Source organism: Nycticebus coucang, chromosome 9 (assembly GCF_027406575.1).
Source record: "Nycticebus coucang isolate mNycCou1 chromosome 9, mNycCou1.pri, whole genome shotgun sequence".
NCBI classification, from domain to species: Eukaryota; Metazoa; Chordata; class Mammalia; order Primates; family Lorisidae; genus Nycticebus; species Nycticebus coucang.
Window position 1 is genome coordinate 103,602,256 of NC_069788.1, and position 131,096 is coordinate 103,733,351.

The window sequence follows — 131,096 nt, forward strand, 5'->3', positions numbered from 1 at the left end:
TTGGTACAACAGGCTCGTGTCTGGCACCCCTACATCATCTAGTCATTGAATAGGGGATACAAGGTTGAACCAGCTCCCTTTCCAGGGAAGGACTCGGCTATGAGCCCTCAGCCCACAATACTCCTGGTAGCTGGAGGAACACATGCTTATTCTGAAGAGGGCACTGGGCAGTACATGCACCATAGCATCCCAATCCTCCCTGGGAATGAACAACATTCCTGGGATCATGTGATTGATAAAGACGGCCAGTGCTTCCCTGTCCTCATCTGTTGACCTCTCCAGCCTTATCTGCTACAGCCTCTGCTCAGACTTCCACAGCCAAACCAGCTTCCCAAAAGCTCCCTAAATAATCTACAAACCTGGAGGGGGAGACAAGATGGCGGACTGAAGCCAGCTTTCAACAAAGGCTCCTGTCCAGAAGGAGAGTTAAGGGACAGGAATTTAGTAAGTATCCTGGTGGACTTGAGCCTCACCAAGAGAGAAGGCTGAAGAACGCACATCAACACCGCTGAGGCAAGCTGTGATCACAAGGACGCAAACAAAAGGTACAAAATCCACCACCAAGCAGACGGGAGTCCCCCTCCCCCATAAGACCGGCTCTAGAGCCCCACAATTGAACAAGCGGGCAGAAATTAAAGGCCCTCCCACTACACTCCACGGGAGAGACCTTCTAAAAACTGGACCTACCTCCCCTACTGGGGTGCCGTGGCGTTCTCCTGCCGGACATAGGGCTGAATAAAACTTTGGGAATCCTTTGCCGGCAACCCTGAATCCCCGGTGCTCCCCTCCCGCCCTCTGAGGTCTGGAGGCCTGTCCCCCAGGACTTCGGATCCTTGGGTGATTTCTCAAGGGGAGTGGACAGTCCCCGAGTTGCGACTGGTCAGCATTGACTCTGAGGCGCGCCGAGTGAGGAGAGGGCACCAGGCTGAGGGGGAGTCACGCCTCACGGCACTTCCCTGCGGTGCAGTGCACCAACCCTCCCCGGGCATACGGGGCCCAAGACTGAATCAGACTCTGGCCTCCCCACTGAGAGCTGAGAACCCCTACTCTCACTCGGGGTCTGAGGGCCTATCCCCCAGGAGTTCGGATCCTTGGGTGATTTCTCGAGGGGAGTGCACAGTGCCTGAGCTGAGTCAGGTCAGCGCTGACTCTGGGACACGTGAGCGAGGAGAGGGCACTCTGCTGAGGGGAAATCAAGCCTTGGCGGCACTTCCCTGCGGTGCAGTGCAGGAGCCCTCCCCGGACCATAGTATTGCGTGAAACTGAATGAAACTCTAGCTTCCCCCCGCCCCACTCCCAATCGGGGTCTGGGGGCCCATCCCCCAAGAGTTCTGATTCTTGGGGGATCTCTTAAGGGGTGTGGACCCAGCACAAACTGCGGCCGCTCAGTGCTGACTCTGGGGCGCGGGACAGAGGAGAAAAGGGTCACCTGAGTGCCCACACCAGAGCAGCAGTTCCCTGGAGGTAGATCAACAGCCGTTTTTTCTTTAACGGCAGAACGCTCACTTCTGGATATCCTGAGGCCACACCCCCTGTCTCCCTGGGCAACCAGAGGAGGCCACCGGTGACACGGTGACACGGCTCACAAACCCGGAAGCTTCCAGGGCGGGGCCGACCCAGAGAGGTGTTCAGACGCAATTCTCCAGCAGGAAAAGACGTTTGAACTCAAAAAAGCCCGTCTTCTGTAGGCGACGACAGGAACAGAGACAGAACCTCACAAAGTTGTCTGTTCTGTTCTGTTCTGTTAGCAGCATCCATCAGGGACGGGGCTAAGCCTGAGTGAACACCTCCTTCCCATCACCTGCATCAAACACTCAAAGATGTCAGGCCCCATCTCCTCCTGCTAGATAGCGGCAGTCTGCGGGGGCCTGGCAGACTTCCTTGCGATTCAGGCAGGTGCAAAACCCTGGAGTGTCTGTTCACTGCAGGCAACTGGGTTAGCCATCTGCAGAGATACCAGTGACTGGGTCCGACGGAGGGGCAAAGTGGGGAAGGAGACGTCAACCTTCCCAGACTGCTCTGTTTGCTGGGTGGCTCCTCCTGACTCCATGCTGCACTGGGGTGAGCTGTGTCAGAGGAGTCACCAGGCCCCTGTGATCCAGTTCCCAGAGACCTCTTGAACCCTTCCACCCGAGACAAGTGCCGATTGAGACAGTTGATTCGGACCTTTTGAACTGGGCTAATAGACTGAGGACTTTTCAGGCGGTGCCCTGGGTGTGCGATTGTAGGAAGGTTTGATTCTCCTTTTCCAACTGGGGCCAGAGGTGGGCAGGCGGGGTGACTTAATTGCTGATTTTTCCACACAGCTGAGACTTCAAGCCAGAGTAGAAGTTGCAATAGGATCGAACAGAAACCAGCTGAAAACAAGACAGAACCACTTTGCTCCACCACACCAGACAGGGCCCCAGTTTCTCAGGCCACAACACTGTACAGGCCCTCGATAAAACCCCAGGGGAAAAACCAAAGGGAGTAAACCATGGGGCGGAATCAGCGGAAAAACTCTGGTAACATGAATAACCAGAATAGATCAACCCCCCCAAGAAAAGATACAGCAGATGTGATTGAAGATCCCATTCATAAACAACTGGCTGAGATGTCAGATGTCGAATTCAGAATTTGGTTTGCAGACAAGATTAATAAAATGGAATTAGGAATTCGAGGAGAAATTCAAAAATTGTCTCAAGAATTTAACGAATTTAAAGACAAAACCACCAAAGACTTAGACACACTGAAACAAGAACTTACAGCCCTCAAAGATATGAAAAATACAGTAGAATCCCTCAGTAACAGAATGGAGCAAGCAGAAGAAAGGATTTCTGACATTGAAGATAAAGTCTTCGAACGCTCCCAATCTCTCAAAGAGGAAGAGAAATGGAGAGCAAAAACGGATCACTCACTCAGAGAACTCTCAGATAATTCGAAAAAAAACAACATAAGGGTTATAGGAATTTCGGAGAATGATGAAGTAGCTGCCAAGGGCACAGAGGCCCTTCTACATGAAATTATGAAAGAAAATTTTCCAGACATGCCTAGAGAATCTGAAATTCAGATAGCAGACAGCTTCAGAACCCCAGCACGATTCAACCCCAATAAGCCATCTCCCAGACATATCATAATTAGCTTCACTAAAGTTAACATGAAAGAGAAGATTCTCAAAGCAGCCCGGCGAAAGAAAACTATAACGTACAAAGGTAAGAATATTAGAATAACTGCAGATCTCTCTGCTGAAACTTTTCAAGCAAGAAGAGGCTGGTCATCAACTTTTAATCTCCTAAAGCAAAAAAACTTTCAACCCAGGATCTTGTATCCAGCTAAACTGAGTTTCATCTATGATGGAGAAATTAAATACTTCAATGACATTCATATGTTGAAAAAATTTGCCATAAGTAAACCAGCTCTTCAGGACGTTCTCAGACCTATCCTCCACAATGACCAACCCAATCCTATACCACAAAAGTAAACTCACTCAGAAACTTCGGATCAAACTCCAACTTCCACACTGGCGAAAGGATTAAAAATGTCCACTGGACCTTTGAAAAACTCGATACCCAAAATTCCACCAGACTTATCAATACTCTCCATCAATGTGAATGGCTTAAACTGTCCTCTAAAGAGGCATAGGTTAGCTGACTGGATACAAAAACTCAAGCCAGATATTTGTTGCATACAAGAGTCACATCTCAACTTAAAAGACAAATACAGACTCAGGGTGAAAGGATGGTCATCCATATTTCAGGCAAATGGTAATCAGAAAAAAGCAGGTGTTGCAATTTTATTTGCAGATACAGTAGGCTTTAAACCATCAAAAGTAAGGAAGGACAAGAATGGTCACTTCATATTTGTTAAGGGTAATACTCAATATGACGAGATCTCAATTATTAATATCTATGCACCCAACCAGAATGCACCTCAATTTATAAGAGAAACTCTAACAGACATGAGTAACTTGATTTCCTCCAGCTCCATAATCGTTGGAGATTTCAACACTCCCTTGGCAGTGTTGGATCGATCCTCCAGAAAGAAGCTGAGCAAAGAAATCTTAGATTTAAACCTAACCATCCAATATTTAGATTTAGCAGACATCTACAGAACATTTCATCCCAACAAAACTGAATACACATACTTCTCATCAGCCCACGGAACTTACTCCAAAATTGATCACATTTTAGATCACAAGTCTAACCTCAGTAAATTTAAAGGAATAGAAATTATTCCATGCATCTTCTCGGACCATCATGGAATAAAACTTGAATTGAGTAACAACAGGAATCTGCATACCCATACAAAAACATGGAAGTTAAATAACCTTATGCTGAGTGATAGCTGGGTCAGAGATGAGATTAAGAAAGAAATCACCAATTTTTTGGAACAAAATGACAATGAAGACACAAACTATCAGAACCTCTGGGACACTGCAAAGGCAGTTCTAAGAGGGAAATTTATAGCACTGCAAGCCTTCCTCAAGAGAACGGAAAGAGAGGAAGTTAACAACTTAATGGGACATCTCACGCAACTGGAAAAGGAAGAACATTCCAACCCCAAACCCAGTAGAAGAAAAGAAATAACCAAAATTAGAGCAGAATTAAATGAAATTGAAAACAAAAGAATAATACAACAGATCAATAAATCAAAAAGCTGGTTTTTTGAAAAGGTCAATAAAATAGATAAACCTCTGGCCAACCTAATCAGGAAAAAAAGAGTAAAATCTCTAATATCATCAATCAGAAACAACAAAGACGAAATAACCACAGACTCATCAGAAATCCAAAAAATCCTTAATGAATATTACAAGAAACTGTATTCTCAGAAATATGAAAATCTGAAGGAAATAGACCAATACTTGGAAGCACGCCATCTTCCAAGACTTAACCAGAATCAAGTGGAAATGTTGAACAGACCCATATCAAGTTCAGAAATAGCATCAACTATACAAAACCTCCCTAAAAAGAAAAGCCCGGGACCAGATGGTTTCACGTCAGAATTCTACCAAACCTTTAAAGAGGAATTAGTACCTATATTACTCAACCTGTTCCAAAATGTAGAAAAAGAAGGAAGACAACCCAACACGTTCTATGAAGCAAACATCACCCTGATCCCCAAACCAGGAAAAGACCCAACAAGAAAAGAAAATTATAGACCAATATCACTAATGAATATAGATGCAAAAATATTCAACAAGATCCTAACAAACAGAATCCAGCAACACATCAAACAAATTATACATCATGACCAAGTTGGTTTTATCCCAGGGTCTCAAGGCTGGTTCAATATACGTAAATCTATAAATGTAATTCAGCACATAAACAAATTAAAAAACAAAGACCATATGATTCTCTCAATTGATGCAGAAAAAGCTTTTGATAATATCCAACATCCCTTCATGATCAGAACACTCAAGAAAATTGGTCTAGAAGGGACTTTTCTTAAACTGATAGAGGCTATCTACAGCAAACCCACAGCCAATATCATATTGAATGGAGTTAAATTGGAATCATTTCCACTCAGATCAGGAACCAGACAAGGCTGCCCATTGTCTCCATTGCTTTTCAACATTGTAATGGAAGTTTTAGCCACCGCAATTAGGGAAGAAAAGGCAATCAAGGGTATCCATATAGGGTCAGAAGAGATCAAACTCTCGCTCTTCGCAGATGATATGATTGTGTATCTGGAAAACACTAGGGACTCTACTACAAAACTCCTAGAAGTGATCAAGGAATACAGCAGCGTCTCAGGTTACAAAATCAACATTCATAAATCGGTAGCCTTTATATACACCAACAACAGTCAAATTGAAAAAGCAGTTAAGGACTCTATCCCATTCACAGTAGTGCCAAAGAAGACGAAATATTTGGGAATTTACCTAACAAAAGACGTGAAAGATCTCTATAAAGAGAACTATGAAACTCTAAGAAAAGAAATAGCTGAAAATGTTAACAAATGGAAAAACATACCATGCTCATGGCTGGGAAAAATCAACATTATCAAAATGTCCATACTACCCAAAGCAATATATAATTTTAACGCACTCCCTATTAAAGCTCCACTGTCATATTTTAAAGATCTTGAAAAAACATTACTTCGTTTTCTATGGAATCAGAAAAAACCTCGAATAGCCAAGACATTACTCAGAAATAAAAACAAAACAGGAGGAATCACACTACCAGACCTCAGACTTTACTACAAATCGATAGTGATCAAAACAGCATGGTATTGGCACAAAAACAGAGAAGTAGATATCTGGAATAGAATAGAGAACCAAGAGATGAATCCAGCTACTTACCGCTATTTGATTTTTGACAAGCCAATTAAAAACATTCAGTGGGGAAAAGATTCCCTATTTAACAAATGGTGCTGGCTGAACTGGCTGGCAACCTGCAGAAGACTGAAATTGGACCCACACCTTTCACCATTAACTAAGATAGACTCTCATTGGATTAAAGATTTAAACTTAAGACATGAAACTATAAAAATACTAGAGGAGAATGCAGGGAAAACCCTTGAAGAAATTGGTCTGGGTGAGTATTTCATGAGGAGAACCCCCCGGGCAATTGAAGCAGCTTCAAAAATACACTACTGGGACTTGATCAAACTAAAAAGCTTCTGCACAGCTAAGAACACAGTAAGCAGAGCAAGCAGACAGCCCTCAGAATGGGAGAAGATATTTGCAGGGTATATCTCTGACAAAGGTTTAATAACCAGAATCCACAGAGAACTCAAACGCATCAGCAAGAAAAAACAAGGGATCCCATCGCAGGCTGGGCAAGGGATTTGAAGAGAAACTTCTCTGAAGAAGACAGGCGCACGGCCTTCAGACATATGAAAAAATGCTCATCATCTTTAATCATCAGAGAAATGCAAATCAAAACTACTTTGAGATATCATCTAACTCCAATGAGACTAGCCTATATCACAAAATCTCAAGACCAGAGATGTTGGCGTGGATGCGGAGAAAAGGGAACACTTCTGCACTGCTGGTGGGAATGCAAATTAATACATTCCTTTTGGAAAGATATATGGAGAACACTCAGAGATCTAAAAATAGATCTGCCATTCAATCCTGTAATTCCTCTGCTGGGCATATACCCAGAAGACCAAAAATCACAACATAACAAAGATATTTGTACCAGAATGTTTATTGCAGCCCAATTCATAATAGCTAAGTCATGGAAAAAGCCCAAGTGCCCATCGATCCACGAATGGATTAATAAATTGTGGTATATGTATACCATGGAATACTATGCAGCCTTAAAGAAAGATGGAGACTTTACCTCTTTCATGTTTACATGGATGGAGCTGGAACATATTCTTCTTAGTAAAGTATCCCAAGAATGGAAGAAAAAATACCCAATGTATACAGCCCTACTATGAAACTAATTTGGGACTCTTCACATGAAAGCTATAACCCAGCTACAACTTAACAATAGGGGGAAGTGGGAAAGGGAGTGGGTGGGTAGAGGGAGGGGAATCAGTGGGATCACACCTGTGGTGCATATTACAGGGGTATTTGCGAAACTTGGTAAATGTAGAATGTAAATGTTTTGGCACAGTAACTGGGATAACGCCGGAAAGGCTATGCTAACCACTGTGATAAAAATGTGTCAAATGGTTTATGAAGTCAGTGTATGATGCCCCATAATCATATCATTGTATACAGTTATGATTTAATAAAAAAAAATAAATAAATAAAAAAATAATCTACAAACCTTACTGCTTCTCAGCCTTGGCTCACAGCTTGCCTCCTGCTAGGACACTCTGTTCATCCCCCTCCATGCTGGCTGTTTCTCACCCAGTCCAACACCCATCTTTTCCAGGAAGTTTTGTTAATAGCTCCAGCCCACAATGCCTTCCAGCAACTCCAGCAATGAATGCTGTGTACTATTCATATGACACTCACATGACCCTGAGTCCACTAGTTCACCATTTTTATATACATTTTCCTTGACTTCAACTTGACTGTAAACTCTGCTACTTGCTAGGACCTTGCACAGAGAGTGAGTAGGTCTCTGAGCTTCAGTTTCTCCATTTGCATTAAGCCTAGAATGTATTCACTTATTACTTTAACGAATATCTGAGGACTTACTATGTGTCAGGATAACAATGGTTTCTCCCTTCAAAAGCTTGGGGGCGGGGGGGGTGCCTTGTTGCCTTGTTTATGGGACCTTGTTTGTAAAAACCAAAGGGGGCCAGTGGACATGCCAGAGCATTAGTAGAATGAGAACAGATGGACAACAAAGTAAGAGAAAGGCAGATTCTAGGTGGGGGAATGGGCTCAGAAGTAAACAAAGCTAAGCTTCAAGTCCACCCCCACCCTGCAGTAACTGGCTTTCTCTCTCAGAGTTGTTACTAACACCTGATGTCTGTAGCCACTAGTTTTAACCCAGTTTTCTCAAATCCCTAGGAACATTCTCTCTCTCTCTCTTCCTCCCGCTCCCCCCGCCCCCCCAATAATAAAAACAGGCTCAGGAATAAAAAGCAAAAATAGAAAATTAAAGTCAGTGGAGAGGAAAAAGTAACTTTGAGTTACTTATTCCTTAGTTACTTTTAAAGACTAAAAGTAATTTAGTCTTTAAATCTGAGCTAGTGCCTTTAGATTTGGGGGTCTTTTTTTTTTTAATTAAATCATAGCTGTGTATGTTAATGCGATCATGGGGCACTATACACTGGTTTTATAGACCATTTGACACATTTTCATCATACTGGTTAACATAGTCCTCCTGGCATTTTCTTAGTTATTGTGTTAAGACATTTATATTCTACATTTACTAAGTTTCGCATGTATCCTTGTAAGATGCACCACAGGTGTAATCCCACCAATCCCCCTCCCTCCGCCCACTTCCCCCCCCCTCGCTCTCCCTCTTCCCCATATTCTTAGGTTATAACTGGATTATAGCTTTCATGTGAAAGCCATAAATTAGCAATGACCATTCTTTATTTCTAATTTACTTTATCCAGTGCTCTCACAGGTGTCTATCGCATGGGCTTTGAAGTTACGCTCTTAGAATGAACTTCTCCAGGGCTGGGATAAATAAACGTCCCTCTTCTATGAGATCATGTCTCCTTCTCATAAAGCGTTTTTTGTTCCATTCTCCTGGAATTTCTAAATGTATGCTTCCTGGATTTTGCAAATGTGAAGACCCTGGAGAAAAGAAAAGAAGGTGAGAAGAGAAGGGGTGAGTGGGGGCTGAAGATAAAAATATGGCAAAACACATAGTTCAGCCCAGTCCCGTCACAGCATCTGTCTGACTCATCCTGAAGGAAACACGTACTTCCAAGATACGGACTACTTTTGATCCCCACAGAAGGGATCACAATCACCTAAATCTACTGATATCAGGCTAGAGACCTATGCCTGAGAAGTTAAGAGTGGCAGTAACTGCAACTCCTACCTGCCCCCTGTGCCTCTATGGTCCGAAGATTTTATTCTTTGCACTACTGTATCACCCATCTTCTAAGAGTTTCTTTAATGAAAACTCTTCTAGGTTGGAGCCCAATATACATTCAAAGAGACCCATCTTAGTTCCCACTGTGCTGCCACCAGCTCTCCAGTTGCCAGCCAGCACCTCTCTTTGATTTTGTGTCCAACCCTGGTTTTGTTCTTTGACACGGTTTTTCTCTGGGACCCAGAAATGTTCATAGTCAGGTCTCTTCCACGCCAGCCCCATGGACACATCACAGAAAACCGTTATTGCCCAGTGGTGTTTCTGTAGCTGGACAATGTGCAGCAGGTCAACTGAGAAGAGGGGAAAGATGGTAAGGCTTTCTGGCAACAAGGAAGTTTTGCCTCAGATGGAGAGGCGGCATAAGGACATGGGCCCTACTGGCAAGATTCCATCCCATGGATAGCCCACTGGCTAGGGCAGGGGTTGGCAATGCCAACTCTCTTCCCCCAATCAGTCTCTGTGCTTCTCTGCTGCTCTATAAGCCAGTTCTTCTGTTAAAACTTGCCTGAGAGTTCAAAATAGAAATACTTACTGTAAGTCAGGATGCTGAATTTTTTTGTCATCGCATTACTACTTACTTGTAATAAGTCCAAGCAAGTCTTCAGCCCGCTGGGGCTCAGTGTCTTTTCCTATAAAATGAGCATGTTGGACCTGACCAGCTCTGTGGTCCCTCTGGCTCTCAGTACACCAATGGCATGTAGGAACATTCCCTCTCCCCCTCTGAATAAAGTTTAATTCTTGTTTGATTTTACAAGTTTCCCAGGGAACTCTCTGTATGGGTTGGTAAATGGTCAAGTTGGACACAATGAGAGCATTTAGGGAAAAAAATACACATTTCCTGGAATAGCTAGTCAGTAGTCCTCCTGGAGAAAAGGAGGTTTGCTCTGTTTCATGCTCAAATAGTAATTCCCTCTGTTGAACTGTTCATGGCTTGTTACACATATGTCATCCTAATCAAACCAACAAAGACAGGAGTAGGATCTCCATTTTCTGGAAAAGGAAACTGCAAGTGGACAAGCAAGAATTTGATTTCAAATTCATGCCACACTTGCCTGTCTCAGAGCACCAAAAGGTCAGGCCAGCACGGTTGGGACATCACTATTGTATAACCACTTTTCAGCCAGGCTAGTTTTATGTTTTGCCAATTGTTGTTTGAAAAAGAAGCATTTTCTGTTAATATAGCAAATACTAGCTCTTCCTGTTAATATAGCAAAATCTGCTCTAATTTCCAGTATAAAAATTTTATTGTTTCTTTAGTTTTCATTGACATATTTCCACCTTTATCGAATCCTTAATAAGTAGGATAAAATTCCATTGTAAGGTCAATGAAAAAACCAACACCTATGAATGTTCACAGACTTTACTAGGTGTTATGCTTCAAGGGAAAAAATGATTCATGGCATATTTAAGTATATGCAATGATGAATAGGTCTGACTGTTCTTTGAAATTTCTATGATTCTCCCAGTGCCTTGAAAGAGGCTTTACAGTACCCAGACACTGTCACTTTTCTTCTGGACCACCTGAGAGTGGCTGTGTGCCACACCAGCCTGTCATTCCGCAGCTCATTATGACAGATCCTACAATCCGTTCTGGCCAGCCAGTTGTTCCATCAACCTGTCCCTGAATTTCTTAGACAGCCCATAAATGAGATCAGCATGATTGCAATTCAGTTGGTTTAAAGCAGGTATTCTCAATTTATCCTTTTTATTTTTCTGTCTATAATTTTTTTGAAAATTAAAAGAAAATACAGAAAAGTACAAAGAAAAAAATCTTAATGATCATCCAATTACTCCCTGCCTAGAACTGACAACTATTCATACCCTATCATATTGATTTCTAGTCTTTTCTTTGGTTTTAAAATGCCCCATTTGGGGTAAAAAAAAAAAAAATGATGCATGCCTATTACAAAAATGTAAAGGATGCAGAAAATCATAAAGTCAAATGTAACTAAAGAAACCCAATTCCCACATCCAGGAATAACTATTGCTTATATTAGGTTAAAATGATCATACATATCTTTCTATACATAAATACAGAAAATAGAACAGATAGATAAATAAAGAGAGGGAAGGAGAAAAGTCTATTTACAAAAGTGAGCTTATTCTTCTGTACGCATTTGTCATTAAAAAGTATTAATCATAAATTTACTTTGATTTTTTCCAGAAGTAAAAGAAACTACAGTGAAATCAAAGGAACTGTTGAACCTCAAATAAACAACTCCTCACTTTTTTTTTTTTTTTTTGTAGAGACAGAGTTTCACTTTATTGCCCTCGGTAGAGTGCCGTGGCGTCACACAGCTCACAGCAACCTCCTCACTTTTTATAAAGATATTTCTGAGGTTAAGAAATGAGTTTGATTGAAACCCTGAGAGGAGTGGAGTCTTTTTTAAGCTACTCATTTTAGTAGGGACAGGTTTTCTTCACTTCTTGCAATTTTCCATGAGAGATAAAAACTTTCAGATTCTCCCTTTTCCTCCTATTCTCCTCCTGCTCTTCCTCACATTTATAGTTATATTATTATATCATCCATGTTTATAACATTGATACTTTGTTCTTTAACCATAATTTACATGGATTCAACAGTTGCCACCAGTGTTTACTAGAATGTCTACATTCCTGTGTTCCCTGTTTTGATTCGCACCTTCAGTGGCTTTACCTGCATGTGTTTCTTTCCAGAAGTTCTTACAAGTGCTACGAGTGCTACATTCTTCCATTCTTCGGGGTGTTTCTTATTATAATAAGAATATTTAACATGGGATCTCTTAACAGATTTTTTTTTTTTGTAGAGACAGAGTCTCACTGTACCACCCTCGGTAGAGTGCCGTGGCGTCACACGGCTCACAGCAACCTCTAACTCTTGGGCTTACACGATTCTCCTGCCTCAGCCTCCCAAGCAGCTGGGACTACAGGCGCCCGCCACAACGCCCGGCTATTTTTTTGTTGCAGTTTGGCCGGGGCTGGGTCCTAACCCGCCACCCTCGGCATATCGGGCCGGCGCCCTACTCACTGAGCCACAGGCACCGCCCCTCTTAAGGGACTTTTAAGTGCATGATACAGTATTGTCAACCATACGTACACCGTTGTACGGCAGATCTCAAGAACTTAACTGAAACTTTATAACCATTGAGTAGCAACTCTTCCTTTTTCCCTCCCTCTAGCTCCTGGCAACAACCATTCCACTCTCTTCATGTCTGATGGTTTTATATGCCTCATGTCAGTGGTATCAGGTGGTATTTGTGAATGACTGACTTCACTTAACATAATGGTCTCCGGGTTCATCCACGCTGTCACATATCTTCTTCAAGGCTGAATAATAGTCCATTGTTTGTACATCCCACATTTCCTTTATCCATTCATATGTTGATGGACATTTTGGGGTTTTTATCACAACTTGGTTATTATGAATAGTCCTGCAATGAACATGGGAACACTAATATTTCTTCAAGGTCCTGATTTCAATTCTTTTAAATAGATACCTAGAAGTGGAATTGCCAAATCACACAGTTCTATTTTTAATTCTTTGTCGCAACCTCCATGCCACTTTCCCTAGTGGCAGCACCAGTTTTCATTACCACCAACAGTACACAAGGGTTGGTTGTGCAGACTCAGTTTTGTCTTCAATTCCAATCAAAGTGTCTATTCCTTTACTACTTCTTCAGAGACACCCAATGTTTTTATGTTGACTTTTATTTTTGTCTTTTACATCTATTAGCTTTAGTTTAATTGTTGTCTTTTTAATTTTACCTTTTGTCTTTTTAATTACACTAAGATTGTCCCAAGCCTTTCTTCTATGTTAATAATTCAAATTTCAACAATGTTTAAATTGTGTTCTTTGCTGTTACCAATTATAAGTTTAATAGTGATATCATTTGGTTCTTTAATCTAATTCCATAGTGCTTCTATAACTCTTTGTTTTATTGTTTTATTATCTTTGAGTTATTTTTTTTTTTTTTTTTGAGACAGGGTCTCAAGCTGTTGCCCTGGGTACAGTGCTGTGGCATCATAGCTCAGAGTAACCTCCAACTCTTGGGCTCAAGCGATACTCTTGCCTCAGTTTTTCTATTTTTAGTTTTTTACTCAGGCTGGTCTTGAACCCATGAGCTCAAGCAATCCACCCTCCTCGGCCTCCCAGAGTGCTCAGATTACAGGCATGAGCCACCACGCCCTGCCAGTCTTTGAGTTCTTGATTTATTACTATATTTGTATTCATAACGTCAAATTGTTCTAAAACATAAAGTGATTGTAAGAATTTCTTCTGTTCTTTGAATTATATTTTCTTCTAAAACGGAGTTTGTTATATACTTCTTGCTTGCTTGCTTGGTTTGGGATTTTATTTTTTGATATAGTTGTTTTTTAACTCTTGTAGGTTTGCACTGCTGTCATCCTGTCTATTTGTACTTTACTCTGTGTTCAACAGCCCTTGTAGACTTTCTATCTGGTGTGATTTAGTGGGCTGACTTCTTGGCTCTCTTCCCACTGTATCTGAAACCAGTTTGGTTTTCTGACAGAGATGCTGCTATGAAAACTCACCAGAGATGGTAGGCAGAGCAGATTTGGCTGGAAAACTTAATGCTGCTCACTCTTCCAATATTTTGCTATCTGGGCAGCACAATGGCCCTACCTAATGCAGATGGAAAAGGGTGTATCTCATCCCCATTGCTCAGTGACCCTGAGCTTCAGTAGGTTTCTCTGATTCCACGCTTGGCCATGGAGTGGCTATCATTCACTCATGTCTTCCAGTATCATTTCCAGGATTCCTCGGTCAAAGGAAGGAAAACATAAAGTCAGTTTGCCCAGTTAGCTTCTTTTCAAATTTCAGACAGTGAGAATTCTGAGAATTTAATTGTCTGGCAGAGCATCCAAGCAAAACAGGGATTCCATACTGTTCTAGCATATTCTGAGTACTTCCATAGTGGCCAGAGCTCTGGTTGGGTTTTTTGTTTGTTTTCTTTTCTTTTCTTTTTAGTTTATTGTACTATGTTCTGTCTCTTTCTTCATTTGGTTACTACTTATGTTTGGAGGAGATACTATTTCTTTATTTTATTATGTTCTGGGAAAAGGACATAGTTTTAGTCCAAAGTCTCACATTTTTCTGGATGCCATTAAGTTATATAACACACACCCATGTGCACCCAGGATTGTGAGCAATTTCTGGCACAACCATACATTCTTCCTTCCTTTCTCTCCCACTCAAGAATGTGCATATGAAAAGAAAGTAAGAGCAACCTACTCTTTCAGTAAATACCAGTTGAATAACAACTCTATGGTGTGTTCTGTGTCAGACACTAAAATATAATAATAAAAAGAACAGGACAATCTGAGCCCTTATGAAACCTAAGAGTTTAGTGGAACGGATAGACATTAATTTTAAAAAATCACACAAAGAACATAAAGTTAAAATAATTTCAGTTTTATAAGATGAAAATATTTCTGTGGATGGATGATGGTGATGCCAACACAATAACATGAGTGCACTTAATGCCTCTGAACTGTAATGCCCACTTAAAAATGGGCAAGATGGTAAATTTTATTATGTCTATTTTATACACAACTTTTATAAAACGAGATTATTATGAGAGGGAGATAAATGGTGCTATGAAAGCATAAATGAGAAGAGGTCAGGAGACCCTTCCCTGAGGAAGAAATGATTGAGCTGAAATCCAAAGGAACAATGGAATGGAAGTTATTATAGGGATAACCTTGAAACCACTCCAACTTATAAAAAAGATAAATCATTCACAAATGCAGGTACTTTATTATTGGTATGGCAGGATAATATGTTTGAAATATTAACCAATATTTTTCCTTGTATTTGGCTTTCACCTTTCTACCCTTCTCCTCATGTCCACCCCGAGCAGCCAGGTTAGCCTGCAAGGAGAAGGGAGGCAGGAGACACAGCAAGGAAAAAAATCAAACAGCCTTTAAGATTCCTTCTGGACTTTGTTTTTTTTTTCCAAAAGACAAGGAAATTAGGTAAAACTAAGAATTGGGTGTACAGGTTTTCAGAGAGAAGTTGTACATAAAAGAATAAGGATCCCTACCATTCCTAGATTTTAAGATTTCCCAAGCTTGGGAAGCAATGAGATCATGGAAATCGGGGACAGGATATGGAAGAAGAGATATCCTCAGATGGGTGTGAGAGCAGGAAAGATGCCCCATTCTCTGGGAAGAGCCCTGGGAGGCAGCAAGATCCAGAGAGGAAATGGCTGCCAGGTGTTTCTGGGACAGCTGGGCAGGGCCACATGCAGCCTCACATAATATGCAAGACTCCAGTGTGACACAGTAATTCCTATGCCTTCAAAGGGGCCAGGAAGTAGCAGAATGAGCTAATGAATCTGAAACTTATGGGAGAGAGGATGAATGTCTCCTTAGTGACTTGGATGAATTAATAACCAAGAACCAGGTGAGCAATCAACCTCTCAATAGATGCTTCCATGGCCAGATGACCCTGAGGGCTCCAAACACACACCAATGTCTTTACACCACCTCTGTACCAGCCACACCACCTGCCCTGAACAGAGATGTGAAACTGACCAAGATGATGTTTCTGCCATCCTACAGAATGAGGGGACAAAATAAAATTAAAATGGCTCATGAAGGAGAAAGCAAGCTATGGTTTTTGCTCTTTGAGTCCTATGCTGACACTCACCGTCAAAGAAAATTGCTTCTGACATACCCTTTACAGTTCTCAATAATACACCTGTGTGTCATGGCATGAAGGTTTAGAAGCACTGATACAAACCTTCCCCTTTGGGATATCATACTGGCAATGTCCAACTCATCAGTCCTGGGTGAGGACCAGAGCTGGGCCTCTCCAACAAAGGGGTCTAGGAATATTTGCAGGCCAGCCCCTGGCACAAGGCCCCACAGGCCCTACTCTGCTGTGTCAGTCCCTTGCACTGCTCTCTTGACTTTAAACTTTTCTTTGCCAAAATTAAATACTACAACACCAACATTTCCTCTATAAGCTTCACCTATGATACCAGCTCCTACATCTATAAAATGTTTTGCAGCCAAGCCAGAACGTGAAGCTACTCTTCCATAACACCCAGAAAGAAGAGCTATCTGAATGTCTGTCTTTACAATAGCTCTCTCCATAGGTGGTATTGTATAATCATAGGCACTGTACAGGTCCTGGCCTGCAGCCCGGGCAGACTGCAGACTCCCAGGACGGAGCCCTGGTGTGCTCTGACAGCCAGGTAAAGCGGAGCTGGATGCTGCCCTTCTCCTTGGTTCAGGCCCTCTTGCTAGGGGACACAACAAGTGCCTCTTCTGAGCAGGACACGGTAGAGCAAGGTGAGTGGACGAAAAGGGGAAAGAGAGAACACAAGATCTCTCACAGATTTCTTAACGACAGTGACAAGTGACTCACTTTTGGTCCACTTTTTTGTAACCCCTTGGTGAATGCTAAGCACTTAAAAGAGGGGTACATTGTAGGTACCTAACAAATATTTGTTGAATGAAAGATCCCCAGTTTTGTATCCTCCAGCTATTATAATGGCTTGTACACAGTAAATATAATAGAATTTAAACGAACTCCAAATGGCTGCCAGGAGGCCTGAATGTAACAGCTTGGCCAACTCTGCATGAAATTCTGGATATATCCAAAGACAACCTAAGGCTTTTCGATAACTTGGCCTAATTTTTAAGACTCAAAATTTCAAATCCAGCTGAGTCCTAATTTCAAAAATATTTTCAACATCTGGAATGTAGAATACTTAATCGTTCCTATGGATACCCAGTTGAATAGAAGCCTAGAGGTTAGAACCTGCCACTTTTAAAATATTACACTAAGCTGTTTAGGCCTCTAAACATTATGTTAAAATCACAAAATGAGGCTAACGCTGTGTTCAATGCTGAGAGCCATCTGCGAGCAGAGAAAAGCACGTTCCAAATAGTGTGGTTATGCCGCCCTCTCGTGGTAAAATGCTGTGGCATTTGAAACATTTCGGCAAAAAAATTTCCTAGACTACTCCCACTAATGATAAATTAGACCACATTCCATGACTTCGTAAACTTTTCAGATGTTATTTATTTCATTTAATCCTTATAACAACCCCACTTTCAAGGATGCTGCTATTATCCACAGGTTATAGACAAGAAAACTGAGGTTCACTTTAGAGCTAGTAAGTTAGAACTGAGATTCAAACCCAGGTGATTCCAAAGTCCATAAGCTTTCTACTATATTCTAAGATAATTTGTTCATAGACGTGCCATATGCACAGTAGATACTCACTAAATATTGAAGAGACGAACAACAATAGCAATGCTACAAGTCTACAATAGCAGTTTAAAATATGGAGAGAGTGGCTCACGCCTGTGATCCTAGCACTCTGGGAGGCCTACTCAGGCAGATTGCTTGAGCTCAGGAGTTTAAGACCAACCTGAGCAAGAGTGAGACCATGTCTCTACTAAAAATAGAAAAACTAACCCAGTGTTGTGGCAAACGAACCAAGTGTTGTGGCAGGGGCCTATAGTCCCAGCTACTGGAGAGGCTGAGGCAGGAGTATCGCTTTAGCCCAAGAGTTTGCGGTTGCCATGAGCTATGATGATGCCATGGCACTCGGCCCAGGGTGACAGAGCGAGATTTGTCTCAGAAAAATAAATGAATCAGTAAAATAAAACATGGAGAGTATAAACCAGCATCTATTCCCAGCATGCACTGAGTGCCTGCCATGCACATGTATCAGTCGATTATGCTCAACCAGGGCTGCTGGCTCGGTGCCTGTAGCTCAGCGACTAGTGTGCCAACCACATACGCCAGAGCTGGCAGGTTCGAACCCAGCCCAGGCCTGCCAAACAACAATGACAACTATAACCAAAAAAAAAAAAAAGCCAGATGTTGTGGTGGGCGCCTGCCTGCAGTACCAGCCACTTGGGAGGCTGAGGCAAGAGAATAACTTAAGCCCAAGAGTTGGAGTTGGACTTGCTGTGAGCTGTGAAGCCACTGCACTCTCCTGAGGGCGACATAGTGAGACTCCGTCTCAAAAAAAGACTTGTTCTGCTATAGTCTTTAGCTCATTATTGGAGCGCATTTATACACCCTCTATTTACAGATACCTATATTCATCATTCAACCAGAATGCATTAAACACCTACTACGTGCTCAACACTGTTAGGGCTTAAACAGCTTGGATAATGTATCTAAAGCCTCATAGTCAGTTTGCTGGCTTTTCCTTTGCTTCTCTAAGAGCTGGAACTGTACCACAATCCTGTAAGAATTTGTTGAGTGGTATTTTAGGACATGAACTTTAATTATTAACATCCTAGATTATCAAATTACTTAATAGTCAGTGGGATAAAATAGCTTCTAAAAAAAAAGTCTTGTGCGTCGTGTTTTTAATTGCACTCATCAAAGCAGCTTGGGCAGAATTGTCAGTTGTTTGTAAATCTGAACCACAGGCAGTTTTTACAATTGTCAAGGGGCCCCACTTCAGAAATCCTGGACCCTGGCAAGATCTAGGATCAAAGCATAAAAACTCCAAAGTCTCCGCCTGTCTCCCAGCTTAATGAGCCACTCCACAGCCAAACATTCAGGAAAGATGAGCAAGGGATGGGAAATCTAAAAGAAGAGAGCAGTTTAGGTATCTCTCCAATAAATATTTTATCCAAAAATGAAAATATTTGAATATGTTATTGAACTAAAATTCAGAAAGTGAGAAATGCAAGTCATTAAGTCAAATTGTATATAAAACCCATAAATGCATTAACGTACACAGCTATGACTTAATAAAAAAAAAAAAAAGCAGAAAAACAAGGAAATGGAATAAACACCAAGATCTCTTTCATCTCCAAATCACTAAGATCCTTCTGTGTTTCCTTTTCTCTGAGATCAGAGAATGGATGCTAAACACACTTCTTCTGAAATCTTTTTGTGACCACAAAGTTATTCAATCAATCGACAAAGATCTGTTGAATAACACTACCTGCCCTACTGTTAGACAGCTTTGGGGCCGGATTTTAAATGGGAAGAAAGCTGACATCTTTGCTTTACATTTTCCCTCTGTCATCGGCATTTGCTGTTTGTTCTCAGCCATCTCATGAGTTCCTGATGCCTCTTTCTCTCTTATCTGAGGGGAGTAGCAGGTGGTCACAGAAGGCAAGCAGCTTTCCTGAGGCTGAGAGTCCTCCAAACAATAGTAGACAGGGAACCAGAAGGTGGCTTTGGTGGTGAGTTAAACCTTAAAGACATTCCTGTCTGAAAAGTGGCTTGAGAAAGCAACTGGCCAGATCAGTCCCCAGATCAGCTGATAAGCTACAAGATGTTTCAAATCTAACGTCCAAGTGTATGAGACTGAATCCTTGGTTTCCCCAAGTGTCACTGGACTGCATGTAAAGTCTCTTCCTGAATTGCTAAGGTCTCTTCCTAATTGCTATCCTTGTAGTCTTACAAGGATAGAAGAATACATCGGGAAGAGCCAGGCACGTCCCTCTCAATAAAACAGGGGTGGGGGAAGAGACGAGATGGTTGACTGAAGCCAGCTTTCCACAGAGGCTCCCGTCCAGTAGGAGAGTTAAAGGACAAAAATTCAGCAAGTAACCTGGTGGATTTGAGCTGCACTAAGAGAGAAGGTTGAAGAACGCACGTCACACCCACTGAGGCAAGCTGAGACCACAAGGATACAAACAAAAGGTACCAAATCCATCACCAAGCAGATGGGAGTCCTCTCCCCCATGAGAATGGCTCAGAGTGCCCCACAAACAATCGGGCAGAGTTCAGAGGTCCTCCCACTACACTCCACGGGAGAGACCCTCTAAAAACTGGACCTACCTCCCCTACTGGGGTGCCAAGGCATCCTCCTGCCAGGCATAAAACTGTATAAACTGTATATAGTCTCTACCTGGAATTCTGAGCTCCCAGGGCTCCCCTTCACTCACACTGAGGTCTGGAGGCCAGTCCCGGTCGGTCAGCGGAGAGGGGACCGCACCAGAGTGGCACTTCCCTGAGGCACAGTGCGACAGCCGTATTTTGGTGATAATACGGCCAGGCATAAAACTGTATAAAGCTGTGTGTGTTCTCTGCCCACAACCCCAGGCTCCCAGCACACCCCGCGCTCCCCTCTGCTCTCGCTCCAAGGTCTGGAGGCCCGTCCCCCAGGGGTCCAGACTCTTGGGCGATCACTCGAGGGGTGTAGACAGTGCTGGGCTGCAGCCGGTAGGTGCAGACTCTGGGGTACGGGAGCTGAGAGAGAACAGTTGGCCGGAAGGGAGCTACACCGGAGCAGCGGTTGCCTGAGCCATAAAACAGCAGCCCTCTTTTGCTAGCAATACGGCTCACTACCTACCGAATATTCTGAAGCCACACCCGTCTCCCTGGGCAACCAGAGACTCTGAGTATAGGATTTGCCTGAGGCAACTCCAACTTGCAAACTGGGGAAACTCCCAGGGCGGGGCTGACCCAGAGGTACGCTTTACTAAACCTAAGACGCACCTGGCCCTCCAGGAGATCGTCAGTCTATAGACAATACAAGAGCAAAGACAAGCTGATTTGGAACTCAATTCAGCTTCTCTTCTGCAGGGGAACAGCAAAGTTGTTCTGTTCTGTTCTGTTCTGTTCTGTTCTGTTCTGTCAGTAACATTAATAAGGGGCGAGACTGGACCTGAGTGAAAACCCCCCAACCTTCCTCAAGCACCCAAGGTTGTCAGGCCTCACCTCCTCCTGCTAGAGAGAAGCAAGGCGCAGCAGCCTAGCAGACTTCCTTGTGATTCAGGCAAGTGCAAACTCCTGGAGTACCGATTCACTACAGGCAACTGGGTCAGCCAACTGCAGGGCTATCAGTGACTGGGTGTGATAGTGGTGCAAGGTGGGGAAGAAGGCATCAACCTTCCCAGACTGATCTATTGGCTGGGTGGCTCCTCCTGACTCCATGCAACACTGGAACAAGCCACACCAGAGTAGTCACCAGACCCCTGTGATCCAGTTCCCAGAGACCTCTTAAACTCTCTCACCCGAGACAGTGGCAGACTGAGAAAATTGATTTGGACTTTTTGAACTGAACCAATCACCTGAGGACAAATCAGGTAGTGCCGTGGGTGCACGGTGGTAGGAAGGTTTGATTTTTCTTTTCCAACTCTTTGCCGGTGGGCGGTGGGGTGACTTAATTGCTGATATTTCTCCACAGCTGAGACTTCAATCCAGAGTATCTGTTTCACTAGGGTGGAACAGAAACGAGCTGAAAACAAGTCAGAACCACTTAGCCCCACCACACCAAACAGGGCCCCAGTTTCTCAGGCCACAACACTGTACAGGCCCTCAACAAAGCCCCAGGGGGGAAAATCAAAGGGAGTAAAACAACCATGGGGTGGAATCAGCGGAAAAACTCTGGTAACATGAATAACCAGAATAGATCAACCCCCCCAAGGAAAGATATGGCAGATGTAATTGAAGATCCTATTCATAAACAACTGGCTGAGATATCAGAAATCGAATTCAGAATTTGGATTGCAGACAAGATTAACAAAGTGGAATTAGGAATTCGAGGAGAAATTCAAAAGTTGTCTCAAGAATTTAACGATTTAAAGACAAAACCACCAAAGACTTAGACACACTGAAGCAAGAATTTGCAGCCCTCAAAGATATGAAAAATACAGTAGAATCCCTCAGCAACAGAATGGAGCAAGCAGAAGAAAGGATTTCTGACATTGAAGATAAAGCCTTTGAACGCTCCCAAACTCTCAAAGAGGAAGAGAAATGGAGAGCAAAAATGGATCATTCTCTCAGAGAGCTCTGGGATAATTCGAAGAAGGCAAATATCCGAATCATTGGAGTTCCAGAAACAGATGAAGTGGCCTCGCTGGGCACAGAGGCCCTTCTCATGAAATTATGAAAGAGAATTTTCCAGACATGCCTAGAGATTCTGAAATTCAGATAGCAGACACCTTAAGAACCCCAGCACAACTCAACCCCAATAAGACATCCCCCAGACATATCATAATTAACTTCACTAAAGTTAACATGAAGGAGAAAATCCTCAAAGCTGCCAGGAGAAAGAAAACCATTACCTTCAAAGGCAAGAATATTAGAATGACTGCAGATCTGTCTGCTGAAACTTTTCAAGCCAGAAGAGGGTGGTCACCGACTTTTAATCTCCTAAAGCAAAATAACTTTCAACCCAGGATCTTGTATCTGCTAAACTGAGTTTCATTTATGATGGAGAAATTAAATACTTTAATGACATTCATACGTTGAAGAAATTTGCCATAACCAAACCAGCTCTTCAGGATATTCTCAGACCTATCCTCCATAATGACCAACCCAATCCTATACCACAAAAGTAAAATCACTCAGAAACTTCGGATAAAACTCCAATTTCCACACTGGCGAAAGGATTAAAAATGCCCCAAGAATAGAGAAGCATGAATCCTATGTACTCAATTTTGATATGAGGACAATTAATGACAATTATGGTTATTGGGGCGGAAGCAGAAAGAGGGAAGGAGGGAGGGGATGGGGCCTTGGTGTGTGTCACACTTTATGGGGGCAAGACATGATTGCAAGAGGGACTTTCCCTAACAATTGCAATCAGTGTAACCTGGCTTATTGTACCCGCAATGAATCCCCAACAATAAAAAAAAAAAAAAAATGCCCACTGGACTTTTGAAAAACTCCATACCCAAAACTTCACCAGACTTATCAATAGTCTTCATTAATGTGAATGGCTTAAACTGTTCTCTAAAGAGGCATAGGTTAGTTGACTGAATACAAAAACTCAGGCCAGATATCTGTTGCATACAAGAGTCACATCTTCACTCAAAAGACAAATACAGGGGCGGTGCCTGTGGCTCAGTTGGTAGGGCGCCAGCCCCATATACCGAGGGTGGCGGGTTCAAACCCGGCCCCGGCTGAACTGCAACCAAAAAATAGCTGGGCGTTATGGCGGGCGCCTGTAGTCCCAGCTACTTGGGAGGCTGAGGCAAAAGAATCGCTTAAGCCCAGGAGTTGGAGGTTGCTGTGAGCTGTATGATGCCATGGCACTCTACCGAGGGCCATAAAGTGAGACTCTGTCTCTACAAAAAAAAAAAAGACAAATACAGACTCAGGGTAAAAGGATGATCATCCATATTTCAGGCAAATGGTAATCAGAAAAAAGCAGGTGTTGCAATTTAATTGCAGATACAATAGGCTTTAAACCAACAAAAGTAAGGAAGGACAAGAATGGTCACTTCATATATGTTAAGGGTAATACTCAATATGATGAGATCTCACTTATTAATATCTATGCACCCAACCAGAATGCACCTCAATTTATACGAGAAACTCTAACAGACATGAGCAACTTGATTTCCTCCAGCTCCATAATCGTCGGAGATTTCAACACTCCTTTGGCAGTGTTGGATCGATCCTCCAACAAGAAGCTGAGCAAAGAAATCTTAGATTTAAACCTAACCATCCAACATTTGGATTTTGCAGACATCTTCAGAACATTTCATCCCAACAAAACTGAATACACATACTTCTCATCACCCCATGGAACTTACTCCAAAATCGATCACATCTTAGGTCACAAGTCTAAACTCAGTAAATTTAAAGGAATAGAAATTATTCCATGCATCTTCTCGGACCACCATGGAATAAAACGTGAGCTGAGTAACAACAGGAATCTGCATACTCATACAAAAACATGGAAGTTAAATAACCTTATGCTGAATGATAGCTGGGTCAGAGATGAGATTAAGAAAGAAATCGCCAATTTTTTGGAACAAAACAACAATGAAGACACGAACTATCAGAACCTCTGGGACACCGCAAAGGCAGTTCTAAGAGGGAAATTTATAGCACTGCAAGAGAACTGAAAGAGAGGAAGTTAACAACTGAACGGGACATCTCAAGCAACTGGAAAAGGAAGAATATTCCAACCCCAAACCAAAGAAAAGAAATAACCAAAATTAGAGCAGAATTAAATGAAATTGAAAACAAAAGAATAATACAACAGATCAATAAATCAAAAACCTGGTTTTTCGAAAAGGTCAATAAAATAGATAGACCTTTGGCCAACCTAATGAGGAAAAAAAGAGTAAAATCTCTAATCTCATCAATCAGAAACAACAAAGACAAAATAACAACAGACTCCTCAGAAACCCAAAAAATCCTTAATGAATATTACAAGAAACTGTATTCTCAGAAATATGAAAATCTGAAGGAAATTGACCGATACTTGGAAGCACGTCACCTTCCAAGACTTAGCCAGAATCAAGTGGAAATGTTGAACAGGCCCATATCAAGTTTGGAAATAGCATCAACCATACAAAACCTCCCTAAAAAGAAAAGCCCAGGACCAGATAGTTTCACGTCTGAATTCTACCAAACTTTTAAAGAGGAATTAGTACCTATATTACTCAACCTGTTCCAAAAGGTAGAAAAAGAAGGAAGACTACCTAACACATTCTATGAAGCAAACATCACCCTGATCCCCAAACCAGGGAAAGACCCAACAAGAAAAGAAAATTATAGACCGATATCACTAATGAATATAGATGCAAAAATATTCAACAAGATCCTAACAAACAGAATCCAGCAACACATCAAACAAATTATACATCATGACCAAGTCGGCTTTATCCCAGGGTCGCAAGGCTGGTTCAATATATGTAAATCTATAAATGTAATCCAGCACATAAACAAATCAAAAAACAAAGACCATATGATTCTCTCAATCGATGCAGAAAAAGCTTTTGATAATATCCAGCATCCCTTCATGATCAGAACACTTAAGAAAATCAGTATAGAAGGGACATTTCTTAAACTGATAGAGACCATCTACAGCAAACCCACAGCCAATATCATATTGAATGGAGTTAAATTGGAATCATTTCCACACAGATCAGGAACCAGACAAGGCTGCCCATTGTCTCCATTGCTTTTTAAAATTGTAATGGAAGTTTTAGCCACCACAATTAGGGAAGAAAAGGTGATCAAGGGTATCCATATAGGGTCAGAAGAGATCAAACTTTTGCTTTTTGCAGATGATATGATAGTATATCTGGAAAACACTAGGGACTCTACTACAAAACTCTAAGAAGTGATCAAGGAATACAGCAGCGTCTCAGGTTACAAAATCAACATTCATAAATTGGTAGCCTTTATATATACCAACAATAGTCAAGTTGAAAAAAGAGTTAAGGACTCTATCCCATTCACAGTAATGCCAAAGAAGATGAAATATTTGGGAATTTATCTAACAAAGGACGTGAAAGATGTCTATAAAGAGAACTATGAAACTCTAAGAAAAGAAATAGCTGAAAATATTAACAAATGGAAAAACATACCATGCTCATGGCTGGGAAGAATCAACATTGTTAAAATGTCCATACTACCCAAAGCAATATATAATTTCAATGCAATCCCTATTAAAGCTGCACTGTCATACTTTAAAGATCTGGAAAAAACAATACTTTTTTCCAATACTTTCCTTTTATATGGAATCAGAAAAAAACCTCGAATAGCCAAGACATTACTCAGAAATAAAAACAAAGCAGGAGGAATTATGCTACCAGACCTCAGACTATACTACAAATCAATAGTGATCAAAACAGCATGGTATTGGCACAAAAACAGAGAAGTAGATGTCTGGAACAGAATAGAGAACCAAGAGATGAATCCAGCTACCTACCGTTATTTAATCTTTGACAAGCCAATTAAAAACATTCAGTGGGGAAAAGATTCCCTATTTAACAAATGGTGCTGGGTGAACTGGCTGGCAACCTGTAGAAGACTGAAACTGGACCCACAACTTTCACCATTAACTAAGATAGACTCTCACTGGATCAAAGACTTAAACTTAAGACATGAAACTATAAAAATACTAGAGGAGACTACTCTGGAGGCTGAGGCAAGAGAATAGCTTGAGCCCAGGTGTTGGAGGTTGCTGTGAGCTGTGTGAGGCCACGGCACTCTACCAAGGGCCACAAAGTGAGACCGTGTCTCTACAAAAAAAAAAAAAAAAAAATAGTAGAGGAGAATGCAGGGAAACCCCTTGAAGAAATTGGTCTGGGCGAGTATTTTATGAGGTGGACCCCCCAGGCAATTGAAGCAGCTTCAAAAATACACTACTGGGACTTGATTAAACTAAAAAGCTTATGCACAGCCAAGAACACAGTAAGTAAAGCAAGCAAACAGCCCTCAGAATGGGAGAAGATATTTGCAGGTTATTTCTCCGACAAAGGTTTAATAACCAGAATCCACAGAGAACCCAAATGCATTAGCAAGAATAGAACAAGGGATTCCATCGCAGGCTGGGCAAGGGATTTGAAGAGAAACTTCTCTGAAGAAGATAGGCGTGCGGCCTTCAGACATATGAAAAAATGCCCATCATCTTTAATCATCAGAGAAATGCAAATCAAAACTACTTTGAGATACCATCTAACTCCAGTGAGACTATCCTATATCACAAAATCCCAAGACCAGAGATGTTGGCGTGGATGTGGAGAAAAGGGAACACTTTTGCACTGCTGGTGGGAAAGCAAATTAATACATTCCTTTTGGAAAGAGATATGGAGAACACTTAGAGATCTAAAAATAGATCTGCCATTCAATCCTGTAATCCCCCTACTGGGCATATACCCAGAAGACCAAAAATCACATCATAACAAAGATATTTGTACCAGAATGTTTATTGCACCCCAATTCATAATTGCTAAGTCATGGAAAAAGCCCAAGTGCCCATCGATCTACGAATGGATTAATAAATTGTGGTATATGTACACCATGGAATATTATGCAGCCTTAAAGAAAGATGGAGACTTTACCTCTTTCATGTTTACATGGATGGAGCTGGAACATATTCTTCTTAGTAAAGTATCTCAAGAATGGAAGAAAAAGTACCCAATGTACTCAGCCCTACTATGAAACTAATTTAGGGTTTGCACATGAAAGCTATAACCCAGTTACAACCTAAGAATAGGGGGAAGGGGGAAAGGGAGGGGAGGGAGAGGGGAGGTGGGTAGAGGGAAGGGGATTGGTGGGATTACACCAGCGGTGCATCTTACAAGGGTATATGTGAAACTTGGTAAACGGTCTGTGAAGCTAGTGAATGATGCCCCATGATTATATCAATGTACACAGCTATGATTTAATAAAAAAAAAATCAAATGCTTCAAAAACTATAGACTTGCAAGCACATTTCTACCTTCCAGCCTCTTTTGCCACAAAATTGCGAACAGGACAAATAAGATTTGCTTGACTACTACCCACATATTCAAAGGTCTCTCTGTACCTATGGTTGGATCGATTAGCTCTTCTACTATATTCCTAGCAAAATGTAATCTAAGGTAAAACAAGATAAGTAAAGGAATAGCTTGAATCTGCCCAGTGTGGGTAGAATGGCTTCCTTAGTGCTGCCCAGGCTTGACGGCACCTGCCTTATTTGGCTCCTTTTCGTTTGTGTATAGATCTTTTCCCATCGCAGGCTGGGCAAAGGACTTGAAGAGAAACTTCTCTAAAGAAGACAGGCACATGGACTACAGACATATGAAAAATGCTCATCATCTTTAATCATCAGAGAAATGCAAATCAAAACTACTTTGAGATACCATCTAACTCCAGTAAAATTAGCCCATATCACAAAATCCCAAGACCAGAGATGTTGGCGTGGATGTGGAGAAAAGGGAACACTTCTGCACTGCTGGTGGGAATGCAAATTAATACATTCCTTTTGGAAAGATGTTTGGAGAACACTTAGAGATCTAAAAATAGATCTGCCATTCAATGCTATAATTCCTCTACTGGGTATATACCCAGAAACCAAAAATCACATTGTAACAAAGATATTTGTACCAGAATGTTTATTGCAGCCCAATTCATAATTGCTATGGAAAAAGCCCAAGTGCCCATCGATCCACGAATGGATTAATAAATTGTGGTATATGTACACCATGGAATATTATGCAGCCTTAAAGAAAGATGGAGACTTTACCTCTTTCATGTTTACATGGATGGAGCTGGAACGTATTCTTCTTAGTAAAGTATCTCAAGAATGGAAGAAAAAGTATCCAATGTACTCAGCCCTACTATGAATCTAATTTATGGCTTTCATATGAAAGCTATAACCCAGTTAGAACCTAAGAATATGGGGAAGGGGGGAGGGAAGGAAGGGGGAAGAGGGAGGTGGAGGAAGGGTGATTGGTGGAATTACACCTACGGTGCATCTTACAAGGGTCATGCGAAACTTAGTAAATGTAGAATATAAATGTCTTAACACAATAACTAAGAAAATGCCAGGAAGGCTATGTTAACCAGTGTGATTAAAATATGTCAAATGGTCTATAAAACCAGTGTATGGTGCCCCATGATCGCATTAATGTACACAGCTATGATTTAATAATAATAAAAAAAAAAGAAATGTCCTCTTTTAAAGTAAACTACTGAGAATTCACTCAAAACCCCACATAGTGTTGAATTTGGACCAATGTTTCTTAAGGTCCAAATGTGTGAAAAGCCCTTCTGCAAGGCAGCCCAGCCTTCAGGCCTACCTGGCGAGTTTTCATGTACATTTCTCTTAGCTGTGGATTTAGCTCCCATTTGAGCACAGGGAACTATTAGAATATTCTGTTCCAGAATCCCAAATTCCCTAATCAATTTCATTGAAAGTAACAGAATTTTTATTTATTTACAAGGTCAGACAATTAAGTTCTTGAACTCATCCTAGAAAAAGTGCTACCTACCCCACTGCTGAGTATCACTACTGTCACCTTCAAAGTCCTCTGCTTGGGAAGCTGTGCACTGATGCCAGCACCTAGTCCACCCTTCAAAGCAATTTTAGAACACTTTCTGGAACGGCCATCAGAGCTACCATTGTCAGAGGTCTGACAATTAAGTTTGCAAACTCATCCTAGAAAAAGTTCTCTGAAGGGCGGACTGGGCACTGGCATCAATGTGTATCTTCCCAAGGGGAGTACTTCACAGCTGACTATCACGATACTCAACAATGAGATATGCAGCACTTTTTCTAGGACAAGTTTGCGAACTTAATTGCCCAAACTCATGTTTACATACTTGCCTCTTATCTGTAAACCAGACAAGCCCCATCACATCTTCCTACACCTTCCCTCTCTCTCCACTAACCCTCCACTAACCCTGTAGGTAGCTCACCTCTGTCTCCTCACTGCCCAGGCTCAGCCAGGATGGATCCTTCCCTGCCCACAATCTCACTCTATGCATGAATCTGGTTTTGTTTGCTTACTTTTGATAAATATATTAGTTTCTACTCTGCCTGAACATTCTTTCTAAGCTACCCTTTTAGCTATTTATTAATAAACATCCCTATTTATTCATTCCCTTATCTCTCTCCCAATTTGAGGCCCTTGGTCACCTTATACAACTTCACTAAACTTTCTCAAGCTATCTTTTCAAGAGGAATGAAATTTGGGGTCTCTTGTTTATGCCAGAAATTCTAGGATGCCTGCAGGGTCAGGAACTCTGGAATCTTGGGTAATTTTAATTTTTTCTCCTCAAACATCTAACTCTATCACCCCCTGGCCCAACATGCTAAGAATAAATGACCCAGCATTCATGTAGAGAAGCATCTTGCTTGCCGTGTCACGTCTGACAGGTACTATGCAGACACTCACACACTCCACGGATCAAATCCCAGCACAGTCGGTTTTGGTGTAGAGTACCTACATTCTCTCTCTTGAAATTCTACTTCCAGCAGGATGTATGGCAATTTTTCAGTAAAAAAGATGACAATTAATATTTTTAATCTCTGGAAAAGTTTACAATATCTCCTGAAAGAATTCAGGAATGGGGGATTGTAAGGGTTGCATATATCTTCCAAAGAAATAGCTGCACTTTCAAAACCTCCATCTCCCTTTAAAAAAGTCATAAATACCAGCAACAAGTGGAATTGTCAGAGCAGCACAATCAGTGATAAGGCTGATATTTGTATCTGTCTAATCCTTGTGTCTTGTTTCTGAACTGAGAGGAGGAAGAAAAAGGTGGGATTTATTATCCTCCTCAAACCCCCACAAAGAAAACAAACATTAAATAGATAATACATAAATTAAAATTTAACTACAAATTGGCATAAGCACCATGGAATATATGTAACAGGGAAACCACAACTGTTATACACAAGCTCTTGTTCATGTAGGGATAACTTCTCTGAGCTACATGTGGGCTTTGAACTATTAAAATTGATCTGGCAAAAGAATATGATTATTCCTCAGTTAACAAAAATTTATATAATGTCTTGGGTGTCAGGGTTTTCTGATAGGGCATGGTGTTTTTGTTGTTTTGTTTGATTTCCTAGAATTTGGTTTGTTGGGTTTTGGCCATTAACTAATAAGAGTGTCAGCCCATGTTTGTATTTAATTAATCAGTTTAAAAGATAAAAAAACATTTTTAACTTTGAATCTATTGTTTGATCCACACTGCTCTGATGCCAGTACTACCCTAACCTGAGCATCAGGAAACCCATCCCAGACCCTATATTTTAGGGACACACACACATAGGTGAGCAAGTCTCAAATGCTACAAATGCACTCTGCTTCATCATTCCTGTGTATCTCTTTCCAAAGACTCTGAAACAGAAGGCAATTGTATCCAGATGTTGTAAAAGGTTTTATATCGCTCTGATGCTGATGCTAGAGGTAGACACTGCTCCAGTAAGAGACAACATAAATTGATTTATGCCTCTCAGAGAGCACAAATATTACAGATTCTCTCAGAATGTACTATCATTTCCCAATGGTGCCAAGCATCCATTTTTGCCTCACTTGATTCTCCAATTCACAGTTCTGGAGATTCTCAAAACTTTCCCAATGTTCACAGCAATAGCATAGTGTTGGAGGAACATTTTGCAATCTTAAATAATTCATATTACTCTTAGATTTATAGCAATAAGTCTATGTGTTATAACAAGTATGAGGCTTGATATTGATCCTTTATATTGGTAACTAGATGGGTATTGAATACTGACATTACAAAGTATTTTATTTTTATAAAATAATTAAATATTTATAAAATATAAATTTTTTAAAAAGTAAATAGAAATATTTTGATTTCATTTTAAACACTTTTATTAAAAATTGTATACTCATTCATTATAATGTATACTTACCTTTAATTTTAGCATATGATTTTGGATATTTCCAAAGATAAATAATTTTGAAAAAATATATAAATTTAATCTTAATTTTCTATTTTTAAATGTATTTCCAATTATATTTTAGATGCTAATGTGTCTAAGTTATATAAACTTTGAGTTTCTTTAATGATTTAATTATTGAGGTCTTGAGAGAAAGAGAATGTACAAGAGTAGAACTCAAAAAGAAAATAAGTAACAGGGCGGCGCCTGTGGCTCAAAGTGGTAGGGCGCCGGTCCCATATGCCGAAGGTGGCAGGTTCAAACCCAGCCCCAGCCAAAACCCACACAAAAAAACAAAAAAAGAAAATAAGTAACATGTGAAACTTAATAAATGTAGAATATAAATGTCTTAAAACAATAACTAAGAAAATGCCAGGAAGGCTATGTTAACCAGTGTGATGAAAATGTGTCAAACGGTCTACAAAACCAGTGTATGGTGCCCCATGATCGCATTAATGTACACAGCTATGATTTAATAAGAAAAAAGAAAAAGAAAATAAGTAGAAGTGTACATACTTCTTCAAAGAGGCAGATTATATATACATTTTAAAACTGGAAACAAGGAAAATGAAAACGAAGAAATTTCTGTTTTGTATGATACATATAAAATTCCTGACCAAGGTATTATATATCATGTATTTAATAAAGATCTACTTGCTAAAAAAAATAAAAATTGGGCCAGGCACAGTGGCTCACATCTGTAATCTCAGCATTCTGGGAAGCTGAGGCAAGTGGATCTCCTGAAGTTGGGAGTTCAAAACCAGCCTGAGCAAGAGCGAGACCCCATCTCTAAATATAGCTGGGCATTATGGTGGCTGTCTGTAGTCCCAGCTACTTGGGAGGCTGAGACAAGAGGAGCAGTTGAGCCCAAGAGTTTGAGGTTGCTGTGAGCTGTGATGCCACAACATTTGACTGGGGTCAACAAAGTGAGCTTCTGTCTCCAAAAAATTAATAATAATAATTTAATTAACAAATTATTCTCATCCATTCACAATCTGCACAGGTCAGATGAAATTCCTACAACCTCATATTCTATATCAAATTAGGATATAATTATATGGGTTTTTTTTCTGGGCTTTTTTTTTATTAAATCATAGCTGTGTACATTGATATGATCATGGGGCATCATTCACTAGCTTCACAGACCGTTTACCAAGTTTCACATATACCCTTGTAAGATGCACCGCTGGTGTAATCCCACCAATCCCCTTCCCTTTACCCACCTCCCCTCTCCCTCCCCTCCCTTTCCCCCTTCCCCCTATTCTTAGGTTGTAACTGGGTTATAGCTTTCATGTGAAAACCCTAAATTAGTCTCATAGTAGGGCTGAGTACATTGGGTACTTTCTCTTCCATTCTTGAGATACTTTACTAAGAAGAATATGTTCCAGCTCCATCCATGTAAACATGAAAGAGGTAAAGTCTCCATCTTTCTTTAAGGCTGCATAATATTCCATGGTGTACATATACCAAAATTTATTAATCCATTCGTGGATCGATGGGCACCTGGGCTTCTTCCATGACTTAGCAATTATGAATTGGGCTGCAATAAACATTCTGGTACAAATATCTTTGTTATGATGTGATTTTTGGTCTTCTGGGTATGCCCAGTAGAGGAATTACAGGATTGAATGGCAGATCTATTTTTAGATCTCTAAGTGTTCTCCTATCTCTTTCCAAAAGGAATGTATTAATTTGCATTCCCACCAGCAGTGCAAAAGTGTTCCCTTTTCTCCACATCTGTACCAACATCTCTGGTCTTGGGATTTTGTGATATAGGCTAGTCTCACTGGAGTTAGATGGTATCTCAAAGTAGTTTTGATTTGCATTTCTCTGATGATTAAAGATGATGAGCATTTTTTCATATGTCTGAAGGCCGCACGCCTGTCTTCTTCAGAGAAGTTTCACTTCAAATCCCTTGCCCAGCCTGTGATGGGATCCCTTGTTCTATTCTTGCTAATGCATTTGAGTTCTCTGTGGATTCTGGTTATTAAACCTTTGTCGGAGACATAACCTGCAAATATCTTCTCCCATTCTGAGGGCTGTTTGCTTGCTTTACTTACTGTGTTCTTCGCTGTGCAGAAGCTTTTTAGTTTGATCAAGTCCCAGTAGTATATTTTTGAAGCTGCTTCAATTTCCCGGGGGGTCCTCCTCATAAAATACTCGCCCATCCCGATTTCTTCAAGGGTTTTCCCTGCACTCTCCTCTACTATTTTTATAGTTTCATGTCTTAAGTTTAAATCTTTGATCCAGTGAGAGTCTATCTTAGTTAATGGTGAAAGGTGTGGGTCCCTTTCAGTCTTTTACAGGTTGCCAGCCAGTTCACCCAGCACCATTTGTTAAATAGGGAATCTTTTCCCCACTGAATGTTTTTAATTGGCTTGTCAAAGATTAAATAACGGTAAGTAGCTGGATTCATCTCTTGATTCTCTATTCTATTCCAGACATCTACCTCTCTGTTTTTGTGCCAATACCATGCTGTTTTGATCACTATTGATTTGTAGTATAGTCTGAGGTCTGATAGCGTAATTCCTCCTGCTTTGTTTTTATTTCTGAGTAATGTCTTGGCTATTCGAGGTTTTTTCTGATTCCACATAAAACGAAGTATTGTTTTTTCCAGATCTTTAAAGTATGACAGTGCAGCTTTAATAGGGATTGCATTGAAATTATATATTGCTTTGGGTAGTATAGACATTTTAACTATGTTGATTCTTCCCAGCCATGAGCATGGTATGTTTTTCCATTTGTTAATATTTTCAGCTATTTCTTTTCTTAGAGTTTCATAGTTCTCTTTGTAGAGATCTTTCATGTCCTTTGTTAGGTATACTCCCAAATATTTCATCTTCTTTGGCACTACTGTGAATGCGATAGAGTCCTTAACTGTTTTTTCAACTTGACTGTTGTTGGTATATATAAAGGCTACCGATTTATGAATGTTGATTTTGTAACCTGAGACACTGCTGTATTCCTAGATCACTTCTAAGAGTTTTGTAGTAGAGTCCCTAGTGTTTTCCAGATATACTATCATATCATCCACGAAGAGTGAAAGTTTGATCTCTTCTGACCCTATATGGATACCCTTGATCGCCTTTTCTTCCCTAATTGCGGTGGCTAAAACTTCCATTACAATGTTAAAAAGCAATGGAGACAATGGGCAGCCTTGTCTGGTTCCTGATCTGAGTGGAAATGATTCCAATTTAGCTCCATTCAATATGATATTGGCTGTGGGTTTGCTGTAGATGGTCTCTATCAGTTTAAGAAATGTCCCTTCTATACCAATTTTCTTAAGTGTTCTGATCATGAAGGGATGCTGGATATTATCAAAAGTTTTTTCTGCATCGATTGAGAGAATCATATGGTCTTTGTTTTTTAATTTGTTTATGTGCTGGATTACATTTATAGATTTACGTATATTGAACCAGCCTTGAGATCCTGGGATAAAACCGACTTGGTCATGATGTATAATTTGTTTGATGTGTTGCTGGATTCTGTTTGTTAGGATCTTCTTGAATATTCATTAGTGATATCAGTCTATAATTTTCTTTTCTTGTTGGGTCTTTTCCTGGTTTAGGGATCAGGGTGATGTTTGCTTCATAGAACGTGTTGGGTAGTCTTCCTTCTTTTTCTACCTTTTGGAACAGGTTAAGTAATATAGGTACTAATTCCTCTTTAAAGGTTTGGTAGAATTCAGACGTGAAACCATCTGGTCCTGGGTTTTTCTTTTTAGGGACGTTTTGTATGGTTGATGCTACTTCCGAACTTGATATGGGCCTGTTCAACATTTCCACTTGATTCTGGCTAAGTCTTGGAAGGTGACATGCTTCCAAGTATTGGTCAATTTCCTTCAGATTTTCATATTTCTGACATAACGTTTCTTGTAATATTCATTAAGGATTTTTTGGATTTCTGAGGAGTCTGTTGTTATTTTGTCTTTGTTGTTTCTGATTGATGAGATTAGAGATTTTACTCTTTTTTTCCTCATTAGGTTGGCCAAAGGTTTATCTATTTTATTGACCTTTTCGAAAAACCAGGTTTTTGATTTATTGATCTGTTGTATTATTCTTTTGTTTTCAATTTCATTTAATTCTGCTCTAATTTTGGTTATTTCTTTTCTTTGGTTTGGGGTTGGAATATTCTTCCTTTTCCAGTTGCTTGAGATGTCCCGTTCAGTTGTTAACTTCCTCTCTTTCAGTTCTCTTGCAGTGCTATAAATTTCCCTCTTAGAACTGCCTTTGCGGTGTCCCAGAGGTTCTGATAGTTCGTGTCTTCATTGTTGTTTTGTTCCAAAAAATTGGCGATTTCTTTCTTAATCTCATCTCTGACCCAGCTATCATTCAGCATAAGGTTATTTAACTTCCATGTTTTTGTATGAGTATGCAGATTCCTGTTGTTACTCAGCTCACGTTTTATTCCATGGTGGTCCGAGAAGATGCATGGAATAATTTCTATTCCTTTAAATTTACTGAGGTTAGACTTGTGACCTAAGATGTGATCGATTTTGGAGTAAGTTCCATGGGGTGATGAGAAGTATGTGTATTCAGTTTTGTTGGGATGAAATATTCTGTAGATGTCTGCTAAATCCAAATGTTGGATGGTTAGGTTTAAATCTAAGATTTCTTTGCTCAGCTTCTTGTTGGAGGATCGATCCAACACTGCCAAAGGAGTGTTGAAATCTCCGACGATTATGGAGCTGGAGGAAATCAAGTTGCTCATGTCTGTTAGAGTTTCTCGTATAAATTGAGGTGCATTCTGGTTGGGTGCATAGATATTAATAATTGAGATCTCATCATAGTGAGTATTATCCTTAACAAATATGAAGTGACCGTTCTTGTCCTTCCTTACTTTTGTTGGTTTAAAGCCTAATGTATCTGCAAATAAAATTGCAACACCTGCTTTTTTCTGATTACCATTTGCCTGAAATATGGACAACCATCCTTTCACCCTGAGTCTGTATTTGTCTTTTAGGTTAAGATGTGACTCTTGTACGCAACAGATATCTGGCCTGAGTTTTTGTATCCAGTCAGCTAACCTATGCCTCTTTAGAGGACAGTTTAAGCCATTCACATTAATGGAGAATATTGATAAGTCTGGTGAAGTTTTGGGTATCGAGTATTTCAAAAGTCCAGTGGCCATTTTTAATCCTTTTGCCAGTGTGGAAATTGGAGTTTGATCCGAAGTTTCTGAGTGAGTTTACTTTTGTGGTTTAGGATTGGGTTGGTCATTATGGAGGATAGGTCTGAGAATATCCTGAAGAGCTGGTTTGGTTATGGCAAATTTCTTCAACATCTGAATGTCATTAAAGTATTTCATTTCTCCATCATAAATGAAACTCAGTTTAGCTGGATACAAGATCCAGGGTTGAAAGTTATTTTGCTTTAGGAGATTAAAAGTCGGTGACCACCCTCTTCTGGCTTGAAAAGTTTCAGCAGACAGATCTGCAGTCATTCTAATATTCTTCCCTTTGAAGGTAATGGTTTTCTTTCTCCTGGCAGCTTTGAAGATTTTCTCCTTCATATTAACTTTAGTGAAGTTAATTATGATATGCCTTGGAGATGTCTTATTGGGGTTGAGTCGTGCTGGGGTTCTGAAGCTGTCCGCTATCTGAATTTCAGAATCTCTAGGCATGTCTGGAAAATTCTCTTTCATAATTTCATGCAGAAGGGCCTCTGTGCCCAGTGAGGCCACTTCATCTGTTTCTGGAACTCCTATGATTCGGATATTCGCCTTCTTCAAATTATTCCAGAGCTCTCTGAGTAAGTGATCCGTTTTTGCTCTCCATTTCTCTTCCTCTTTGAGAGTTTGGGAGCGTTCAAAGGCTTTATCTTCAATGTCCTTTCTTCTGCTTGCTCCATTCTGTTGCTGAGGGATTCTACTGTATTTTTCATATCTTTGAGGGCTGCAAATTCTTGCTTCAGTGTGTCTAAGTCTTTGGTGGTTTTGTCTTTAAATTCGTTAAATTCTTGAGACAACTTTTGAATTTCTCCTCGAATTCCTAATTCCACTTTGTTAATCTTGTCTGCAATCCAAATTCTGAATTCGATTTCTGATATCTCAGCCAGTTGTTTATGAATGGGATCTTCAATTGCATCTGCCATATCTTTCCTTGGGGGGGTTGATCTATTCCGGTTATTCATGTTACCAGTTTTTCCACTGATTCCGCCCCATGGTTGTTTTACTCCCTCTGATTTTTTCCCCTGGGGCTTTGTCGAGGGCCCGTACAGTGTTGTGGCCTGAGAAACTGGGGCCCTGTCTGGTGTGGTGGGCTAAATGGTTCTGCCTTGTTTTCAGCTGGTTTCTGTTCCACCCTAGTGAAACAGATACTTTGGATTGAAGTCTCAGCTGCGGAGAAATATCAGCAATTAAGTCACCCCGCCCCCCACCGGCAAACAATTGGAAAAGAAAAATCAAACCTTCCTACCACCGTGCACCTAGGGCACCACCTGATTTGTCCTCAGGTGATTGGTTCAGTTCAAAAATGTCCAAATCAATTGTCTCAGTCTGCACCTGTCTCGGGTGAGAGAGTTTAAGAGGTCTCTGGGAACTGGATCACAGGGATCTGGTGACTACTCTGGTGTGGCTTGCTCCAGTGCTGCGTGGAGTCAGGAGAAGCCACCCAGACTATAAATCAGTCTGGGAAGGTTGCTGCCTCCTTCCCCACCTTGCACCACTTCACACCCAGTCACTGATAGCCCTGCAGTTGGCTGACCCAGTTGCCTGTAGTGAATCAGTACTCTAGGAGTTTGTACCTGCCTGAATCACAAAGAAGTCTGCCAGGCCGCTGCGCTCTGCCTCTCTCCAGCAGGAGGAGGTGAGGCCTGACAACCTCGGGCGCTAGATGAAGGTTGAGGGGTTTTCACTCAGGTCCAGTCTCACCCCTGATTAATGTTACTGACAGAACAGAACAGAACAACTCTGCGTTTCCCCTGCAGAAGAGAAGCTGAATTGAGTTCCAAATCAGCTTGTCTTTGCTCTTGTATTGTCTGTAGGCTGACGATCCCGAGGGCCAGGTGCGTCTTAGGTTTAGTAAAGCGTACCTCTGGGTCAGCCCCGCCCTGGGAGTTTCCCTGGTTTGCAAGTTTATGTTGCCTCAGGCAAACTCAGAGTCTCTGGTTGCCCAGGGAGACAGGGGGTGTGGCTTCAGAATATTCTGTAGTGAAACATATTGCTAGCAAAAGAGGGCTGCTGCCTTATGGCTCAGGCAACCGTTGCTCCAGTGTAGCTCCCCTCCGGCCAACCGTCCTCTCTCCACTCTGTACCCCAGAGTCTGCACCGACAGGCTGCAGCCCAGCACTGTCTACACCCCTCTAGCAATCGCCCAAGAGTCTGGACCCCTGGGGGACAGGCCTCCAGACCTTGGAGCGAGAGCAGAGGGGAGTGCGGGGAGCGCTGGAAGCCTGGGGTTGCGGGCAGAGAACACACACAGCTTTATACAGTTTTATGCCTGGCCGTATTATCACCAAAAGACAGCTGTCACGCTGTGCCTCAGGGAACTGCCACTCTGGTGCAGTCCCCTCTCCGCTGACCGACCGGGACTGGCCTCCAGACCCCAGTGTGAGCGAAGGAGAGCACTGGGAGCTCAGAATTCCAGGTAGAGACTATATACAGTTTATACAGTTTTATGCCTGGCAGGAGGATGCTGTGGCACCCTAGTAGGGGAGGTAGGTCCAGTTTTTAGAGGGTCTCTCCCGTGGAGTGTAGTGGGAGGACCTTTGAACTCTGCCCAGTTGTTTGTGGGGCACTCTGAGCCGTTCTCATGGGGGAGGGGACTCCCGTCTTCTTGGTGATGGATTTTGTACCTTTTGTTTGTATCCTTGTGGTCGCAGCTCGCCTCAGCGGGGTTGACGTGCATTCTTCAACCTTCTCTCTTAGTGCAGCTCAAATCCACCAGGTTACTTGCTGAATTTTTGTCCTTTAACTCTCCTTCTGAACGGGAGCCTCTGTGGAAAGCTGGCTTCAGTCAGCCATCTTGTCTCCTCCCCCCCTAATTATATGTTATGAAACAATTTGCACACAGAAAAAGCACAAATAGAATTACTAAAACTAAAAAAGTAGATGAATAAAAAGCAATGAATAATATTCAATAAAAATAAGTAAATGCCAATTGAGAACCTTACTATAATGTTCTTAAAATGATGACACTATATATCCAAATTTTGCTAAGCATAATGATACCTTTTCTGTCACTAAAAGTACAATATTTAGGTTTAGTAAAAACAGTTTCAAATTTTGATGCTAAAATGAACAAAAATGTAATGATCACTCTCAAGGTTAGAAAATTCAAACTGAGGCTACTAATTTAAGGAGTAATAAGGTGAGAAAGGAAAATATGTATAGTTTTAAATGTTATTGTTACTCAGTTCAACTACGTTATACCAGGATTAAAATTCATATTGAAAAAGTAATAGTCACTATATATTGTTGAGCTACCAGAAATAGAAAACAAGTCAAAATTCACCAGCATTTTACTGATTTTCATTGTTATGAAAGTAGGTTTAGACTGTACTGAAACACTGAGAAAGTAATTTTCAGTGTTCAGCATCAACCTAAGACACTGATGAAGCCAAGGATAATCGCTTGCCTAATCTCACTAGAATGACTGGCAAAGAAAAAGGTGACTTAAGCCAGAATTTTGATCAAAAATCCAGAAGGCAAATCACAGATCAAGCTTTTTGTTGTTTTTTGTTTGTTTTTGTTTTCCCTTTTTGGTTTGTTTTGAGACGTGGTCTCACTGTATTCCCTGAGCAAGAATGCAGCGCATCATCACTGCTCACTGCAACCTCAAACACTTGGACTCAGGTGATCCACCTGCGTCAGCTTCTCAAGTAGCCAGACACCATTCCACCACACTGCTTTCTCTATTTTTTGTAGAGGCCATGTTACCAGTATTTTCTCTCTATGATGGGTCCTTGGTCTGGAGATTCAAGAATGAAACCCCAGACCATTCAAGTAAGTGACAGGGCAAAGTTTATTTTATAGAGAAGGGTAACAAAGCCTCTGGCAGGGGAGGGGTGGGAAATTCCCAACTGGAAGACACTCCCTCTGCTTACCAGCAGAGGGAGTCCTGAGAAGACCCTTGTGGGTCTCTAGGGGTTCACATAGTGGTCACCAGCAGAGGGAGTCCGGAAAAGGAATGTCACACTCAGCTGGGAGCTGGCTACTAGTAGCTGGCTACTCTGTGGCTCATCCTTGTAGATTAGAGAATGAATGTATTAGCAAATAAATGAGGTCTTCATAGTTCCTGTCCTAGGCAAAGCAGCAGGGTTTATGCTTTCCACTTCAGGAGGGGCTGCCCAGATGAAATCCTGCTTGGGTGTCCAGAGAGTGTGATTTGGAAAAAGAAAGTCCGTTTGCTCAGGCCTAGAAAATGGGGGTCCCTGCCCAGCCCTGAATGGGGGAAACTTGTATCAACCGGGTTTGACTATGTTGCTCTGGCTGGTCTTCTAGCCTCAAGCCATCCTCCCACTGTATCTCTCAAAATGCTAGGATTACAGGTATAAGCCACGCTGCCCAGCCTGGAGGTATATTCTTTTTTTTTTTTTTTTTTTTTTTTTGTAGAGACAGAGTCTCACTTTACCGCCCTCGGTAGAGTGCCATGACGTCACACAGCTCACAGCAGAGAGATTTTAAGAGATTAAGTATCAAACTGCTATTTTCAAGTTCTCTTAACAATAACTTAGTGTTGAATATTTTGAAAGGAGAACTTAATATTAAATCAATCTAGACATTGCTTTAAGAGACAATTACAATTTTGACATAAAAATAGCCATGTGGGTGATGCATTAAAAAATGTTTTAATATTTTCTATGATAAAAATAATTTGTCACACAAAACCCCATAGCAATGTTTGAAATGCTAGTAATATTTGTGGTTCATTTTTAATTTAAGTGATGCCTTAACAACTTTATTGGTAATTCTAATTATTGCAGCCCCAACAGAGTGGTTTCTCCAAATTGGAATTTAAAAGCCAAATAAGAACATCAATGACTCAAGAAACATTCTGTAGCAAACTACATTAATAGAACTGTATTAATAGAACAGAAATTTTGTGAAAATCTTAATTAAGCAGCATAATTGGAGACATTGCCTGACATTAAAGCAAGAAAAATTAAAATTTTGGAATAAATGTGTAATTTTTAAAAACATATGTCTTTAACTTGTGACTAACCCAAACATGGCCAACTTATCACCTTAACACCCTGACGTATGCAATAATAATTACTTTCAGTTGTCACTGATGTTTTCCGATTTTCAGTTATATAAGCTTTGCACATTTTTTGTGAAGGTGTATTTGTTTTGGCATAAAGATAGAATATAATTTAACAATTTACTTGCTCAGTTTATAAGCTTTCATTTGTTAGAAACATGGTGTATAGGCTTCCATTTGTACTCATGCCCCAGACCTATACCAGGTGGGTGACAGGTATATCCCTTGGTGGAGGAACACAGCCATGGCACTGGTGCCCAGCATAGCCAGTGAAGGGTTCCTTCCCTGTTACTTTGTATTTAGCTTGATGCCAACGTACAATCTTCTCTTTACAAGGCAATAGCTGTCAGAGAATACTTATACATGAAAGTGGGTCTACACATTTTTTAATGTGACTTGTAACACAATAAATTGATTATGGAATAACTGAAAACCACAAAGATTCCTTGTTACTGAGATCCAAAAGTGATGGAACAGGGATGCATACAGTGACTTCCTTCCCGAGTACAGTACAGAAGGAATATCTTGACAGGGAAGACATCTGACAAACACTCCCTCAGCCAGATGCTCAAGGTCAACATTAATAGTCATAAATCATGCAGAGAGAGCACCCCTGAGAGAATGTGATGAGAATGGCACGTCATCTGTAACCTTCCTCACAAAACCCATAAACCCCAGTCTGATCTCAAGGAAAACATCAGACAAATCCCAACTGAGGGACGATCTTCAAAATACCCAAGCACCTCAGAACTGTCAACATCATCAAGAACGGAACATCTGGTGTAGCCAAGAGGAGCCTAAGGTAACATAACCAAAAGTAAGGTGATGTTCTAGATGGGATCCTAGGGAAAGCTGGATAGAGTGAGGGACTTAGTTAATAATAATGTACGTGTACCAATATTGATTCCTGGGAGGAAAGTGGAATACGTGGTTAACTCTGTATTGTCTTTGCAATTTTTCTGTAAATCTAAAACTATTTTAAGATAGAAAAATAGTTGTTGTTGTTGTTGTTATTATTATTATTTTGAGACAGAGTCTTACTTTCTTGCCCCCAGTAGAGCAACCTGGAATCACAGCTCACAGCAACCTCAAACTCCTGGGCTCAAGCGATCCTCCTGCCTCAGCCTCCCGAGAAGCTGGGACCACAGGCGCCACCACACACCAGGCTATTTTTAGAGACGGGTCTCGCTCTTGCTCAGGCTGGTCTCGAACCTGTGAGCTCAGGCAATCCACCCGCCTCGGCCTCCCAGAGTTCTGGGATTACAGGCAAGAGCCAACACGGCCGGCCTATTATTGTTATTTTTTAAAGTAATGGAACATGCCTGCAGGACACAAATGGCCTCAGATGAGGCCTCCTAGCAGGGAGGAAGACCTTGGCCCCCTAAGCAGACTCACCTCAGAGAGCCAAGCGTGGACTTGGGTCCCAGAACCATCCCAGGGACCACACTGCCGAAGGAGGGGCCTGGGCACAGCAAGAGTGGAATCATCCTGCCTCTGCCACCCTCGCACCAAGAACATGCTTTGTAGGAGAATGGGCCGTCTAAGACCCCAGAAGCCAGTACCTCGGAGCCTTACTCAGGCCCTTTCCCCCTGAACTGCCAACACCAGGAATCAGACTCTGAAGGAAAGCGCTTCCTCCCTCCCGCTCATACCCCACAATGGCCACGAGGGGGAGCGCGGGGCCATCACGAGTAGCGGGCGGCACAGGGGCGGGGGACGCTTACCGGGAAGGCGCGTCCTAGATCCTGCTCCGCTGGAAAGCAGCGGCGACAGGAGAACCACAACTCTGACATCCAGGTCATGATAAGAGAACCCGAGGGAGATTGATCCCAGGTGTGCGTTTCCATAGTCGCATCAGTGAACCACGCGCATTACTACTCATTTCATTCCAGAACTTGGTGCCACAGCCCCACCAGTGGCAGATTACATTGTCCTCAGCCTCATAAAGCAATTTTGTTGTATTGTTTTTGGGTTTGTCATCACCATTTTTTTTGTTGTTGTTGTTAGACAGAGTCTCACTCTGTCACCCTAGGTAGAATACTCTGGTGTCACAGCTCACAGCAACCTCAAACTCAGGGGCTCAAGTGATCCTCCTGCCTCAGCCTCCCTAGTAGCTGGGACTACAGGCACCTGCCGCAACGCCTGGCTCTTTTTTCTATTTTATGTATTTATTTATTTTTAGTAGAGACAGGGCCCCACTCTTGCTCAGGCTAGTCTCAGAACTCCTGAGCTCAAGCAGTCCTCTTGTCTTGGCCTCCCAGAGTGCTAGGATTACAGTAGTGAGCCAAGACACCCAGCCTGTCATCTCCACTTTAAAATTGAATCAATCGGAGATCTGTTCACATGTACACACCTTCCCTGTCCCAGGTTGCCTTCAGGGAAAGTTTAAATCACCAGATGGGGGAAAGAGGACATCCCTAGATCCCAATCTCCACCGGAGTCCTCTACTAGGGTAAGCTGTTATCAGTTCTGCTGACAATGCCTCTGACTTCCCTCTGCTGACCTGGCTCCAATTTGGCCCTGTGGTGTACAATGATTCTATGAGACTTCCAGCCGTAGATGGGTTAGGCTGTCTACTGTCTCCTGTTCTACTTTGTGCCCCCAGTTATATGAGAATATTCAGGTCCCCTCTATACCTTGGAGCCGCGTTCTTGGGCCTTCCTGCACCTAGATATGCCACATCCCCAATTTCACAGCTCCTCTATGCCTGATGGTGTGAGGAGAGTCTGTGGGGCTTAAGTCTCAAAAGGCCTGGGCAGAAAGTGAGGCATGACATTTCTGTGTTCTCAAATCCTCTCATTCACAGAAGGAATTTTCATCCTGTCCAGGGCATTTTGTTACAGCAGCCCAGGCAGACTAAAGCAGTTACTAAGTCTTTTTTCCTTTATAATGGATTCGCATAGAGCTAAAGATGGATATGAGTAACCCATTAGTTGGATTGCCAAATCATTTCATAATAAAGAGATTTTCTTCATGGCAGTATTTATTATGCAGGACAGGCACTCACCTCATTACAACCCAATTGTGATTTTGTAATAAAAATGTGTAGCAAAAATGTGTAAGATCAAATACATACAAACTAAACTGGCACAAAGAATATTTTAGAAAAAAGAGAAAGTTCAATCAAAAAAAAGGATTACATGGAAATATGCTTCTTACAAAAAATGAATTTAGAGTTGGGTTTCAAAAAGGAAGATTATCAGAAAATGAGTCCAACAGTCCAGTTAGAGGGAAACATAACAAGGTGAAGCATGGCTGGGGGCAGTGGCTCATCTCTATAATCCTAGCACTCTGGGAAGCCAAGGCGGATGGATTACTTGAGCTCAGGAATTGAAGACCGGCCTGAGTGGGCGGCACCTGTGGCTCAAGGAGTAGGGCGCCGGTCCCATATGCCGGAGGTGGCGGGTTCAAACCTAGCCCTGGCCAAAAACCACAAAAAAAAAAAAAAGAAATTGCTTTAAGACCAGCCTGAGCAAGAGTGAGAACCCATCTCTACTAAAAATAGAAAAACTGAGGCAAGACCATCACTTGACTCCAAAATCCTAAGGTTGCTGTGGCACTTACTCAGGGTGTCAGAGTGAGACTCTTTCTGAAGAAAAAAAAAAAAGAAGACAGTGAATCATAGCATAAGCAGGTAAAATTGCATCAAAGCAGAACATAAAGGAAAAGGGAAAATATGATTGGAGGTATAAAGAAGAGGAAGGAAAAAAGACGCTGGGCAGTCGAGCAGGAGAATGTGGATACATTATACAAAGTTATGGAAAACCTTTTTTTTTTTTTTTTGTAGAGACAGAGTTTCACTTTATTGCCCTCGGTAGAGTGCTGTGGCGTCACACAGCTCACAGCAACCTCCAACTCCTGGGCTTAGGCGATTCTCCTGCCTCAGCCTCCCGAGTAGCTGGGACTACAGGCGCCCGCCACAACGCCCAACTATTTTTTTGTTGTTGTTGTTGCAGTTTGGCCGGGGCTGGGTTTGAACCCGCCACCCTCGGTATATGGGGCCGGCGCCCCGCTCACTGAGCCACAGGCGAAAACCTTGTAACTTCTTGAGCCAGAGGGTTTGAGGAAAAGGAGTCTAATACTGAGCCTGCCAGCAAGTTTATGTGGCATGAAGTAATAAGGGCTGTGACTAGGATGGTGATCACAGGAAGAGAAAACAGTAGAGTTTTCAAGAACCAATGAGAGACAAAAATTGCCAGGACTTGGAAATGAATTTAATTGCTATTAAACAGTAAAATCAGTTCTTCAGCTTGACAACTAAGAAATTCTGACAAGGAAAATGGTATGGCCCAGGCTAATTCATGTGGAGAAGCTAATAAAGAAACCTGGCACTCATTGCTGGGAGCACCTGCCTGTTGGGGTGAGTGGAAACTTGCTCTTTCCCCGCAAAAGTTCAATGAAAGACCAACTCACATTTAAGGCAGATTAATAAGAGAAAAGATTATCTTACCGTGTGTGGGGTGAAATCACAAAGTGATTACTCAGTTTTGCAATGGAGCAATGGAGTTCAGATATCTTTATACATGCCTTTTATTTTTTTTATTATTAAATCATAGCTGTGTACATTAATGCGATCTTGGGGCACCATACACTGGTTTTATAGACCATTTGACATATTTTTATCACACTGGTTTACATAGCCTTCCTGGCATTTTCTTAGTTATTGCGTTAAGACATTTACATTCTACATTTACTAAGTTTCACATGTACCCTTGTAAGATGCACCGCAGGTGTAATCCCACCAATCACCCTTCCTCCACCCATCCCCTCTCCCTTCCCTCCCTGTCCCCCTTCCCCATATTCTTAGGTTATAACTAGGTTATAGCTTTCATATGAATGCCATAAATTAGTTTCATAGTAGGGCTGAGTACATTGGATACTTTTTCTTCCATTCTTGAGATACTTTACTAAGAATATGTTCCAGCTCCATCCATATACATGCCTTTTAGAGGGAAGGGGGAAATTTAGGCATATAGGAAGATAAACAGTTGCTAGGGAGGACAAATGGATGAGGGAGAAATAGACTGATTTATAAATTAACCTGGGAGGCAAGTATTTATGACTTAAATGATTTGGGCCAGTTTTTTTTCATTCTTGACCTTCATTCCTGAAATACATTGAGATAACAAGAGGGAATGGGAGTCAATTATCCCCTTTCATCTTCCCATCTGGTCAGTCTAGTTTATACAGATAGAGGGAAAGCCTCCTCCAGTGCTTCTGTTTTAGACAGAGTCTCACTCTGTCGCCCTGGGTAGAATGCAGGAGCGTCATAGCTCACAGCAGGCCCCAATCACTTCTCTGACTTCAAATCCTTCCTCTTATCCCCACCTTCTCCTACAAGCACAGGGCTCCTTGCTGTTCTTAGAACTCAACAGCCATGCTCTTGCCTGGGAGCATTTATACAGCCTGCTCTCTACTCCTGGACGGCAATTCACCCCCACTCTCCATGGCTCATTCCTTCATCACCCTAAGTCTTTGCTCAAACATGAGTTTTATAGGGAAGCCTGCCCTTACCTCCCTATCCCACACCCCTAACATCCTTATTCCTTTTCCCTGCTTTATTTTTTTCTCCATTGCACATATTACCTTCTAATATATTACAATTTACTTATACATTTTATTCTCTTTCTCACCCTGCTTAGAGTATAAACTTTATAGGGTTTTGTCTGTTTTGTTCATTGATCAATTTCCAGCAATTCAGCCACACACTCCAGGTGTGCCACAAAGTAGGTGCTGACAAAGAAAAACAAAGGGCAGTCTCAACCTGGCACTCACAAGTAGGCCATGTTATTCTCCAATTAGATGTAAGCAGTCTCACAGAATACCTCCCACAGACAGGTTACTCTGAGACCAGGAGACCATGAGACGATGTATATCATAATTTTATCTTACAGGGGTATTTGCGAAACTTGGTAAATGTAGAATGTAAATGTTTTGGCACAGTAACTGAGATAACGCCAGAAAGGCTATGTTAACCACTGTGATAAAAATGTGTCAAATGGTTTATGAAGCGAGTGTATGATGCCCCATGATCATATCAATGTATACAGTTATGATTTAATAAAAAAAAAAATTTTATCTAAGCACAGACAAAAACAAAGTCTCCGTGCCCCCTGAAAAATACCAAACATCTCCTCTCTTGGCCAAAATAAGTGACTGCTACTTCTTTACCAATGACAGCTTTATCCTCATTCCAGACTCCCCTCCCTTAAGATTTATTGATTTATTTCTATCAAAATATAGAAAGCTGGGGCACTCCTAACAGCATCCAATTTAAAGCAAACCAGATTCCCTACACCAGTGGTTCCCAACCTTCCTAATGCTGTGATGTATTTTCATTGTTACAAAGGGGTCTTGACCCACAGGTTGAGAATCGCTGCCCTAGCCCTTTCCACAAATCACCTAATCAAAGCCCAAATTCTGTAAGTTCTAATTCCCTCTTATTGAGACAACTTATGGAGTATTATTCATTGCAGTATCAATGAATAATAAAGCCAAAATCCTCAACTATAGGCGTATTCTGCATGATCTGTGACTAGAGAGCACTGATAGTGCTCAAAATATATTTGCTGAATTAAGAAAGGAAGGAAGGAAGAGATATCTTATGAACATAATGTTCCCAATGGAGCAGTCACTAATTAAATAGCTTGCCATATACTTGGGGATTAAATATTCTGAATTACATGGAAGTTCCAAGGTGTTTATCTCTACCTTATAAAGTTCACCTAATCAAGTTCTTATTGAAATTTAGTTTTAATCCAGTCTCTCGCCAAAACTAGCAGTTAACAAATCTAAGAAATGATTGTATCTAAAGATGTCTGTCCAGTTATTCAGGATATAAAGGTATCCTGGATTTTCTTTTATCTGATATGAGTCAATACTGCTCAGAAAGAACAAACACCTCCAAAGCAAATGTCACTTCAGCTTAAAACTTGGTAAACAAACTGAGCCCCCCCCCCCCCAATCTCCTTTCACCTTCTTTGGGTTTTAAAACTTTAAAGTTTAGGTAGATCTAATACACTCCTCCTCAATCTATAATTCCTGAACTTAATACTTTATTTGCGACCATGGAAAGTGACATGAACATAACAATGCTTACTTATTTTGATTACTTATTATGTACCCACCATACACTATGCTGAAGTTATGAGGGATCCAATGACATATAAAGCCCTTGTTCATTTAAAGCAGTGGTTCTCAACCTTCCTAATGCCACAATCCTTTAATATAGTTCCTCATGTTGTGGTGACCCCCAACCATAAAATTACTTTCTTTGCTACTTCGTAACTGTAATTTTGCTACTGTTATGAATCCTAATGTAAATATCTGATATGCAGGATGTATTTAGGTGACCCCTGTGAAAGGGTCATTCGACCCTCAAAGGGGTCTCGATGCACAGGTTGAGAACCGCTGATTTAAAGGGTTCAGAATGTACATGAAGAGATGCCAGAATTTTTTGTTTTGTTTCATTTTTGGTTTTGTTTTTTGAGATAGAGCCTTGGTCTCTCACCCAAGCTAGAGTGCAGTGGCATCATTAAGCTCAAGCTGAAACCTCAAACTCTTGGGGTCAAGTAATCCTCCTGCCTCACCCTCCCAGGTAGCTGGGACTACAGGCATGCACCACCACACCCAGATAATTTTTTTCAATTTTTTTACTAGAGATAGGGTCTCACTCTTGCTCAGGCTGGTCTTGAACTCCTGAGCTCAAGCAATCCTCCTGTCTCGGCCTCCCAGAGTGCTAGGATTACAGGTGTGAACCATCGTCCCTGGCCCAAATTCTATATCATTCTATGCACGTATAATGTAAAGGTTTATATTTCTATCTATGCATTAAAAAGAAACACATGAGAATTGACATTAATTCATCTCATATACATCAAAGAAAGTACATTATTTTCTAAGCCCCAAGGAGGAAATATATCCTGCTTCTTGCTTTTCCCTAATCCTGCCCTAGCAGACACCTTGATACAAATGCTGACAGCCTGTGCACATTACCAACTCAAATAGATCCCTAAATATAGCATAGGAAAGGAGACACTCCACCAGAGCTGGTGACAATCACAGGAAAATCTCTGTAGGTTGTCTCACCATCCTTAAGCAAAAAGCAAGCTGTTTTATGTCCTTAGCACTTTCAGGAGACTTTCAACATTTCCTGATTGCTTGATTGATTTCAATGGAATGAGGTCATATCAATCTCATCTGCATTAGAAGGCACTTATTACCTATCTCTGTTGGGTCCTATGCTGTATTGTAATGCAAAGCAAACAGGTTTTCCATAACTTGGGAATCTATGGACAATGACCCAGAACATTGATATGGACAGATTGAAAAAGACAACTGAGCAAATATTAAAGAATTAATAAAGAATATTAACATTTTGTGCAAGGAGAGGAGTACATAACTTTAACTGGGATTATTGGCAACGAACCTTGAAGAGTAGATGCTCAGACCTGATAAAGCCAAGGAGAATTCACAACCTTTTGCCTAATTAATCATCATGGATTGTAGTAGGCTAATAAAGTAAATCTGACCATCCTACAACATATTATGACCTTGCTTTGGAGACTCGAAATTTCCCCAGGAGGTCAGGTTCTATGAGCATTCTCAGGACATGTCAGTTACTTATTGCTGGCTAAAGCCAATAAGTTCTACCAGCTCTGAACCCTTTTCTTTTTTTGGAGACAGAGCCTCAAGCTGTTGTCATGGGTAGAGTACTGTGGCATCACAGCTCACAGCAACCTCCAACTCCTGGGCTCAAGCGATTCTCCTGCCTCTGCCTCCCAAGTAGCTGGGACTACAGGCACCCACCACAACGCCCGGCTATTTTTTGGTTGCAGCTGTCATTGTTGTTTGACGGGCCCAGACTGGATTCGAACCTGCCAGCTCAGGTGTATGTGGCTGGCACCTTAGCCACTTGAGCCACAGGTGCCGAGCCTCTGAACCCTTTTCAAATTAAAAAAGTGCCGGTGTGGTGGCATATGCCTGTAATCATAACAGGGATCCTGAGATAGGAGGGATCACTTGAGGCCAGGAATTTGAGACCAGCCTAGGGCTTATAGTGAAGCCCTGTCTCTACAAAATAAATTTAAAAATTAGCTGGGCATGGTGGTCCTACTTATGCAGGACATTGAGACAGGAGGATCCTTAGAGTCAGAGGCTATAGTTATCTATTATGATGCCACTGTACTCCAACTTGGGTAACAGAGGGAGACCTTATCTCAAAAAAAAAAAAGGAAATAAAACTAATTTTCATCCTTTGCTTCAACCAAGCAATCAATAAGAAATAATAGGGCTGGACGTGGTGGCTCATGCTCGTACATAATCCCAGCATTCTGGAAGGCTGCACCAATGGATTGCTTGCACTCAGAAGTTCAAGATCAGCCTAAGCAAGAGCAAGACCCAGTTGCTACTAAGATTAGAAAAATCAGTGGAGAATTGTGACAAGCACCTGTAGTCCCAGCTACTAGGGAAGCTGAAGCATGAGAATTGCTTGAGCTCAAGAGTTTGAGGTTACATGAGGTATGATGACACCAGGGCACTCAACCCCAGGATGACAGAGTTAGACTTTGTCTTAAAAAAAAGGAAAAGAAATAATGTCATTTGTAAAACTCTCTACTATGTAGAAAGTGCTTTTTTCCTGCATTTCTCTTTTGAGTCTCACAACAGATAAGTAAGGTGTATCTCTCAACCAACAATTATCTAGTGCTAATAATGGTGGCAAGTCAAGTGCTGTATACTTATACACAGAATCATATGGTTGTCTCTGCCCTCAGCAAGTTTAAAATCCACTTATAAGGAAAGGTTGTGAATGTTCAATAGATAATAGAGAAATGAAGATTAATGAGGACAGGACTGGTTGGAGAAGTGTCATCCAAGATGAAATGCCATTGAATTGGGAAGGATGCAGGGTTATGGTGAAGAAGCAGCAAAGGCAGTTGGGGAGAGGGTGAGAGAGCCCCTGGGAAGGCACAATTGTATTAATGTAGAAACCTGAAAAGCAGTAAAAACGGAAGTAGGAAGTTGGTCCACACAGCATCCAACACAACAAGCCTTAAATATAAGAAACAGTAAAGACAAAACTGAAAAAATAAGTCGGGCCTTAACTAAGCAGGAAACTTCCCCCAGTCTTACTAATCAGATAATCACTACTGCTTCCGTGGAAAGCAAAAGTTTCTTCCTATTTTGCCCAAAGAGCAAAACTGTCAGCTCAAGTTCCTATTTTGTGAGTAGAAGTTCTAACACTTTTTTTGATCCTATGAAAAGGACAAACAGTGAAATTTTTTCAATTGGTATATGAAAGCAGTGTTTAAGGAAAATTAATATGGCCATGGTATGCAATTTAGTTTAGAGTGAATGAAGAATGATGTCAGTGGATATGGCTTGAACTCAGTTAAAGGAAAATGTGGGCCATTAGGGGAGCTTTCAGTGAGAAAGAGAATAAAGGTAAATAATAAAAGTGTAAGTAAAAAAGTAATTACATAGTTCAGATTGATAGGGTTTGATGATTATTAAGATAAAAAAGGAAGAAAAATATACCAGATTTAACACTATGACTTAAAGTCAGAAGAACTCAGGAAATAATGTTAAGTGACAGAAACTTAGATGAGAACCAAGGAGGTTGTATTAGAAAATAGAACCTTTTTGGTGAGATAATATCTTTCCTTCACACTTTCTGATACAAAGGAGGAACAACAGTTAGTTACCTTCTTCCTCACAAAGAAAGATGGAAGACAAATACCCAGAGGTATCAGTGTATGTGGCCAGTGTGAACTTTTCTAAAGCCCTGCACTTGGCCTGGCATGTTCCTGGCCTAAGAGCTGACCGTGGGTAGGGGCTATGGAAAGCTAAACGACAGAAATTGATGAAAGACACAGAAACACCAAAACCACTGCCCTGCTACCCAGTGGGATCAACCCTGTAATTGGTATTCATTATATAGAGCATTTACGTGTCTGCAACGTAATCACTATTACTTCGACGTCTACACACATCAACCCCGCCTAACTCTAGTTAGGGAAGAAGAGAATAATGCAGCTCATAAGAAAAGAGGGATGAGGACAAGTGTTTAAAAGGGTTTTGCAAAGGCAGTTGTCACATTTTCCAGATGATTATCTGGTGGACTTAGTAAAAATGAATACCAGCATGGAGATTATCTATGCTGGGTGGATTTATTTCCTTTTGTCAGGTAAAGGAACATGAGTACCGACTTGCACCCTGGTTGCCACATACTATAGAACTGTTTTATTTGAGGGTTTTTGAGGTTTTTTTTTTAAGTCTCAAATTCAGTATAGCTGTTGCATTTTTCTCAGTGCTCATTATCACTATGTGTAATTCAAATTTTCTAAATAAAACAAATAGGAAAAGATGCTTACCACATTACGAGTTCTTAACCTTCTCAAAAAAAACAAGGCGTGTGGATTCATAGCCTTGAGTTAATATCTAGACCGGGTATTAAATTCTCTCAACTTCAAAAGTCACCTGCACTTGTAAATCTTGGCCCACGAGGGGCTACGTTTCCCAGGAGCTCACGCCAAATGAATTTTATGAAGTGCGTTGTGGGAATTGTAGTCTTAGCTGAGTCTCTTTTCCGCCAGCCTTTGACTCAAGCTCTGATTCCGGGATACTTGAAATCCCGGGCTACCAATTAGCTGGGGCCATGTCGGTGAGACCGTGGTCCAACCGGGAAAGCGGCTGTGGCAGCGTCGCACGATGATTTGCCAATGGACGACCCCAGGGCGGGGCAAAGAGGCAGGCAGGGCGACCATGGCAATTGGGCGAGGATCCCGCGACGGCGGGCGGGGATTGGCTGTGCGCTGGGTCAAGGAGGCCTGGGAAGGGGCGGAGCAAGGAGATCAGAGCAGGAAGAGCAGCCGCGAGGCAGCGGTGGCTGAGTCGGTGGTGGCAGAGGCGAAGGCGACAGGTCTGTGGGTTGGCAGCGGCCGCGAGAGCAGGATGCGGGTCCGGATTGGCCTGACGCTGCTGCTCTGTGCGGTGCTGCTGGGCTCGGCCTTGGCGACCTCGGGTCAGTATCCGCCCCCTCCTGCTGAAGGCCCGGGAGCCGCCGCCCCCTCGGCCTCCATGGGTGGGCAGGGCCGTGGGGGTTCCAGGCTCTGCACTCCCGCTTCCTCGGGTCGCACCTGGCATTGGGGTGTCCCTCGTTGTTTGGGCTTCGGTGGGGCTGGGCCAAAGGGGGAGTTAGGAAGATGGAGGGAGGGAAGAAAAGATGGGACGATCACCCTACCCACACCCTACCTAACTTTACGCTACTCCTCTCAAGTGAGGAATTGACTTTATAGGAACGAATAGCCCAGCGGAGCTTCCTCGACCCTCATGTAGATTATATGCAACAAGGGAAATGAAACCCAGGGTTTGGGATTTGTAAATTAAGTAGTTGACACACCCGGAGCCGTCATTTCGGGCAGAGCAAGGGTCCTTCAGTACCAGGATGTGACAGTGGTTTGTTTGGTTTCTTAACATCTTGCTCTATTTGTTTAAAAACGAAGACTGATCAAAATTTTAGCCACTCCCTACCTCTTTTTAAAAACCTTCCTGAGAAACTGGTGACCTCTGTCACAGTTTCTTAGTTGCCCCACATTTGTTGGTTTTTGAGGAGATCTTAGTCTTTATAAAATGAATAGCAAATAGTTTAAATGTTTTATATGCATATGGAAATAAATGTGTTTTTCAATTGATTTTCCAATTAGCTGATTTATACTCTGGTTCTGAAAATGATTTTTTTTCTTTTTTGATATTTTAATCTGCCCACATCTAAAATCTTCTATTTTGGGAGTGTTGAGAAAAAATACTTAGGCTCTCTAAATGTTGATAAAGAAAAATTAGTATAGTAATGCTTTGGAATTTTAATTAGTTTCCCTTGACAAGACAGCTGTTCTGTGGCTTTAAATTTTTTTGGAACAAAGCAGAGTATAAATGTCAACTCTTTTTTTTTTTTTTTCAACAGAAAATTCCCCAGATGGTTATTTGAATCCCCAAATTATCTGCCTACTTGTAAATCAATGCCGTAACATCATTTACTTCTAAACTAAGTGGCCTAAACCTAAGATTCTATGATGATGGTTTGAGATGCTATTTGAGAAGCAACAAGCATATGCTGATTACTGCCAACATCATGCTTTCAGGTCCACTCCCCCCTCTGTCCATTAGTTTTGATGGTTTGCATTTATGACCCAATCTTTGAAGGTTATACTAACTCTTGAAGTACTTCTAGCAGTTGTTTGATCAAAAGAAGTATGAATTGAAGGTATTAAGTTTAATGGGTAGAGTAAATGGTGGATCATGGACCCCCTGCATCAGAATTCCATTTATGAGTTTGTTAAAAATTCAATTTTAGGTCAGGTATCTGCAGAATCTCCGTGAGTGATTCTTTACACCATAGTTTGAGAACTCTAGCTATTAAAGAACCTGGTGTATATCCCTCTGAATTCAATTTGCAAAGTTTAAAGAAAAAGCATAGAAATTTTCCTACATCTTTCTTTAATTATATTTCATATACTAAGAGCGCCATGTCAGTGGAGGTGAAGTTGAAAATCAAAAGTTGGGATTCTCGGGGTGTTATAATAAAAGACTATTAACACTGAAATATTAAATCTTTGGGTTGTACTTAGTAAAGGACTGTGTTCAAGAAATGTCTGTTGTGATTTCCCATAGTTAAATCTGTACCAAAATATTTCTCTGGTAAGGGCAAAAGCCTTACTTAGCCAGAACTAAAACAATACAGATATGCAAAAGACTAATAAAGGCAGTACTGTGCTCACATGAAGTTCAAATATCAAAAAATGCTTCTGTGAGATAAAGTTTTACAAATTAAGTACCCGATTTTCTCTTGCCTTTTTTCATTTATTAGAGTGCTTATGTGTGCAGGATTTCAGCCTCATTTTAAAAGTTTATATTTAAAGTTTAGCTGAGGTACAGAAATCAAGTTTTTGGTGATAATTTTGTGTTTAAATATTAGCTGTTACCCAGGACAAGTTGTGTTTCATACCAGATAGAAAATGGTCAGCCAGGGTGGCGCCTGTGGCTCAAGGAGTAGGGCACCGGTCCCATATGCCGGAGGTGGCAGGTTCAAACCCAGCCCCGGCCAAAAACCACAAAAAAAAAAAAAAAAATATGGTCAGCCAATAAAGAGAATCTTGATCTCATGACTGTTAGTAGCTGTTATCTAATACCTTGTTTTAGAGGTATATAAAAGTATGGTACAGTCATGTGGCACATAAAATTTTGGTCAAGGACAGACCACATGTAAGACAGTCCCATAAGATTATAGTGAAATTGAAAAATTCCTTTCACCTAGTGACATTTTAACTGTCCTAATATTGTAGTGCAGTTACATTTTTAAGGTTAGATTTAGTGTAGCATAAGTATACAGTGTTTATAAAGTATGATAGCGTACGGTAACGTCCTAGGTTTTCTATTCATTTACCACTCGCTGACTCTCACAGAGCAGGTTCTAGGCTCACAAACTCCATTTATGGTAAGTGCTCTGTACAATGTACTCTTTTTTATCTTGTATACTGTATTTTTACTGTACCCTTTCTAGCTTTAGATATGTTTAGATACACAAATACTTACTGTTGTGTTACAGTTGCCAATAAGTGCAGTAGCATGCTGAACATGCTTGTAGCCTAGGAACAATACCTTGAAGCCCCAGTAGGTAGTAGGCTATACCACCTAGATTTGTGTAAGTACACGCCATGAAGTTCACATAACAACACCTCTCTCAGAATATATCCCTGCTGTTAAGGGGCACGACTGTACTTACATTAGAAATGTTTTCCCTATGAACAAATACATTTAAAGAAGAAGATTAAAAGATAATTTTTCATTTTCTCAAGATAATGGTGAAATGACTATACTATATTTCACTTAAAAATACATACTTTCTTATTTTTGGCAGGAAGAGGTAAATGGTTTAACCTCTTTTTTCTTTGTGCCAAACAATATTAGTCTTTTTAATTAGGTCCACTCCCAGATATTTCAGGTAATAGTACGATTAATAAAATAAATTCAGAGAATAGTTTTGAGATTGCAAAGGATTTTTAATTTCACTATTTTAGTTGTTCCTAAAACATCATTGGGAGGCCACAAGGACAGATGGTATTGTCCCCTTTTGACAGATTGAGAGATGAAGGCTGAGCAAGCTTTTGATATTGAACTGTGTGTCAGAATCGATAGGTGAGGAATCCAGCTCTCCAACCTAGCTCTCTAGGCCTCAGAGTTGGAGAAATTTAGAATCAGGACTATCCTAGGATCTGCATATACTCAGTGCCTAACCAGAAGACAGGATGTCTTGTCTCTTTTCACCAAACTCTTTAGACTTTCTGTGTTTGAAGATGTTAGTCTATTTAATTTATATCACAGGAGGAAAAATGGATTTGTAATGATACTTTCTCTGAAAGAATATCTCTGGTACATTGCAGCTGTGGTAGCTGATAAAAAAATAAAAGACAAGCACAGTGGCTCATGCCTGTAATCCTGGCACTCTGGGGGGCTGAGATGGGTGGATTGCTTGAACTCTCAGTAGTCCCAGCTACTCAAAGGCTGAGGCAAGAGGATCATCTGTTGAGCCCAAGAGTTTGAGGTTGCTGTGAGCTGTGATGTCATGGCACTCTACCCAGGGTAATAAAGTGAGACTGTCTCAGAAAAAAAAAAAATTGATGTTTTTCAAAGGAAGGTATACAATTAATAGAGTAGTGGGAACCATTATATTTTGGATATGATACTGATGAGTGAGAAATCCATAACGTCACTGAATCCCTTTGCAGGTTTTTCTGTTGCTTGTTTTTTGTGTTCTGATAAAAGCATTACCGTTTGCCTTATTTATGTATAACTTTAATGTTTATCTGAAAACTAAACATCAGAACTTCTTAGGCCATAAGCAACTTTTCGACAAGTGCTATATGAACTATAAGACTATACCATCTGGAGTAGGCTTTCCCAGTTTAGTAAGTGAAAAAGAATTCTCTTACTTACCAGTATGTGAAGAGAGAGAAGGATGATGCAATTTACATGAAATAATCCTGAGGTCACAAATCATGTCTCTTAAGAGTTCAAAAACACATTTTGCTACTCTAATGCCTAACAGCTTATAGTGTCTTCAAATATATGTGTCTTTAAAATTATTTATAGCTGTCTATATTATTTACCTATTAGCTGCCTATGTGACCTGTTGTGATAGGTACTAAATTTAGTAATTTAGTGATCTAGAGTTCCAGCTGATCTAAAGCTTCAGTACATGGGCATATATTACAAATGTACATTTGAACATTTAATATCTGCTTTTGATACATTAACCAGTTGATGTTTCTGATTCGTTAACTACATGTATCTACACATGCAACTTTGATATATAATAGAGATGAATTTTTTCCTTTATCTAAAGATTTGCTGAGAATGGAATTTGAACTATCTATTAGAACTTGCGCTTTGGGTGATATTTATGAAGAAGTTAGCATGAAGGAGGATTGTTAATTAAGACATCACTACCACTAAATGTTATGAGCACTGTGGGAGTAATACATGCCATACCCTTCTCTTCTCCACCTACCAAAAATAAAACATACTTTGAAGATAATCTAAAAGTAAGTGAATGTGAATAGTAGCTACAATTTAAATTTCCTGTGAATTGACTACACTTTCACATATGACAAAACCTTACGAGTAGACTGGTTTTTTCAAATATTCAAAAGAAAAAGCGGGGGTTAAAAAAAAAAAAAGAAGAAGAAGAGCGAATATTGTGAGCTAGTTGTATATTTTGAGCATAATTGAGTTGGTTATACTTCTTAAAGTCAGCTCAGTCCTTTCATAACAAACTCGAAACACATTTTTGTTGTATTTTGGAGAGTTAGTTATTAAGTTAAAAGTAATGTTTAGATGTGATCATGTGAAGTAAAAATAAATGGCAACCATAATACTTAATTTTCTAGTAAAAATCACCCGATATTACAGCATTTTGTCTGCTAGTTGATTTCTCACATAGCTTATCGAGCAGGCAGTACTGAAACTCCCTCTTGGATGAAATCAGGTAATTTTAAGAGCAAAAAGGAAGTTTAGAGATCATCTGACAGATTTGTTGCTGGATTATTGAGTTGTTGCATGTGTTTGCAGAAGAGCAGGAAAAAGAATGACCAATAGCCAGAATAGAAGTAGTATCTGGAAAACAGAGAAAGAATAATAAAAGGAAAATTAATGTAATCAGACAAAACCAAAGCAGACTATAAATTTGGGGAAAAAGTATAAATAGTGGCTGGATTTGTTACTTGTTTAATATAAGCTATTGGTTTCTTAATACATATTGCAGCTCTCATGTGAGTGAATGCATGATAGTATTATGCAAATTTTTGTCTGTATTTGGTTATTTCTTAGTAAAGTAGAACACAAATCCTAATGTATTTTTCTGGCAACTCTGCTGTCAAATAATAGGTTAGATGCAGTGGCTCACACCTATAATCCCAGCACTTTGGGAGGCTGAGGCAGGAGGATTACTTGAGGCCTGGTGTTCAAGACCAGCCTGGGCAACATAACAAGATCCAATCTCTGGGGGAAAAAAAATTATTATTCATTTCCATTCTCAGTAGTAATAAAATGCTAATTAGCACTAAAATAAGTTACTGTAACTCTAGGTCCTGAGTAGAGGAACAGAATATATGGGAACCTGGTTTATGAAATAAGAGATTTATTTTTATGAATTTGGTGACTCGTTCTCAGTAATAGTCCACCTATATACATAAGAACTGGGTGGAATCTGAAGAATCTGGTCTTGGGGGTGGGAGCTCTTGATCTCCCTATGTTTGTAATAGGTGAAGCTTTTGTCTTCCCTGGAGAATGAAAAAAACTAACCTCCCAGCCCCCCTTTTTTTTCTTTTTCACTTGATCTTTTCTGAACAATTGTGAATCTAACCAAGTTTTAAATAATTCTAGGTTTATTTAACCAGTATCTGATACTTATTTTCTGTGTTATTTGCTATACATATTATTGTGCTTTGTTTTAATAGTACCTTTAATTTCCCAGTAGGGAAGATAACTAAATTGTCTTCAAATTTCTTTGCAGATGAAGAAGGCAGCCAGGATGAATCCTTGGATTCCAAGGTGTGTATTAAAATTTATATTTTCTAGTTCAGAGGATAAACTATGTACTATAAAAAGGATATGAAATCTTTATCTTTTGAATAACAATGGAATTAAAAAGAACAAAAAAAAATAGATGATAGCAATATTAGTTCTAGTTCTTCTGGGGGAAAAAAATCACTGACCTACAAGAGAGAATAGTAAATATTTCCATTAAGAGTGTTGACTGTCGGGTTTAATTTGAATTTGAATGTGGGGTGTGTGTGTGTGTGTGTGTGTGTGTGTGTGTGTGTAAGGCAGTAGCATTTTTACTGCCTAATCAGAGATTGATTTTCTTTTTTTTTTCCAAGTTTTTAGTTTCTTTTAATTTTGAAGACTTAACCTCTACCTTTTATTACCACTTACCAATTTAAAATAATCAAACGCGCTAATACGCTATTGATCAATGGAATGAATAAGGCTGATTTTTAAATATCCACGGAGGCCAATCCGTTATGAACACTGATTTCTAGATTTGAGGCAATAAAGATAAAAGTAGGAAGTTATAATACAGGGTTATCATAGGGGAAGTTATAAGATATGTTAGAATCATGAGGTGGGGAAAACTCAACCTAGACTTTTAAGAATCAAGAATTAAGGATGTCGAGTGGCACCTGTGGCTCAAGAAGTAGGGTGCTGGCCCCATATGCCGGGGGTGGTGAGTTCAAACCTGGCCCTGGCCAAAAACCACAAAAAAAAAAAGAAAAATTAAGGATGTCTTCCTGGAGGAAATAATATCTTAAGCAGAAATTCAAAAAAAGAGTAAGAGGCTGGTGATGAAGGCATATGACAAATACATACTAAACCCTAACCCTATAAAAATGGGCGAATGTAGCACTTCAGGGAGCTAAGGAGACAGGATATCTAGGTTAGTAAAAGTAATGGTCAAATGGGGTTGAAGAGATTATTAGTATTGTTGATAACTAAAAATATTTATGTTCCCAGGCTTCTTTGCCATCCGACGAGTCAGTAAAGGACCATACCACCACAGGCAGAGTAGTCGCTGGTCAGATATTTCTCGATTCAGAAGAATCAGAACTGGAATCTCATATTCAAGAAGAGGAAGATAAGCTCAAGAGCCAGGAGGGGGAAAGTGACACAGAAGAAATCAGCTTTCTAGAATCTTCAAATTCAGAGAGCAAGAACTATGAAGAACCAAAGAAAGTACGGAAACCAGGTAGTCTGGACATTTTCTTTGCTTTTACCTTATTTAGGAAAGGAGACAACTAAAACTTTAAAGGTAGTGACTAAAGATGCTGAAGAAGGCTGGTTTTACTGATCATTAACCACATGCAGAGTGTAGTTTTATAGGATTGTTACTTAACAGATTTGACTCACGTTATATATGCTGAACTCAGACAAATTGAATTTGTATTGTACTAATATCCTAACATTTCTTTCTGGACTCCTATATATAAATAAATTTCTCTCTGAGAAATTTTAAAAAGTAATATATCAGAGTGGTACACAAAGCAGAAACGCAAGGAAGCATTGTGTAACATGGAACTTTGGTTATTTTCAGAATTGTGTTAGGATTTTTACTCCAATAACCTTGTCGATCATCCTAGGTAATTTGATTTAGATGTTTATCCTTCTCCAGTTGAAGCTTATGTAAATTTTAATCCCCTTGTTACTTTCACCTTGACACTTCTACTTTTAAATTTAAAACTTGATGTTTTTCACAGTAATATGCTAAACATCTATAGTTTAAAAAATTAATTATTAACATGTCCATTCTGCCTTGTCGGCTACCTTTTTGTCATTTAGTTATTTCAGAGATCTCCACTTTACCCACTATTATTATTTGCTCTCAGGAACTGATCTGGATTTGAACTTTAAAAATTGGAAATTTTTAACTACAAATATACCATATTCATAAATAGGAAAATTATTTATAAGAAATTAAAAAGTACCTTAATCCCATCCAGTAAAAATTACAGCTATTAACATTATGGAGAATCTCAGGCTTTTTTTTTTTTCTTGGTGTACACATAATTTTAAGAAAACTAAATTGGGTCAAAATATATATATATTGTTTCACAGCCTGCATTTTATACTTAACAGTTTATTATAAACATTTTCCCATGTCTTTTAGTATTCTTTTACAATTTAATATTTGAATATATTGTTTACGATATTTTGCTCAGAGATCATTTTATTGTATGTGTCCTTGTGCACAGTGATGAAAATTTTCTTAGAATTCTTATAATGAAATTAAAATTTGGGAGACATTTGATACATATGCTTAAATTGTTCTTCAGAAAAGTAATTCTGGGGGTGGGGTGCAGTGCTCATACCTGTAATCCTAGCACTCTGGGAGGTCGAGGCAGGTGGATTGCCTGAGCTTACAGGTTCAAGACCAGCCTGAGCCAGACCAACACCCTGTCTCTAAAAATAGCCAGGGTTTGTGGCGCACACTTATAGTCCCAGCTATTCAAGAGGCTGAGACAAGAGAATTGTTTGAGCCCAAGAGTTAAAGGTTGCTGTGAGCTGTGACACCAGCACACTCTACAAGTGAGACTCTATCTCAAGAAAAAAAAAAAAGAATTCTGTTTACTTACTTCCTTTGGAAATACTATTTTCCTATACCTCAGCCAAGTATGTATTACTGTTGTAAAATTTTATTCATTCCTTTTTTATTTTAGGCAGATTTTAAACATGTATAGAAATAGAAGGTGTAATGACCCCCACTGTACCCACCTGTCTCCCAGCTTCAACAGCCTTAGCATCCTGCTGTTCTTGTTTCATCTTTACCACTCCCCACACAGTCGCCCTTTTTTTTCTTCCCTAGAGTATTTTATTTCATTTGTTTATTTATTTATTTATTTAGAATCAAAGCCTCGCTCTGTTGCCCTGGGTAGAGTGCCATGCTATCATTCTAGCTCCCAGCAACCTCAAACTCCTGGGCTGAAGCAATCCTCTTGCCTCAGCCTCCTGAGTAGCTGAGACTACAGGCTCCACCATAACACAGCTTATTCACCAGAGTATTTTAGAGAAAATTCCATATGTTCTTTTACCTATGTGTGCATTCTAAAAGTAAGAATTTTTTTTTTTTGAAACAGGGTCTCAAGCTGTTGCCCTGGGTAGAGTGCCGTGGCATCACAGCAACCTCCAACTCTTGGGCTTAAGCCATTCTCTTGCCTCAGCCTCCCAAGTAGCTGGGACTACAGGTGCCCGCCACAACGCCCAGCTATTTTTTTTTGTTTGTTTGTTTTTTTGGTTGTAGTTATCATCATTGTTGTTTGGCGGGCCTGGGCTGGATTCGAACCTGCCAGCTCTGGTGAATGTGGCTGGCACTCTAGCCACTTGAGCTACAGGCACTGAGCCAAAAGTAAGAATTTTTTAACAAAATCATAAAACTAGCCATTACTCCTTTATTGCTTAATACCCAGACTCCTCAGTTTTGTTTTTTTTGTTTGTTTGTTTGTTTGTTTTTGGTTTTTGGTTGTTTTTTTTTTTTGAGACAGAGTCTCACTATGTCACCCTCAGTAGAGGGCTATGGCATCATAGCTCACGGCAACCTCAAACTCTGAGGCTTAAGTGATTCTCTTGCTTCAGCCTCCCAAGCCGCTGGGACCACAGGTGCCTGCCACAACACCCAGCTTATTTTTTTGGTTGCAGTTGTCATTGTTGTTTAGCAGGCCCGGGCAGGGCTCAAACCTGCCAGCCTCAGTGCATGTGGCTGGCGCCCTAACCACTGAGATACGGGCACCGAGCCCAGACTCTTCAGTTTTACCAATTGTTTCAAGTCTTTTAATACAATAGAACTGCCATAGCTGACCACCTCCCTACATTGACCACTTCCTAAGTTGGCCTAATTTTCATAGACCGGACATGTTCTACATGTACGTATCTGTACAGTAGGCCTCATTTCTTGAGTTGACCACCTCTGTATGTTGACAAGTTTGGTTCAGTCCCTTGGGGTATCAGCTTACAGAGATTCTATTGTAATTGCTTTATTTTAATCAGTATCCAGACTTAAGATTTTAGGTCTCTTAATCTATAACCATTCTTCCTCCTTTGTTTTAAAGTGTCCTTTTTTTTTGAGACAGAATCTCACTTTGTCACCCTGGTGACATCATAGCTCGCAGTGGCCTCAAATTCTTAGGCTCAAGCAATCCTCTTGCCTGAGTTTTTCATTAGTAGAGACGGGGGTCTCACTCTTGCTCAGGCTGGTCTCAAACTTGTGAGCTCAAGCCATCCACCTGCCTCGGCTTCCCAGAGTACTAGGATTATAGGCATGAGCCACTGCACCCAGCATGTCATTTTATCTTTTTAAAGGAATGTATGGTGTCCTTTATGTTATACGGTTTCCCACATTTGAGATCTAGTTCATCATATCCTTATAATATCATTTAGTTTATTCCACTGTCTGCTAGAAATTCTATACACTGGAAGTTAGCCTTAGAGGCTTAGATAGATTTGGTTCCATGTTTTTATTGAGAGTTTTTCAGATACGGTATTGTATACTTTCTATTGCATTACATTGGGAGGCACATACCATCTGATTGTCCCATGTTTAGTGAGTTAAGGTCAGTGACATCCGTTGGCATCAGCTTCATCCAGCCATTCTGAAGTTCCTCATTGATTTTTTTGCTAGAGATTTTGACAGTCATTTCTGTGTGTTGTCTGGATCATTTATGTCATTAGGGGTCACAGAGTGGTAACTTTCTATTTCTACCATTCCACATGCATTTCTTACCTGGCATTCTTTTTTTTTTTTTCCACCATACACTGGTTTTATATACCATTTGACAAATTTTCATCACACTGGTTAGCATAGCCTTCCTGGCATTTTCTTAGTTATTGTGTTAAGACATTTATATTCTACATTTACTGAGTTTCACATGTACTCTTGTAAGATGCACCGTAGGTGTGATCCCACCAATTATCCTCCCTCCGCCCATTCTCCCCACCTGGCATTCTTTTCTAAAGAATTTTCCCTCATCGGGCGGCGCCTGTGGCTCAGTCGGTAAGGCGCCGGCCCCATATACCGAGGGTGACGGGTTCAAACTCAGCCCCAGCCAAACAGCAACAAAAAAATGGCCGGGCGTTGTGGCGGGTGCCTGTAGTCCCAGCTACTCAGGAGGCTGAGGCAAGAGAATCGCTTGAGCCCAGGAGTTGGAGGTTGCTGTGAGCTGTGTGAGGCCACAGCACTGTACCGAGGGCCATAGAGTGAGATTCTGTCTCTACAAAAAAAAAGAATTTTCCCTCATCAAGTGTTATTACTGTGAAATACAGTCCATTTGGGGAAAACAAAATGGACTTGATCCACTCCCTTGAAATATTTTCATGTAAGAATTTGGTGCCTGAGTAATGTCCAAAGGAGACCTTTGAGTATGTTTTTGTTTGTTCATTTTACTCTGCTTTGGTTTTGAGCATTGTAAGAGTATAGGAAAAACCAAACAAAAGTATGTTTTCCCTACTTTCACTGAGTCAACACTTCTGACACCAAATGTGTGGGGGTACTTCCCCAAGCAAGCAATTAGTTCTGCTGCAGACTGTCCAGCAGACACCAGTTGGATGTCCTCTAACTTAACTTGATTCTCACTGAGATATTGAGATAGCTTCAGACCCCACTGGTTGAGGGCTCAATCCCAGAAGACTACACCCTAGTTCAGATGCCAGTTGCAAGCCTCATGTTGTTCACTTGTGCTTCTGATGACCCACTGTAATTTAGGGTTCTCCCAGTCTCCCTTCTTGGGTTCAGTAAATTTGCTAGAACTTAGAATTCTGGGAAATATAATAATGGGTAAGTGTATATTTATTCATTTACTGTAAAGGATATTATAAAGGATACAGATGAACAGCCAAATGAAAGAGATGCACCGGGGAAGGTATAGGAAAAGGGGCACAGAGTTTGGTGCCCTCTCTGGCCTGATCACCTCACATACACAGGCCTGCTATGTCCAAATTTCTGGAAGCCCCAGAACTCAATCCTTTTGGGTTTTTATGAAAACTACTCTGCATAGACATGATTGATTAAATCATTGGCATTAACTTATCGGCTCACCCTTCAGCCCCCCTACCATCCCAGGAGGTTTTGTGGTAGGAGTGAAAGTTTCAACTCTCTAATCTTGGTTGGTTCCCCTGGCAACCTGGGAGCTCCCTGCCACCAATCGTTCATTAAAATACTAGCGACAAATCCAGAGATTCCAAAGGTTTTAGGAGCTATTTGTCAAAACACAGGTGAAGACCTCATATATATTTTACAATATCACAAGCATCATTACAGATCCATGGACTTTTATATAGAGTTGGCCCTCAGCATCCATGGATTCTGTTTCATGGATTCAACCAACTATTCAGAAATATTTGGGGGGAAAAAAACAAATGGCTATATCTGTACTAAACAAGTACAGATTTTTCTTCTCATTCCTTAAAGATACAATAACTATTTACATTAGTGTTGTATTAAGTGTTATAGGTAATCTAGAGAGGGTTTAATGTATAGGAGAGAGGATGTGCATAGGTCATGTGCAAATACTACACCATTTTATACAAGGGACTTGAGCATCTATGGATTTTGGTATTGGGGCGAGGAATCCTGGACCCAATTCATAGTACCCCAGTGATACTAAGGGACTGTCGTGAGTTCCTTAACAAGGAGTATACCATCTGAGAAATGCAGTTAGGCAATTTCATCTTTGTGCAAACATCATAGAGCGTACTTAAATATAAACCTAGATGGTATAGCCTGTGACACACTTAGACTGGATTATATAGTATGTTACTCCTAGGCTATAAACCTGTACAGCATCTTACCATAATGCAGTGGTTCTCAACCTTCCTAATGCCACGAACCTTTAATACAGTTAAAAGGGGTCGCGACCCACAGGTTGAGAACTGGTGCCGTAATGGATTCTGTAGGCAGTTATCACAACGGTTAGGATTTATGTATCTAAACATTAAAAAAGTCCAGTAAACATACAGTATAAAAGATAAAAAATGTGTACCTGTCTAGGGCACTTACCATGAATAGAGCTTGCAGGACCAAAAGTTGCTCTGGGTGACTCAGTGAGTGAGTAGGTAGTGAAGGCCTAGGACATTCCCATACACTACTGTAGACTTTATAACCACTGTACACTTAGGCTATACTGAATTTAATTTTTTTCTTCAATAATAAATTAACCTTAGCTTACAGTGACTTTTACTTTATAAACTTCAGTTTTTTTAACGTTTTGACTCTTTTGTAACAAAACTTAGCTTAAACACATACAGATGTACAAAAATATTTTCTTTATATCCTCATTCTATAAGCTTTTTTCTGTTTTGTAAATTTTATTTATTTTTTTACTTTTTAAACTTTTTTGCTAAAATCTACCATGCAAACACACACATTAGTGTAGGCTTACCCAAGGTCAGGATTGTCAGTATCACAGTTTTCCACCTCCATATCTTGTCCCACTGGAAGGTGTTCAGGGGCAATAACACGGGTGGAATTGTTATCTCCTATGATAATGGTGCCTTCCTCTGAAATAATTCCTGAAGACCTGCTTGATCAATTAACTTTTTTTTAAGAGCAACTTCTTGTAGTAATTTGAAAGAATATACTATAAAATTGCTCTTCTGACCAGAAAAAGCCAAACACTATCACATACCAGGACCACTGGCTCCCTCCCAGGAACTTGGGGAGAAGCTTTGTTGTGGGAGAAAGGAGGAGGGGCTGAGGCAGGAGGGGGTAGTTATAGCAAAGGTCTTGGGGTCCAACAAGCAGAGAGGAGAGACCTGCTTCATTCTTGCTAAGACCTTGAGCAAGCAGCCTTTCGGGGACTGTGACCTGGCCAGATAGGGTACCACAGAGGCCCAGCCTGGAGCAGACCCTCACTAGAAGGACTCTGTGATCTCTGATGTTTCCCACAGCTCACAAAGGTGTTTGGGAGGGAACAGCATAAGCCTGAGCCTGTCACAGGACAGGTGACCATGCAGAGGCCTGGGGAGGGGTGAACTGTTCCAGTATCACTTGGCAGTTGGAACACTCTCGTGGTCCCCTGTGCCTGCCCCATACCTGGCCTATGGGAGACATGACAGCTATAAAGACCGAGTACTTAAGACTGAGTAGGTACATAAACCATTAGCATAGTTGTTTATTATCAAGTATTATGTACTGTACGTAATTATATGTGCTGTACTTTTATATTGCTGGCAACACAGTAGGTTTGTTTACATGAGCAGCACCACAGACATGTGAGTAATATAGTATGTTGAACTATGATATCACTAGGTGATAGGAATTTTTCAGCTTCATTATAATCTAATGGGACCACCTTCATATATGTGGTCTTTCATTGACTGAAAGGTCATTATGTGTCACATGACTGTATTTATCATTCTATTACAGTCATTCGCTTTTTTTGGTTGTTCATATTACTCCATTTCAGGCCATTGGGAATTTCTTTAAGATCACTCCTTGTCTTTTTGTCTAGATCCTGGTGATCTTTCATAATTTCCCTTTCCTAGGCAGGACAAGATGTCCTGGACTCATTTTGTCTATTTCCCAACCCAGAAATGAATCTCAGCCATTTCTCCAAGGAACCTAGGTTCCTTTTAATGTATTAGATCATCTGATCTAAGCACCAGGGATACTATTACTAAGTATTACTATTATTAAGTTGTCATTACTTGTAAGCTGATTGGTTGATAAGGAATGTATCATTCATGCTGAAATTTCCAGTTCACATTAAATATTACAGATGACATAACACCAATAGTCACACTGACAGCTTGGACTTACAAGAATCTGAGATCATAACCAGTATCAAACTTAGCAAATATTTCATAAACAAAATTACTGCAAGACATCAGCAGAGTGTAGAGAAGTCTGTGACTGCCAGTGCTGCTCTTGGGTCCTTTCTTTTTTTTGAGACAAAGTCTCACTGTGTCACCCTCAGTAGAGTGCAATGGCATCACAGCTCACAGCAACCTCAAACTCTTGGGCTTAAGCGATTCTCTTCCCTTAGCCTCCCAAGTAGTTGAGACTACAGGCACCTGCCACAATGCCTGGCTATTTTTTTTGTTGCAGTTGATTAGCTGGCCCAGGCCAGGTTCGAACCCACCACCCTCGGTGTATGTGGCTGACGCAGTAACCACTGTGCTACAGGAGCCAAGCCTCTCGGGTCCTTTCTTGTTTCAATTAAAGGAGGCTCTCTGGCCCATAGTCTGCATATGAGGCCTCATGCTTATGGAGCATCGCTTCCACAAAAGGAAGCTGTTTCTGCCATGAGACATGCCCAGTTTATTCTCTGATAATTTATAGTTTATATGATGTTTTCTAGGGAGTTGTGCCTACATACATCTCAGGTTTTTATATAATGAGCAATCTAGACAGACCAAGTCCATCCTGCCAAAGCATTTTCTAAGTAAGGACTCTTACAGTAGTAAAGTGTGTTTACCAGAAGGTCTCCCATACTCATGTTTCAAAGTGATTTGATTGTGCTTAGAGAGGTCCCGGTTCTCTTTCTTTCAGGCCAGTAAGAGAAAGAAGCCGATTTGTGACCTGCTGCTGGTGTTTTCCTTTCCATCAGGGTTTGGGGTTCTTTCCTTTTGTGTTGTCTCCTTTCACTGATACTGAAAGTCTTAGTACCTGATGACATTATTGTTATATTACTTTATCCTAATAAATATAACTTCAAAATAACAATACCAACTTTAACAATAACCATTGGCTCACAGAATACAGTCTAAGATTCCTTATGCTTCTTTTTAATCCTTGGTATATATTTTATTAGGATTTGTAATAATACTATGTATAGTGTTTTAAAATCACTTGAATAATCCTCTGTGTAATCAACTTTACATTTTCCTTTGTTTTAGTTTTTCAATGATGAGTTAGATTTGTTTTTAATTTATTCTTAATATATGGCATAGAACATAAATTCCACATATAGGCTCTGTGTGTATGCAGTTCCAGCTACATTAGAACTGGGTTATAAGACAATTACTTTAAAACTTTCTCCCTTTGTCAGCCTCTCATTCATATCACTGCGACATTAACTTTCCTGAAACCCAGATTTGACCCTATAACTCTCCTGTTTTCAACCTTTTATTACCTTCCCCATTTGTCTCAAAGATAAAGTGTGCACTCCTTAACATGATTCATGAAGATTTTGATGTCTGGTCCACAAGTCAGCTTCATCTCTTCCATGAGAAACCTTTTTCAGCAATTCTAAACCCGTTTACAGTCCTTTTTTATTATTATTATTGAATTTCTTGAGATAAGAATCTCACTCTATTGCCCCAGGCTACAGCAGCCTAGCTCACAGCAACCTCAAACTCCTAGGCTCAAGCCATCCTCCTGCCTCGGCCTCCCAAGTAGCTAGGACTATAGGTGCTCTCCACAACACTCAGCTAATTTTTTTTATTTTTAGTACAAATGGGGTCTTGTTCTTGCTCAGGCTGGTCTTGAACTCAACTCAAGGGATCCTCCTACCTCAGCCTCCTCAGAGTTCTAAGATTACAGGTATGAACCTCTCCACCTGTCCTCTTCACAGTTCTTCAAATAGACTGTGCATGGGCCTTTCTCTGCAATACTTAGAATGCCTTCTTACTCCCTTGCCCAAATCTATCAAATGTCTACTCATCCTTAAAGATAAATTTCTTCTTACTGAAGCAGTTCCAAACCACTCAAGGATAATTGTATAGAACAGCTTCCTATTTAGCCTCCCCGCTTTCACTCTTTACTCCTATTGTCAGTTCCTAACAGTTGCCAGATTGATTCTGCTTCCTGCCCAGAAATCTCCCACAGGGGGCAGCGCTTGTGGCTGAAGGAGTAGGGCGCAGGAGGTGGTGGGTTCAAACCCGGCCCTGGCCAAAAACTGCACTTCTTGCCTTTATCAAGTCTCTATGTGATCAGGCCCCTTCTGTCTCCAGTGTCCTCTTCTGCCACTCCTTCAGTCACATGACCCCAGCCACACTTGCCTTCTTGCTGTTTCTTGACTATTTCACACTTATTCACACCTGTGTTGAGGATCCCAAGACTAACACCCATACCCACCCCCAGGCTCAGTGCTTCTCTAGGAAGATTTAAAGGACTCAGTTTAGAGTGTATGCCCAGTTGTGATTTATTACAGTGAAAGAACAAAGCAAAACCTGAAAAGGAACATGGAGTAAAATCTGGGGGAAATCAGATGTAAGATCCAAGGGTTCTCTCTCAAGGGGGTCACACAGGAAGTGTTAATTCCCCCCAGCAATAAGTTACAGTGACGTATGTGAAATGTTTCTTACCAGGGAAGCTCTAATTAGAGACATGGTGTTTTTACTGGGGGCTGGGTAAATTGGCACTCTCTATCTGGCATTACCAAAATTACAGACTCCAGAAAGAAAGCAGGTGTTCAGTATAAACCTTACTGTTTGTACAGCTTGAGTGAACCACTCTTATCAGCTAGGATGGTGGGAACTTTCCAGAAATCTAACTTCCCAGATGCCAGCCAAGGGCCAGCCTCAGAAGCAGATCTTTTCAAGGACAGAAGTTTAGGCCTCCTGTGTTAAATTTTAGTATGTACAATCTTGGCCGCTGGCCAAGATGTCTTTACATCAAAGTTATCATCAATAAGACCCAGATAGTAGGGAGACCGTCCTGCAGTATTGATTTCAGCTATGACCTTTAGGAGGCATGGATTTAGCCAGTTAAAACAATTCCTGTTAATCTCAAAAAGCCAAGTGGTTTCTATATTAATCTTTCTTACCTTTGTTTTTTAACCTTTTAACCTTTTTATTAACCATTTTAACCTTTTTTAAAACCTGGTCTTAAGTTTCTGTATTAACCTGTTCATCATTTCCGTCACAGCGTGACTGTGAGTTTACATGACTGTAAATTGAAGCTGACCTGAAAGCCTTCCAGGGCTAAGGTAGTGTCTTGAGAATCAAGGTGCAAGAAGGTTAGTCCCAGAGAGTACACATGGTAACCCTGGAAACAATAAGTTTACAATTGTTGGGGCATCTCAAGCAAGGCATGCATTGGCCAGGCATTTTAATGTGGCCTCCCAACATAGGTGGTTTGTCCTAGGGTTTCCAGTCCAGCCCAAATAATTTAGTCCAATTCTTGATTTCAAAGGGACTGCTAGTTGGTTTCAAATGGTTTTGCTGTCAGTGACAGCTGTCCATCTACCTCATGAGCATGGACAGCATCTGGCGGTTTTCTGTGTGGGAAGTGCAGGAGCTGAGCCACTTCCTATTGTCTCATAGTCAACCCTCTCTGATACAGCCACAGGCTCAGTGATGCAAATAGCCACAGGCTCAGTGGCGCTAACAGCCACAGGCTCAGTGATGCAAACAGCCACAGGCTCAGTGATGCAAACAGCCACAGGCTCAGTGTTGCGAACAGCCACAGGCTCAGTGATGCGAACAGCCACAGGCTCAGTGGTGCGAACAGCCACAGGCTCAGTGATGCGAACAGCCACAGGCTCAGTGGTGCTAACAGCCACAGGTTCAGTGATGCAAACAGCCACAGGCTCAGTGGTGCTAACAGCCACAGGCTTAGTTGTGTGAATTCAAAGCACTCCTGATGGCTTGGAAAAACACTTAAGTTTTTTTCTTTAGGAAGAGGTGGAAGTTTCCAGAAATAGTTTTGAAAGCAAAGATGATTATCTGCTTGCCTCCCTCCCCAGGTGTAGGAGTTTTTGTTTATTTTCCTCAGTTGTTACAAAATCAGTATTAATATTCAGATATCTTAATTTTACATTTTTTTCAATAATCCCTGGCTCTCAGACCTTTTGTCTGGAGGGGTTGTGTGCAAGAGGAGCAAAACATCTTCACAAAAAAGTTTTATACAACTGAAACAGACATCATGTTCAGGATTCGGATGATGAAATCCTTGCGTTTTCAGAAATTTTCAAGTTGGGTTTATGTAATCTCTCACCTCTCTCATCCTGATCACTTGTCCAGTGAACAGCCTTTTTCCGAAGCTGTCTGCCCTTAATAATCAGATTGCACTGAGGCATGTATAGCAGGAGAAAGGTGAGGGGAGCAGGGTTAGGGGACCATGCATTGTTGCAGAGTGTAACTCATGGGGAGAGCCAGACACAGCAGTGAGATGTGTTCCGGATGAGTCAGGACCTGTAGGGAGTGAAAAGAAGGTCACGCTCCCTGTGATGTACCCTATCCCAATTTGTAGCTCTTGGCAATAATCACAAGTCAGTGAATACTTTCGATCTCTGTCAGAAATACACAGCCAATCAGCAGCTAGATTTCAGGTGGTCTCAATCAGTATGTGACTAAGACAGTCCCGGCAAGCACTCACGATTTTTTTTTATAGTTTAGTGCTCCATAGAGGCGTCTTAAATGTGCACGGTTGCAGTCTGAATTCTGTTCATTGAGCCCATACCTGTTCATTTCAGCCTCAGCGTGCCTATACCTGGTAGTGTTAGGTTTTAACTTAATTGCCTTTCCAGGCAGTCAAGATTGGTGAATTCAGGATTCAAAAAAAAAAAAAAAAAAGCAGAAATATTTCTTTGGCAGCAAGAGAGGTGAGATGCTGGGAAGCCAGGAAGTACAAGTGGTAAGCAAGGCTTTTCTAAGCCCTTTCGTCTTGTCAGTTCCTGCAGTGCAAATTGATCCACTCAAAAATTTCTCATCAGGGGTGGTGCCTGTGGCTCAGTGAGTAGGGTGCTAGCCCATATACTGAGGGTGGCAAGTTCAAACCCAGCCCTGGCCAAACTGCAACAACAAAAAAATTTAAAAAATTTTTTTTAAAAACTTCTCATCAGGCTAGAAAATCATCAGCCTTGAAGGGGCAGACCTTTGCTGTCATTCATTAGCAGACTAAAACCTGCCTTTTAAATCTCCCTCTGTAGATAGATTACTTCGTTTTTCTTACTGTTTGCCTTTTTCCAGAGGCTCCAATAAGTGAAAATCCACATCTTTCATAGCAGAAACCATCAGTGCCAGATGTTCTGTTTCCAGTACCAAAGAGTTTAAATTTCCAACCCACCCACTGGTGACAAAAAGGGAGTGTGTCTGACTAACACCTGTCTTTTTTGCAACTTCTCCTTATCAGGATGATTCCTCTAGTATTTGTGAAAATACAGGTATTTAACATGTCAGTTTTTATAGTATATCCAGATACAGCAGCCACAAAAAAAAAGTTGTTGTTGGTTTTTTTGTTTGTTTGGGTTTTTTTTTTTTTTTTTGGGGGGGGGGTGGTTGTTGTTGTTGTTGTTTTTGCAGTTTTTGGCCGGGGCTGGGTTTGAACCCACCACCTCTTGTATATGGGGCCGGCGCTCTATTCTTTGAGCCACAGGCACCACCCCCCAAAAAAGTTTTTTTTTTCTTTTTGTTTTCCCTCACTACAGTGTACTCGGCCACCTAGCAGTAAATTCAGCATTTGCAGTGTTCACATTACAGCTGCCTGGGAAGATCCAGGCTGGGTGCAGTGGAGGAAGGGGGGTGGGAGAGGCTACTATAGCAGCAGCAGCAACCAGGCTGAAAACAACTACTGCAGTGTTACCTCCCCTCACTTTTTATTCTGCCTTATCTAAAATTTTGCCATAGCCCTGAGACCTGATTTAACTTTCTCCTCACCTTAAGAGAAGAGAGAGCAATGCAAACTTTTAACATTTTTGGCCCATTCTTCCAAATGTAGGGGTTCTCCTCCGATCTAGAGGAAAGAACAAAAATCAAAGGCCTCACCAAGATATACTAGGTTTTTCTCCCTCTCACTTTATGCAGCTGGGGCAAAAGGAGCCAGGGGATCCAGCAAGCCAAATCTGCTGGAGTTGGATTTATCATTTTCAAATTCCATAGGTAACTTGCCTCTCACAACAGACAGCAGCTCAGCTGCTGCTATATGCCATGGTTGATTCTATGACTACCTGGCCACCAAAGATACATCATACCTTGCCCCTTACCCTTCCTCTTCCTAAACAGTGCTCTCACCATATTTCAGTGAGTCATGGTCATTCTAGCAAATCCTTCTGAAGCCAGCCGTGTCAGGGGTCCCCACCATCCCTAGGTATGATAATTTGCTGGGAGGATTTGACATATAGCTATATTCACAGCTGTGATTTATTATAGTAAAAGGATCCAAAGCAAAATCAGCAGAGGAGCAAGGTACATGGGGCAAAGTCTGGAGGAAACATGGTTCAAGCTGTCAAAGGTCTTCTCCCAGAGGAGTAATACAGGATGGGCTTAATTCACCCGGCAGTGAATTGTAACAACACATGAGAAATGTTGTCTACCAGGGAAGCTTGTTAGAAACCCAGGGCCTAGACTTTTTGCTGGACACTAGTTTTGTAATCACACTGTTTGTCTAGCATGTACCAAAACCGTGAACTCACAGAAGGAAAACAAGTGTTGGGAATAAACTACATGTTTATACAGTTAAGGCTCAGTGAATTGCTTTGATAGGTTTTGAGAGGGTTCCAACCATTCAAACTTAAGTTCCCAGACACTAGCCAAGGGCTACATTACAAGCAGGCCTTTCAAAGAATAACAGCCAGGCTTGCTATATTAACTATGTTCTGCACATTATCTCAATAAACATTTTTTGAAGATGAGTAAATTATATGTCCATCAGGAGGGGAATGATTACATTGTGGTATTCCTATTACAGAGTACTCCCAGTTTAAAAAAAAAATTTTTTTTTCTTTTTTTTTTTTTTTTTTTGCAAATAACAGAAAATTCATCAAACCAGCGTTCTCTGTAGGTAGAACCAGAACTCTATAGATAGGCAGTTCAGAACATGTGCCAGCAGGGACTCCAGCCCTGGAGTCTTTCATTCCTGTTCAGCCTCCTTAGTGAATTGGCTTCATCCTATGTTTGTTCTATGTGGTCACACCTGGTGGTGGCTGCACCTCCTGGTCTTGAGTCCTCAGGAGGGAACTGTGTCTGCATCAGACTGGCAGAAGCCTTCCCAGAAAATACTAGTAGTACTCTGCCAAAACCTGGGAAAGAGGTTAGGCATTAATAACGAGCCATTCTACCCTGTCTGCCACCTGGAAGAATGTCAGTGATGTATTCAGTGAAAATCTCTTACAGTAAAATAATTCACTTAGTATGAGCTTGTATTAGTTAGAGTTCTCCAAAGAAGCAGAACCAAAGGCAATATGCTGGCAGAATGCCTTCTTCATGGGTGTCAGTCTTTGTTCTGTTTGGGCCTTCAACTGATTAGATAGAGTCTACCCACATTATGGAGGATAATCTGCTTTACTCAGAGTCCACCAATTTAAATATTAGTTAATCTCATCCAAAAGTCATCTTCACAGAAATATCCAAATGTTAGACCAAATATGTGGGCACTGTGGCCCAGATAGGTTGACACACAAAATTAACTATCACAGAAGCCATTTTTTTAAATGTTTACAAATGAAAAGGAAAAGGTCCAGAACTTTTCTACTAACAATTATCTTTACCTATCACTTCAAAATTAGTATGATGTGATGGTGTGACCCTATAGTCCTAGTCACTTGGGTGGCTAAAACAGGAGGATCAGTTGAGCCAGGAATTTGAGACTACCCTGGGCAACATAGCAAGACCCCCATCTCTACAAAACATTTTTTAAAATTAGCCAGGCGTGGCAGTACAGGCCTGTAGTCCCAGCTACTTAGGAGGATGAACCAGGAGGATCACCTGAACCCAGGAGTGTGAGATTGTAGTGAGTTGCAATCACACCACTACACTCTTAACCTGGACAACAAAGTTAAAACCCTGTCTCAAAAAAAGAGAAGAAAAAACGACTGATTTTTCTTTAATTTTGTATACTCTCCTATTGTTCAGACAGTCTTCTGTAACAAACATATCCTTGCAGTCTTAAAAAATAAAAAGAAGAGGGCGGCACCTGTGGCTCAAGGAGTAGGGTGCCGGTCCCATATGCTGGAGGTGGCGGGTTCAAACCCAGCCCCGGCCAAAAAAAAAAAAAAAAAAAACAAATAAAAAAAAAATAAAAAGAAGAAAAATTAAATAGAATAAGCAGCATTATGACCTATTTCAAATGACACAAAAGGAACCAAGATTAAACATAGTAAATCATTTTTAAAATCAGGTTCTGAAGTAAGCAAGTTGGTAACAGTATGGAGTTCCTCTTCCTCGTTGCTTATATGGCAGTGGCAGGGAAGGAGCAACCCTTAACGGAACTGATGAGATTAAACAGAGACAGGTGGTAGAGAAAACATAGGCAGTTACCTGCAGCACATCCTGACTTTACTGAAAAAGGATTTTTTGGTTGTTGTTTCTTTTGTTTCATTTGGTTTTACAAGAAATTGTTTGTGTAAGAAAATTCCTTTAGAAAACCATCCTTATGCTTACTTATCACCACCAGGGCCTTTTTGAAACTCAACAATCTTTAAAGTCATTATGTAGAGAAACCCCACTGTTCTCAAATAGCAGTTTTCTTGAGCAACTTTACTTTGGATAGTTTTTGACAGTGCCTGTCACCTAATTGTCATAAAGTTTGTCACTTTACCTCGGATACATGGGACAGGGCTTTTTCCATTTCTACTTTAAAATGGTTAGTTGCTTATCATAGAGCTGAACTTTGTATGAACACTGAGCTATGGTTTTGTTGACTTTTCCATATGATTATGTCTTCTGAAAAATACATTTTAATTTGTAAAGCAATGTCTTCCTTAGAGTATGTATTTGTTTACAAATTTACTTTTTTAACTGAATTTAGCAGTTCTCAACTTTTGGTGAAAGCGGTCTGCTTGTAGCAAATCACATAACTTTGATATTTCCCCCAAAAGATTACTATAGTATATTCCCAGGCAATGGTGGAATTTATTTGGCCTATGCCATTTACTTTAAGTCCAATACTGTATAGTTTACTTTAAATCCTCTAAACTAAGATGCTTTGTGCTTAGTACCAAATTTGGGGGGGCGAGGGTTATGATTGGTTATTAAATGTCCCTCTTTAAGAAGTTATACCAGTTATGGGCGGCGCCTGTGGCTCAAGGAGTAGGGCACCAGTCCCATATGCCGGAGGTGGCGGGTTCAAACCCAGCCCCGGCCAAAAACCAAAAAAAAAGAAGTTATACCAGTTTATGTTTCTGCCAACAGTATGAAGGTCCCTATTTACCCATAATCTGGGCAGCACTGAATGTTTTCAGTTTCATGGGGTGTTTTTGGTTTGTTTGGGGGTTTTTTGTTTGGTTTGGTTTGGTTTTGGTTTTCTAGCTTTATTGAGTGATTTTAATTAACTTTGGAAGAACGGATTTCCATTTGATTAACTATAAAGCAGTCTGCTCATTATTATAATAAATTCGTATGTGCCATAAATTAAATATTTTACTTCTGAAGTCCAAGTAGATTCTGACAATATGTCATTATTATATAGAGCCAAATACAATTACTTATTTAGGAAATGTGAATTTTTACATGAACCTACAGAATTGACTTAACACATTTTCCCCCTTTTATGTTGTGTAATATTTAATTACTGGTGATCATTAATTTAAATTGTGTAACTAGACAGCTTCATTATACTTCATTATACTTCATTATACTTCATTCACTATACCAGAGCAATGATTACTTTTTTTTTTTTTTTTGAGATAGAGTCTCACTTTGTTGCCCTCGGTAAAATGCTATGGCATCACAGTTCAGAGCAACCTCAAACTCTTGGGCTCAAGCGATCCTCTTGACTCACCCACCCATATAGCTCACCACAGTGCCCAGCTATTTTTAGAGATGGGGGTCTCGCTCTTGTTCAGCCTGGTTTCGAACTCCTGAGTTCAACAATCCACTTGCATGAGCCTCCCAGAGTGCTAGGACTATAGGCATGAGCCACCATGCCCAGCCCCACTGAATACCTTTGTTTTAAAACTAGCACCTTCTTGCAGAGGTTTTTAAAAGGATAGTTTTGATATTATTGCAGAATTTTTCCATAAGAAAATTAACTGAAATTAATACTAGTATGAGAATTTCTACTTGAAATTATTGATTTGAAACTAGGAAGTGCCAGTCAGTAACTTTTAGAAGATTTTGAAACAAGTTTTAAAGATGTAAAAGTTTCCATATTGGATTGTTCTTGGAGAAGATAGCTGAGAGATACTAATTTTGTTTCTAGTAACTCACTAATAAACACATTTTTAAAATATGTTTTTGAAAAGTTTCAGTTTTTGCTAAATTGATAAAGCAGGTGCATCCTGCAGTTTCTTCCTGCCTATGCTAGTGCTGAATCAGCAGAAGTCAAAACTTTTTGCCAAAAACCTTTTGTTTCTCTCTGGTTTCTTTTCTGTTATACAGTTTCATCACGTGAAAGAAAATTCTTTCGTATATTTGAAAAATATTAATAAGAATTATTTAAAACTATACTTTCTTTCAGCAAAGTTGAATTCCTCTGATAAGCTATTTGTTTTTTTTTTTTTTTTTTTTTTTTTTTTTTTTTTTTTTAATTTGGCCGGGGCTGGGTTTGAACCCGCCACCTCCGGCATATGGGACCAGCGCCCTACTCCTTGAGCCACAGGGGCCACCCAAGCTATTTGTTTTTAACACAAAGATTTCTGTTACCATAGAAAAATTAAATATTCTTTTAAACTGTCATTTGCTATTTAATTTGAAATTCAGGTTTGCAGACTGCATGCAGTTCTGCACACACTTTTTCTAAAGTGTTTTTGGATCTAGTAGCAGTGCAAAGGGAATCTCATTTTCAAATTCTGTGGATTGACCCGTCTGAGATTGTGGCTATGGGATGCTTTGCTTATATACATTACATTGAAGATCATTTCTTTAAAACCTGGACATATCAAAGTAAAGAAGTTATTTACCTCTGATCAGTGATTACCAGGATAATGAATGACATTTACCTGGTAGTATACCATTTGTAATTCATTTTGTCTTTCATTAACTTACTAAAACATACTTTTTTAATTTGGTATCTTAGGATGTATCCTTTTTTACACTGGAAAGAAAGAAAAGTTACTATGTAGCCTTCAGAGCAGGAGTGCCAGTAATAATAATAGCATATGTCATCTCTTGAATTATTACCTAAAATGATAGGTACCATGACAAGTCCTTTATGTGTTTTTTTTGTTTATTTGTTTTTTTGTAGAGACAGAGTCTCACTTTATTGCCCTCGGTAGAGTGCCGTGGCGTCACACAGCTCACAGCAACCTCCAACTCCTGGGCTTAGGCGATTCTCTTGCCTCAGCCTCCCGAGTAGCTGGGACTACAGGCACCCACCACAACGCCCGGCTATTTTTTTGTTGCAGTTTGGCCGGGGCTGGGTTTGAACCCGCCACCCTCGGTATATGGGGCTGGCACCCTGCTCACTGAGCCACAGGTGCCGCCCGTTCTTTATGTGTTTTATCTCAGTCTCTGCAAGTAACCCTGTACAGTAAGGACTGTTATTCTTATTTGATGATGAGGAAGTTGTCTCCAAGTAATTTTATACATAAGAGATTAAAGAAGTGGTACCATTGGCATGAGGTGTTCTGACTCCTGAACATAAATTTGTCACTGAGCTCTGCTGCCCAATTAAATTCTCCTTGTAAAAGCAACCGGTGGAAACTGACATGTACTCATACCTACCATTTGTGGCTCTAGGCTTAGTCCTGGACCTTTGGTCTTTTCATATGCTTCTTTTTTTTTGTTTTTTTTTGAGATGGAGTCTCACTATGTTGCCCTGAGTAGAGTGCCAGGGTGTCACAGCTTGTAGCAACCTCAAGGTCTCGGGCTTAAGCGATTCTCTTAATTCTCTTTGCTGGAACAGGCGTCCCCCGTAACACCCAGGTAATTTTGGGTTGCAGTTGTCATTGTTGCTTGGCAGGCTGGGCTGGATTCGAACCTGCCAGCTCCAGTGTATGTGGCTAGCGCCCTAGCTACTGAGCTACCGGCGCCAAGCCATTTTTCATATACTTCTCACACACCCTTCTTGTGCATGCCTTTGACTTCAGGTGTATCTGTGTTGGAGAATTTTCTCTTTAGCTACAACCAGAATGATGACTAAGACATCTACACCTTTTTTTTTTAATAGCCACTTTAAATGTAGCAGTACTTACCCAATTACCTATTCCTTCTTTAGTGTTCTCTATCTTAATTAGGGCAACCATTTATCCATACCTGAAGTCTAATACCTGGGAGTCTTCCTTGACTCATTTCTCCTTTCATTCATCCAGAAAGTATTACCATGTCCACCTCCTTGGCATCCCTTGAGTACATCCATGTCTTTTTTTTTTTTTTAGAGATAGAGTCTCACTTTATTGCCCTCGGCACAGTGCCATGGTGTCTCAGCTCACAGCAACCTCCAACTCCTGGGCTTAGGTGATTCTCTTGCCTCAGCCTCCCGAGTAGCTGGGACTACAAGCGCCCGCCACAGCGTCCGGCTATTTTTTGTTGCAGTTTGGCTGGGGCTGGTTCGAACCCACCACCCTCGATATATGGTGCCCTACCCACTGAACCATAGGCGCTACCCAAGTACATCCATGTCTGTCTGACTGTCTTTTTCTTCCTTCCTTCCTTCCTTTTTTTTTTTTTTTTTTGTTGTTGTTGTTGTTTTTGTTGTTGCAGTTGTCATTGTTGTTTAACAGCCCCAGGCTGGGTTTGAACCCACCTGCCTCGGTGTATGTGATTGGTGCCCTAACCACTGAGCTACAGGCTCTGAGCCACATCCATATCTTTATTTCATTGCTTGCTTCAGGCTAGCACTGTCTCTTGATTAGACTACTGTCACAACCTTTAAACTGGTCACCTTGGGCTCAGCGCCTATAGCTCAGCGGCTAGGGTGCCAGCCACATACACCTGAGCTGGTGGGTTCGAATCCAGCCCGAGCCTGCCAAACAACAAAACTACAACCAAAAAATAGCCAGGTACGGTGGCAAGCACCTGTAGTCCTAGCTACTTGGGAGGCTGAGGCAAAAGAATCTCTTAAGCCCAAGAGTTTGAGGTTGCTGTGAGCTGTGACACTCCGGCACTCTACCCAGGGTGACAACTTGAGCCTCTGTCTCAAGAAAAATAAAAATAAACAAGCAAACAAACTGGTCACCTTGGATTGAGCCTTACTTCCCTCCATTCTCTACTCTCTTAATGAAACATTAAGCATGAGCATGTCACTCCTACTTAAAACTCTTCAGTGAGTTTTCTGTTTTTTCTCAAGATAAAAGTCCCAACTCCTCCTTAAGACTTGCAAGGATCTGCCAGATCTGGCTTCATTTGCCTCTTCTCTTGTCCACTTTGATGTTCATTTGATTCTTAACGTTCTGCTCCATCTGTCTGCAATACCACCCCACCCCTTTTGCACATCCTGGAGGTTCAATTGGAACCTCGGTTCCTGGCAGGAGTGGCTTTCTTTTCCGTGACACCCATCAGGCTTTTGCTTACTCTCTCTCTTCCTGGGTAGGCAGTAAGTTCTATGTAGCAGAGACCTCTGACCAACCCCGTTGCCAGCACCTAGCAGAATTCCCAGCACCTGAGAGATAGAAAAAAATTCATAGAATAAATTAAAGATATGGTCTCTACTTCACAAACTCAAAGTCTAGTGGGAGCTAGAATATGGTAAAGAAATAACTTCAGTAACTGTGATGAGTATTCTAATAAAATACTGTAGGATCATAGCAGAGTATGTGAGTGATTAACTGCCTGGGGAAGCATTTTCCCTGTATAACTTTATTTTATTGAAAAATTAGCTTATGACTTCCAGAAAAAAAGAGGGTTGTGCTGAGAAGTAGAATCAATTCAGTTGGATTTTGCCATATTTTTTTGCTCCTCACTGGTTGGGCAAGAGAGTTTTGTTTATTTGCTTTTTTTTTTTCCTTCTGTCACCCAGGCTGGAGTGGAGCAGGATCTATTCGAGGTACTGGGTTCAAGTAATCCTCCCACCTTGGCCACCCAAAATGCTGGGTAAACCACTGCATCCAGCCTATAGTAGACTTTTAATATTCTAAGGTTATATCTCAAGAACATCAGAAAGTCTAAGCTAGGTATAAATGCGGAGTAGCCCCAGAGAACTATGCTTACTAAATTCACTTAACATCAAGTCTTTCCCAATCAGTCAGCACTGGCCCTTTTGTGGTGTTTATTATAAATCATGCATAATGTATCTTTGACTTCAAATTCTGAAATTGAAAGCACTGAATCCATGAATACCAGAGGAGGTGTTCATGTTTAGGTTTTTATTTCTTGTCATTCTAGCTTTGACTGCCATTGAAGGCACAGCACATGGGGAGCCCTGCCACTTCCCTTTTCTTTTCCTGGATAAGGAATACGATGAATGTACATCAGACGGGAGAGAAGATGGCAGACTGTGGTGTGCTACAACCTATGACTACAAGGCTGATGAAAAGTGGGGGTTTTGTGAAAGTAAGTATTACTCAGTAGGTGATGTCCACATTCCTTTATGACTGGGACAACATTTTATTATTTTCTTTTTTGATCTTTTTTTTATTTATTTTCATTATTTTTTGTCTTTCTGGGGGTAGGGAAAGCCTTTTTCTAGCTATCCTTTTCTACATTGGAATGGCCAGTATTGATGATGTGGTTATAGCCTTAAAGGGTGAACTAAAGAGCAGGAAGCATGTGGTATATTTATTTCCTAGCTGTCACTCAAGCGGCTAATCATACTCATGTTTTATTCAGAGGTGGTTTTCCACTGGTGTACACAAGTTGTTTTGTAAACCATTCAGGCAGGCTACTACATGAAGTAACATAAAACACTTTATGGGGGCAAGACATGATTGCAAGAGGGACTTTACCTAACAATTGCAATCAGTGTAACCTGGCTTATTGTACCCTCAATGAATCCCCAACAATAAAAAAAATAAAATAATAAATAAAATTAAATTAAAAAAAAAAACATTTTTGGCAATAAAGGAAACAGATCATTAAGGTGAAGGTTAATAGTAATTAGAAGAAAAATAAATAATACATCTTTAAAATACTTTGAGTGGAATATACTGTCCTAAGGTAACATTTGACAAATCTATTTAACCATCTTAAGTATAAATGTCAATGAAAAGATGCTAAACTCCATTAGCAAGCTATATTTTCAGGGAAAACTTTCTAGCTATGAAAAAACAGAAGGAAATCTTGCATATACACCCTTTAATACCAAATAATACTTTCAAAATAATGGCCCTGATAGAATATTGGACATTCTTATAAGATAATATCAAATATAATCCATCTTTGGATGTAAGTCGGTTACTGGGTACTCCAGTTTAATACAAGTTTTTTTTATATTACAAGAATTCACTTCTATCTCTCTAAATATTTTAATGAAATATGCCTATGCCTTGGTGAGTTTAGGATTTCTACTAAAAATGCCTTATTACAGTAGCGTAATAATTTTTGAGAAATCTGTAATAATTGTGTGATTTTTCATCAGTGCATATGAAAATATTAGAGAACTTGAACATTAAGTCGGGTTCTCTATTTGATAAAAATCATTTTTCTACTAATTTGTAGAAAGTAATCAAATACTTTCTCCTTGTAAGGCTTTGTAGTAAAGATTATAGGGCTAAAGTATCCGTTGAGGGTTGCGCCTGTAGCTCAAAGGAGTAGGTCACTGGCCCCATAAGCCGGAGGTGGCAGGTTCAAATCCAGCCCCGGCCAAAAACTGAAAAAAAAATAAAAATAAATAAAGTATCTTTTGACTACAACAGTGTTTTTATGACTACTGTTTTCCAAAGTCCTTGTTTCCTTATTTTAGCTGAACTTGGCATATAATCTGAAATTTTAGTAGGATTGCATAGAAAAATTACTAACAGAAAAGTGCCAAGAGCTGTTTGGTATTGTTCCCTAAAAGAAAGTAACTTCAGTGAATTTTACATATTTTTGTAAAATAAGTCTTATCTTGTATCAGGTAAAGGCCAAACATAAACCAAATATTTTAGTCTATTTTGGAAATAGTGAAAGATCATTCACTGTGTTTGTATAACTGCCCCAAAGAAAGAATAAATACTGATGTTTAATAAATAATTGGTATAGAATTAAAATATACTTAAATGCATCTGACATTTGTTTTTAGCTGAAGAGGAGGCTGCTAAGAGACGGCAGATGCAGGAAGCTGAAATGATGTATCAGACTGGAATGAAAATTCTCAATGGAAGCAACAAGAAAAGCCAAAAAAGAGAGTAGGTAGCATTGCTGAGTTCATTCTTTCTCCAAGATAGGTCATCACTGAGGCAAATAGCCAACTGCTTTTTCTTTTTTAAACTGTACAGAAGATTTCTCAATCTCATTACAAGGAAATATAATATGATTTGTGGGTATTAGTGCCATTCCTCTTATCAGATTTTAGCTTAAGATAAAAAGGTAATAAATATAGATCACAAGAGTGAATAGTGAGTGAAATCAAAGATGTGTTGTTCATTTTGTAATTTTCAAATGCAATTTAGAAATTTTGCACTTTAGAAAGAACATAAAAGAGGGCGGCGCCTGTGACTCAAAGGAGTAGGGCGCCAGCCCCATACCAGAGGTGGCGTGTTCAAACTGCAAAAAAAAAAAAAAAAAGAAAGAAAGAACATAAAGGAAACAATTGGCTTCTAACATTTTATGTCCTTGTAATTTCAGCTGACTTCCAATACAATCTGTGCAAAGATTTGAAAAGAAAATTGCAATAGTTATTGGATTGTTAACTGGACATTATTGTAATCTAGTTAATCTTTTGTCCCCCATTTTGGCATCCATTTTGTTTAATTTAATGAACTCACCCCCCCCCCCTTTTTTTCTTGCAGTTTTTGGCCGGGGCTGGGTTCGAACCCACCACCTCGGGCATATGGGGCCAGCACCCTATCCCTTTGAGCCACAGGTGCCACCCTAGTTAATCTTTTTTAATAGAAGATTTTAGAATAACTATTAATGTTAGTAGACTGTTTCAAGATGTCAGGAGAACTGGTACCTCATGTAAAAACAAAATAGCCAGGATGCTTTCTAAAATATGTAAGTAACATGACTTAGTGAAAATAAGATATCAGAGGGATTCTGTAACAAAAGAAAATTATTTATGCTGCATTTTAGTAGATCTTGAAAAATCTTAAAGGCAGTTTTAAAACTTTACTAATTTTTTTAATTGCTTATATTTAAAGAGCATATCGATATCTTCAAAAGGCAGCCAGCATGAACCATACCAAAGCCCTGGAGAGAGTGTCATACGCTCTTTTGTTTGGTGATTACCTGACACAGAATATCCAGGTGGCTAAAGAGATGTTTGAGAAACTAACTGAGGAAGGCTCTCCCAAGGGACAAACTGTAAGTGCACTCTCAATGCAGAATCTCTCTGTACACAGCACTTGTTAATTGGAGCAGCAATTTACTCTCTATGCCATGGCTTCTTTTAATAATTCTGAAAGACAAAATGTCTTTGAATACCAGTTTTGTGGCAGACTATTGTACTAATCTTCTTGGATCTTCTTTTTCCTTAGTCTAAAACCATTCATGATCAATGAACACATTTTTGCAATTGCATTTTGCCACAATTGAGTTTGTACTTTTCCAAATTAGATCTGTAGAGAATGAAATATGAAGGTACTTATTGTTTATCTGAAATGACTTGCCATTGCCTTTTTTCCAAAGTTCTTAAGCTGCTGCTCTTGTTAATCTTGGTGACTTTTAAAAATATATTCTGTTACAGAAGAGGTACATGTCCATTATAGGAAAGGAATATATAAGCTAACAAAGCTAGAAAGTAAACATCACGTATGTACCACCAGATATGAGCAGTGATGATGTGTTAGTGCATGCACATCCTTCTAGACTTTTCTTTTTATATATATAAGCACATGAATTTTTTATTAAAATGAAATGCTGTTGTCTACTATAGACTTGCTCTTTTCCATTAACAATCTTCACCTTTCTATTCCAGCACATTTTATTGTCATGTAATACCTACACTATATTTATATGGTATTGAACAAAAAACTTTTCTTTTTACCTGTTTCGTCCAAACCAGTATTGACTCCAGGACTATGCTTACATTTAGTTATTTCTAGCATATTCCCTTATTGTTTTTGTCTTTGTTAAAGATAGGGCCTGTTTTTCCACAGAATATTTTACCTCTGTTAGCTTCTTCATGGCATCCTTTAGTTTATTTCTCCATCACCTGTATTTCCTATAGACAAGATGTCACAGCTAAAGAATGGTGAACTCAAGTAAAATATTTTTGGCTAGACTACATTATAGGAGATGTTGTATATTTCACTTTGTATCACATCAGTTGATGACATAATACCTGGTTGTTTCCTCAGTAGCGATGCTGAGATTGTCACCTGGATTTAGGAGGCCATCTTGTTTATTTACATACCTTAAATAATTCATGTTTATTCAAGCTATGGGATTTACTTAAAGATAAACAAAATTTCTATCATAGAGGAAGTCTGTTTTCAGACTATTTAAACAGTAACGGAAATCATAACCATAAGCATTATTTTCTTTCTTTTTTTTTTTTTTTTGTAGAGACAGAGTTTCACTTTATTGCCCTCGGTAGAGTGCCATGGCATCACACAGCTCACAGCAACCTCCAACTCCTGGGCTTAGGCGATTCTCCTGCCTCAGCCTCCCGAGTAGCTGGGACTACAGGCGCCCGCCACAACGCCCGGCTATTTTTTTGTTGCAGTTTGGCCGGGGCTGGGTTTGAACCCGCCACCCTCAGCATATGGGGCCGGCGCCCTGCTCACTGAGCCACAGGCGCCGCCTTTTTTTTTTTTTTTTTTTTTTTTTTTTATCGAGACAGAGTCTAACCTGGGTAGAGTGTTGTGGCATCATCAGAGCTCACAGTAAGCTCAGACTCATAGGTTCAAGCAATCCTCTTGCCTTAGCCTCCTGAGTAGCTGGGATTATACAGGCACCTGCCATGACACCCAGCTAATTTTTTCTATTTTTAGTAAAGATGGAGTCTCATTATTGCTCAGGCTGATCTCAGAAGCAATCCTGTTGCCTCAGCCTCCTGAGTAGCTGGGACTGTACAGGCACCTGCCATGACACCCAGCTAATTTTTTCTATTTTTAGTAAAGATGGAGTCTCGTTATTGCTCAGGCTGATTTCAAACTCCTGAGCTCAAGCAGTTCACCTGACTCTGCCTTCCAGAGTCCTAGGATTACAGGCGTGAGCCACCTTGCCTAGCCCATAACCATTATTTTCTGTAGAATAATACCCAATGTCTGTAGCTCTCATATGCTCAGTATCTGTTTATAAGCAGATTATATCATAATTGCTCCCTTTTTTCCCCATTCTTTGAATCAGTCTATTTAAAATTTACACCTATATTCTTTATCTTCAGAGGCATTCTGCCCTAAAGAATGATTTTACTTTATAAGGCATCATTTCCCTCTTATATTAGAGGCCCACAATGCCATAGCATTTTATACATTGCAAAGCATTCTCTCCATGGAAATTAATTCTAGGTGATACAGTAGACAAAGCCCCAAATTGACAGTGGCTTAACACTACAAAGAGTCCTTTCTTGCTCATGCCAAATTGGATGCAGCTCTGCTGTTTGCATCACTCTCTCTGAGTGGTGACTCCTGGTCACGAGTTGCTTCTGTCATGTAGCTACATTGTCTGGAACAAAGAGCTTCCAAGTTCTCATGAAGGGAAAAGAGAGAGCTAGAGAATTCTCTGGGATATTTTTATAGGCAAAGCCTATAAAAGGCTTAGATCCCTTCAGGCATGTCCCAGGCATATGATCCTACCTACCTACTGGCAGACTGGGGAATGTAGGGAGCTCGTAGATTTTCATAAGCACTAGCAGTCTGTGCCACGTTTGCCTTCGTAACTTTAGCTTGTACTTTTCATGTCCTCAGGGATGATTCACAGAAGGCAAAAGGTAGAACCTTAACCACCATATCACCTGTTCCCTGTTCAGTTGTGTTTGTTTAGAAAACTCTGTGTGCTCTAGCTTTGCAAACTGACCTTTTCCCTTGACCCCTTCAGCTTAACCCGTTGCTGCCTCCTCTTATATGTGTGATAGTTTATCTTGGTAATCTCTTATCCTTTTTCATTGTGTATCCCACTCTGCATACGTAGAGAAATATTTTGATATACTGATTGGGGGTCATATTGTCTTCATAAGACTGTTCATAAAAATGAAGTAAAAGTCACATTTAAGTTTGTTCAGCTTTGTTACTATTTTATGAAATTGTCTTTGATCTTCATGCTAAACTTTTGACTTCTTTAAAGTTACATTTAGTTGTGTAATTTGTAAACCCTTGAATGCATTTCTAAGGCTCTTTAATTCCACAGCTGTGCATACTTGCATTCAAATCTTTTAGCATTTAAAGACTCTTGCATCTTTTCATACTGTATAAAACTGTGTCTAGCTCAGATAAACTTTGACCAAAGGAAGAATTCTTACTTTTACTGTTCTATTTCAGGCTCTTGGCTTTCTCTATGCCTCCGGACTTGGTGTTAATTCAAGTCAAGCAAAGGTAATACTATTAAAATTTTATTGTGTATTATAATTTGCTTTAAATAAATATGTGACTATGTTCAGTTAAGCATCTTTTGTTCTTTCACAGGCCCTTGTATATTACACTTTTGGTGCTCTTGGGGGCAATCTAATAGCCCACATGGTTTTGGTAAGTACTACGTCAATGGAAGACTAATAACATTAAGTGGCAGAAGAATTTGTGGTTCACAACAGTCACAATTTTTCCAACCATCCTGATTGAGATTTGCTTGTATTAATTAAAGATCAAATATTCAGTTGAACATCCTTCAAATTCTTATTAATGGATATAACAAATTGAATCTACATGTGAAGGAAAATTGGCAGACTTCATCATTTTGTTTCAAATGATTAGTTTGCCTGATTGCCTGTAAAAATGAAGATCTGATACATGGTTGTCTTTATTTTCTCTGCATTGGAATTGTTTGTCAGAATCACTTTTTGGATTGAATTATTGTACAATGTATCTCTCTCTTTTTTTTTTTTTTAACAATAGCATTTATTCCTCAAACAGTAATTGGAAAGTTCCTTTCAGATGAATTTTTTTAAAATATGAAAAATTTTGTTAGAAATCTTTTATAATTACAGTGGCTATAGATTAAGAACATTAAATATTATACATGTTGTTATAGAATAATGCCCTAAGGATTGTTGAAGTTTGTAAAATTACTTGTCTGTGTCTGTGAAGAATGACTCCAGAGAGGTCTACTTTCTGTTTTCTGCTGTTTGTAATTGACTATCTTCCTCCTTATTGTGAAGTCATTTGTTGCTGGTGTTAGAGTGCCTGCTTCCGGTAGGCTCACTTTCCCTATTTTGCTAATTTGTTACTTCTTTGCTAGTTTGGGAGATTAACTAAGCTTTGTTAAAATTGTATCTAAACTGAGATTAAAATTGGTTCTGAGAGAGTGCCTAAGTAATTTTCTTTAATGAGTAAAATGCACATGCTTCATAAATAAAGTTCCGGCATCTATTCTGATTGCTCTAAGAAATCAATTATTTATTTCAGAGTATGTCTAATTTAATTTGTTTAAAAATAATGCGACTGAAACATGTGAAACTTCTGTTGTCTCATCTTAAGTTATTTTCCAGGGTTACCGATACTGGGCAGGCATCGGAGTCCTCCAGAGCTGTGAATCTGCACTGACTCATTATCGTCTTGTTGCCAATCACGGTATCTGTTTTTCCCCTTTCACATTTGAGTGGAAAAAATACAGAATTAATTTTAAGTACATTTATTTTTATTTGAAATATTGCAAGTGGCTCTCTTAAATGGATTCTCTTTAAAATAGTTGATTAAGAGGTACTTTTATCTTTAATTTTGTTTTGGGTTCTATTTTCTTCTTTTTTTCTGAACAATGCATTTATTTTTTATTTTTTGAGACAGAGTCTCACTATGTCGCCCTCGAAAGAGTGCTGTTGTATGGTTCACAGTAACCCCGAACCCTAGGGCTCAAGTGATAACTCTTGCCTCAGTTTTTCATTTTTAATAGACATAGGGTCTTGTTCTTGCTCAGGCTGTTCTTGAACACATGAGCTTCAGCAATCCACCTCCCTCGGCCTCCCAGAGTGCTAGGATTACAGGTGTGAGCTGCCATGCCACGCCTGGGTTGTATTTCTTAAATATTTTGTGGGAAAATATGAGTTATTAATAGATTACTATTTTGTAAGATGTAGGCTGCTATAGAAGCATTTGGCATCTGGAATTTTAATACTGTCTGCAGGATAATCCTTCTGACTTTCTTCCGGATCTTTACCTTATCCACCCCTTCAGTTGCTAGTGATATCTCGCTAACAGGAGGCTCAGTAGTACAGAGAATACGGCTGCCTGATGAAGTGGAGAATCCAGGAATGAATAGTGGAATGCTAGAGGAAGATTTGATTCAATATTACCAGTTTCTAGCTGAAAAGGGTGACGTACAAGCACAGGTATGTGTCTAAACATCTCAGGGAATATCTTCACACTGTCGTATATTTTACAGTGAGGGTGAGGTGGCAAGCACCTATACATGTGTATCTGGAGGTAACATTTCATTGCACTGAAGCAATTATTAGCTACATATTAGAATTATCTGAGGACAGTTTTTAAAAATGCCAAGAGCCCCATACACTGAAGAGATTTCATTTAGATTTGTCCTGGAATGGGGTGTAGGCATTGATAGCTCCTAAAAGATGGCCTGGTAATTTTCCTGCATAGCACAGGTGAAAAACATTGCTTGAACAGAGCAGCAGTAACACTGATGATGAAGGCTCTAACTGGAGTCACCAATAATGAAAATTGTCACTTTCTCTGAACAAAGTGTCTCTGGAATATTTGGAATATCAGATGCTCTTCAGAGCTATTTACTTTTCATGTTTCTTTTTTTTTTTTTTTTGGTAGAGACAGAGTCTCACTTTATGGCCCTCGGTAGAGTGCCATGGCATCACACAGCTCACAGCAACCTCCAACTCCTGGGCTTAAGCGATTCTCTTGCCTCAGCCTCCTGAGTAGCTGGGACTACAGGCGCCCTCCACAACGCCCAGCTATTTTTTGGTTGCAGTTCAGCCGGGGCCGGGTTTGAACCTGCCACCCTCAGTATATGGGGCCAGCACCTTACCAACTGAGCCACAGGTGCCGCCCTACTTTTCACGTTTCTTTTGCCGCACTTAGCTCCCTAAGTTCCTCAAGGTCAAGGATAGCAGTTTGTTTAATGAAAGTTGTATGACGTCCTTCAAAATATTCTGTGTATGTGTGTGTGCTTCATAGCGTGTTTTTAATATTTTGATGATACTAAATAAGAATTTTAATATTTATTTCCTGTTAAGCTTGCAGTTATTTTTTTATTTAGAATATATAGATGAGTGACACTTTTAAGAACAATTTAAGACTGGGCGGCGCCTGTGGCTCAGTCGGTAAGGTGCCGGCCCCATATACCGAGGGTGGCGGGTTCAAACCCGGCCCAGGCCAAACTGCAACCAAAAAATATCCGGGCGTTGTGGCGGGCGCCTGTAGTCCCAGCTACTCGGGAGGCTGAGGCAAGAGAATCGCTTAAGCCCAGGAGTTGGAGGTTGCTGTGAGCTGTGTGAGGCCACGGCACTCTACCGAGGGCCATAAAGTGAGACTCTGTCTCTACAAAAAAAAAAAAAAAAAAAAAAGAACAATTTAAGACTAACAGAACAGAATCTTAAGTTAAAAAGAAAAAAAATTGTAGTGAAGGGTAGATGTAAATCTTGGCTAAATTATACTAAAGTTATGTGGTTAGATTAAACATCTCTCCTTAAATATTAATGACATGTTTGAGTTTAAATTTTCTATTTTAGTTGCTTTCTGTTTATCTTGCTTTTCCTTCTTTCCTTTTTTCTCCTCTCTTGCTCTCTTTTGGTTTGAATGCTTTTTTTGAAATTTTTTTTTTTATTAAGTCTTTTGTACATAGATCATAAATACATTTATGCCATTTTCAATGTGTTGATTATTTGTACAAATTGAACTGCTTACATCATACTAATCAACATAGCTTTCACCTCATTTACCCAATTATAGCATTAGGACATTTGTGTTCTACACATGATAGATCCAACTTGTATTTGCAATGTGCTCCATAGGTGTGGTCCCCCTACTATCCCCTACAATCCTTCCCACCCCCACCCCTCCCCTCTCCCTCCTCCTCCCTCCTTCATCCTAGGCTAAAGTTGTGTTTCATTTTTCATACGCAAGTGTGAGTGAGTATAAATTGGTTTCACAGTAGTACTGAGTACATTGGATACTTTTTTTCCCATTCCTGAGATACTTTACTAAGAAGAATATTTTCCAGCTCCATCCATGTAAACATAAAAAAGGTAAAATCTTCATTTTTTTTACTGCTGCATAATATTCCATGGTATACATATACCACAATTTATTAATCCATTTATGGGTTGATGGGCACTTGGGCTTCTTCCATGACTTGGCAATTACGAATTAAGCTGCAGTGAACAATCTGGTGCAAATATCTTTATTGCCAACTGATTTTTGGTCCTTTGGATATACGCCTAGAAGAGGAATTGCAGGATCAAACAGCAGGTCTACATTTAGATCCCTGAGTGTTCTCCAAACTTTCTTCCAAAAGGAACGTCCTAGCATTCCCACCAGCAGTGCAGAAGTGTTCCCTTTTCTCTACATCCACAGCAACATCTGTAGTTTTGGGATTTTGTGATGTGGGCTACTCTTACTGGAGTTAGATGGTATCTCAGAGTAGTTTCGGTTTGCAGAAGACTGAAACTGGACCCATACCTTTCTCCTCTAACAAAAATTGACTCTTCCTGGTTAAAGGACTTAAACTTAAGACATGAAACTATAAATATTTTTGGAGAGAGTGCAGGGGAAACAACTTGAGAAAATTGGCCTGGGAGAATATTTCATGAGGAAGACACCCCGGGCAATTGAAGCAACATCAAAAATACAGTACTGGGATCTGATCAAATTAAAAAGCTTCTGCACTGCCAAGAACACACTAAGTACAGCAAATAGACAGCCCTCAGAATGGGAGAGGATTTTTGCAAGTTATGCTACCGACAAAGGTCTAATAACCAGAATCCACAGAGAACTGAAACTTATTACTAAGCAAAAAACAAGTGATCCCACTTCATTGTGGGCAAGAGACATGAACGGAAGCTTCTCTGAAGAAGACAGGCGCCTGGCCTATAGACACATGAAAAAATGCTCATCATCTTTAATCATCAGAGAAATGGTTTGAGTGCTTTTGCTAGCACATCTCTTCCTCTCTGCTAGCACATCACTACTGTGTTAGCAGTTATCTCGAGATCACAGCATGCATCCTTGACTTATCAAAGACTAGAACAAATGAGCACCTTTACCATTCCCAGGACAACACAGAGATCTTAGAGTATTCTGTGTGTCTTGATTCTATATATTTTTGAATCTCATAAGATACTATTGTTTTATATAGTACACATTAATTACAGGTGTACCTTTTTGTTGCTCTTTATTTCTTACTGCATCTTCAAGCTTCTCAGATAATTTTCCTTCTGTCCAAAGAGCACCCTTTCCTGTACAGTAGGTCCAGTGGGGACAAATTCAGTTTTAGTATGTCTGAAAATACCTTTATTCCACCTCTATTTCAAAAGAATTCCTTGTGGGCGGAACCTGTGGCTCAGTGAGTAGGGCACCAACCCCATATACCAAGGGTGGCTGGTTTGAACCCAGCCCTAGCCAAACTACAACAACAACAATAACAAAATAGCCGGGTGTTGTGGGAGGCGCCTGTAGTCCCAGCTACTTGGGAGACTGAGGCAAGAGAATTGCCTAAGCCCAAGAGCTGGGGGTTGCTGTGAGCTATGATGCCACGGCACTCTACCAAGGGTGACAAACTAAGACTCTGTCTCTTAAAAAAAAAAAAAAGTCGTCTTTGTTACTAAAAGCATACATTTGTAGTGTTTAAAAATTTTAAGTTAACTAGATTAATATTTTCAGAATTAAAACTACATCTTTAGTTTTTTAAGTCATAAATAGAAACCTTTTTTTGATCAAATGCTTTCTTGTCGGTCTGATTTTTAGTTATGTACCAGATGTTACCATTTATTTTTGCCTTGTTTTTGTTGATTTTCAGGTTGGTCTGGGACAACTGCATCTGCATGGAGGGCGTGGAGTAGAACAAAATCATCAGGTAAATACCTCTTCTTAGTAGGGTTCAACACTTCATGTAATAGCCAGAATAATGCTCCAGGTGTATTTCTTGCTAAGTCAATGCCAATATCAAACTTGTGTTATTTAAACACACGTAACAAATAAGCTTTCAAGATCTGAGGAAACTGAAGAATAAAAATGTGAATATACCTCAGAGTTGTGAGAAAGATTTTATTAATTCTAAAACCTAGTTCCCAAAAAAAAAAAAAAAACCTAGTTCCCAATACTGCTCAAAAAATACACATAGAAGATCTTAGTTTTCTGTAAGTATGTGATAAAAGTATGTCATAAAATGCTTCTAGAGTTGGCACATGCCTGTACTCCCAGCTGTTCAAAAGGCTAAGGCAAGAAGATCACTGGAGCCCAGTACTTCAAGGCAACCTAGACTTCGTCTCTTAAAAAGCGGGGGTGGGGGGTGGGGGGTTGGGATGGGACCTAAACCTGTAAAACTATAGAAAATTTTATCTTTGTGAAAAATTATAAGTATACAACTATTGCAATGTCCAATCTATATCCAGCCACCAGGTTTTTTTCACTTTCTGTTCTAAAAATCACTCACCTCTTCTCTTCTTCCGTCAGTGCGCCTATCACTGTGTGAATCACCTGCTGCCTGCATTTCCTAAGCAACTTCCTATCTTTGTAAACCACACAACTGATCATATTGTTCCCTCGCTTTAGGTGGCTCCTGTGGCTCAGTGAGTAGGGCGCCGGCCCCATATACCGAGGGTGGTGGGTTCAATCCCAGCCCCGGCTGAACTGCAACCAAAAAATAGCCAGGCATTGTGGCAGGCGCCTGTAGTCCCAGCTGCTCGGGAGGCTGAGGCAAGAGAATTGCTTAAGCCCAAGAGCTGGAGGTTGCTGTGAGTCCTGTGACATCATGGCACTCTACAGAAGGCAGTAAAGTGAGACTCTGTCTCTACCAAAAAAAAAAAACTCTTGAGGGGTCTGTGATTCCAATGGCTTAAAGACCAAAACCTTTAACATGAGATTTTCAAGGCCTCGTAATAGTGTCTGTTTATCTCACCAGTCCCTTGCTCGCTGAGTCACAGGCACACGGACCTTTGCTCAAGTCTTTCAACATATCAGAAACCTCCTGTCTCAGGATTTCCATAATGTTAATCTCTTATCTAGAGTAAATATTACCCCATCTACTTTGTTCATAGAGCTAATTTCTACTCATTTTCCAAAATGCAACTCAAACCTATAATGTTTCTCCTAACCTCCAAGCCCCCTCTAGGAGCAGGTTGGTTACCACAGTTAGAATTCGTAAAAATCTGTATTCTTATAAGCCTTTGTCCATTGTAAACTAAGTAATTAGGTGATGAAGTTGTTTTCCCTGCTAGAACCTGAAGTCCATGTCTACCCTGTTTGCCATTTTGTTCCCAGCCCCTGGCAATACCTAGTACATAGTAAGTTCTCAATAAATGTTTATAAAAACTAATAAAACTATTTTTTTACGAAGCCTGTTAAGTATTCTAATTAAGATTATTTCATAGACCACATCCTATCACCTTCAAGTGTTAGATTGTAATAAAATAACACTTATCACTAAAACTATACCAGATATCTATATAGAGTATTTTTTTTTATTCAGACAGCTTTTCACAGCTTTCATTGTCTCTAGGTTATTAAAATTGTACATCGTTAGGCCAGCATCGGATGAGCTGCTTAATAAAAATGTCAGATGAGAGCCAGGTGCTGTGGCTCACGCCTGCAATCCCAGCATTCTGGGAGGCCGAGACAGGTGGATTGCCCTAAGCTCACAGGTTCAAGACCATCCTGAACAAGAGCAAGAACCTGTCTCTAAAAACAGTCAGGTGTTGTGGTGGGCTACTTGGGAGGCTGAGGCAAGAGAATTCTTGAGCCCAAGAGTTGGAGATTGCTGTGAGCTATGACAGGGCACTCTACCAAGAGTGACACAGTGAGACTCTGTCTGAAAAAAAAAAAAAAAAAATATGTCAGATGAGAGACCAGAATTCTGAATAAGAGTTTGCAGCATACCTTTTATATAACTAGTTTGGGAGTATTTTCGGTGTTGTGTGCTGCATACTATAAAGCAACTAAACAATGATAAATTACTTCATCGTCACAGAAAAAAGACATTCCCAGTACATAATCACATTAATTCAAATATTCTGTAACTATTATGTATCATTCACTGCTAGGTATTCAAGGTATAGTACAGGACAAAATAGTTTTGGTTTTTGTTCACTTGGAGCTTCGAGTGGGGCATAGGATAGTTTATGAATGATAATGCCAACAAATATATAATCAGTTTTGAGCATTGTTACAAAGGAGAATTGGTGGTGAGTGAGAGATACCAGCTGTCAGGGAAGACTTCTCTAAGGAGAAGTGAGTAACATTGAAGTTGACACTGGAGGTAAGATTATTCAAGGCCAAAAAGAATAGAGCCAAGGGCTCAGAGACAGAAAGGAGCATGACTGGGCTGCCCATAGCGCAGAGGCAAGAATAAACAGTGCTGAGATAAGCAATGCCTGGTGATGTCAGTATAGCCTTGCTAAACTTAGGGGCTGCAAGGACCAGTGTTCAGATTTAAAAACAATAGCTTGGCTGCAGTATAGAGAATAAATTAGAAGACCCCAAGAATAAAAGTAGGGAGATCAAGGAAAGGGAGTATTCTAGAAGTTCAGGTGAGGGATGTGGCTTGGACTAGAATTGTGGTAATGGAAGATAGCAGATGGAATCAAGATATCTTTGATGGTAAAGTAACCGGACTTGGTATTGTATTGGATATGAGAGTGAAGGGGGAGTGGGTACCTGGAGCAATGGTTGGTGTTGCCATTTACTTAAACAGAGAGGCTGGAGGAGAACCAACTTGGGGTCAAGGAGAGAATATTTCAGGTTCTGTGTTCAAGGAGTGAACATATAAGTAGTTGAATAGACATACCGGAAGTTGAATAGACTGGTTTGGACCTGAAAATATAGTTGCCAACATCTAGGTGGTATGAGAAGCCATGGGAGTAGTAAGATTGCTTCAAGAATGTAAAGTGAGAATGGAGTCCAAAATTTTAATGTTTTAAAGTCAGTCTTTAACATTTAAAGAATTTTAATGTTTTAAAGTCAGAATAAGAATCACTAAAGATTTTGATGATACAGGTAGAAAATTAGAAAAAATCCAGGAGAGAGTGGCATCTTATAAGCCAAGCTAAAAGAGTCTTTCAGGACTGTGCCAAATGCTGCAAGAAAGAGGTGAAGTAAAATGAGAGAAAATATTTATTGGCGATATGAAGGTTATTAGCGGCCTTGATGAGATGTCTTTTTGAAGCAGTGTGCAGGAAGCGAATTAAGACTAGAACATAGAATGAATTGAAGTGCATGTAGCTAGTTTATTCAAGAAACTTGGCTGTGGAGGAACAGAGCCAACACATAACTGTCATCATTGGAGAGAAATTGGGAGTCTACAGGAAAGATGCACCTTGTGTATTTTGTTGTGGATTTTACCTGTTAATAACAAGAAGTTATAGAATGTTTAAAGGGGATAGGTTCTGAACGAAGGAGAGCATAAGTCAGTAAGGGAAAGAAGAAATAACCTAACAAAGGTGGGCAGTACAATTGAGAATGGTGACCATGCATTTCTGCTGATGCCGTTGGATTGTGTGATTTTGAGGTAGAATCAAGAATTTTTCTCTAACCAGTACAAAAAGAAAGCATATTCCTCTGGAAAACTATGAAAATACGTTCCATGCCTTGTAAAGAGTTCTTAGTTTTTCCTTTCTGTCAGGTTACCAGTAGTAAGGTAAACCAAAGAGGATATACACTTTGCCTGTAAGTAGCAGAAGTCTTCTTGGCCCTTAAGTTTAGGGAACACAAGAAATTTCTTTGCGTCTATAACTATGAAATGACTTAATGTGAAATGGTACCTTGATATAGCTATATGCTAAAATAAAACTGTATAGACTGATTTTTATTTTGCAATTTTGCTAAGGGGATATTCTTGTTTTAAAAGCCACTGCAGTATAAGAAGATGCTTTAATTTTCCAGAAATAATTATTTTGGCTAAAAGCCAAGGGCAGAGTCTGTTAAGAACTAATAATTTGAATACATTTTTTTCTTACAGAGAGCATTTGACTACTTCAATTTAGCAGCTAATGCTGGCAATTCACATGCTATGGCCTTCTTGGGAAAGGTACTGTACATCCTGTGAATGTATTATGTAATAGCAAGAAGTGTTTGCATAGTGAGCAGATATTGTTTTCAGGATCTGCAATTTACCAAAAATAAATAGAAATGAAATTTCCAGTGCAATTATATCATATCTTGTTTTAAGGCATGTGCTATTCTATGGCATTTTCTTAGGCAACTTACCATAGCATTTACTAATCAGTCTATTAATTCTCCATTAAAATAAGCAATCACTGTCTGAGCACCTACATTTTGTGTATTGTGTACAATAATGAGGAATTTTTCTTGATGCTGAGCGGCTTTTTACTAAGATTGTCACAATTGCCTTTTTCCTTTCATGCTGATTGGGGGTCATTAGAGTTTGTTGAAACTTGTCTGTAGACCTTTCAGTTGTTTTAAATATGACACCTGTGACCCTACCTCTCAATGTAGTTCTTTTCTCAAGCAAGGAAACATTTAAGTCTTGAGACATAATGACTGATTTCATATGTCATGGAAGAATCTCAAAACTTCCTTTTTCATTATTTTGAAAAATAATGTCATATAAATCAATGGATATTTTTATCTATAATCTATAACCAAATCCTAAAGTGGGGAAGTTCAAATGGGATGTATCTAAAAGGTTTTTACAAATAGGAAAATCTTATCAGTGTTTGCCATGATCGTAACTAATTACTTGGGGCCTGGCAACTTTACATTTAAACTTTCCAGCCACTGTAGCATAGAAATTGATATTCTTCCATCTATTTTTGTTAAGCATTTAAGAACTTTTCATTTCTGACCTTTTGGTTCTTGCACTAAATTAATTACTAATTATCTCTATCTAAAAAACATCATTTCCTTTGCCCAGGGAGGCATGGTGGCTCATGCTCGTAATGCCAGAAATTTGGGAGGCCACGGTGGGAAGATCATTTGAGGCCGGGAATTCAAGACCAGGCTGGGCAACATAGCAAGACCGCCCCCCAAAAAAAAGAATTTTTTTTTTTAATTAGCCAGGCATGGTGGTACATGCCTATGGTCCTAGTTGCTTGGGAGGTTGAGGTGGGAGGAACACTTGAGCTCAGGAGTTTAAAGCTGAAGTGAGCCATGATGATGCCACTGTACCCCAGCCTGGGCAACAGAGTGAAACCCTACCTCAAAAAAAAAAAAAACCGGCTGCACCTGTGGCTCAGTCGGTAAGGCGCCGGCCCCATATACTGAGGGTGGCGGGTTCAAACCCGGCCCCTGCTGAACTGCAACCAAAAAATAGCCGGGCATTGTGGCGGGCGCCTGTAGTCCCAGCTACTCGGGAGGCTGAGGCAAGAGAATCACTTCAGCCCAGGAGTTGGAGGTTGCTGTGAGCTGTGTGAGGCCACGGCACTTTACCAAGGGCCATAAAGTGAGACTCTGTCTCTACAAAAAAAAAAAAAAAAAAAAAAACCATTCCGTTTATTTGTTGTTTTCCTAATATGTCATGGAAAGCATTGGTCATTCTGTTTTCCTCTCTGTTGGCCTTTTACCATATTCCGTCCCTGACACTCTTAATTAATGTTTAAAAATTTTAAATAACTTTTTTTTTTTAAGAGATAGAGTCTCACTTTGTCACCCTTGGTAAAGTGCAATGGCATCACAGCTCACAGCAACCTCCAGCTCCAGCTCTTAGGCAATTCTCTTGCCTCAGCCTCCCGAGTAGTTGGGACTATAGGCGCCTGCCACAATGCCCAGCTATTTTTTTGTTGTGGCAGTTTGGCCGAGGCTGGGTTCAAACCTGCCACCCTCAGTATATGGGTCCGACACCCTACTCACTGAGCCACAAGCACTGCCTTAAAATAACTTCTTAGTCATTTTTTTTCTGAACTTATGGCAAGTAATGGTGGAAGTAAAAGGATAGTGGATGCTATTAACAGCTCTTCCTTGCTCCTTTCATAACTGATCTGATCCTAAGGATATGGGATAGAGTGAGGAAAAGAGATTCATCTAGGGCTAAAGATCTCCAGAGACTGATCTGTGAACTGATTATATATATTTATCTTTACAGATAAGTTATAAATTTGATATGATATCACATATATAATAATATTAAATGTGGCTCAGTGAGTAGGGCGCCGGCCCCATATGCCGAGGGTGACGGGTTCAAACCCGGCCCCGGCCAAACTGCAACAAAAAAAAAAAAAATAGCCGGGCGTTGTGGCGGGCGCCTGTAGGTCCCAGCTGCTCAGGAGGCTGAGGCAAGAGAATCGCGTATGCCCGAGAGTTAGAGGTTGCTGTGAGCCGTGTGACGCCACGGCACTCTACCCGAGGGCGGTACAGTGAGACTCTGTCTCTACAAAACAAAAATGTTTGCTTTTAATTGTGAAATATCCTGTGGGGAATTCTAAACTTTGTAGAAAGATTTTATAAGATCTAACAAAACCAAAATAAGATAATATAGTTGAAAAATGTAATTGGAGAGAGGATTACAACTCTTAATGAAATTGTGGTCTGTTTTCCAGATGTATTCAGAGGGAAGTGATATTGTACCTCAGAGTAATGAGACAGCTCTTCACTACTTTAAGAAAGCTGCTGATATGGTAAGACTTTATAAACTTTTATATTGAAGAGTTAATCATAGTCAACTCATGCTATACATTACTGAAAATGCTTTTGTAAATATGACTGATGTGAATGTATTGACTGCAAAGCTTTTCTAATAAAAGCAATTCTTAGTAGAGACTAGATCATTAAATATTAACTCTGTTTAAATTTCTTTTTTTTTTTTTTTGAGACAGAGTCTCACTGTATCGCCCTCAGTAGAGGGCTGTGGCATCACAGCTCACTGCAACCTCAAACTCTTGGGCTTAAAGTGATTCTACTTGCCCAGTAGCTGGGACTTTCAGGCACCTGCCACAATGCCCAGCAATTTTTTTGTTGTAGTTGTCATTGATGTTTGGCAAGGCCAGGCAAGGTTCAAACCTGCCAGCCCTGGTGTGTATGGCCGGAGCCCTAGCCACTGAGCTACAGGCACCAAGCCTGTCTGTTTAAATTTCACTGAGACGTTTCCTAATCAAAGAAATACTGATATTTTGTAATAGTACTGGGAGCTATATACCCTATTTGAATTACAACTTGAAGTTTAAAAGTTTATATAATTGGATACTTTTGATAACCATAATACATAATGAGGCTTTCTTTGGCCCAGAGAAAACTTCACGTTGAATACTTAGTAGCTTGTATGCCTCCAGTATGTACACTTACTTACCTCTTTGCCAATTATGTTACTGCAGTTCCAGATACCACTTGAGCACTTCCCAGAGGAGTACAATGACACTTTTTTAAAGATGCCTTTTGTCCCTCTTAAGCTTAGGTGAATTCTAGATACTCCTCCTTTTGGTCTCAAAACAGTGATCATCTTTTTTTCACAAAAGGTCAATAATCTTAAGTTTATCTTTGCCACCTGATAGCAGTATTGTGCTGTTACTGCTAGATGTTTCATGATCTCTTCCTTCTTTATTGGGGTGAGTGGTTACTAGGAAAAACTGTAAATAAAAACGCCACCTCCTTATTATACTTTTGATGAAATACATTAGTCATGTTTTATATCATAAATTCATAGTGCAAATGACAGTAATTCACCAAAATTTAATCTAAATGGATATACTATTTACTCTTTTTAGCAAATTACTGAAAGCTCCCAAATGTCTAAAAGTCAGTATTATGTTTACTTAGTGGAAAGAAGAAAGTTTGGTTTCGAGGTGAAAAGCACTAAGACATGTTTTAAGTGTGCTTGTAAATGATTTATTTTGCATTCATTATTCTTTCCTGTTTTTTAATGAATCTTTTTCACTCTTTTTGTCTGTCTGTCTCATTTGCAGGGCAATCCAGTTGGACAGAGTGGGCTTGGAATGGCCTACCTCTACGGGAGAGGAGTTCAAGTTGTAAGTGTTCAGTCTGACATTGTGACTTTAATAAGCAGTCAGCCAGAGAGGTGGAGAAGTATTCCTTAAGTAGCTTCCATCCAGCCCAGGTGAAGCTGTTTCATTGTAACTGAAGATGAACTTCTGTTGTGTCTAAGTTTGGCCCACTTCATGCTCCTCCTCAACCCTCATCACAACTGTCTGCTTAGATTGACTCTCTTTCTGGCACATTCTCCTGAATGCATAAAGCTGTTTCTTGAAGGTGTGGAGACTTTTCCCCTTCTATCTATGCCCTCAACCCTACCCATTTTTCAGAATTGAAACATCTCCCTTGCCTACTTCCTTATCAAACCTGAGAAAATGCTTACATCTCTCACATGTGGGAGAGAGAACACTTTCCATTCTGCCCATTACCCCTTCTAGCTAACTCCTCTGCTCTCTCCAGCTCTTCACTCAAAGCCAAACTAAGCTGCTGCCATATACTCTTGAGTTTTTAATGGGCAGGCTTCTGATTTCCCTGTACAGGTCAGCAAAATGTCAATCCAGTTCACATTTTTTGGTCTCCCTCACCTAAACTCTCTTCCCTGAGTTCTGAGACTGCAAGCTCTCTTGGTTCCCTTGGCCATTGTGTCTTCTCCTTCTGTCCTGCCTCCTGATGTTGGATGTCAGTGGGTTCATGTTGCTGTTCTCTACATGATCTTGCTAACCAACATGTTCTTTTAATTTGGGCCTGGGGCCAGGCCCGGTGGCTCACGCCTGTAATCCTAACACTCTGGGAGGCCAAGGGGGGTGGATTGCCTGACCTCACAAGTTCGAGACCAGCCTGAGCCAGAAGAGACCTTTTCTCTAAAAATAGCTGGGCGTTGTGGGGAGCACCAGTAGTCCCAGCTACTTGGGAGGCTAAGGTAAGGGAATTGCTTAAACCCAAGAGTTTGAGGTTGCTGCAAGCTATGATGTCACTGCACTCTACTGAGGGCTACAAAGTGAGACTCTGTCTCAAAAACAAAAGAAAAAAAATTGGGTCCTGAAACTAAGAGCTAGGTTTAAGAGTCTAATCTACAGGTACTCTGTAACACAAAAAACCGTAATGTGGTGTCATATTATTCCTTCTAGTTACTTTCAGGGTATGAAAATTCAGTAGTAATCTTTTTCTCTGTAGATACTTATTGACTTTGGAAATCTAATAATTATTAAATATTTGATAAGGTACAGAGAGAAGGAATGAATAAGGAGAGAATAATTTTCCTTATTTAATATTAGATAAATGGAGGTTTAAAGAGGATTCCTTCATTAACAAAACAGATTGTTTCTTTATTCCTAGTTCTGCCATTATTTATGCTTTCTAAGAGTGACATAAAAATTGTTTCACAAAAACTGTTTTCTTTTGTTCACAATCTTAAATATTAATCTCCCATAACTTGAATGAAGTATATATTACCATCTGTGTATTATAAAAATGAGAAGACAGCCTTTGTTTTTGTTTTTTTCTTTTTGAGACAGTATTTTTTTTGTTGCAGTTATCATTCTTTTAGCTAACCCAGGCCGGGTTCGAACCCGCCAGCCTCAGTGTATGTGGCCGGTGCCCTATCCACTGAGCTATGGCCACCACCCAATATAGTCTTTTTTAAATTGTGCTTCAGGAATACTTTTTGTGGGCTGGGTGCCCTTAGGGCACTAGCCACATGCACCAGGGCTGTTGGGTTCGAACCCAGCCCGGGCCTGCTAACAACGACAACAACAACAACAAATACAGCCAGGTGTTGTGACGGGCACCTGTAGTCCCAGCTACTTGGGAAGCTGAGGCAAGAGAATCGCTTAAGCCCAAGAGTTTGAGGTTTCTGTGAGCTGTGACACCATAGCACGCTACCCAGGGCGACAGTGAGACTCTGTCCCAACCAAAAAAAAAAAAAGAATACTTTTTGTGTGCTTTGTTTATCCTTTATAATCAATAATCGCCTCACTTCTGAGGACATGAGCCTTACGAGCTTTCTCATCATGTGAGATCTTTTTCTACAGAATTATGATCTGGCACTGAAGTATTTCCAGAAAGCTGCTGAACAAGGTTGGGTGGATGGACAACTACAGCTTGGTTCTATGTACTATAGTAAGTAACATTGGAATTCATAATGGATACGCCAAGATCTAAATTCATGTATTTTCCACTAGATGGCACTATGATATGGAAATGGAAGCTACTCATTTCTGGCTGATTAATGTTCTCCCAATTCAATGATTTGTGCATGTTGTTTTTTATTGTAAATTATGTTAATCTGAATCAATATATGAATGAATTTGTGTTAGATTCACTTATTTATTCCATAAGCATTCTTTCATTAGAGTTTTATACTTTATATGTAAGGCTTCCCTGGTGCTTAACTAAATCATATTTAAGGCTGTTATGTGATTTTTTTTTTTTTTTTTTTTACAGATGGCATTGGAGTCAAGAGAGATTATAAACAGGCCTTGAAGTATTTTAACTTAGCTTCTCAGGGAGGGCATATCTTGGCTTTCTATAACCTTGCACAGATGCATGCCAGCGGCACAGGTGTGATGAGATCATGTCACACCGCGGTAGAGGTAGGGTCTTTTCTACAGACTTGTGTATAGGAAGTTGATTTCCCTATGAAGGTCTGTCCTTTTAATTCTGGTTTTCTTTGCATGATTTCTTTTATAGTAGAAATAGACTTATACTACTAGGATTGATATACTGAGTAAAGACTTGGAGGGTCTGTATGTAACTATTGTACTGTTAAAATCAACATTTATAAAAGTAGATATTAGTGCTGCAGTATCACCCAGACAGTATCGAAAACATAGCCCATGTCAAAAAAGTATATGTTAGGCAGGCATGGTGGCTCAGGCCTGTAATCCTAGCACTCTGGGAGGTTGAGGCAGGTGGATTGCTAGAGCTCACAAGTTCAAGACCAGCCTGAGCAAAAAATGAGACCCTGTCTCTACTAAAAATAAAAGAATTGAGGCAAGAGGATCGCTTGAACCCGAGTTGGAGGTTGCTGTGAGCTATGACACTATGGCACTCTACCCAGGGCAACAGCTTGAGACTGTCTCAAAAAAAAAAAAAAAAGTATATGTTTATTGAATGTTTCAAAAGGGAATGCTAATATCTCCTTACTGGAAATTTTCCTCTTGAGTTCTCGCAGACCTGGCACTTTAGAGTAACATTGATAAATGCTTAACAAAATTTCTAAATCTCTCCGTCCATAAGTTTACTCAATTGTAAAATAGGTCTGTTAATAGGACTCACTTTGTAGGGTGGTCTCTCATGAACATCATGGGAGAAAAAGTGTGATAATATAACGTAAATCATTAGGACAGTGTCTGGCCAGAGTAAATGGCATGTAATTGTGTGCTATTATTTTTATAAACTTGTTGACTCCAGGGCGGCGCCTGTGGCTCAGTGAGTAGGGCGCCGGCCCCATATGCCGAGGGTGGCAGGTTCAAACCCGGCCCCGGCCAAACTGCAACCAAAAAATAGCCAGGCGTTGTGGCGGGCGCCTGTAGTCCCAGCTGCTCGGGAGGCTGAGGCAGGAGAATCGCGTAAGCCCAAGAGTTGGAGGTTGCTGTGAGCCGTGTGACGCCACGGCACTCTACCTGAGGGCGGTACAGTGAGACTCTGTCTCTACAAAAAAAAAAAAAACTTGTTGACTCCAAAGAGTAAATGAAAGCTTCATATAAATTCCCAAACCTTTATGTATATTTAATAAAGCTGCCAGAAATTTAAAGAGCAAGTTTAAATCATTTGTAGCCAGACTACAAAAGTAACTTTCTGGCATATTGTTCCTACTTTTTTATTAATTTTTTTTCCTCTTCTCACAGTTGTTTAAGAATGTATGTGAACGAGGCCGCTGGTCTGAGAGGCTTATGACTGCCTATAACAGCTATAAGGATGGCGATTACAATGCTGCAGTGATCCAGTACCTCTTACTGGCCGAACAAGGCTATGAAGTGGCACAGAGCAATGCAGCCTTCATTCTTGATCAGAGTAAAGTTCATTTTAGTCCCTCCTGCCTTAGGTTTAAAATAGAAGAGCTCACATAGTTTAACCTGTTTAAAAAGAAAAGCCACAGGGAAACGATCTTTATTATTATAAATGGAATTTAACACACATGCTTTTTACTTAGTCATTAAAGTTAATTTTATAACTAGAGATGACACTAAAAGTGTATGTGACATTAATTTTTAAATTAATTACTTTTAATATATCTTTCAAAAACAGTGGGTACAAAAACCCCATTTCCCAGCACTGTGTAGATCTCTAAAAGTGGCTCAGTCAGTAGCCTCATTATTGGTTTTATAGATAAAAATGGGTGATGCCTGTGGCTCAGAGGAGTAGGGCGCCGGCCCCATATGCTGGAGGTGGCGGGTTCAAACCCAGCCCCGGCCAAAAACTGCAAAAAAAAAGAAAAACATGTTTCACAGGCTCAGCACCTATAGCCCAAGCTGCTAAGGTGCCAGCCACATACACCAGAGCTGGCGGGTTCGAATCCAGGCCTGGCCAAACAACAATGACAGCTACAACAAAAAATGTCCAGGCGTTGTAGCGGGCTCCAGTAGTCCCAGCTACTTGGGAGGCTGAGGCAAGAGAATCACTTGAGTCCAGGAGTTTGAGGTTGCTGTGAGCTGTGATGCCACAGCACTCTACCCAGGGCTACAGCTTGAGGCTCTGTCTCAAAAAAAAAAAAAAAAAAGACATGTTTCACAAAATAGTCCCCTCCTGAATCCAATTGATTCCTTTGAACTTAGTGTTTTATTCTAATACTACTTGTTATATCCTAATTCTTCTTCAGCTTATGCACCACAGATCCTAGTTTGCAAATTAATCCTGAACGTCTAATGCCTTTCTCTAAATGCCTGGTTTATAGTCCCTTTGTTTTCCTATAGGAGAAGCAACCATTGTGGGTGAGAATGAAACTTACCCCAGAGCTTTGCTGCATTGGAACAGGGCAGCCTCTCAAGGTGAGTGGTAAATTCACCCAGGGACCTCCCTATATTTTTTATCTTTAAAGAACATAAAATAATGTCATTCATCACCTTAAAATTAAGCAGAGACACTAACTCACTAACTGCTGTTTAACTTCCATGTATATTATTGGCATTTATTCTTAAAACAGAAGTCCTAGTGCCAAGGTTTCTAAGTCGGGTTGCAGAGTCATTGTATTAGACATTTTCATCACACTATTGTTCACTCTTAGGTTTCTAGTTTGAGGCCAGTAGATTGTGTAAAATTGAAATGGAGTAGAATATCGGATAAAATGTTAATATTAGCCTAAAATGCAAAACACTAATCTTTCCCTACTCCTTCTTTTGAATATTTTTTTTCAAACATACTATCTATCCCTTCTCCCAGCCTAAACAATGGTCAAGCTGAACTATTTAAAAATATAAATGACATGATAAAATAGAGCATAATCATCTGAAAAGGAGAATTAGTGAAAGAGGGAGTACAGCTTGATTATCTCTTATCCAAAATGCTTGGGTCTAAAAGTATTTCAGATTTCAGATTCTTTCAGATTAGGAATATTTGCATATGATTACTGGTTGGGCATCCTTAATCAAAAGTCTGAAATCAAAAACATTCCAGTGAGCATTTCCTTTGAGCTTGACCTTTGAGCCTCAAGTTTCAGATTTTGGAGGATTCTAGATTTCAAATTTTTGGATTAGGGATATACAACCTGACCACCCACCTGTTTTTTCTTCTTCTTGACTATTGCAAACTTTTCTACAGAAGAGCTACCCTTCTAGTTCATATTTTTTACTAACTTTATATCTTGACTGAGGAATTTCTTACAAAGTTTGTATACTACAAATTAAAATTCTTTGTTTTATATAAGCATGTTAACAGGAAGGGAACAGTTGGATCTTTTTTAAACACACTTTATTTATTGGCAGTTTTGCATTTAACTTCTGTTTAAGGCTATACTGTGGCTAGAATTAAGCTTGGAGACTACCATTTCTATGGATTTGGCACTGATGTAGATTATGAAACAGCATTTATTCATTACCGTCTGGCTTCTGAGCAGCAGCACAGTGCACAAGCTATGTTTAATCTGGGATATATGCACGAGAAAGGACTGGGTATTAAACAGGTGAGTGTGGCTTTAAAACAAATGTTTGATTAATATAATTGTGATTGGGAGAAACACCTGCATTTATATAGAAAATTAACTTTCTTTGGAATTCAGTCATTTTTTAGACCACTAAATTATGGGAATGATTTGTAATATTTCTGAAGACTGACCTTCCATCTCTTTCCTCTTCTACCACACACACATTAGTATCTATGCTGTTATAATTATGATATTAAGCTAAAAATAGGTCCATCAAAATGGAAGTGCAATATTGCCTCTATTGATAACTATCTGAGAAAGTATCTGTCCATCTTCAACCAAATATTGTTTCTAAATTATTTTGAAATAAATATTTTCTACTAATAAACTTATTTCTGATTCTTTCACTTTCCTAATAAAGTCTGACATTCTCTAGACCTGTGATCTTAAAGTTTTGCCTATATACCCTCAACAGAATTTTGAAAAACCATGTACCCCTCTGCATGTTTTTGTTTGTTTGTTTGAGATAGAGGCTCACTTTGTTGCCCTTGGTAGAGTGCTGTGGCATCACAGCTCACAGCAACCTCAAAGTCCTGGGCTCAAGTGATTCTTTTGCCTCAGCCACCTAAATAGCTGGGACTACAGCACCCGCCACAACATGCAGCTATTTTTAGAGATGGGGTGTTGGGAAGTGCCTGTGGCTCAAAGGAGTAGGGCGCCGGCCCCATATACCAGAGGTGGTGGGTTCAAACTCGGCCCTGGCCAAAAAAATAGAGATGGGGTGTCACTCTTTCTCAGACTGGTCTTAATAAGTTGTCATTAAGAATTATTTTTAATAACTTCTCTGGTAACAGCCTGATTAGGTCCCACTTCAATTGTGTTAAAAGCAAAGAATTAGAAACCTTGTACACAAATGTTTTCCCTGACATTGGAGCCTTTCACTTTCTCAGTTTCTGGAAAAAATACTGAAAAGGCTTTAAAAATTTACGTAATGACCACTAATAATATCCCCCACTCTTATCATTTAGAGGCAGTTTCTTGACCTCATGTCCTTAAGAGTCGAAGGAAAATTGTTAATTTTGTTTTGTCAATGCACTGTTTTTTGACAAAATACAGCTTCTTTGTTCACATTTAGATTTTTTTTTTTTTTTGGAGACAAGAGTCTCACTATGTCACCCTTGGTAGAGTGCCGTAGTGTCAACAGCTCACAGCAACCTCAAACTCTTGGGCTTAAGCAATTCTCTTGCCTCAGTCTCCCAAGTAGCTGGGACTACAGGTGCCTGCCACAATGCCTGGCTATTTTTTTGTTGCAGCTGTCATTGTTGTTTAGCAGGCTCAGGCTAGATTCAAACCTACCAGCCTCAGTGTATGTGGCCAGCACCCTAACCACTGGGCTACAGGTGCCCAGCCACATTTAGATATTTTAATTTCAATATGTACATTTTTATATTTTATTTATCTTAATATTTAAAATAGTAATTATTAATATTAGACAGTTAAGTATAGTTTTAGCTAGCCTCTGGACTGCAAACTCAGTATGTTTGACTTCTGGAAGATCTCTGCCTATGATGTAGTCATTGGGGCTTCTCTTGCCTGTCAAACCAGTCAGCCAAGTCAGGCTTTGCTTCCTTTAGAAAGGCTTAATTCAGGGCGGTGCCTGTGGCGCAGTGAGTAGGGCGCCAGCCCCGTATGCCGAGGGTGGCGGGTTCAAACCCAGCCCCAGCCAAATTGCAACAAAAAAATAGCCGAGCGTTGTGGCGGGCGCCTGTAGTCTCAGCTGCTCAGGAGGCTGAGGCAAGAGAATCGTGTAAGCCCAAGAGTTAGAGGTTGCTGTGAGCCATGTGACACCACGGCACTCTACCCGAGGGCGGTACAATGAGACTCTGTCTCTACAAAAAAAAAAAAAAAAAGAAAGAAAGGCTTAATTCAAATAAAGTGTTGAATAAATAAAGTTTGCTATGTGTTTGATGACTAATATAAAAATTACATATCCATTATGGCATTATGGGATATATAGCTAGAAATAATTTATTGAAAGTAGTCAAAGTTAAAATGATATAAATCTCATAATTTGTTTTTACAATAGATTATAAAATAAGAAAATTAATGTGCTTCTGATAACTTAATACAGTGTAATATGTAACTAATAAATTCTTATGAATAAAGAATATGATAAAGGGCTTGGTATCTAGATTAGAATTGGGAGGAGAGAATTTGTGTTCAGCTTTTGAGAAGAATTGAATATCATGATTAAAAATTAGAATAACTATTAGTTTTTATAAAGCATGATCACTTTTTCCCATTTTTTCCCTATTTTTTAAATGAAAAAGACATTCATACTTATTAGCTATAATTGGAAAAAATAATTCATGTTATTATTTGCTAAGTCTTATTAACTGTTAAATCTATTTAGTCATCCTCATGAATAATCCACAGAGTCTTTATGGATCATATGAAGTTTGGTCCTTGATCTTGAAAAATATAGCAGTCCGTTAAAAAAACATTTGAGTTAAATTTGGGTTTGTTTGTTTTGAGACAGAGCCTCAAGCTATCACCCTGGGTAGAGTGCTGTAGCATCACAGCAGCCTCCAACAACTCTTGGGCTTAAGCAATTCTCTTGCCTCAGCCTCCCAAGTAGCTTGGACTACAGGTGTCTGCCACAATGCCTGGCTATTTTTTGGTTGTAGTTGTCATTGTTTGGCAGGCCTGGCCAGATTTGAACCTGCCAGCTCTGGTGCATATGGCTAGCACCTTAGCCACTTGAGCTACAGGCGCAGAGCCTAAATTTGTTTTTGTTTCATTTTTTGCTTTTTTTTTTTCTTTTTGAGACAGTTTCACCTTGTCGCCCTGAGTAGACTGCCTTGGTATAATAGCACACAGCAACCTCAAACTCCTGGGCTCAAGCAATTCACTTGCCTCAGCCTCCTGAATAACTGGGACCACAGGTGTCTGCCTCAACGCTTGGCTATTTTTTTAGAGATGGGGTCTTGCTCTTTTTCAGGCTGGTCTTGACTCATGAGCTCAAGCAGTCCACTGACCTTACCCTCCCAGAGTGTTGGGATTACAGGCGTGAGCCATCACACCCAGTCTTTAAATTTGTTTTTAAAAATCAGAGACACTAACTATAATGTTACCATTATTTGAAGGTGCTCTTTTTAACTGCCACCTTAGGGACAAGAATAAGGAATCATTAAAAGTTACTTTTACAGGTATTTAAATACGTAAGGGGAGTTATTTTTAATGTTTAGCCTTTCTTTCGTATATCTCTTAGAATTCAAGAGCCTAGTATTCTTTGACAGTGATGAGAGCATGAAAAAAGTAACATTTTTTTTTTTTTTACCCTCAGAGTACTGTAATGTCATAGCTCACAGCAATCTCAAACTTTTACTGTAATGTCATAGCTCACAGCAATCTCAAACTTTTGGGCTCAAGTGATTCTCAGATTCTCAGCCTGAGCCTCCTAAGAAGCTGGGACTCCAGGCACCTGCCACAACACCCGGCTATTTTTAGAGATGGCGTCTGGCCCTTGTGCAGACTGATCTCCAACCTGTGAGCTCAGGCAATCCACCCTCCTTGGCCTCCCAAATGCTGGGATTACAGGCGTGACCCACCCGTGCCGGCCTGTGAGTTTATAATTAGTCAATAAAGGAGGCTTGTCCAAAACCAGTATTTAAGGGTATCTGTCCCTGAGGTGGCCTGTGAGGTTCTTACACCCCAAGGCAGTGCCCCTGAGGAAGAGGTGGGGTAGGTGAGGGGTGTGTTTTTCTTTATAAATTAGAGAAAGGTTGCTATGCACACAGGCCTATTAGGCAGATCCCTCTCAGGAAAAAGCATGTATGAAAGATTGAGGAACTGTAAGATAGAGCTCCTTAACATTGTCCATGCTAATACCTTTTGTAAAACATTGAGTGTGTCTACCCTAGTTCGAAGATCAGTATGCCAAATAGAAACTAGTAAGTTGCTTACACTGACTGAAGTTTTTTAAGTAGCAAAAAATTAGCTTGAGACTTAGAAATCTCCAGATTAACAGTTTTCAAGCATAGGTATATGGCTGTAGCCAGCATATATACACAGCAAATCGGAAAATGAGTCTGGTTTTTTAATTAAATTTTTCAAAGTTAAGCAGTTAGATAATTAAACAAATTTTACCCAAATGAAGCTTGGTTTTTTCTTTAGGTGAGGGAAATTCATTTTAAAATCAAAACCTTGAAAGGTAAAGCTAATTTTCCTAATATATAAATTAAACAAGTATTTTTACTTATTTTGACAAGAAATAAATTTGTGTTTATTACCAATATTACAGGATATTCACCTTGCAAAGCGTTTTTATGACATGGCAGCAGAAGCCAGCCCAGATGCACAAGTTCCAGTCTTCCTAGCACTCTGCAAACTGGGCATTGTCTATTTCTGGCAATACATACGGGAAGCAAATGTAAGTGGACATTCCTCTTCTAATTAAGATACAGATGATAGGGCGGCGCCTGTGGCTCAGTCGGTAGGGCGCCGGCCCCATATACCAAGGGTGGCGGGTTCAAACCCAGCCCCGGCCAAACTGCAACCAAAAAACAGCCAGGCGTTGTGGCAGGCGCCTGTAGTCCCAGCTGCTCGGGAGGCTGAGGCAAGAGAATCGCTTAAGCCCAGGAGTTGGAGGTTGCTGTGAGCTGTGTGAGGCCACAGCACTCTACAGAGGGCCATAAAGTGAGACTCTGTCTCTACAAAAAAAAAAAAAAGATACAGATGATATAACATTCTCTGTCCTGGAAGTTTTTATTTAAAAAGTTGGTATGCAAGGCGGTGCCTGTGGCTCAAGGAGTAGGGCACCTGCCCCATATACTGGGGGTGGCGGGTTCAAACCCGGCCCCGGCCAAAAACTGCAAAAAAAATGCTGGGATGCATATGCAAGAGTGCCCTTGCAAATGTCAGGTGTCTTCCTTTCTTCCCCCCAGGGTAAGTGCCAAAGGATATCATCAGGGAGGGATGAATGTAGACACCTAGCAGTGACTGTGGTTTTTAGGTAGCACTTGATGGTTCCTTCTACTGAAGCATTTTTCATTGATGCAGATATTTTCTGGTTTAATGAAAACTGAGACTTACTCAGAGCTGTTTGAAAGGGTAGTTAACTAAATTCAGTAAACATTAAATCAGATGACTGCCTGGCAGTGGCTCAAACCAGTCCCTTAAAAAGAAAAAGAAAAGAAAGAATGATGAGCCTGCCCAGACTGTTGTACTCCAGTTTCTTCTGATAGTGAAACATAAGTTTAAAATGCCACCAGAATTTTCTTCTCTTAAAATAGCTTGAATTATTTAAATAGGCTAATGACAGAATTTAGACAGGAGGTGGGTTACCTATTCTCTTCAAAACTACCAGCTTTAGTTAACAATACTCATGTTAGTTCTCTTGGGTTCTGCTAGTTTTAAATTTTGTTATCAGCAGCCATAGTTCCTAGTAATTGATTAACTGGTGTAACATTTAACTCTGAAAGCCCTAAAATGTTCAGAACCTTTGTTAGAAACAAGGGCTATTTAATTTTAGTTTGATTATGACTAGAAAAGAGATGTTAGGGTGGCGCCTGTGGCTCAAGGGGGTAGGGCACCAGCCTCATATGCCGGAGGTGGTGGGTTCAAACCCAGCCCCAGCCAAAAACTGCAAAAAAAAAAAAAAGTTTCTTAGAAAACAGATGTTTCACCCTTCTGTAATATCTCTCAAACCAGGTTAGTATATCATTTTAGCATTAGATTCAAGAACAAGCTTTTCCTGATATGTAAGATATTGCACAGATACAAATGTAGTTCATGCAGCTCCAGCATCACCAAAGAGAAATAGACTTCTCTTTTGCCACCCAAGCCCACGCCACAGAGGTCTACCACAGATAAGGCTCCAGAGCCCTGGACCTGTGGGACGTTCTCCAGTTGCTGAGACCCATGTAATGTCAATTACTATAATTGCTAGTATAGTGTACCCTCTGCCAGTTGGAACCATCTTTGTGCCTTTAAACAGTTGATAGTGCAGCAACCTGCTGTTTCTCTCTTAGGACTGTTTCAGACTCATCTCTCAATTTTCGTAAGCTATGATTACAGTCTGAGTTTTCATGTGGCAATACATTGTACTGAGTATACATGGGTAGCTATGAAAGTTTTGAGACAGACTGTGTTGTAGTCCATTATTTTGCTTCCAAGAAACACAGTTGACATTCCCTTTCTGATTCACCCATGCAAGTTTCAATTTGCTTGGGTTATCGCTATTGCTGGGAGGGCTTCATTTGTTTCCATCCACGCAGACTTTATATTTTTTGATTTTTATATATCTCAAAACTTTTGTAGTGACCCATATATATCTTTTATGGGATTTTTTTAATACAGAAGTACAAAGAAGACAATAAAATATCCCATAAATCTATGACCTACATATTCCAACTAAAAAAAAAATGTGCAAGAATAGTAAGTATTGATGGTGAAAAAGTCAAACATAAAAACAGTAAAACACAAAACTTCCCATCCCAGGTTCCTGTCCAGAGAACATAGTGTTTTCTTGTAATTTTTTCCCAGAAAAATGTAGATTTAGTGCCTATTATGGAGACCTTTTAACTATAATTTTATTTGAATAAAGGATTATACCCCATATTTATTTTCTTTATGGATAGGTAGCAGTCAGAAAAATATCAGGAATAACTTCTCTTAAATGACACAAAACCAAAGACAATGTCCTACACAAAGAACATAAACTTTTAAGTTCAAATATTTTGCATCTCAGTAAAATCCTGCCCAAAATTGCATTATTCACTCAACTATTGAATTATGAATTCCTGCATTCAATTACAAGAGAGTAGTGGACTAGTTCCACTGTCATGGAACAGAGCTTTTCAGCTGGTGTGCACTCACTCATTACAAGTGTGTGACAGGCCACCATACTAATTTCCCCTGCTTGGTTCGCTGTTGTCCCAGGGTTCCTTTCCAATATTTTCTATGAAAAATGGTTGAAAGGGTGGCGCCTGTGGCTCAGTGAGTAGGGCGCCGGCCCCATATGCCGAGGGTGGTGGGTTCAAACCCAGCCCCGGTCAAACTGCAACAGCAACAACAAAAAAAAAAAATAGCTGGGCGTTGTGGCAGGCACCAGTAGTCCCAGCTGCTCGGGAGGCTGAGGCAAGAGAATCACCTAAGCCCAAGAGCTGGAGGTTGCTGTGAGCCGTGTGACGCCACGGCACTCTACCGGGGGCAGTAAAGTGAGACTCTGTCTCTACAAAAAAAAAAAAAAAAGAAAAATGGTTGAAAAATCAGTGTACAAGGTTACTGATGGAATGAATCCTGATAGATATTTGATATCTCTACTATTATAAATTAATACCTCGGTGCCTGAAACACATTATTTTGAGTGTCATTTGAAGGCTTTAAAACTCTCTTTACCTATTGCAAAGTGTTCTTCAAACCAATTATTTTAAGTTCTGTACTTATTTCTAATTTGTGACGTAACTTTCCCAGTTCCTTCCCTGACATTTTAGTGGCAATAATGACTTTTATTGTATCATTTTCATTAAGATTCGAGATATGTTCACCCAACTTGATATGGACCAGCTTCTGGGACCTGAATGGGACCTTTACCTCATGACCATCATTGCACTGCTGCTGGGAACAGTGATAGCTTACAGGCAGAGGCAGCACCAGGACATGCCTGTGCCCCGGCCTCCAGGGCCACGACCAGCTCCACCGCAGCAGGAGGGGCCCCCAGAGCAGCAGCCACCACAGTAACATCCACCGTGTCCAGCCTTGATCGGTGACAGCTAAGGAAGTTGTTTGCTGAGAACACTCACATTTGATTTGAGACTTTGGATCAGTGGTCACCTCCTGGAAGAGGCATAAAGAAGCATTGAATTCCTAAAGCTGCTTAGAATCTGATGCCTTTATTTTCAGGGATAAGTAACTCTTACCTAAACTAAGTTGAATGTTTGTTTCAGTGCCATATGGAATAACAGCTCTCAGTGGCTTTCCTTTTTTTTTTTTCTGGAAACTTGTGAGACATTCAAAACTAATGTCTTGAATCCTTCTGATAATTCTTTCAGTGTGCATAAGTTCTTACATCAGCCATCTTTAAGGTCTTGTGCATCAACACTAAAAACTGAACTACAATGTAAAAAGGAAAACCCAGTTAGTTGCAAGTTTAACTTTAAACACGTTTGAAAGTCAAAGACTAGAACTTGCCTTTTTAGTTAAAAAAAAAAAAAAAGGTCTTCAAAATGTTTTGGAACTGCGATAACTGAGAAACCAGTCCACCTGCAAATATACATATTTAGCATATTTGTTATTTTAAAAGGAAAAAGGTTGGAAAGTTTCACATTAGTGGTGATTGTCACGCTTTATACCATACTTCTCTCCTTCAAAGACTGGAAGACCTTGGTAAAGAGTTTTTTGTGAACTTCACTTCTTTGGAATGGTATATATACATGTAAAACTTGGTGAGCTGAGTCCTTGCACTAACACGAATTTGCCCCACCTATCACTTAGTGTAATTTTCTTACTTGAGTATACAGAGCCTTGATCCAGAAGCCAGAGGATGGACTAAATGGGAGAAATTAGAAAACAATATTAAAGGACTCTGGATGGGGTACCAGGATCATAGACACCCTTTCCCAAAAGTTGAAGCATTTGTTCCGAGGATTTGTTTTACTTTGCATTTCTTATTGCACAAAGAACACACTGCCCTCCTGAATTCTTTAGATATGAAATGTAATTGCCACGATAATGGCATACAGTGACTACCATTATCGTACCAAAACTCAGACAGAGAATCACAGATGGATTAAACTCAGTGGTTGATGAAAGCCAAAGGCTGTTTATACTGTTCTGTTCTGTTTAGGTACCATTTTATTTCTGACAATTGTATATTACAGTAGAAAGTCAGCCACCTCCTTAGCTATCCTTTTCACCATCTTCCCACTGTTAACATTAGGAAAAATCAAGGCTACTACGCTTCAGAATTTGCTGGTCAAATAACATGGGAAAAAAGCAACAAAAAAGAAAACCGAGAGCTTCACATAATCACACAAGTGAAAGAACGAAAGCTTAACTGAATTTGTATTTCTTTTTATTGTCAGATGGTTGTGTTCACCAGCCTGTATCTCATCTGAGACAGCACTCATATCTAAGCAGGCACCTGTCTGCATCAGTCTGCTGATACTAACCTTTATGCTTGTTTCCCACAATCCCTCATTTGCAGAAAACTTGAAGAGTTTATTACTTATAAAGGTATAGTGCTTTGTTTTTTGAAGTTGGGATTTTATTTAGAACTAGATTTAATTTGTGATGAACATGAAGGCTTTAAACATGAAGTTGTATACATTTTTTTTGTTTGTTTAGAGTATTATGGGAAACCTGGTAAGATAATTGCTCCTGAATTTGAACAGGTGGTCATAGAGAGAACCATACGTATGAAAGCATACTGTGAAAGTAGGAAATTTAACTCTCAGAAGTGCAGTGTCATTTTGGGCAACTCTTGTAAATATTAAGAATTGTTCTGGTGTCTTCCACGTGGGGATTTGAGTGCAGTTGGTCAGTATGTTGGTGTCTTTACCTCTGCCTTTTCTCCCTCCTTCAAAATAAGTATGATCCCTGGTAGCCACCATGTTCCATTTAGAAGGAACTGTTTTAATTTATTTAAAAGTAGAAAGCCCTCTAGGATGACTGTCAACTTGCAGTTCTTTCCATCTAATTTCTCCTTTCGCAGCATTGTTATATTTATCTTTATTTCTTTCCATTATTAGTTTGAGAAAGCATTTCTTAGAACAGTGTGCACTACCTAAGGCTGGATGGGAAAGTGTAATCTTGTTCTTCATATAATATTAACAAACTTGCTGTTAGTTTACACTGGTCTTTTTTTATTAATATCCATAATACCCTTTCCTCGGTTTGTTTCCACTTTCTGTTTTACCCTGGGTCATTTGCTATCAGAAATTCGAATGGTATCTTTAAAATTTCTTAGTTCTTATAGCTTCATTTAAAAACTGTCTTAAAATACTTTGCTCCCTTTTTCTTTTTTGTTCAGGGGACATGGTACCTAAGCAAATAGGAATGGAGTTTGGTTTTTCTCTGAAAATAATGCTAAATACTTACCTAATCAAATGGCATCCATTTGAATAAAATGACAATAACAAAAGCTTGTTAATGTCAGTGACATTAAACTAACTCCGGGATTCAGGAGTTTTAATGTTAGAATTTAGACTTCACAGAGTGTGGTTTCATTTCTCCATGGTAGCCCGTCTCTCCTGATCCCTTTTATATTTATGTGTCTTCCTGCCTTCAAAGGTGATGACAGTAGTTCTCTAGTTAGCTTATACTTTCTTTTGTTTGGTTTGTTAGCCCAGTCTCTTGAAACTATCCATTTGGCTTCTGTTTTATTTTATCAAGGGTAGCATTGCTGGGGTTTTTTGCTTTTTGAGTTTGAAGTTTTTGTTTCTGTTTTCTAGGTGAGTCTTATCTTAATTTTGATTAATAGTCAATGGCACAGAAAAAGTAAATGAAAGACTTTTTCAGAATTCATTATTTATCATATTAACTTATAGATCATTAATCTTGGTACTCTTGAGGATTTATTACTTTTCCGCGTGTAAGGTTAATTTCTGAGAGTTTTACTATGAAGCTGTTTTTTATCTTTGTACCATTGGCAACTTTTGGAAACTTCTGAACTTCTGCCAGTGATCTGGTGATGATCTGATGATTTGTTTAATTAAGGAGCTTCTGATGCCTCGAGGAAACTTAAGTCTTTTATATTTAGGGTTTTTTTATATATATATATATATATATATATATATATTTAGGTGGGTTTTTTTTTTTTTTTTTTTTTTTTGGCTTGGTTTTTCCTTTCCTTCTTTGCCTCTCATGTTTGTACTTCAAACCAATGTTTTGGAAGCATGCATGCAGGCCTGTAAATGAAAACTACAATTCTTCATGTGGGTAGCATGTGTATTAATATCTAACTACATGTGCAAAAACTTCCTTTACAGAGGTTTGGACTAATGTTTCACATGCACATTTCAAGACAAAATGATTCAGACAAATAGCCCCTTTACCTGCCAAGAAGAGCAGGGCTATACTTGCTCCAAAGACAGCTGGTGTTTGTTTTGAAAGCGACTCTAATACATATTACATAATGTTATGACTAGAAGTATGCAAGAAAAAAATTAAAGCAAAAGAATGCTTCTATTTTCACATAAACATTTTTCAGCAGTCATCACTCTCAAAAGTGAAAATATATAATTTCTGAATGCTATATTGTCTGAGGCACTACCTAGTTTTTAAATATATGGTATTCACTGAAAAGAAGCTAAATCTCTCCATTCACTTTATACTCCAAGAAAATTTTAAATGATCTCAAGTAAAAAAAAATGGTTTATATTTTAAAGTAACTGTTGGCACAAGCAGCAATCTGATTTTGTGTGCATGAGAAGGATCCCTTGGTTATGTGGATGGAGCCATCTGACATGAGCTGTTTTTCCTATTTGATTTGACAAATAGGCTGACGCTAGTCTCTTTGATTAAAAAAAAATTATAAAACTTATAATGTTGATATGATCAAGGTGTAACCACTACAAATATTTAGGAGAGGAAGTTTAAAAAAACCATAAGCTGGCATTGTGAAAGAACACCATGGTAGACTTTTTTTGTAAATTTATTTTGTATTTAATGAAATGCAGTATAAAGGCTGGTGAAGTGTAATATAATTGTGTAAACAAATCCTGTTCATAGAGAGATGTACAGATTCATTTTGTACTGTATCTTGAAACCTGTGAAATAAAGATTCCACCTCTGGTTATCCTATATGCTGTAACGTGCCGTGACCATGCTCCTTTCTAGTCAGGCTCCTTTTTGTAACCTGAATGATCTGATGTTTTTAATGAACTTTTTTGGAAATTCAGAAGCTTCTGGAAAACATTCAGCCAATTTGAATACATCTTTCATTTTTTAACTACTGATATTCAGATCCCTTTAAGTTGAATATTGCTTAGAGAGACTATGAATTTGCTAAGAAACATTACTATCTTTTAAATCCCTGTTATCTTTGACTTGAATCAGCCTATGATATATTGTAGATATGATTCACCCAAATTTAACCTGATTATAATATAGTTTGTTTAAAATTTGTTTATGCATTCCCTCCTCCCAAGAAGGTTTTTGTTTTGTTTGTTTTTTTGAAACAGAGTCTCACTTTGTCACCCTGGGGTAGAGTGCCATGGCATCATAGTTCACATCAAACTCTTGGGTTCAAGAGATCCTCTTGCTTCAACCTTCCAAGTACACGAGACTACAGGCACCCACCACAATGCCCAGCTAGTTTTCCTATTTTTAGTAGAGACCGGGGAGGTGGGGAGGAAGGGGGGGGGGTCTTGTTCTTGCTCAGGCTGGTCTTGAATTCCAGAGCTCAAGCAGTCCACCCACCTCAGCCTCCCAAAATGCTAGGATTACAGTGTGAGCCACCATGCCTGGCTTTCACAGGAAGTTTTTTAAGAGGGCTTGCAGAGATGCATACAATATAACATGATGAAATTTCTTTATAATAGATAAGATCTGAGTAAAGGGGAAATGAAAATACTAAACCAGGAATGAACTCTGTACACAAAATGCCAGTTAGAAAAGTGGACTACAGATTTGACCCGCAGCTTTCTAGCTGGCAACTCAGATGATTGAGGTAAAATGTTCAGCTTAGAAGCTTCAGATCTTTGGATAAAAAGGCTGCATGATGCAAAATATTGAAAGTGAGGTATTGGATCTCATATTTTACTTGTGGGAGCACAGTCTACCACCTCAGTTGACCTTGACTTACCTAAAATAAAAGTTGTGGGGAAGCTGGACCTCAGAGCCTTAATTCCAGTGGATCGACTATTCACCCCGGAGTGTTGGGTGTGATGCCTGTTTGCCACTCAGCCTGTCTGCCAACTCAGAGTGGGTCCTCAGTCTTCACTAGATGAAATTCAATGAGATACAACCTTGTTCTTAACTTCTGTTATGATACTAATTTAGATTGGTTAGACCAGCTTTGATCTTTGCTTACACTAAGTAACAGTATCTGCATAAATTAATTATGTGCAAGCAAAAAATTACAATTTCGGTAGTAACTGTGAATAAAGAGGAGAAAGAAGACTTATTCTTTGAATGTTTTCTATGAATATGCAAAATAAAATGAGCTTAAAATCTACCAATTCAAAAGGAGATACTACTATATCATGGGCCTTGTATATTTCTTCTCATGTCACTACTTAGAAAGCTGTCAGATTTAACAAGCCTATAAATTACATCCTGGATATTCTACCAACCTAGTAGATTATCAGTAGTAACATTTTGAGCAAAACTGATTTTCCTAGAGGCCAAATTCTTTTTATCTGAATTTCCTTTAAACATGACCTAGGTGTGATGCTTAATTGTCTATTAAATCTCATTTCTAAAAACCCTACAGTTCTTTCTCATGTAAGTTAAGTACAATGTGGTTAGTTAACTGACTTTGGAACATTTTGTATAAATATTTTTTGTTCTTAATTCAGTTTCCTTTTTCCTTCTCCCTTTATTAATTAGTCTCTCAAAATTGAAAAGAATTTCTCCTAGTCTTGTAAGTAAGAGACAGGAGATGCAGGTGTCCTAAGTAAAGATTCTGACTTTGAAAATGAAGATGTCACTGAGTTTTGCAAGATTCAAGATTTAAATGTGCACAACAGAAACCTGCATTCTTGAAAACGGATTTATTTGAAGATGTGAAAGCACAGCTGTGGGTTTCAGAGTTGGCCCATCTGGGTTTCCCCATTCTTCCCCCATGGCCTTGCCCATCATGTGCTTTTCTTAGGGGAATTTGATTAATTGAACATTTTTGTCCTAAATGCAGTCTTCTTAAATGGATAGAGACTCATCCTGCATGTGTGCACTCACACGTGTGGGGGGAGGGGGCGGGGAGGAGAGGGAAGCTTCCAGCTGATTCTGTTTCCCTTATGTCTAGTAAAGAGTGTACCTGAATTTTCCAACCTGCCACATATATTTTCTTTTACATGCTATTTGGACAATACTCTTTGGCTGGTAGCATCTTACATTTTTCAGTACAAGGAAATTTACTTCCATCACAGACAGAGATGAGAACAGCACAGTATTTTCTCTGTAGCCCTATTTGGATTCTAGCTGAAGTATGTGCTGTATGTGGAAGTGTCCACACTGGAGCTACACAGCAGCCTTTATTATTTCAAAAGCAAGAAAAAAGATAATTGAAGCCTTATGTTTCTTTTTTTGTTGTTGGGGATTCATTGAGGGTATAATAAGCTAGGTTACACTGATTGCATTTGTTAGGTAAAGTTCTTCTTGCAATCCGGTCTTGCCCCCAAAAGGTGTGGCACACACCAAGGCCCCACCCCCCTCCCTCCTTTCCTCTCTCTGCTCTTCTTTTCCCCAACCCTCCCTCCTTCTTTCTCTCTCTGCTCTCCCCTTCCCTCACCCCCACCATGACCTTAATTGTCATTAATTGTCCTCATAATAAAATTGAGTACATAGGATTTATGCTTCTCCATTCTTGTGATGCTTTACTAAGAATAAGGTCTTCCACTTCCATCCAGGTTAATACGAAGGATGTAAAGTCTCCATTTTTTTTAATAGCTGAATAGTATTCTATGGTATACATATACCAGAACTTGTTAATCCATTCCTGGGTTGGTGGGCATTTAGGCTGTTTCCACATTTTGGCGATTGTAAATTCAGCTGCAATAAACAGTCTAGTACAGATGTCCTTATGATAAAAGGATTTTTTTCCTTCTGGGTAGATGCCCAGTAATGGGATTGCAGGATCAAATGGGAGGTCTAGCTTTGAGATTTCTCCATACTTCCTTCCAAAAAGGTTGTACTAGTTTGCAGTCCCCCCAGCAGTATAAAAGTGTTCCCTTCTGTCTACATCCAGGTCAGCATCTGCATTTTTGAGATTTTGTGATGTGGGCCATTCTCGCTAAGGTTAGATGGTATCTCAGGGTGGTTTTGATTTGCATTTCTCTAATAGATAGGGATAATGAACATTTTTTCATATGTTTATTATCCATGCGTCTGTCTTTAGAGAAGGTTCTATTCATGTCTCTTGCCCATTGATATATGGGATTGTTGGCTTTTTTCATGTGGATTAATTTGAGTTCTCTATAGTTCCTAGTTATCAAGCTTTTGTCTGATTCGAAATATGCAAATATTCTTTCCCATTGTGTAGGTTGTCTCTTTGCTTTGGTTGTTGTCTCCTTAGCTGTACAGAAGCTTTTCAGTTTAATGAAGTCCCATTTGTTTATTTTTGTTGTTGTTGAAATTGCCATGGCAGTCTTCTTCATAAAGTCTTTCCCCAGGCCAATATCTTCCAGTGTTTTCCTATGCTTTCTTTGAGGATTTTTATTGTTTCATGCCTTAAATTTGAGTCCTTTATCCATCTTGAATCAATTTTTGTGAGTGGGGAAAGGTGTGTGTCCAGTTTCAGTCTTTTACATGTGGACATCCAGTTCTCCCAACACCATTTATTGAATAGGGAGTCTTTCCCCCAAGGTATGTTCTTGTTTGGTTTATCAAAGATTAGATGATTGTAAGATGTTAGTTTCATTTCCTGGTTTTCTATTTGATTCTAAGTGTCTATGTCTCTATTTTTGTGCCAGTACCATGCTGTCTTGACCACTATGGCTTTGTAGTACAGCCTAAAATCTGGTATGGTGATGCCCCCAGCTCTATTTTTATTACTAAGAACTGCCGTAGCTATACGGGGTTTTTTCTGGTTCCATGCAAAACGCAGAATCATTTTTTCCAAATCTCAAAAGTACGATGTTGGTATTTTAATAGGAATGGCATTGAATAGGTAGATTGCTTTAGGAAGTATGGACATCTTAACAATGTTGATTCTTCTCATCCATGAGCATGGTATGTTCTTCCATTTGTTAATATCCTCTGCTATTTCCTTTCTGAGGATTTCATAATTTTCTTTATAGAGGCCCTCCACCTCCTTTGTTAGGTATATTCCTAGGTATTTCATTTTCTTTGCAACTATGATGAAGGGAGTTGTGTCCTTAATTAGCTTCTCATCTTGACTGTTATTGGCATATACCAAGGCTACTGACTTATGGACATTGATTTTATATCCTGAAACATTACTGTATTTTTTGATGACTTCTAGGAGTCTTGTGGTTTGTCATGTCAGCAAAGAGGGAGAGTTTGACCTCCTCTACTCCCATTTGGATGCCCTTTATTTCCTTGTCTTGCCTAATTGTATTGGCTAGAACTTCCAGCACTATGTTGAATAGTAAAGGTGACAGAGGACAACCTTGTCTGGTTCCAGTTCTAAGAGGAAAAGCTTTCAGTTTTACTCCATTGAGTAAAATATTAGCTGTGGGTTTGTCAAGATAGCTTCAATCAGTTTTAGAAATGTGCCACCTATGCCTATACTCTTCAGTGTTCTTTTTTTTTTTTTTTTTTTTTTTTGGCAGGGGCTAGGTTTGAACCCACCACCTCCAGCATATGGGACCGGCACCCTACTCCTTGAGCCACAGGCGCCACCCCTCTTCAGTGTTCTTATTAGAAAAAGACGCTGGATTTTATCGAATGCTTTTTCTGCATCTATTGAGAGGATCATATGATCTTTATTTTTACCTCTGTTAATATGGTGGATGATGTTTATGGACTTACGTATGTTAAACCAGCCTTGCATCCCTGGGATGAAACCTACTTGATCGTGATGTATTACTTTTTTGATGATAAGCTATAATCTATTGGCTAGGATTTTGTTAAGAATTTTTGCATCTGGGCGGCGCCTGTGGCTCCGGCCCCGAGGGTGGCGGGTTCAAACCCGGCCCCGGCCAAACTGCAACAAAAAATAGCTGGGCATTGTGGTGGGCACCTGAGGTCCCAGCTACTCGGGAGGCTGAGGCAGGAGAATCGCTTAAGCCCAGGAGTTGGAGGTTGCTGTGAGCTGTGTGAAGCCATGGCACTCTACTGAGGGCCATAAAATGAGACTCTGTCTCTACAAAAAAAAAAAAGAATTTTTGCATCTATATTCATGAGTGAAATTGGTCTGAAATTCTCCTTTTTGGTTGAGTCTTTTCCTGGTTTTGGTATCAGGGTGATGTTTGCTTCATAGAACATGTTGGGGAAGATTCCTTCCTCCTCGATTTTTTAAAATAATTTCTGCAGTACAGGAATAAGCTCTTCCTTGAAAGTTTGATAGAATTCTGGTGTGAAGCCATCTGGACCAGGGCATTTTTTGGTTGGAAGCTTTTTTATTGTTTCTTTAATCTCAGTGCTTGAATTTGGTCTGTTCAGGAGCTCTGTTTCTTCCTGGCTAAGTCTAGGGAGAGGGTGTGATTTCAAATATTGACCTATTTCCTTCACATTCTGGGCATAGAGTTTCTGGTAGTATTCAGAGATGATCTCTTGTATCTCTGTGGGATCAGTTGTTATTTCCCCTTTATCATTTCTGATTGAGGTTACTAGAAATTTTATTTTTCTATTTCTAGTTAGTCTGGCCAATGGTTTATCTATTTTATTTATTTTTTTAAAAAACCAACTCCTGGGGCGGCGCCTGTGGCTCAGTGAGTAGGGCGCCGGCCCCATATGCCGAGGGTGGCGGGTTCAAACCCGGCCCTGGCCAAAACTGCAACAACAAAAAAATAGCCAGGCGTTGTGGCGGGCGCCTGTAGTCCCAGCTACTTGGGAGGCTGAGGCAAGAGAATTGCGTAAGCCCAGGAGTTGCAGGTTGCTGTGAGCTGTGTGAGGCCACGGCACTCTACCGAGGGCCATAAAGTGAGACTCTGTCTCTACAAAAAAAAAAAAACAAAAAAAACCAACTCCTTGTTTCATTAATTTTCTGAATGATTCTTTTGTTTTCAATTTCATTCATCTCTGATTTGATTTTGGATATTTCTTTTCTTCTACTGGGTTTAGGCTTAGATTGTTCTTCTTTTTCCAATTCCATAAGGTGGCTTGTAAGTTTGTTGATGCGCTCTCTTTCTGTTTTTCGAATGTAGGCATCTAAAGCGATAAATTTTCCTCTCAAAACTGCTTTTGCAGTATCCCAAAGGTTTTGGTAGCTTGTGTCTTCATTGTTGTTATGCTCAAGGAAGTTAATGATTTCCTGTTTTATTTCTTCCTGCGCCCATCTGTCATTCAACAGAAGGTTGTTTAATTTCCATACCTTTGTGTGGGGTTGAACGTTTTTGTTAGAGTTGAGTTCCACCTTTAGTGCCTTATGGTCTGAGAAGTTACAAGGCAAAATTTCAATTCTTTTTATTCTGTTGATATTTGTTTTGTGTCCCAGGATATGATCAGTTTTGGAGAATGTTCCATGGGGTGATGAGAAGAATGTATATTCTTTATCTTTGGGATGGAGTGTTCTATATGTGTCTATCAAGCACAGTTGTTCTAGGGTCTCATTTAAATCTCTTGTATCTTTGTTTAATTTCTGTTTAGAGGATCTGTTCAGCTCTGTAAGAGGAGTGTTGAAGTCCCCTGTTGTTATGGTATTATCGGATATCCTATTGCTCAGACTGAGTAGGGTCTGTTTCAAGAATCTTGGAGCATTTAAATTGGATGCATAAAGATTTAGAATTGAAACGTCTTCTTATTGTATTTTTCCCTTGACCAATATAAAGTGACCATTTTTGTCTTTTTTGACTTTAGTTGCTTTAAATCCACATGTATCTGAAAATAAGATTGCAGGGCGGTGCCTGTGGCTCAGTGAGTAGGGCTCCAGCCCCATATGCCGAGGGTGGCGGGTTCAAACCTGGCCCCGGCCAAACTGCAACAAAAAAATAGCCGGGCGTTGTGGCGGGCGCCTATAGTCCCAGCTGCTTGGGAGTTTGAGGCAAGAGAATGGCGTAAGCCCAAGAGTTAGAGGTTTCTGTGAGCCGTGTGACGCCACAGCACTCTACCCGAGGGCGGTACAGTGAGACTCTGTCTCTACAAAAAAAAAAAAAGAAAGAAAATAAGATTGCAACTCCTCTTTTCTTCTGAATTCCATTTACCTGAAAAATTGTCTTCCAACCCTTGACTCGGAGTTTTAATTTGTCTTTTGAAGCCAAGTGTGTTTCTTGTAGACAGCAAATGGATGGCTTGTGTTTTTTAATCCAGTCAGCCAATCTATGTCTCTTCAATGGGGAATTCAAGCCATTAACATTTATGGAGATAATTGATAAGTGTGGTAGTATTCTATTCATCTTATTTTGTGAGAGTCCATTGCTTAGTTTCTTCTTTTACATCAGTGTGGAAGTTAGGTTCTGTCCTTTAATTTTTGAGTTCTTACTTTGCTGCTGATCCATTGTGATGGTCAGTGTGTAGAACAAGTTGAAGTATTTCCTGTAGAGCTGGTCTTGTTGTGGCGAATTTCCTCAATGTTTGTATATCCATAAATGATTTGATTTCTCCATCAATTTTAAAGCTTAGCTTAGCAGGGTATAGAATTCTGGGCTGGAAATTGTTCTGTTTAAGTAGATTAAAGGTAGATGACCACTGTCTTCTTGCTTGGAAAGTTTCATTAGAGAAGTCTGCAGTCACTCTGATGGATTTGCCCCTGTAGGTCAACTGGCATTTACTCCTGGAAGCTTGCAGAATCTTTTCTTTGGTCTTGACTTGAACAGGTTCATCACAATGTGTCTTGGAGAAGGTCGGTTAGAGTTGAGGTAACCTGGGGTCCGATATCTCTCTGGAAGCAGTGTGTCAGAATCTTTGGTGATATTTGGGAAATTTTCTTTTATAATATGCTCTAGTATGGCTTCCATTCCTCTGGGGCATTCTTCTTCCCCCAAACTATCCTCCCCTTGCTCCTCCTAAGTTGCCTGAACCCTTACCAAAAGAGATTAGTGATTGGTCCTAACCCCACTGAATGGCCCTAAAATGCAAAGGAAAAAAGAAAAGATACCAAAGTGAGGGGTGGGAGGAGAGTTCTAAACCGGGTTCTGGTCCTCACAGAGGATAGCTGGCTTTGGACGAGCCACTCAGTTTACATGGTTCTCACAGGCATAGTAATTGGTTGTAATGAATGGTCATTAAGCTCCTATCTGGCCACTGGAGGTCTTAAATGCCAAGAGAAGATGAATAGACTTTTTCACTGACACCAGACTCTTCCAAGGTCCTAAAAGGGTGTGCTGCAAATAATTTAAAGGTAAAGTTGCCACTTATGTTACAAAGGTCAATCTTAAAATTTATAGCATAAGGTTTGATTTTGTCATTGAATAGCCTTTGTTAATCACATACTATGTTCCAGGCACTGATGCATAAGACGAATTTAAAGATGAGCATGAATGAAAGAATGAATGTAAAGAAGCTGTTGTCCTCCAGGGGTCATTTTCACCACTGATTGACAGAACCCATTGTGTGGCAGGCACTAAGTGCTTTACTTGCATTATTGAATTTAATCTTAAATACTCCATAATGTCAGTACTGTTCACATTATTCCCATTTGACAGATGAGGAAACAGATTTCAAAAGGCCAAGCAACTTGCTCAAGGTTGCTCAGCTAGTGCTGAAAACCTGAATCCAAATAAATAATTGTCTTGAGGATAAAACCAAAGTGCTAAAGTATTATGCTCTGATGTCTCCTCAGTACAACATGGGGAGGTTTATAATGGAGCTGTGAACACAGTTCCAAGATGGAACAGGAAAGAGTTAACCACAAAATGTTCAACATTTCTCCCGTCTTTGGGGGTTTTTTTTGAGACAAAGTCTCACTATGCTGCCCTGGATAGAGTGCTGTGGCGTCACAGCTCACAGCAACCTCAAACTCTTGTGCTTATGCAATTCTCTTGCTTCAGCTTCCCAAGTAGCTGGGACTACAGGCGTGCACCACAAGACCCAGCTATTTTTTTTTTTTTTTTTTTTTTTGCAGTTGTCATTGTTGTTTAGCTGGCCCAGGCTGAGTTCGAAACTATCATCCTTGGTGTACTTGGCTGGCATTGTAACCACTGTGCTATGGGCGCGGAGCCTCCATATCAATCTTGTCCATGCTAACATGCTGCCCTACTTTTAGCATGTGTTCCTATAGCAGTGTTGGCAATTTTAAAGATATTAAAAAAAAAAAAATCTGGCATACACTTGGGTTGGCTTATCTCTGTGAAACTGCTCTAGAGTGAGGCAGAGTGGCTCAGAGGGTTTGAGGAGTCATGTGGCTGAAGCCTCAGCCTTTTTCCATTCGACATCTGCCAGCTCACAGCATCCTAGATGGCTCCTTCACTCATATGCCTGGTGCCTGGGCTGGGCTGCCCAAATTAGCCAGGGTCTGGTTGGCATCACCCTCTCCTCATGTGGAGGTCTCAGGGTAGGCAAAATTGCCTTAGAGTGAGCAATCCAAGAACCCAGGTGGTGCTGCCTTGGAAATCCCAAGCATCATTTCCACTGCATCCTACTGGTCAATACATCATGTAGGCCAGCCCAGGTTCAAGGATAGTGGGTGGAGGACTAGACTTCACCTCTTCCCAGTGGAGGATCAACGTGGGCAGATAAGGAGGGAAGATATCATGGTGGGCATCTTGGAAATTAGGATGCCACAATCACAAATTCGTTTTTCTCCATGGCATCCACAAACTTTATAGTCAACAAAGTTATGAAAATCATCGATGTTTAACTTGCTTCAGATAACGTCTCTGTATATAACTTGTGCTACTAATTGTGGGAATATGAGGGCGACACACACAATGAATCACACATCAGCCCCACCTTCACAAATTTCCCAAACACTGACCTTTGGGAACTTTTCAAGACCAAAGCTGTTTCCCTAATTTTCTTTTTTAATTTTTTGAGACAGAGTCTCAAGCTGTCACCCTGGGTAGAGTGCCTGTGGCATCACAGCTCACAGTAAGCTCCAACTCCTGGGCTCAAGTGATTCTCCTGCCTTAGCCTCCCAAATAGCTGGGACTACAGGCACCCGCCACAATGCCCGGCTATTATTTTGGTTGCAGCTGTCATTATTGTTTGGCTGGATTCGAACCTGCCAGCTCAGGTGTATGTGGCTGGTGCCTTAGCTGCTTGAGCCACAGGCGCTGAGCCTGTTTCCTAACTTTCTTTTTTGAGACAGAGCCTCAAGCTATCACTCTGGGTAGAGTGCTATGGGGTCACAGCTCACAGCAACCTACAACTCCTGGGCTTAAGCAATTCTCTTGCCTCAGCTTCCCGAGTAGCTGGGACTACAGGTGCCCGCCACAACGCCCGGCTATTTTTTGGTTGTAATTGTCATTGTTTGGCAGG

General features: G+C 40.0%; 1 protein-coding gene and 1 long non-coding RNA gene across 2 annotated transcripts in view; one reads left to right on the forward strand and one right to left on the reverse strand.

Annotated features, from left to right (window-relative positions):
* Positions 1-14,187, reverse strand: part of LOC128593627 (uncharacterized) — a 15,809-nt gene extending 1,622 nt beyond the window's left edge. The window contains exons 1-3 of the long non-coding RNA XR_008382388.1: positions 13,971-14,187; positions 12,690-12,850; positions 8,944-9,136 (exon numbers count right to left, since the gene is read on the reverse strand). This is a non-coding gene — a long non-coding RNA (uncharacterized LOC128593627). The remainder of the gene's footprint in view (positions 1-8,943; positions 9,137-12,689; positions 12,851-13,970) is intronic.
* Positions 14,188-53,569: 39,382 nt separating this feature from the next.
* On the forward strand, positions 53,570-120,693 carry SEL1L (SEL1L adaptor subunit of ERAD E3 ubiquitin ligase). The gene is made up of 21 exons (XM_053602212.1): positions 53,570-53,745; positions 59,791-59,828; positions 60,792-61,023; positions 82,905-83,072; positions 84,739-84,844; positions 85,799-85,961; positions 89,081-89,134; positions 89,225-89,284; positions 90,244-90,325; positions 90,926-91,080; positions 94,737-94,793; positions 98,892-98,960; positions 101,428-101,505; positions 102,787-102,849; positions 104,845-104,932; positions 105,257-105,405; positions 106,663-106,828; positions 107,728-107,802; positions 108,760-108,932; positions 113,197-113,325; positions 116,427-120,693. The coding sequence occupies exons 1-21, from the start codon at positions 53,676-53,678 to the stop codon at positions 116,634-116,636; spliced, it is 2,385 nt and encodes a 794-aa protein (XP_053458187.1). The 5' UTR covers positions 53,570-53,675; the 3' UTR covers positions 116,637-120,693.
* The last annotated feature ends 10,403 nt before the right edge of the window (positions 120,694-131,096 follow it).

Coding starts and splice junctions, on each gene's coding strand:
- SEL1L (XM_053602212.1), top strand. CDS start 53,676: ATGCGGGTCCGGATTGGCCTGACGCTGCTGCTCTGTGCGGTGCTGCTG. Junction 53,746..59,790: donor CTCGGCCTTGGCGACCTCGG/GTCAGTATCCGC, acceptor ATTTCTTTGCAG/ATGAAGAAGGCAGCCAGGAT. Junction 61,024..82,904: donor AAAGAAAGTACGGAAACCAG/GTAGTCTGGACA, acceptor TTGTCATTCTAG/CTTTGACTGCCATTGAAGGC.